Source organism: Tauraco erythrolophus, chromosome 30, assembly GCF_009769465.1.
Source record: "Tauraco erythrolophus isolate bTauEry1 chromosome 30, bTauEry1.pri, whole genome shotgun sequence".
NCBI lineage: Eukaryota > Metazoa > Chordata > Aves > Musophagiformes > Musophagidae > Tauraco > Tauraco erythrolophus.
This window is the reverse complement of record NC_141494.1, coordinates 1,633,423-1,770,577: the sequence shown is the minus strand read 5'-3', so window position 1 is coordinate 1,770,577 and position 137,155 is coordinate 1,633,423. Positions and strand designations below refer to the sequence as shown.

At 53.5% G+C, this 137,155-nt stretch overlaps 8 protein-coding genes and 1 non-coding gene across 21 annotated transcripts; 4 read left to right on the top strand and 5 right to left on the bottom strand.

Annotated features, from left to right (window-relative positions):
* Window positions 1–30,935: 30,935 nt before the first annotated feature.
* Window positions 30,936–35,393, bottom strand: MCL1 (MCL1 apoptosis regulator, BCL2 family member). The gene is made up of 3 exons (XM_086628371.1): window positions 34,784–35,393; window positions 32,809–33,056; window positions 30,936–32,325 (listed from the first exon to the last, which is right to left on the bottom strand). Exons 1-3 carry the CDS (start codon window positions 35,391–35,393, stop codon window positions 32,209–32,211), a joined length of 975 nt encoding a protein of 324 aa, XP_086484497.1. The 3' UTR covers window positions 30,936–32,208.
* A 3,832-nt stretch (window positions 35,394–39,225) lies between these two features.
* Window positions 39,226–48,458, bottom strand: ENSA (endosulfine alpha). Of its 2 annotated transcripts, XM_086628329.1 has the most exons (4): window positions 48,354–48,458; window positions 45,896–46,021; window positions 45,611–45,661; window positions 39,226–41,351 (listed from the first exon to the last, which is right to left on the bottom strand). In XM_086628329.1, exons 1-4 carry the CDS (start codon window positions 48,408–48,410, stop codon window positions 41,181–41,183), a joined length of 405 nt encoding a protein of 134 aa, XP_086484455.1. In that variant the 5' UTR covers window positions 48,411–48,458; the 3' UTR covers window positions 39,226–41,180. The 2 variants fall into 2 exon arrangements, with proteins under 2 accessions (XP_086484455.1, XP_086484456.1); XM_086628330.1 differs by lacking the exon at window positions 45,611–45,661.
* Window positions 48,459–49,659: 1,201 nt separating this feature from the next.
* GOLPH3L (golgi phosphoprotein 3 like) lies at window positions 49,660–56,475 on the bottom strand. The gene is made up of 5 exons (XM_086628312.1): window positions 56,430–56,475; window positions 55,641–55,833; window positions 51,145–51,276; window positions 50,932–51,046; window positions 49,660–50,474 (listed from the first exon to the last, which is right to left on the bottom strand). Exons 2-5 carry the CDS (start codon window positions 55,821–55,823, stop codon window positions 50,047–50,049), a joined length of 858 nt encoding a protein of 285 aa, XP_086484438.1. The 5' UTR covers window positions 55,824–55,833; window positions 56,430–56,475; the 3' UTR covers window positions 49,660–50,046.
* Window positions 56,476–57,410: 935 nt separating this feature from the next.
* HORMAD1 (HORMA domain containing 1) lies at window positions 57,411–77,199 on the bottom strand. Of its 9 annotated transcripts, none has more exons than XM_086628366.1 (14): window positions 77,001–77,199; window positions 76,577–76,628; window positions 76,045–76,189; window positions 74,321–74,384; window positions 72,723–72,759; window positions 72,306–72,326; window positions 72,182–72,208; window positions 71,460–71,527; window positions 69,434–69,585; window positions 64,901–65,166; window positions 63,591–63,654; window positions 60,168–60,244; window positions 59,397–59,480; window positions 57,411–57,945 (listed from the first exon to the last, which is right to left on the bottom strand). In XM_086628366.1, the coding sequence occupies exons 2-14, from the start codon at window positions 76,607–76,609 to the stop codon at window positions 57,865–57,867; spliced, it is 1,119 nt and encodes a 372-aa protein (XP_086484492.1). In that variant the 5' UTR covers window positions 76,610–76,628; window positions 77,001–77,199; the 3' UTR covers window positions 57,411–57,864. The 9 variants fall into 9 exon arrangements, with proteins under 9 accessions (XP_086484492.1, XP_086484496.1, XP_086484493.1 ...); XM_086628370.1 differs by having other exon boundaries at window positions 76,577–76,631; window positions 77,001–77,091; XM_086628367.1 differs by lacking the exon at window positions 77,001–77,199 and adding an exon at window positions 76,797–76,832 and having other exon boundaries at window positions 76,577–76,631.
* A 3,613-nt stretch (window positions 77,200–80,812) lies between these two features.
* Window positions 80,813–92,067, top strand: EFCAB12 (EF-hand calcium binding domain 12). The gene is made up of 15 exons (XM_086628458.1): window positions 80,813–80,915; window positions 81,320–81,381; window positions 81,772–81,931; window positions 82,576–82,832; window positions 83,630–83,703; window positions 84,335–84,429; window positions 85,324–85,441; window positions 86,117–86,225; window positions 87,405–87,662; window positions 87,801–87,995; window positions 88,713–88,866; window positions 89,359–89,582; window positions 90,380–90,593; window positions 91,030–91,174; window positions 91,908–92,067. Exons 1-15 carry the CDS (start codon window positions 80,813–80,815, stop codon window positions 92,065–92,067), a joined length of 2,328 nt encoding a protein of 775 aa, XP_086484584.1.
* A 3,167-nt stretch (window positions 92,068–95,234) lies between these two features.
* Window positions 95,235–108,517, top strand: KHDC4 (KH domain containing 4, pre-mRNA splicing factor). Of its 3 annotated transcripts, none has more exons than XM_086628401.1 (14): window positions 95,235–95,326; window positions 95,452–95,689; window positions 97,918–98,046; window positions 98,400–98,479; window positions 99,305–99,357; window positions 100,199–100,362; window positions 100,749–100,960; window positions 101,488–101,548; window positions 102,437–102,494; window positions 102,694–102,947; window positions 103,465–103,620; window positions 104,619–104,731; window positions 106,542–106,633; window positions 107,589–108,517. In XM_086628401.1, the coding sequence occupies exons 1-14, from the start codon at window positions 95,235–95,237 to the stop codon at window positions 107,786–107,788; spliced, it is 1,902 nt and encodes a 633-aa protein (XP_086484527.1). In that variant the 3' UTR covers window positions 107,789–108,517. The 3 variants fall into 3 exon arrangements, with proteins under 3 accessions (XP_086484527.1, XP_086484528.1, XP_086484529.1); XM_086628402.1 differs by having other exon boundaries at window positions 95,280–95,326; window positions 102,694–102,959; XM_086628403.1 differs by lacking the exon at window positions 95,235–95,326 and having other exon boundaries at window positions 95,615–95,689; window positions 97,924–98,046.
* Window positions 100,523–100,649, top strand: LOC147526646 (small Cajal body-specific RNA 4). Its single transcript, XR_015222922.1, has one exon.
* Window positions 108,518–109,239: 722 nt separating the features above from the next.
* RIT1 (Ras like without CAAX 1) lies at window positions 109,240–115,190 on the top strand. Its single transcript, XM_086628318.1, has 5 exons — window positions 109,240–109,336; window positions 109,720–109,776; window positions 110,714–110,787; window positions 111,265–111,456; window positions 112,574–115,190. Exons 1-5 carry the CDS (start codon window positions 109,240–109,242, stop codon window positions 112,802–112,804), a joined length of 651 nt encoding a protein of 216 aa, XP_086484444.1. The 3' UTR covers window positions 112,805–115,190.
* Window positions 115,191–126,479: 11,289 nt separating this feature from the next.
* Window positions 126,480–136,155, bottom strand: SYT11 (synaptotagmin 11). 2 transcript variants are annotated; one of them, XM_086628381.1, is made up of 4 exons: window positions 136,122–136,155; window positions 131,699–132,522; window positions 128,652–128,772; window positions 126,480–126,801 (listed from the first exon to the last, which is right to left on the bottom strand). In XM_086628381.1, exons 1-4 carry the CDS (start codon window positions 136,153–136,155, stop codon window positions 126,488–126,490), a joined length of 1,293 nt encoding a protein of 430 aa, XP_086484507.1. In that variant the 3' UTR covers window positions 126,480–126,487. The 2 variants fall into 2 exon arrangements, with proteins under 2 accessions (XP_086484507.1, XP_086484508.1); XM_086628382.1 differs by having other exon boundaries at window positions 126,480–126,798.
* Between the last annotated feature and the right edge of the window lie 1,000 nt (window positions 136,156–137,155).

The window sequence follows — 137,155 nt, the reverse complement described above, 5'->3', positions numbered from 1 at the left end:
TACATATTTATAAACATTAATGAGGTCCCCCCTCAGTCTCCTCTTCTCCAAGCTAAAGAGACCAGTACAGCCCAGTACGGCTCCCTCAGCCTTTCCTCATAAGCAAGATGCTCCACTCCATTCATCATCTTTGTGGCCCTGCACCGGACTCTCTCGAGCAGTTCCTTGTCCTTCTTGAACTGAGGGGCCCAGAACCAGACACAATATTCCAGATGCGGCCTCAGCAGGGCAGAGTAGAGGGGGAGGAGAACCTCTCTCGACCTACTCACCACACCCCTGCTAATACACGCCAGGATGCCATTGGCCTTCTTGGCCACAAGGGCACATTGCTGGCTCATGGTCATCCTGCTGTCCACCAGGACGCCCAGGTCCCTTTCCCCTGTGCTGCTCCCCAACAGTTCAGTCCCCAACTTGTACTGGTACATGGGGTTGTTCTTACCCAGATGCAAGACTCTACACTTGGCCTTGTTGTATTTCATTAAATTTCTCCCCGCCCAACTCTCCAGTCTGTCCAGGTCTCTCTGAATGGCAACACAGCCTTCAGGTGTGTCAGCCACTCCTCCCAAACTTGCTGACCGTGCACTCTATTCCCTCATCCAAATCATCGATGATTATGTTGAACAATACTAGTCCCAGTACTGACTCTTGAGGGACTCCACTGGATACAGGCCTCCAACTGGACTCTGTGCCATTGACCACTACTCTCTGGCTTCTATCTTTCAGCAAGTTCACAATCCACCTCACTACCTGATCATCCAGACCACACTTCCTCAGTTTAGCTGTGAGGATGCCATGGGAGACTGTGTCAAATGCTTTACTGAAGTCAAGCTAGACCACATCCACTGCTCTACCATCATCCACCCACTGGGTGATGTCCTCATCAAAGGCTATCAGGTTTGTCAAGCATGACCTCCCCTTAGCGAAGCCATGTTGACTGCCCCTAATGACCCTCTTATCCTTGATATGCCTAGAGATGGCACCAAGGATAAGTTGTTCCATTATCTTTCCAGGGGTGGAGGTGAGGCTGACTGGTCTATAGTTACCTGGGTCTTCCTTCTTGCCCTTTTTGAAGAGCAGAGTGACGTTTCCCTTCCTCCAGTCCTCAGGCACCTCTCCCGTTCCCCACGATTTAGCAAAGATGATGGTGAGTGGCCTGGCAATGACATCTGCCAGCTCCTTCAGCACCCGCGGGTGCATCCCATCAGGACCCACGGACTTATGGATGGCCAAGTTGCTTAACTGGTCCCTAATCAAGCCCCCATCAACCAGGGTAGACTCCTCCTCTATCCTGACTTCCTCAGGAGCCTCAGGGTTCCGGGGCACATCAGGATAGCCTCCAGCAGTATAGACTGAGGCAAAGAAGGCATTCAGTAACTCTGCCTTCTTCTTATCCTCTGTCACCAGGGCACCCTCCTCATTCCCCAGTGGGCCTACATTGCCTCTAGAGTTAGTTTTATCTGCGATGTATTTAAAGAAGCCCTTTCTGTTGTCCTTGACCTCTCTTTTTCCACTTGAGTTTGCCCAACTGTTCCCCATTTAACCATGCAGGTCTCTTGGTGCCCTTTCTTGACTTCCTACCTGTTGGGATGCACCGGTCTTGAGCTCGGAAAAAGAGGTCCTTGAATGCTAACCAACTACCTGGGGCCCCTTTATATTCCAGTACTCTGTCCCATGGGATTTCTCCTAGCAATTGTTTGAAAAGATCAAAGTTGGCCCTACTGAAGTCCAGGGTTCTAGTTCTGCTAGGTATTCTCTTCCTGCCACATGAGATCCTGAACTCCACCATTTCATGGTCACTACAACCAAGGCTACCCTCGACCTTCAGCGCTTCAACCAGACCCTCCTTATTAGTGAGAATGAGATCCAGCAGCACTCCTCTCCTAGTAGGCTCGTCCACCATTTGCATCAGGAAGCTATCATCAATGCACTGAAGGAACCTCCGGGACTGTGGATGGCTGGCTGAGTAGGCCTTCCAGCAGATATCAGGATAGTTGAAGTCCCCCATGACAACGAGGGCCTGCATTTGCAAGACCGCTGTCAGCTGCCTGTAGAAGGCCTCATCAACCTCCTCATCCTGATCCGGTGGTTTGTAATAGACACCAATAACTGTGGGCTCTATGAGGAGTCTGGGGGCTCTAGGAAAGGCCTGGAGGGGTGTAGAATGGATCTGGGGGGATCTAGGGGTCTCTTGGATGGATCTGAGGGCTGTAAGAAGGATCTGGGAGCTCTAGGAGGAGTCTGGGGGCACTCGAATAGATCTGAGAGAGTGTAGAATCCGTCTGGGGGGATCTGGGGGTCTCTAGGATCGGTCTGGGTGATAGGGGGACAGGTATAGGAGTAGGCATAAGACCATATAAAACTCTATTAGCTATTATTTCTATGGATAGGTATAAGAATAGGCACAAGACTACATAAGACTCTGGGAAATACATAGCTCTGTGAAACAGCTCTGTGAAATGTTAGAAGTTATCAAATACTAATCCCTGCTTTGGAACACTACCCGAAAAGAAGGCCGGTAAGAGAGACAAAATAAATGATGGCAAAGTTGTAACTCGTGACCCATAGGGAGAAAGCAAAGACAAAGAGGAGAGACAAGGACTAACAAGAACTAACATTTGTCTTCAAGCAATAACAAGTCGGAGACAACCAGGTGTCCACTCAAGGCCAGGCCAGGCTGGGAACCGGTTTGGCCCTGCAAGATCAGCCAAATCAGGAATTCTAGGGAAGAAGTGAAAACACACAGCGAGGAAGACCTACGGCCTTCATCCCAAAGACCCCTGCCCACGACCACCAGGAGGCGTGTTGAGGAGGAGCCTGAGGCGGATCCTGAGGCGGAGACTATGGAAATGATCTCCTGGGAGAGACTGACCTTTTGGGGAGGGGGTTATGAGTGTGTCTGTATAAATACAAGAAAAACTGCTACGGTGGGTGTGCACGTCTGTGGTGGAGCGATCCCCGTGCACCCAGCGCTGCAATAAACACACCTACTTTGCAACTTTCCAAGTTGTGGAGTCTGTTTCCACATGTCATGGAGGCTGTAGGAGGGGTCTGGGGGCTCTAAGATAGGCCTCGGGGGTTTTTGAATAGGTCTGAGGCAATCTGAGGGTATCTAGGATGGATCTGGGGGCCTCTAGGAGGAGTCTCGGGGCTCCAGGATTGACCTAGGGGAGTGTAAAATGGTTCTGAGGAGTTCTGTTACTCTCTAGGATGTGTCTGCGGGTTGTAGGAGGGATTTGAGGGCTCTACGATGGGCCTGAGAGGATGTAAAATGGATCTGGGGAGATTTGGGGGTCTCTAGGATGGATCAGGGGGCTGTAGGAGGTTTCTGGGGGCTCTAGGATAGGCCTGGGGAGGTGTACAAAGGGTCTGGGGGGATCTGGGGTCTCTAGGATGGGTCTGGGGTCTCTGAGAAGGATTTGGAGCTCTACAATAGGCCTGGGGGGATATAGAAAGGATCTAGGGGCATGTGATGTTCTCTAGGACGGGTCTGGGGGCTCTAGGATAGGCCTGGGGGTTTGTAAAATGGGTCTGGGGGGATATGGGGTATCTAGGATGGGTCTGGGGTCTGTAAGATTAGTCTGAGGACTCTAGGATCAGCCTTGGAGGGTGTAGAATGGATCTGGAGGTCTCTAGGATGGGTCAGGTATTGTAGGAGGGGTCTGGTGTCTCACGGATAGGCCGGGAGGGGTGTAGAATGGGACTGGTGGAATCTGGAGGTCTCTATTATGGGTCTGTGGGTTTATTATGGCTCTAGAGGGAGTCTGGGGACTCTCGGATAGACTTGGGAGGGTGTAGAATGGGTCTGGGGGATCTGGAGGTCTCTAAGATGGATCTGGAGGCTGTAGGAGGGGTCTGGGGGGTCTAGGATTGGCCTGGAGCTGTGTAGAATGGGTCTGAGGGGATCTGGGGTATCTAGGATGGGTCTGGGGGCTCTAGAAGGTGTCTGGGGGTTCTAGGATAGGCCTGGGGTGATGTGGAATGGGTTTGGGGTGATCTGGGGGGTATCTAGGAAGGGTCTGGGGGTTCTAGGATTGGCCTTGGGGGGTGTAGGATGGTTCTGGGGTGATCTGGGGTCTCTAGAATGGGTCTGGGAGCTCTTGAAGGTGTCTGGGGGCTCTTGGATGGGTCTGGGGGTCTATTGGTGTGGTCTGGGGGCTGTAGAAGGGGTCTTGGGGCTCTAGGATAGGCCTGGGGGGTGTAGAATGGGTCTGGGGGATCTGGTGGTCTCTAGGATGGGTCTGGGGGCTGTAGAAGGAGTCGGGGGGGGTGTCTAGGATTGGCCTAGAGTTGTGTAGAATGGGTCTGAGGGAATCTGGGGTATCTAGGATGGGTTGGGGGGCTCTAGGAAAGGTCTGGGGGATGTAAGTGGTCTAGGGGCTCTAGGATTGGTCTAGGAGGGTTTAGAATGGGTCAGATGGGATCTGAGGTCTCTAGGATAGGTCTGGGGGCTGTAGGAGGGGTCTGGGGGCTCTAGGATAGGCCTGGGGGGTGTAGAATGGGTCTGGGGGGATCTAGCGTCTCTAGGATGGGTCTGGGGGCTCTAAGAATGATCTGGAGCTATACGATAGGCCTGAATAGGTATAGAATAAGTCTGGAGGCCTCTAGGATGGCTTTGTGGGCTCTAGGAGGGGTCTGGGGACTTTAGGATAGGCCTGGAGGGGTGTAGGATGGGTCTGGGGGGATCTAGGGGTCTCTAGGATGGGTCTGGGGGCTGTAAGAGTTTTCTGGGGACTCTAGGATAGGCCTGGGGGGTTTAGAATGGATCTGGGCGTATCTGGGGGTATCTGGGATGGGTCTGGGGGCTCTAGGAGAAGTCTTGGGGCTCTTGTATAGACCTGGAAGGGTGTAGAATGCGTCTGGGGGAATGTGGGGGTCTCTAGGACAGGTCTGGAGGCTGCAGGAGGGGTCTGGGGGCTCTAGGATTGGCCTCAGAGGGTTTGGAATGGGTCTAAAGGAATCTGAGGGTATCTAGGATGGGTCTGGGGGCTCTAGGAGGAGTCTGGTGGCTCCAGGATTTACCTAGGAGAGTATAAAATGGTTCGGAGGAGATCTGCTAATCTCTAGGATGGGTCTGGGGGCTCTAGGAGGGGTCTGGGGATGTAAGAGGGGCATGGGGGCTCTAGGATAGGCTTGGGGGGGTTTAAACTGGGTCTGGGGGCATCTGAGGGTATCTACGATGGGTCTGGGGGCTGTAAGAGATGTCTGGGGGCTCTAGAATAGGCCTCAGGAGGGGTGTGTAGAATGGGTCCGAGGGGATCTGGGTATCTCCAGCATTGGTCTGGGGGCTGTAGGAGAGGTCTAGGGGCTCTAGGATAAGCCTGGGGTGGGGAGAAGGGGTCTGGGGGGATCTGGGGGCTGTAGGAAGAGTCTGGGGGCTCTAGGATAGGCCTGGGGGGATGTGGAATGGCTCTGGGAGGATCTGGGGTTATCTAGGATGGGACTAAGGGCTCTAGAAGGGGGGCTCTAGGATATTCCTGAGGGAGCGTAAGATGTTTCTGGAGAGATCTGTGAATTCCTAGGATGGGCCTGGGGGCTGTAGTATGGGTCGGGGGGCTCTAGGATAGGCCTGGGGTGTGTAGAATGAGTCTGGGGGACCTGGAGGTCAAATTATTGATGGAAAATCAGAAACTGGTCTGAGCCGTGAGCACATCCCTGCGGCAAAGGGAGCTGGGAGGGTTGTGCCGGAACAACGTGCTGCCATCCGCACAAGCCGCTGTCGGTAGTGCAGCGCGTCTGTGGCAGCCATGTGGCACGCACTGGCCACGCATGCAGCAGCGCCGAGGGAGCACCTTTCCATGGACTCTGCTGGGGGGTGAAAGGGGCGGCTCAGACGGAACGGGAGCAGCTGCAGATCACATCTGGGAACAGGCAGGGAACGCCCTGAAGGTGCTGTGCCCACCTCTCTTCTCCGCGATGGCCCTGCTCATTGACACCCTCCTGCTCGGCGGGATCCTGGGCGCAGTCGGAATGGAGAGACTCCCAGAAAGGGGCACAATGTGCCAGTGTTGCTTCTGCCAGGCTGCACCAGCCCAATGGGCCAGTGATGCTTCAGCCAGGCTGCACCAGCACAATGTGCCAGTGTTGCTTCTGCCAGGCTGCACCAGCCCAATGGGCCAGTGATGCTTCAGCCAGGCTACAGTGCAGCCCAAATGCTGCTGTTCATTTGCCGGGGACTGGTTCTTGCCAGGCTCTGACCGAACGACACGTGCTGTTGTGCTTTTCCGTTACAAAAAGGGATGCAGATTGACAAAGAGGTTATGCTGAACCACAGCAGCCGTCAAGGAGTGAGGAAACACATTCCCAGTGTGCCTCCTTGTGCCATCACTAAACTGGAAAGTACAGAGCAGTTTGGCTGGAGACCACGTCGTTCCACAAACCCCAGAAGACGGAATGGTACAACGGACCGGATTGTAGCTTGGGGGCCATCTGGAGTGTTCTGGGATGGTAACGAGACTGTTGTACCCTCCCAGCGTGGTGGTCATTCATCAGCGTGACATGGTGGGGGGTCTTCCAGGCCTCTTTGGCAATCATGGGTCATATTCCCCTGTTGCTGAGCAAGCTTGTTACCCAACAATAAAGGGGTTAAAGTTTTGTGTAGCAGTTTCATGAAGGGTTCAGTCGGCAGTAGGTGATGCACACACACCTAAAGAAACTAACAAGACGTCCATCCTTGAAGCTGTCAGCAGTGAGTAAAACAGAGACTCTTTATCCAGAACTGTCTGCCCTTGGAGGGAACATCCCAGAAACTGCAGAAACTGCATAAACTTTGTTCTCATGTTTTTCTAAACTGTGAACATGCAGTGACTTGGGGAAAAGGTAATTCCGGCAGGGGGAGATCGCGACCACCGACTCACGGACCACCTGCCCTAATTACACCCCAGACCCAAAAGAAAGGGGCGGAGGAGGAAAACTGAGCATGCGAAGTAATTTACATGAAAAGTGAGAGAAAATTAACCAATTGTTTAAGAATATGTAAATATGTTATGAATTATGCATGATCGTAGTGTATAACTAATTTTCTGTCCAAAAGTCGGTGTGCCCGCTAGGAGGAGAAATCCCCAGCGCTGCAATAAAGAATACCCGCTTTCTAAAACTCTAAAACGAGTCTTGGAAAGTTCAGTTTCCTTTTCAGGTATCACAGGAACCTTACGAACATTTCCGTGATCGGCTGCAAACGGCAGTTCAGAGACAAGTGGAAAATCCAGCTGCTGCAGATGTGTTGCTATTCCAGTTAGTAACTGAAAATGCTAACGCAGACTGCTGGCGAGCTCTTGATCCTATCAGAAATCGGGCAAAAACAATTGCAGATTTAATAAAGGCGTGTCAGAACGTGGGCTCGGAACACTATAAAGCAGAGATATTGGCAGCTGCTTTGGCACAACAGATGGTTACAGCCCAAGCAGCTGTTAAATGTTTCTCCTGCGGACAAGAAGGGCATATCAAAAAAGATTGTCCTAAAAACAGAAATCAGGGCAAAAGGGGAGCTCCGACTCAACTCTGCCCACGTTGTTATAAGGGATATCACTGGGGAAACCAATGCCAATCTAAGTTTGATAAACAGAGAATGGCTGGCAAAGGGAACCTCACGGCTGGCAAGAAAGACGGATCGCAGTTGTTGCGTCAACAGTGGTGGTGAACAGAGTTAGGACACCAAGACCCAGCCAAGCATTTACCTGGGCAACTTGGCCACGGTAGTGTTTAACAAGTTGCAAAATTCCTGGCCTTTAGGTGAACTTTGCTCATTATAATGTCGTTAGAATACCAAAACACACCTCCATCCCAAAACCTACCCGCCTCTGGGCTGCAACCACCCCTCACTGAGTATGTGCCCTGAATTTCTTCTAGTCTATACCTTTAAATCGAAGAAAATTTACACCACTCCTGACAAAGATACACGTGACTGGAGTCACTCAAGCTCCACCTGAAAGTATAAAAATGGCTTAAGAGAAGGGGGTGTTGGGCAAAGCCCTCCATCGGAACGTCTGGGATCAGTCGACGGGATGGACCTCCCTTCCCCCCCGCACAGGGACAGCTATCACGTAAGACCTCTGTGTTACACGCTTAGTTACCAACACCTTGCAGCTATTTAAAATTATCACCCATCAGTTGTGTTTTCCCAGTCAGTCCCTATCACCGGATATCTTCAAATCTGTGTTCTGTCACAAGCACGTGTAATAAAATTTGTCATACATAAATACAAGTTTCCAGAAACTGCAACAACAGATACAGGGGATAGAAGGGATTTGGCCAGGTGCACTGCTGGAGAGGTCAGACGAACACCCTCCGACTCAGCGGGCTGCCCAGAGGGATTTGTCCCAGTGACGCTGTCAGTGTGAGCCTGACGGACCGGTCACATTGTAAAGGGCTCGAGGTGACACCCCTTTTCCTAAATGGGGTGCGGCAGGCGGGTCAGGTACAAGGGTCTCGTCTGTCTTGGGAAACTGTAGACTGGTCAGATGGAAAAGGGCTCGAGGCAGTCCCTCTCTCTGTCCTCTATCGACCCAACATCGTGTCGTAACCTGACAGAGGTAGTTGTAGATTGTATTTCTCGTGTTGTTTCCGTTTCCTTGGACTGCCATATGATGAGCACAAAAGGTAGAAGCACGCGTCACGACGGCTTTAGTAATCAACAGAGTTGCGATAAACAAAAAAGGGGGAATTGTGGATAGAGAAGAGGACTCTGAGCTGTGGAAAAAGACAGGGTTCTCACGGCTGTCGTTTGTCTCCGAGCCCTGCAATAATATCAAGATGTTCCAGAGACCAAACAAAAGATATCGTCGTTGTTCAAGAAAGCAAAGCGTGCAGCAAGGTCGGCATCAAGGCCGTGCACATCCCGTGACAAGAACACCTGGCACAAACAGGGGGCTGTGTACATGCTTGGACTGCTGCGTAAAACTTAAAAATACAGAAATACACGATTCCACTGTTGATTGGAGCATGGGAAGGGGCTCTGTATGCTACAAATTTGGTAAAGGGAAAATAAACTTCGGTTCTGTCCTTGCACTCACAGAGTCCATGTGCTTCATATGCTACAGCAGGGGACTGGAGATGGAGACGGCCACGGCAGCACAGCTTGGAGAGCTCCGAAGTTCCCCACTCCCGGGGCACCTGCGGGGCAGAGTTGGTCCTGCTGGGACTGCCGAGGTTCGTGGGGCTGGTCGGCCCGGCACGGCTGCAGCAGAGAGCACTGAGAGCTGAGAGAAACAGCTACGCAGACACCAAGGTCAGTGCAGATGGAGCGGGAGGAGCTATGCTGGAGCTGGGATTCCCCTGCAGCCCATGGTGAGACGGCAGCGGCCCCTCTGCCACGGCGGAGATTAACGGTGGAGCAGAGACCCACCGCAGCCCATGGAGAACCCCACGCTGGAGCAGAGATGCCTGTGCCCAAAGGAGTTGGTAGAAGACTGTCTCCCGTGGGACCTTCCCCACGCTGCTGGAGACTGACAACAAAGCAGAGATGCAGTCCATGAGAAGGGAACCCGTCCCGGTGCGGGTGGCTGCACCCTAAGAAGCCGTGACTCCATGGGAAAAGTCCACGCTGGAGCAATCTGACGGCTAAGGATCACATTCTGCCAGGAGGACTCAACGTTGGAGAATTTTGTGGAATCAGGTCAGAAGGGCCTACCCCCCCTGTATCACGACCACCTCCACGAGGAAGAAAAGACGGGTAATAGTTATAGGCGACTCCTGTCTGAGGGGAGCAGAGGGTCCAATGTGCCAGGCAGACCCTCCTCTTAGGGAAGTCTGCTGCCTCCCTGGCACCCACGTTAAGGACATGGATAGGAAACCTCCAAGCCTGGTACGGCCCTCGGTCCGTTACCCGTTACTGCTCTTTCATGATGCAGAAAAATAAGGAGTTATGTTTCCCCTTTTCCAGTCAGTGGGAACTTCACTGGGCTGCCACAACTTCTCTAATATGATGGATAGTGGTTTAGCAACTCCATCTGCCAGTTCCCTCAGGACCCGTGAAGCAGCACGTGACAAACTGACCTGCAACCCCCATTCCCTGTCCCCCTGCACTGCTGGGAGGGGATGAGATAGAGCTGGGAAGAAGGGAGACGTAGAGGGAAGGTGTTTTTAAGATCAAGTGACTGTTAACAAACTAAATTGATTTGTCCCCAAGTCTTTTTTGCCTGGGGCAATGGTTGGTGGTTTTTATCTCAACCTTCAGGCCTTTTGTTACCTTTTTTTTTTTCCCTCCACCCTACTGGGGCCAGGGGGGAAGGAAGGAGCGAGCAGCCGTGTGGTAACTTAGCTGCCAGCTGGGCAAAACCACAACGAAAGGATATCCATGGGCCAGCTTGCTGCTGGGAGGACAGGGTTTGGGGCAATCTGTGGCTACGGGACAGGCTTCAGGGGAGGTGCTGGAGCTGAGGGCAGCTGCATACGGTGAGCAGGGCTGGAGGAGTTTTGTTGAGTTGGGGAGGCACCCAGCACCTTCTTGGAGGAGTGCGAAGGCCTTCAAGTACCCAGAGGGGTGGGCGCAGCCATCTGTCCCTCTTCCTGCTTCCTTTCCACCAGCTCTCAGAAAATCCCTGGGAGCTGCCCTGATGAGGCCTGACTCCAACTGACCATCAACCTGTTGCACCGGTGGGCTGGACACATCCCTGCAGCTCCCAGGCCCTCTCGGGCAGCCGTGCCCCTGCAGCGGCATCCCCTGTGGCTGCAGCCCAGGGACACAGAGGGGCCATTGCCATCAGCCTCACCGGCCCCAGCTGGGGCTCCTCCAGCCCCAGCCCCCAGCTGCAGCCGTGGCCCCTTACGCCCACTGTGTGACGCCCTCCCCTGGCCCCTGTGACAGCCACTCACCAAGGGCAAAGGACTAAAGACAGCCATGGGTGCAAAGGAGACAGCAAGCCTTTATTCCTTAATGTGTGTAGGTCCTGGGAGTGAGCCTACTTTGGGGCTCAGTGCCTGGACACTCACCCTTCCCCTGGGACAACACGGCAGTCGTCACTGGAGCAGCAGAGACAGAGAACGAAAATGCATCGATGGGGAGCAGGACAGAGAAGAATGAAATGAGGGAGAAGGACTGAGGAGCAGAGAAAGAAAGATACATGGAAAAGGACAGTGAGATGCAGAAATCCATAAAAAGGGATGAGGAGCCCTGCAGGGACATGGCAGAAAAAAAAACAGGGTCGGGGAGCAGGAAAGAAAGAAAATTATGAGCAGGGAGCAGAACAGACAGATCAAGAGAGAAATTGAACGAGAATAATTAAGGCAACAAGAGGGAGAGAGAAAGTCAGGGAACAAGCCAGAGGGACTGAGGAAAAATGAGAGAGATAGATCAGGACAAAGAGATGGAGAAAGAAAAAACAGTGATGGACTGCAGGGTGAGAAAAAAGGCCAGGGAGACAGAGGAGAATAATAGGACAGCGAGCTGGGCAGGAGGAGACAGCGAGAAATGATGGGACGGGCAGTGGAACAGAGATATACAGACAAAAAGCTAGGGGGAGGATGGAGGACAGAGAGAACAAGAGAAAAGGGACAGGGAGCAGGGCAGAGATGGAGACAGAAACGTTAGAGACAGAGAGAGGAAGAGAGTGGCGGGACCAAGGCAGAGAGATAAGGAAAGAAAAGACAGTGATGGGTAGCAGGCCAGGGGGGACAAGGAAAGACAGAGGGATATAGAAAACGGGTGAGGGACAGGGAGTCAGAAAGTGAGATACTGCAAAAGAGAGAGGGACAGGGAGCAGGACACTGGGACAGAGGCAAAGAGAGCAATAGAGAATGACAGAGAGATGGAGCAAGGGAGAAAAAACAGGGACAGAGAGCAGAACAGAGGTGAGGCAATAAAGTATAGAGCCAGGGAGCAGGACAGAAGGTCAGAGAGAGTAAGAGATGGACAGGAAGGAGGACAGGGACAGTAACACACAGAATGAGGAAAAAAAAAAAACAAACCAGCAACAGTAAGCAAGACAAAGGGAGAGAGATAGGAAGGCAGGGACACGGGGCAGCACGTACACGCACAGAGGGGAAAAGAATCCCAGGGAACACATCAGAGAAACTGTGAGGAAGAAGAGACAGATGCAGATCAGGACAGAGGTGGAAAAAGAAAAAACAGCAACGGGCTGCAGGATGGAGACAGAAGATGAAACAAGAGGGAGGGGAAGCAGCACAAAAGTGCAGAGAGAAAAAGAAAAGAGAGCAGAGGGAAGCAGATGATGTGCGGAAACAGACTCCACAACTCGGAAAGCTGCAAAGTAGGTGTGTTTATTGCAGCGCTGGGTGCACGGGGATCGCTCCACCACAGACGTGCACACCCACCGTAGCAGTTTTTCTTGTATTTATACAGACATACTCATAACCCCCTCCCCAAAAGGTCAGTCTCTCCCTGGAGATCATTTCCACAGCCCCCGCCTCAGGGTCCGCCTCAGGCTCCTCCTCGACACGCCTCCTGGTGGTCGTGGGCAGGGGTCTTTGGGATGAAGGCTGTAGGTCTTCCTCACCGTGTGTTTTCACTTCTTCCCTAAAACTCTAAAACTCTTGTTTTGGCTGGGCCCGTAGAGCCAAACCGTTTCCCTGGCCTTGAGTGGGCACCTGGCTGTCTCCGACTTGTTATTGCTTGAAGACAAATGTTAGTTCTTGTTAGTCCTTGTCTCTCCTCTTTGTCTGTTTTTCTCCCTATGGCTCACGAGTTACAACTTTGCCATCATTTATTTTGTCTCTCTTACCGGCCTTCTTTTCGGGTAGTTAGTGTTCCAAAGCAGGGATTAGTATTTGATAACTTCTAGCAATTCACAGAGCTGTGTATTTCCCAGAGTCTTATGTAGTCTTGTGCCTATTCTTATACCTATCCATAGAAATAATAGCTAATAGAGTTTTATATGGTCTTATGCCTACTCCTATACCTGTCCCCGCATCACAGAGGAAAAGGGAGCAGGACAGAACAGAGAGGAGAGGTACAGGGAAGCAAAGAAAATCACAACAGTGTGGGAAAGAGAGGGGGCTGGGAGGGACCGGGATGCAGAAGGGGGTGACGGCCCCAGAGGCCTGGGGCTCACTGCAGGTCGGCTCCGGGAGAATTTGCCAGTTCGGACACTTCTTCCCCCTCCTCTCCTCCCTCTTCTGCAACTCCGGGCGCTTGGCTGCCCTCCGCCCACGAGGGCACGAGTGTCTGACGGGTCTGACTCCCCAGACGCGGAGCCTCACGCGCTGCACGGCCCCGCCGCGCTGTCGGTGCCCCGCACCCCGCCGGATCCTACGGAGGGGGATCCCTCCCGGCCCGGAGAGGCTCTCTCCTGCCTGCAGCGTGAGACAGCTGCCCCAGACGGCCTTTGATTTCCCATTCCTCACCTTTCTCCGGCCGCTCCAGCTCCAGCCGCGGCAGCGCGTGCCCACCGGGCCCGTTCCACCGCCCCGCCGGCAGAGCGCGGCCGGGCAGAGCCCGCAGCCCCGAACGGTGCAGGCGGCGGAAGGAACGGACCGCCGCGGCCGCCGGGAGAGGGTCAGAAGCAGCAGCGGCCGTTATCGCCGCAGATCGCCCCGAACCGGAGCCCCTGGCGGTGCCCCGAGGGCAGCCCGCCGCCGCGACGGGGCCCGGGGGCGGCCAGGGGGTGGCCGGGAGGTGCGGGACGGGCTTCGGGAGCGGCGGCGGAGCTGCGAGCAGCTGCGTAGGGCGGGAGGGGCCGGCGGAGGCTCGCGGGGAGCTCGGGGGGGGCGCCCGGGGGCGCCGCTTCCCTCTGCCGCCTCTCGGGCAGCGCCCCGGGGCTGCCCCGGCCCAGCAGCAGCCGCAGCGGGCGGCCCGAGGCTCCGCGTCCCGCCACCCCCGCACCCGCCGCCGGGACCGGCTCCCGGCGCGCCGCCGCGCCGCCCCCACGCACCGCGCATGCGCCGCTCACCGACGGCGCGGTTCCGCGCTTTGCTCGGCGGGAGGCGGCAGCGCGCGGCGCCGTTACCGGCCTCGCGCGGCACGGCGCGCCACCGCGCATGCGCGGCCCCCGGCCTGCAGTACCGGCCGTCGATCCCCGGGCGGCGGCAGCGCCGCGACGATCCTTCTCCGGGGGTGGGTCGGGCGGCGGCGGAGCCCTCGGCCCGGTTCATGCTCCGCCCCGGCGGTCACCGCGGGAGCGGGGATCACCCGGCCCGGCCCCGGCCGCGCTCGCAGCGCGGCGCGAATGGCTCGAGCGTTGCCGTGCGTTCCGTCTGACCGCGGAAAAAGTCCGGTGGTTGTTTCTGCCCGCGCCCGCCGCCCCCGTGCCCCGAGAGGCAGCACCGGGCACCCGGCGGTGTTTCACCCCCGGAGTGCGGCCCAGCGATCGCTGCACCGGTCCGTGCGTGGCACGAGGGGCGCGGGAGCGGCAGCAGCGAGACGACAGGTGCCGGAGAGAGATTTGATGGCGGCGCAGGTGCCGTGCGAGGGCGGGAGAGCAGAGACCGACAGCTGCGGCGGGCGAAAGGGCAGCGCCGTTCCGCAGGAAACTGCACAGACGCAGCCCAGGTGCAAGCGGCTGATGTGCAGAGCAGCGATGCGCCGGGGAGCCCGGGGCTGTGCTGCCGTTTGCACCTTTCCTCACCTCTGTGCTACCCGAAATGCTCTGTGCTATCCGAAATCCTCTGTGCTACCTGAAATGCTCTGTGCTATCCGAAATGCTCTGTGCTATCCGAAATGCTCTGTGCTATCCGAAATGCTCTGTGCTATCCGAAATCCTCTGTGCTACCTGAAATGCTCTGTGCTATCCGAAATGCTCTGTGCTACCCGAAATGCTCTGTGCTATCCGAAATCTTCTGTGCTACCCGAAATGCTCTGTGCTACCCGAAATGCTCTGTGCTATCCGAAATCCTCTGTGCTATCCGAAATGCTCTGTGCTATCTGAAATCTTATGTGCTATCCGAAATCCTCTGTGCTACCCGAAATGCTCTGTGCTATCCGAAATCTTCTGTGCTACCCGAAATGCTCTGTGCTATCCGAAATGCTCTGTGCTATCTGAAATCTTCTGTGCTACCCGAAATCCTCTGTGCTACCCGAAATGCTCTGTGCTATCCGAAATCTTCTGTGTGTGAAATATGTTCCTTTGATTCGTGTCAATATGGTGGTAAGGAGCGGGGTGTGCCTATTTAAGAGAAGTGATTATCTTAGTTTAAGATCTTTGTGAAATGCAAAAACATAAACCTGCGAAATTCCTCATGATGCTGCTGACCGCCAGAGTGATACACAGGATGCTCTGGCACTGCAGAGCAGAGCTCTGGTGACAGTTCATCGTGATGCAAAACGAGATAAAAGGAAATGGTGAAAAGGTAGAAAAGGATGGAGAGCATAGATGCTGGGAAACTCTCTTCAGGTGGTCACCTTCAGCTCCAGGATTTTTCAGTCATTTAAAATATCCTGTGACAATACTGTTAATAGCTACAGCTGCTTTAATATTGCTACTGACACTGCTGTACATATGGGTTTGGTGTGTATATTTTCAGTGCACAAAGTGTTATATCAATCGGGAAACTTATGCAAGTAAAAGGATTTACTTGATCTAATAAAAAGGGGGGGGGGCTGACAGAGGGAATATAGAAATACTAACAAAATCACATAAGAAGGTATATATTAGTTATTGTTTAAATATTAAATACTAACAAGTTTATTGTTTAAACACTCAATACTAACTGCTACACTAACTGCTGTATGAATTATTGCTTGCCTTAATTAAAGTGTGAAGTCTCAGTCCCTGCTGGCTGCCCAGGGAGGAGGTTGGTGAGAGAGATAAGACAGATGCCAGCAAAGTCGTAACTCAGGACCCACACATCTGTAGGGAGGAAGGGAGACAAAAACTAGCCTATGTGGGCAAGATAAGGACTAACAAGAACTACAACCAGATGTCCACTCAAGGACGGACCAGGCTGGAACTGGTTTGGTTCTGCAAACGCAGCCAAATCGGGAATTTTAGAGAAGAGGTGAAAAGTGCACAGTGAGGAAGACTTACGGCCTTCATCCTGAAGACCCCTGCCCACGTGAGGAAGACCTCCGGCCTTCATCCTGAAGACCCAGGCCCACGACCATCAGGAGGCGTGTCGAGGAGGAGCCTGAGGCGGATCCTGAGGCGGGGACTATAGAAATGATCTCATGGGAAAAAACTGACCTTTTTGGGGGGGCTATGAATATGTTTGTATAAATACAAGAAAAACTGCCACGGCGGGTGTGCGTCTTGGTGGAGCGGAGACTCCCGGCGCACCCAGCGCTGTTTGCTTGCTTTTATTCGCTTAATAAATTGTAAACTTTGATTGGAGTTCTGTTTGGGACTCACTCATTTATCACATGTGCTATCCGAAATCCTCTGTGCTACCCGAAATCCTCTGTGCTATCCGAAATCCTCTGTGCTACCCGAAATGCTCTGTGCTATCCGAAATGCTCTGTGCTGTCTGAAATCTTCTGTGCTACCCGAAATCCTCTGTGCTATCCGAAATCCTCTGTGCTATCCGAAATCCTCTGTGCTATCCGAAATGCTCTGTGCTATCTGAAATCTTCTGTGCTACCCGAAATGCTCTGTGCTACCCGAAATGCTCTGTGCTATCCGAAATGCTCTGTGCCATCAGAAATGCTCTGTGCCATCAGAAATCCTCTGTGCTATCCGAAATGCTCTGTGCTACCCGAAATGCTCTGTGCTATCCGAAATGCTCTGTGCCATCAGAAACGCTCTGTGCCATCAGAAATCCTCTGTGCTATCCGAAATCTTCTGTGCTACCCGAAATGCTCTGTGCTATCCGAAATCCTCTGTGCCATCAGAAATGCTCTGTGCCATCAGAAATCTGCCCTCCTAAGCGTGCGCACGCACGAGGCTTCCTGTGCACGGCTTGTCACTCGGGTAGGAGACGCTGCCTGGTGTTACCACCCTGCCCTCCAGCGTGCAAAGTCCTTCGACACAAAGCAGGGAAAGCAAAGAGGCACGTTGGTACACGAGCTGTCCTTAGGAGGTGACCGTAGAGCCCTGGAGGTTCCATCTTTGCTCCATACGGGAGCGCTGCACTCGCTGCTCCTGCCTGCAACGCTTGGGCTGGACGGGCTGTTCTGCCAACGTGTTGGGTGGGCAGCTCAGAACCTTTGGTTGCATAATTCATCTCCTTGAAACAAACACTTCAACACTCAGGGGTGTTTAATTCAGACTGCTCTAAATACCTCCTGGCCTGCAAGCTGTTTTCAGCCAGCAACACAGCTGAAACACAGTGTGGGTAGAGATCTGGCTGTCGTCTTGCTGTGATGTCAAAGGCATTTGTAACTCGAATCCAAGTGTTTCGGCATCAAGACTGCAAGGCAAGAAATGTTCCTCTACTTGAACCAGCAAGATGCCCGCCAAGCAGCCGTGCACAGCGGTATGTGGCTGCCTGTCACCAGCACCTTTTTCTGCTGAGACCAGAGCACGGTTCCTTTGTGAAGAGCCGTGGGCACTGCAAGATCTGTGGCAGCTTTGCCTGCACCGAGTGCCCAGAGAACAGCCCCTTGGCTGCCTGTAGCAGCAGCAGAACCGCTGCCGCCCAAAGGGCAGCGGAACGGCCTGGTGCAAAGCTCTCCAGGCTGCCTGCGGCCCGTGCAGAGCCGACGACCGCGGCAGCCCATACGCAGAGCAAAGGTAACAACCTCAGGAGTCACAAGGTGCAGCAGTATCTGTCACAACGGGGCTTTCCAGCCGAGCTAGACGGAGGGAGAGACGAGAGAGAGGGGCCTGCCGGGTCCCCCGCGAAGCAGAATTGCTGGATTGTGCCGTGGCTGTTCCGCACTCTGTCTTTGGCAGTTACTCCCCAGAGGCTGGGAGACAGGTCCCTTGCATGGCATGAGTGCTGCTGCTTATGGAGCACTACAGAGCGGCAACGAAGAACAAGGATGGCCTGTCAGGATGGTAGGAATAACACGGAGCATTAAAGAACGTGGAGCATAAAGCATTAGCCAGGCGGGGCTTGAAAGTAACCTTATGTCGTGGTTTAATCCCAGCCAGCAACGAAGCACCACACAACCGCTCGCTTGCTCCCCACTCCCTGCCCCAGTGGGATGGGGGAGAGAATCAGAAGGGCAAAAGTGAGAAAATTTGTGGGTTGAGATAAAAACAGTTTAATAATTAAAACAACAACAACAACGACAACTTGTAAGGAAATGAGGGAGAAAAGTAACAGAGAAGAATAAAACCCAAGAACAACAGGCAATACAAATGGAAACAATTGCTCACCACCAACTGACCGATGCCCAGATAGTCACCAAGCAGTGCCCACCCCCCTCCTCCCGTTTTATTAATGATCATGACATCGTATGGTCTAGAATAATATCCCTTTGGTCAGTTGGGGGCAGCTGTCCCAGCTGTGTCCCCTCCCAAGTTTCTGTGCACCCTGGAGTGGAATAGTGGGAGGAGGGGGCACAAGATGGGACAGCAGGGGATGGCGGGGGGGTTGTCATGCCAGAAAAAAACTCGCATGGGGAAAAACTTGCATGGAGTGTGTTTCAGTAGAAAACATTTGACGGACGGGGAGACAGAGAGACACGCAGAGGGGAATGGGATTGGGAGAAGGACACGGACAGAGGGAAGAGACGGACACGGGGGTGGGGAGAGATGGACATGGGGTGGGAGAGGGGAGAGGGGGCACATCTTGTCAGATGGACCTTCTGGGGCTACATCACCTCTAAAGACGCAGGTGGGAAGGGACAGTCATCCCACCCTACCGGGGCTGCACAGGGCCCAGACCCCGAGACGGGTGCAGGGAGTGACCTAGAGCCAGGCTGGGGGCTGTGACAGGCAAGTCTCTTTCTGATGGTGGGCAGGTGCTGAGTTTCCTGCACTGGCATTGGTAGCACAGACCCAGCTCAGACACCATACAGACCCCCTCACCCTCTCTGTCCTGCAGCTCCCACCAGATGAGACCCTGGGAAGACAGAGGGCCCGAAGACACAATTTCTTACCTTCCTCAGAAATGTATAAAACCCAAGAGCACCTTTAGTTAGTGATGAAAAGGAGCAGAGATACCTGCTGCTGTGGTGGGTCTCGGGTCGGAGATGGAACGCCGCTCTGCCGAGGCATAGCGTGCAGCGATACCAGCTCCATCTCTGTAACCCTGCACCCCTGCACTGAAGATGTGTCCCCCATCCCATCGCCAGCACTGCACGGGCAGCAGTTCCCCCTCAAACACCGAGAATGACGAGACCCCAAGAGCAGCAGCTGAAAAGGGCCCTGGAGAGATGCATTTTGCCAAGGAGAGGAGGCCAAAAGGCCCCATTGCACCCCAAAACCAAGAGCATTGCCTTCTCTAACTCCCCAGGAGCTGCATTTGTCCCAGGACAGGACGAGTAGGTCCATGGTAAAGCCCAGGGGTCCTGGGACAGGGGGATAGCAGCGCTCATCCCTGGGTCGTGTCGCTTACCATCGGAGATGGTCAGGGTGACGTGACTGCTGTGTGTGGAGCCAACGCTCTGGCACCCATTCTGCCTCTTTGTTTTTGCCTGGTATTTCTGGTCCCGTGGACATCCATGCTTGTGAGTGCCAAGAGCTCACCGTTGTACCAAGACGTGGGGCGCTGCCACAGCGAGTGGGAGCCCCAACGCCCAAGGGTCATGCTCTCTCCTGGAAATACCATGCTGCAGGGTGGGTCCAGGGTTGGCAGCGCTGCCTCTGCAGCCGCGAAGGGCCAGGCAGGAGGGAGGAGCAGGACGGAGTGGAGATCAGTGCAACAGCATGCGTGGTGGGGAGCCCCCAGCCCTGAGCATGTAGGCTGGCATGGAAGAAGAGGGATGGGGGAAACGTTCACTGGGGTTTCTAGGGCACTGGTGGGATTCTGGGGGACTGTCTAATCTTTCAGAGGGGTGGCAGGGCTAGTGCCTGGTGCCCAGTGCTGTCTGGCATCTTTTGAGCCAGGTGGCACGTGGAGGGACAGCAGAGTCAGACGGTGCCCTGCTGCCACGCGAGGGGACACCAGGGTCTGTCACCTTCAGCAAGAACTGCCCCAGGCCCTAGGGGCTGTCACCAGGCATCTGCGGGCAAAGAGGTCCACCAGCAAGGACACGGGTTTGAGCAGAGAGACGGAAAGGAAGAAGGAATGAGCACCCCTGGGATGTCCCCGCCAGGTCTCCTGCAGTCTTCCTGGCACAGAGAGGAGTGACACTGCCTTGGACAGGAGCCGTGCTGCAGGGGGGGGAAGGTCTGGTGTCGTGGTTCAGCCCAGCCGGCAACAAAACACCCTGCAGCTGCTCGCTCACCCTGCCCCAGCCCAGGGGATGGGGAAGAGAATCAAAGGGAAAGGGAAGGAGGCTCGTGAGTTGAGACAAGAACAATTTAATAATTGAAATAAAGTGAAATTAAAATTAATAATGATAAAAATAATAATATACAAATGTGTGATGCACAGTGCAGCTGCTCACCACCCACTGACCAATGCCTGGCCCAGCCCCAGCAGTCCCAAAACAGAGAAGTCCCGAAACTGCAACCCTGGAAAAGTGCGAGCCTCGAAGAGAGAGCGATTCCCAGCCGACCACCATCTATATAGGGAGCACGACGCTGCATCATGTGGAATATTCCATTGGCCAATTTGGGCCTCAATCCTAAACTTAAACTCAAATCCTAAGCTCGGAGTTGCAGGTCCTTTGCTCTGGCCATGCTCCCTCCCGGCTGGTTGTGCACCTGCATGGTGGCAAAACATGGGAAGCTGGGAAGGCCTTGATTTCCTTAGCAACAACTGCAAACATCAGTATGTTACCAACATTCTTCTCATACCGAATCTCATACTAAATCCAAAACACAGCGCTCTTCTAGCTACTACGAGGAAAACTAACTCTATCCCAACCAGAACCAGGACACTTGGCAAGGCCTGCCAGGTCCCCCAGAGACCCACCAGCAACTCCGCACCATCCCAGAGCATGGTATCCCTGTCCTCACCCCACTCACACCCACCAGCCTTGCTGGTCCCCAGTTTCCTTCCTCCACAACAAATGGGACCACCCCAAGGAGGAAGCCCTGGGTGTACACTGTGACAGGGACAACCACTGCTCCAGCCACATCTTCTCAGCCTGGCAGGAAAAATGACAATCTCCCCTTCCCTGGGCAGAACGAAACCCCGTCCAGACATGGCCCAAGGAGGTGTCGGGGCAGGTGCCCAGCAGAGCTTGTGCTGGAGATGGAGCCTCTCCTCCAGGTCCCAAAGCTCACTGGGGCTCTCTGGAGACACGGTACCTCCTGGCATTGTCATGGGCTGCCCATCCCCTGGGAACACAGCAGGCACCAACCCCGCCATGCTCCCCACCAGCCCCCTTTGCCACACTCACCCAGGAGGAGCAGAGCCCTGTTCTCTGCCACCCCAGGCCAGGGGTGCAGCACTTGGTGACTTTCCTGCAGAGAGCAACAGTAACATCCGCTGCGCAGAGGCAAAAAGAGGAAGGAAATGGCTTTTGCTATTGTTGTTGTTATGATGACGATGATGCAAAGAAACAAGCCCAGCTAAACAGAAGCTGCTTCATGCAACCCCTCCGAGATCCCTCCCCCAGTCCCTTGGGAGACTCTGCTCCTCCTGGGCAGCCATCAGCATTTGCTGTGTTTTTTCCACCGAGGGAACAGGGGTTTTGACAGATCCTCCTCTCGTAAGACTTTTTGCTACATGTTGTTTCCCTCCTTCCTCAGCATCTTGGAGCCCATCCATGAGCCAGCACCTGCCTCATGGACACCTCCTCAAGCAGCAGGAATCTCAGGCTCTTCTGGGGGTCATATTTGTGATTTCTTGGAAGCTTTCTCCCTGCCTTCCCAGAAAAACTCCCTATGCTGGAGATCAGGCACCAACAGGAAAAGAACCAGGCTTGTTTCTGCTGCTTGCCCCTGACATGGATCAGGTTGGACGGGCTGTGACAGGCACAGGACTGGTCATGGGACTCTGTGCACCACGCAACTTCTTGTAGAAACCACATTTCAGCAGAGCTGTCCTGGAACACGTAAGAGTGAAGCACAGACCAAGCCTGCCTCATGGTCCTTTGAGCATGTCCTGTTGGCTTTGGGACAGATGGACTCAAAACACGAAAAAAAAGCACCAATGTAACCCCTGAAAATGAAGCTCATCTCCACTAAAGAAGCCAAGTCCTTGAATTTATCAGCTTTCCAAGAACCAAGGTGTGCTGCAGGGAGCTCCTCCACACCTCCAGGAGCCTCGTGGGAGGACGACACACAGTGCTATCACAGGCCAAAAAAAAAAAAAAAAGAAAAGCTTATTCTAATTTTTGACACAGGCTGACTTCCTATGAGGAATCTGAAAGCTTGGAAGGAAAAGGTCCTGTATGTGTTCAGGCACTGTACTGAGAGGAAGCTTTACTACTGTTTTCTCCATCCTTTTCTGAATTTCTGATTCTTAGGACATTGATTTTCCTTCTGCCTTTTGGATTCTTATTCTGCTTTCAGCCCGAGGTTCAATTCTTCCCTTCTGTTGCAAGAGCTCTGAACGTGGCAACCAGGACCACCCGCCGGAGGAAGCCCCGAGGACGAGACGCCTCCCATGAAAGCGGCTCGAGACTCCCAAGCCCAATTACCTGTGAATCCCCTTACGCGATTTGGGGTCGTCAGCTGATGGGAAGAACCACAATGGCATGATGTAGAAACTCAAAGATCCAAACCGGACACCGTACGGCTACAGAAACTGGTGCTAAAAACACAACGGATGAACAAGGGCAAGAGAGCATAACTGCCGTGGCTGATACTAAAGCAAACCTCACTGGACAGTTATGGAAAAAAAGCAACACTGGGATAACAGAGAAGGCGTGCATGCCTAGGGACTGCGATAATGAAATATCCCTGGACAGAGACCGTTACGAGCAGGGATAACGTACATACACCTTTCCGAGAAATTCCAGTGCCAGAAATCTATGACAGAGATAAGCGCCTCGTCGATGTCTCTGAGCGGCAGTGACCACAACATCTGGATGGAAGCGAAGGGATGGACGTGAAAATTAAGTCAGGGAATGTGGTGACAAAAAGGCACCAGGAAGCAGAGACGAGTTCTGGACAGTATATTTTCACGTCCATCTCACGTACCAAACGAGCGACGGGTGCTATTGTGCAGCCGATCTTCCCACCGCTCCGGCCCGTGGTGTCTGAGGCACAGTTGTGACAAAGTTTCCAAAGTTCCTCAGTTTCACACCAAAGCCATGATATGTCCCTGTTAAAGTAGCCTTAAACCACTCCACCCCCTCCAATACCACTTCACTCCAAACGCCCGTCACCCGCTTCGGCTCCGTCACTGCCAGTGCTCGCCCTCGGCGCCTGCCGCGGGGGTGAGACCCATCTGACAGTCGGCGCCGCACGGGGACGTTGGGGCCCGGACGGTCAACGCTGCGTTTCTTGCAGCTTCGTCGCTCCTCGTGTCGGCTGCAGAGTGACTCAAACAGAACAGATCTCATCGACGGCCAAATGCGATCGCAAAACCGACCCGAGGACAACGGATGGACCCACCTCCCCTTCCCAACCATCCCTCAGTCCCAAAACTTCAGAACCCCCTCCTCTTCTTCTGAACCATCAGGGAAGAAACTCGTCTCCTCCCCGACAGCTCCTTGCCCTGTGTCGCACCCCGGAGCCCCCTGTCCCGGCTGCTCCTCCGGAGCTGCTCTTCCGAGCCCTGCCCTGCCTCCCGCAGGCACCTCCGATCCTCCGACGTTCCACAGGCTCCGGGTTCCACTCCGGGCCCACAGAGTAAGTGAATTTCAGACACTTAGAGCCTGGCAGGGGCCTGCTGCAGGCTGCAAAGGCTCCAGGGACAACATGGTACCTTACGGGCGACAGCGAAAGGCGACGAGCTGTCCTGTGCCCTGAAAAACACAACGGCCAATACACCTGCTGCCTTTGTGGGAGGTGCTGAAACTCCAGCTGCAGAGGCATTTGAGATGCTCACCTTGACCCCTACTAGATGATCTTACCATCAGTCCTAGGGAGAAATATGATCTCAACAACTTCAACAATATCCAACAGAAACAGTGAGAAAAACAGGGTTTCTTCTACAGTGAATTCAGAAACACCAAAAAGCCACAATGCACCTAAAATAAAAAGAAGAGCGCAGACTATTAAACCACCTTGCAACTCCTGAACACCCCCATGCAATCACAGATCCAAGAAAAGCTGCGCACACCAAAGGCGCTTTCTACTACGGACACTGCTGAAGCTCGACTCGCTCCGCAGCTCCTACCGCGGCCGACACCGCGGCCGACACCGCGGCGCCTCCGCACGTCACAGCGCAGCCGCCCAACGGCTCGGCCCGCGCGGAGCCACGGTCGCCCAGAGGAGCTGAGCACCCTCCGCACGGCACTCCGGGACAGCTCCAGCTCCCCACGGGGCGGCCAGCACCGTGCAGAGCTCTGACCGGAGACACGGACCGTTACCGGACGTGTGGGACCTGCTCTTCTGCTACAGCTTTGTCCATCACAGCAGCCATCTGACCAGGTCAGTAATTAAACTTAGTTTTACTGGGACAAACACAAACTTGTATTTAAATAGATAAAAATAGCTTAAAATTGTACTACCCTGTGCAGGAAAGCAGCTCATTAAATGCAATAGCAACATTATCAGGAGAATAACGATGCGCTTTCGTTTCCTATAGAAGAAACCAAACACTATGTGGTTACGATTCATTTTTAGCAAGACCGGACGTATTTCCCAACTTCTACCAAAGTTATGTTCTGGATAGGACTGAACGACCAAGCAGAACTAGATCCCACATGAATCCCTTCTCAAACATATCTCCAGTTGCAAAGGGAATTATTTCCCATAAATCACCAAAGACTCTGAGTCACCAAGTCTCTACGATGGTCTCTCTAACTCCCTTAACAGAAACAGATGAGGCCCAAAGGATAGAGCACACCCCAAAAAGCATGGGAATACAAGAAATGTGTCGTGTAGGAGGCAAGAGAATGCTCCTGCATTCTCTGAAAATCCCAAGAGGAGATCTGAACTGATCTGACGAGATCCTGATGAACCCGATATACCTGATGAGAGCTGCTGTGTTTGGGGTACCAGGGACTGAACAGAATTCTACTACAAGCCATAGGAACAATAAGATTGCTCTGGAGCACAAAGATGGTTTCGGAAAAGGTTCTGACAGAACAGGAGACATCATCATGGGAATTAGAGAGGTCCTGAGGAGGCCAGAGAGACCAAGGAAGTCCTTGGGGACACAACGAGGAGCTCAGAACAAAGTATAGATGTCCTCAGGGGGCCGGGGATGGAATGGAGGCACGTGGAACAGATGAACTCAGGAAGGGTTCTGAGGAAAAAAGGGGTGGAAGAGCCCTCCCGAGCTACAACAGGGCTCTGGAGCACTGAGGATGTGTCGGGAGCTCAGCAAAGGGAGTAGAGTGATCTGAAGGAGGGCAGAGACCAAAGAAGCCGCAGAGACAACAATGAGGAACTCTGAAGGGGATTTCAACAAAGTACAGATGCCATCGGGGGAGCGGGGGCCAAACAGAGGTACCCAAAATGGCAGAGGGGATGATCAGAGCAATCCCAGATTGTGCAGAGGACAAAACACGTGTTCTGGTCCTCAAAGAAGGCATTGGGAATGGTTCTGATGGAGCAAGAGGGCTCCGAAGTACACTACTGGGATGCAAGAGGGCTGTGGTGCCCAAGGAAAGTCTCAGGGGGCATCAGGAAAGATGTTCCCTATGGCTTTTGCCGCAGCCCACGAGGGGCCCTTCTGCCTTCCAGAGTCTCCGACAGCCCCTGCCGGGCTCTGCCGACGCTCATGTTGGGCCCTTCTGCCTTCCAGAGAGGCCGACAGCCCCTGCCAGGTTCGCCGGAGCCCGCGAGGGGCCCTGCCTCTCTCCAGGGAGCCCCGGGGCTTTTACCGCGCTTTGCCGGTGTCCCGACCGGACTCTGCTTCGCCCCAGAGCGTGTGACCGCTTTGGCCGGGCTCTACTGAAGCCCACGAGAGGCCCCGCTGCCTCCCAGACTCTCCGACGGCTTTTGCCGGGCTTTTCCCAGCCCTGTGTGGGGCTTTTCTGCCTTCCAGAGTGTCTCGATGGCTTCTCCTGGGCTTTCCCAGCAGCCCTGTTCCCCTCCAGAGTTCCCCAAGGTTTCCACTGGTCTTTGCTGGGGTCTGCCAGGGTCCTTGCTGCCCTTGAGAGCTCCACAGGGCTTTTGCCAGGCTCTGCTGCCAGCCGGGCTGGCTGGGGGGTGCTCGGGGGGGTGTGGGTGGGTGCAAGGGTGGGAGGCAGGGGGCTGGGCTGGGGGCAGGGGGCTGGATTTAGGGCTGGGTGCGAGCTGGTGCTGAGCGGAGTATGGTGCTGGGTGTAGGTGGGTCCAGGGGGGTGCAGGGTGGGCACAGGGGGGTGCAGGGGGAGTGCAGTGACAGGCGGGCATAGGGTGACTGGGGGGGCTGCAGGGGCTCTGCCGTCACCGTGCCCTGCAGCGCTCGGCTGAGCGCAGGCCAGACATGCAGCACAGGGAAGTGGTGGGGACACCAGCGTGAAACGAATGCAGCTCCCTGGCACAGCCCTCGGCCCTGCAGCCCTGTGCCACCCCACTCCCCCCTCTGCCACTGGTTCATTGCCACCTGGAGCCCCTGTGTCCCACCTCACCATGGATCCCTGCTCACAGGGTCCCCCCTGTGTCCCCCATACCTATACATCCCCCCCACGTCCCCAGCCCCACTGTTCCCTGGCCATGGGGTGCCCCATGCCCTCTCACCCTGCCTCATCCTCAGTGCAGTCCCCATGTCCCCACAGTGGTACCAAGTGTGCCACAGGGCACCCAGGCATGGGACATCCAGTGCCTGACCCCCAAGAAGACTCTCAGCACCCTCTGCAGCCCCCACCTCAAACCAGCACCAAGCACTCCTGAGACACCCACCTCTGCGCCCTGGAGCCCGGTAAGGGTCTGGGGTGGGGCAGGAGGGGGGCCAGGGTGCCAGGACACCGGGGTCCCCAGGGCTGCATCCATCAGTTTCCCCCGACCAGCAGACAAGAGCTGCAGGGACAAGAGCTGTGATGGTCCAGGCCTGTCTCTGCATCTGCTGCGCTGCCTGTACCCACAACCCACCCCTGCCGCCCCGGCCCACAGCACCCCGGGGGCTGCCAGATGCCTCCAACTGGACAGCGGCCCCGTGGGGCAAATTAATTTGGTGTCCCACCTGCTCCCCACGAGGACGTGGGGGGACGGGTCCCCATCAGGGGCTATGCTGCTCTGCAGCCTGTGCCCAGTGTCCCTGCAGGCACTGTCCTGCTTGGGGACACCCCAGCGTCCTGCCTGTTCCCTGCACCGCTCCCGGGCACCCCACGGGACACGCGCGTCAGTGCTGGGGGACACAGGAAGCCCCCAGTCCCAGGGGGTGTGGGGCTGGGCTATTCAGGGGCACTGGCCACGGGGCTGCTAGCAGCATGCCAGCTGCGGGGCTGGGGACTGGGTGCTGGCCTTGGGCATGGGTGCTGCCGGAACACCGTGTCCTGCCAGCGCATTCCTGTCTGAGTCACCGCCAGCTCCTGCCTGGGCAGGTCGGCGGCCACGCCGGTGCCACGCGAGGCCCACGCCAGCCCTGCGCCACCCCACGCACCGCAGCGGGGCCAACCTCCCCGCCCCAACCAGTGCATACACACGTGTGTGCACCCCCCATAAACCCTGTAACTGCAGAGCCCCACAACCTGCATCCTCCCTCTGCCCTATACAACCCCTCTGCCCTATACATCGCTCCTCTGCCCTATACACACCCCCTATGCCCAATATGTGCCCCTCTGCCCTATGCATCCCCTCTGCCCTGTATACACCCCCCCGCTCTGTATACACCCTGCCCGCCCTACATACCCCCCCTCTGCCCTATACACCCCCCCTTCCCTATATCCCCCCTTCCCTATACACCCCCCCTGCCCTATATCCCCCCTTCCCTATACACCCCCCTTGCCCTATACACATCCCCTGCCCTATACACGCCCCCCTCTGCCCTATACACAGCCCTCTCTGCCCTATACACCTCCCCCTTCCCTATACACCCCCCTCTGCCCTATACACACCCCTCTCTGCCCTAAACACCCCCCCTGCCCTATACACACCCTCTGCCCTATACACCCCCCCTGCCCTAAACACCTCCCTCTGCCCTATACACCCCCCCTTCCCCATACACCCCCCCTTCCATATACACCCCACCCGCCCTATACACCCCGCTGCCCTATACAACCCATCTGCCCTATACACCCCCCTCGCCCTATACACACCCCCTGCCCTATACACACCCCCCTCTGCCCTATACACCGCCCCCCTGCCCTACACCCCCCTGCCCTATACACCCCCCTGCCCTATACACCCCCCCTCTGCCCGATACACCCCCCCTGCCCTATACATCCCCTCTGCCCTATATGCCCCCTCTGCCCTATACACCCCCCCTCTGCCCGATACACCCCCCTGCCCTATACACACTCCCTCTGCCCGACATCCCCCCTCTGCCCGATACACCCCCCTGCCCTATACACCCCCTACACGCCTCACAACCCCCATGTCCCGCACTCCCTAGAGCCCCCCACCCCCCACATCCCGCGCTCACACCGTTTACACCCGCACACACCCCGCACACTCCCCACGCCGGGGGTGGGGGGCTCTGAGGCGCCCAGGCGAGGAGGAGGAGGAGGAGGAGGAGGAGGAGGAGGGAGGCCTTCCTCGGCGCAGCCGCCTGCCCAGGCCCAGGCCGGTGAGGAGGCGGGGGGCACGCCGCCACCCCCCGCTGTCACCGCGGGCCTGGGGGGGGGATGGGCCGCACCGGCCGCCCGGGTTCCGGGAAGAGGCCACGTGCCTTCCCGGTACGCGGTCAGCGGCCGCTGTTGCCGGGCAGAGCCGCGCCGGGCGGGGCACAGCCCGGGGCGCCCCAGGGGTGCGCCGCGACCGCCGGCAGGGGCCGGGGGGGCCCAGCACCCACTCGTGGGCACCCCGCTGACCCCGGGGTGTTTCTCGGGGGCCGTGCTGCTGCAGGAAGCCCCTCTCCCCCCGAGCCCCGGTGGGGGGGCCCCCGCCACCCAGTGCCCCCGACTCAACTCCCAGGGCCCCCCCAGCTCTGGGAGGGGGCAGATGGGGGGAGGGTGGTGTGGGGTGTCCCCCCCACGCAGGCTGGGGGGAAACGCTGCACCAGCAAGATGGGGGGGCAGCCACTGAATAGCCCCCCAACCTGCTGGAACCCCCCCGAAAGGCACCCATGTGGGGCAAACGCAGCCCAGGCTCCTGTCGCGACAAACAACACGACATGTTATCCGAGCCCTCAACGCGGGGCTGGGCTACCGAGCCCAAAACAGGCAGAATTGGTTTTTTTTGCCCAGTCAGGGGATTTTCTGCATTTGCATGCCCCCCCCCCCCCCCGCCCACGCACTTCCGAGCACCCCCCCCGCAGGGGCGGCGGGGCCCGTCGGGTGCAGGGGGCAGCAGGGGAGGAGGGAGACGCTTTGCCAACCGCCCCTTCGCCCCACGGAGCACCCAAACACCCGGCCGAGCCCACCCACCCTCCTTCCCACGGCTCCCACGCGGGGGGGGCCCCAAACGAGCCGAGCCAGGCGCTGAAGACACCCCGAACCTGCGACACCCCCCACCCCCGCGCTGTCAGACACAGCAGCCACTTTACCCCCCCTCGGCCCCCCCATTTACGCCAAGCTGGCAGAACTCGGGGCAGTTTCTGCGAACAGCCCTCGCCCAGCCGCAGAGGAAGTCCCCAGTTTTCCGGCAGCACCGAACCCACTGGCACCTTTGCGCAGAGCCCCCGCCGTGCACCACCCCGGGGGCCAAATGCACCCGAAACAGCTGCAAAGGCACAGCATTAAAAAAAAAAAAAAAACAACCCAAAAAGCCACAAAAAAACCCACCAAAAACCCACTCTGCCATATCTGTATGGCACGGCCAAGCCACTGGCTCGTTGGCAGCCACACCAGCACGGCACGAAGCTCCGTCGGCCTCAAGCCTGAATGGCTGGAGCCGTTTTCGGGAGAAGGAAGCGCTTTGCTCCCCAGGAGAGGGATTTTCCAGCCAAGGCTCCCGTGGCACAACCGGGCCTGGCAGGAGGAAGCTGTTGCTTGAACACCACCCATCACCGCACAGTGCCCTCCAGCCCTGGGCAGGCCCCACGCTTCCTCCACCCGCAGGAATCGAAACTGGGGGGCTGCAGGGGGTGCAGGGTCCCCCTAAAGAGGCTTCCTCAGCAACAGCAATGCCAGCTTGCTCTGCCCAGGCAGGGGGACAAGAGCAATGCCAGGCAGCTGACGCCACACAGAGTGTGCTTGCCCCTTTGGAAGGGGCAAGGAGCGCAGTTCATCCCCTGGCTCCGGGAAGAGACCACCCCCCCCCCCCCAAGGGGCTGCGGGCTCACCGTGTGCTGAGGCAGAGGGTGCTGAGCCCCAGGCATGGGCACCCAGAGCCACAGTGCACCTCGGGGCACGGCAGGAAAAGCTGCTGGAGAGCGCGCGGGCACCCAGCACAGGGTGCCTCACGGACTCTCTCCCCACCCACGCACGCGGTGAAGGAGAGGGGCACCTTGGCACGGAACAGCCCTGGGGAGCCCTGGAGGGGCACACCAGGCACCCCAAGCAGGTTTCCACAGCGGCTTTCTAACAAGGAAGAGGCTGCGGGGTGCCCCACGAGCAGCACCCGTGCCAACAGGCCCACAGCAGCAGAGCAGGAGCTTTAGCATGTCAGCATCTGGGCACAGGAAACGGCAAGTTTTGTACCAGAGGGCTGAGAACAAAGGACATTTATTGACAAAACTCAGTGCTTGCTCCCCAAACAAGCAGGCCTGACAATAGCACCATCTTGCAGCTCTCCACCTGGGGTTCCAGCGGGCATCCCTTGAGCTGCAGGTTGAGCGCCGTGGATGCGGGCGTCCCTCGCTGGCAGGACCTGGTCCCACCAAGCAGAGCTCCCCAGGAACCAACCGATCCACGGCTGGGCGGCACGGGGCGGACAAGCGCTGCAAGCCCACCCAGAAGCAATGCTGCCAGCTGGGGAGGGGACCAAGGCCAGGGCTGGCACTGACGGATGTGAACAAGCAGCAGATCCGAGCCAAGGAGTTTTATTCTGCTCCGGAACGTTTACATTCAAACATCAGCTTGGTTCCACTCATGGCTTCCAGGATCGAAACAAAGGGAGCAAGGAAGTGACTGGCACCAACTTCCACAGCTCCCGACCTGCTAGCAGGGCTAGAACAACCAAAAATATTAAAATAAACAGAAACAGCAACTGTTGCTGGCATGCCGTGGGCACAACGAGAGTCCAGCAGGCCCCTGATCCTTGTCCCCCAGCCATGTTGCTCAAGTACGTCAGAGAAAGGCTCGCGTGGAGCCAAGGCAGGAGAAGGCTTGGCCACCCAAACGCTACTTCACATGGAATGAAGTACAGTGCGCCCACGTTCCAAATTCCTCCTTTTTGTATCGTTAGCTCTGTAAAAACATACATCAGCTACGGATTTATGGCTATTTACAGGTTCTCCATGGCCCCCCCACCCCACGGGGGTCTTGCACTCACAAACACGCTCCCTATTTTTGAACGGCCTGTGTGTGGCGAGTCACACCGGTGCAGCCGAGACCAGCTGGACCAGCTGCAGCTGCCACCCTGAGTCGCGCCGAGCTCCCGCGCTGCCCTGCCTGCTCAGGGACCCGGCTGACACCCTGCAGGGAAGGAAGGGGCCACGCAGGGCTCAGCCACTCCGCGTTCCGGCAGCGGGCTGCGCGTCTTGGCTGCTGGTGTGGCTCTGCCACTTCCGGAGGGCGGAGGAGCGCGGAGCCGGCAGAGCTGGCACACCTGGGAGCAGGCACAAGCTCACACACCCCCCAGCACTCAATGCTTCTGCTCCAACAGAAAAGCCACAAGTTTAGGCAGGACACCAGCAGCAGCAGACGTCACCATTTCCAGAAACTCACAACCACAACCCTGAAGCACCTGCTCCACGTATGGCGCTGCGCCGAGCCCACGAGGCTTCAGACCGGACAGGAGCTGCTGGTGCTCACTGGTTTGCTGCTAAAGATCAGTTCACTCCGGGATAAAACCAAAGCAGTCCACTTGAGCTCTCTGTCATCGTCCTCTTGAAGGAAGCAGAATAAAAAGTTCTTCCGCTTTCTCTTCCCAAAGCAATGAAATCCTCATCAGCACCCACAACCTCACTGGATCACACCTTCCTTCTTAGGAAAGGGTTGCTCAGGGGATGCCGAGATATTCTCCTGGGGTCACTCGAGTCCAGCTTCGCAAGCTCTCGCAGGAGGCAGCGAGCAGCTTGCCGGCCCCAGACCGAGCCAGTCCGCCCAGAGTTCTTTCCCGCTGCAGCCACCCTGGCTCACCGGATCATGTAGGCCAAGCTCGCTCCCAGTCCAGCCACGCCAGCAAATGCCATCAGCACGTTCCTGATGCTGCCTTCTAGGTCTTCAACTCGAAAGAAGTCAACAAAGCCCTCCTAGGAGAAAGAAGGGACAGTCATTTCCCTGCCAGCCACCCTTCTCTGGCAGGAAGGCATGGAAAGCCTGGGCCGCGGAACAGCCTGCCCAGCACAGCCACTGGGAGCGCTCCCCCAGACCCATTACAGCCACAGCCTGCGCCATGGGGGCAGCAATCGGGAGATGGCACCAGAGCAGCTGTGGACCAAGCTCAGCACAGCTGGGATGGACTCAGCTTTGGGAACACTGCCCCCCCCCCACCCCCTCCTCCATGCTGGGCAGCAGCACATTTTTAGGACATGACTGGTTCAGGCAGCCCATGGTAAGGAGCTCCTGAAAACACCAGAGCTCCAGCCAGACATTTCAGGCTGTGGTTTTAACCAGAGCAGTGAGTCATCTGTGCTTCGCTGACACACGTGGTTGTCAGGGAGCAGGTCACAGAAACAGGAAAACACTGGACCATTCTGAACAGCTCGCAGCGTTCGGGACAGGCAGTGACTCACCCAGCCTCCCTGGCTCATCAGCCACTCGCGCTTGGACGAGACGAGCGCGTCCGTGATGATCCCCGCCAGCGAGCTGATGCACCTCTCCTGCTTTATGCTCTTCAGGTGTTTCGCAACAAAGGCGCCGAAGGAGATGAGCGTCACCACTCGACCCCAGTTTGTCACTCCATCACTGAACACGTGGGCAGCCACTTCGTGCACTGACTGCAGGTCTTCCTCTTTCTGGATTTCCAGCTTCCGAAGCATTCCTGTGAGAGACGCTGGTTTAGAGGCAGGCACACATGACACCAAACACCCCACAGGGCCACCAGTGAGAAGATACAGCCCAGAGCTCCAAGAGTCACTGCCAAGTGCCAGTGATGGAGAGCAAGTTCCTGTCTGCTGCTCATGCTTGCCTGGGCCAGACACAAACCAGCCAATAACCCATTTCTAGTTCCTCCCTCCCTATCCTGGGCACAGCTGCCATCTCTGTGCACGCCACGCTCCCCCACCTCACACCGCACCACAACCACAGCACAGAAGCCAGTCTGCGGCCTGGCACGAGCCCTGCCCCTCGAGCTGAAACGCAGGGCAGTCACCTACAGCCAGGCAGATGCGTCCTCGTTTCATTAATGTGGTTTTAGTGACTGGAAGAACAGAGTTCCCCAGTTTGACCTGCAGTGCCCCCTCATGAATAAGCGAGCAAGACAAGCCTTTACGAAACCGAAAGGCAAAGGCGTTGCTTGTTGTTGCTCAAACTCGCAGGAAGCCTTCCTGCAGCCAGTTCCTTTTCTGCACACACGGAGGTAACCATCCCTGCAGAAGTCTCAAATACCAGCACCAGCTCATGCTGGTCTGAACCTTTGTCCCAGGCGTGGCTCGTTCAACCAGCACGTCCAGGAGTCTGGCCAAGGTAACTGAACCTATGGTTTTTCACATCAGCACAGCTAACAAGGAGAAACTGAAGCCCTTTGCATTAAAAAAAAAAACAACATTAAAAAAGCCAAAACCAAACACATAAATTAGAACATCCTCCTGCAAGAAGGAAGGCCTTTCACCACAGGTCTCAGGAGGAAACGCAGACACTACCCTTCCGTGCTGGGCACCATCCTGACCAGGACCGGACACAGTGTGGCGTGCCAAAAGCAGTCCCGGCACGAGCTCCGAGGCCGGGAGTGCGGCCTCACGACCCTGCCAGCTCAGGCTGGCCCCAAAACAGCTCGCTCCTGAGTTACACGGATCAGGTCATGGTTGGCTCTCACTTCCGGCCCATTCCCAGGACACTCTGCAGGGAGTGCACCTGCTCACCCAAGCCCAGGCCCTGGGGTTCAAGTTTCTGTGGCTATTTTAGGACGCATCAGAAACAGGCAAAAGCCATTAAAATAGCCATAACTTGAGCGCAGCACCCGGGAGAGTTTCTGTCCCGGAAACCCTGTTGCACTCGAGACAGGAGCGCGAGGAGTTCAAACTCCTGGGCTAACTAATCTTTGGACACTTGGGATTACTTGTGTACAGCCCTCCTGAGCAAGGCCGGAGGAGGAGGAACCGGGGCTAATCTGTAACCAGATTATCTCCTCCGCGCGCGTTACCAGCGGTTCTTCCGCCTCCCGCCCGAACAAAGTCCAGTTTCATTTCTGATCACTTCTCAACCAGTTTTAACTCCCTTCAAACCAGGGCGACCTCCCATCCGGTAAATGACGCGGCCGGAGCTCGGACGCCCCTCCCCGTGCTGGGGGGCGGCGCGGAAGCCCGGCTCCAGCCCCAGGGCCGGCTGCGGCCCGGGCCTCTCCCAGTCCCCCGCCTCGCTGGCCCACGCACCCGGCGAGCGGGAGCGGAATCTCCCGGGGACCCACATCCCTGGGCCCCCCTCCTCAAGGGGGAAGCCCCCCGCTCCGCCCTCGAGCCCCACCCCGGGAAGGGGCAACACCGGGGACTGCACAGGAGTGAGCCCCGGGCCCCCCCCCGCCCGGCCGGGGAGCAGACGGCCGCCACCCACCCTGGAAGGCGAGCTCGTGCTTCTGCATGACGCCGTCGCCGACCCTCCGCAGCGTCTCCAGCGCCTTCTCCATCACGGCATCGCCCGCTGCGCCGGGCCGGCCGGGCCCGCCCAGCAGCCCCGGGAAGAGCTTCTTGGCGGCGGGTTCGGCCTCGCCCGCCGCCTCCCGCAGGTAGCGGCTGATGAGCTCCAGCGAGTCCTGCCGCAGCCCGTCGGGCGGCTCCGGCGGCCCCTCCGGCGTGCCGGGCAGCGAGTCCGCCACCGGGCCGCGCTCGGCCTCCGGCTCGTAGCCGTCCAGCTCCTCCTCGGGGCTCCACCGGCGGGGCGCCGCGCTGCAGCCAATCAGCGAGCGGGGCGCCGCGGCCGAGCCAATCAGCGAGCGGGGGGCTACGGCCGGGCCAATGAGGCCGCGCGGTACCTCAGGGCGAGCGGCGGCCCAGGCCCCCGCGGAGCCCACCGGGGCCCGCGGCGCCTCAGCGGCGGCTGCGCCGGGGACGACGGCGGGCGGCGGCGGGGCCGGGCGCTCCCCCGGCGAGGCGGGCGCCAGGGCGGCGCCGCCGCCGCAGTAGACGTTGAAGCCGATGAGGGCGTTCCGCTTCACGGCGAACATAGCATCCGCTCCGCAGCGGCGGCGAGGGGCGCGGGTGTGAGCGCAGCTGCCGCTTATATGGCGGCGCTGACGCGCGCGGGGCGGGGCCGTGCAGGCCGCTTCCGCTTCCGCTTCCGTCCGGGCCGAGCCGACCCGGGGGCGCGGCGCGGGGGGAGCGGCCCGGCCGGGGCGTTCGGGCGCGGAAGAGCCGCCGCCCCCGCCCGCCGGGCCCCGTCTGCGGCCCTCGCCCCGCCGCAGGCCCCGCACCGCGTACCCCGTTCCCGCCGGTGCTGCCGCGCCCGGCCGTGGGTCCCGGCCCGTCTCGGTCCCGCGGAACAGCCGCTCTCAGCGCAGGGCTCCTGCAGCCGGCACCGGCACCTTCCCCCGCCCTCTGGGCGCTGCGGCGCCCCGAACCCACCCGGTGCCCGCACCGTTCCGTGAGGGCTGCGTGTCCCCCTGGGCTTCGGCCCCTGCCGGCCGTGCTGTGCAGCACGGCACTCCCGGCAAGGCCCCGAGCGCCAGCGGGGCTGAGGCCTCCGCACCGGGGTGCCCTCCGCACCGGGGTGCCCCGAAAGGGCTGCTTGGAAGGGGGTAGCACGATGTGAGCCCCCCCCCCCCCCGCAGTGCTGCGTCCCGCTCCGGAGTCTTCCGTGCTGGAAAGACATGGAGCTGCTGGAGCGGGGCCAGAGGAGGCCACGGAGATGATGGGAGGGCTGGAGCACCTCTGTATGGAGACAGGCTGGGAGAGCTGGGGCTGTTCAGCCTGGAGAAGAGAAGGCTCCGGGGAGACCTTCCAGCACCTCCCAGTGCCTAAAGGGGCTCATAAGAAAAATGAAGACAGCCTCTTCAGTAGAGCGTGTGGTGAAAGGACAAGGGGTCACGGTTTTAAATAAAAGAGCGAAGACTTAGACTGGATAGAAGGAAGAAATTTTTTATGTTGAGGGTGGCAAGACACTGGAACAGAGGTGGTGGCTGCCCCATCCCTGGAAACGCTCAGGTCAGGCTGGATGGGGCTCTGAGCAACCTGATCTGGTGGAAGATACCCTGCTGGTGGCAGGGGGCAAAGGTCCCTTCCAGTCCACACCATTCTGTCACTTCCCACTCGGCATTTCACCTGGATCTGCCTGGTCAAAGCCCTCTCTGACCCCAGCCCGCTCGGCTGGATGTTCGTGGGGAATGGCCTCATTTCTTCCAGTCAGCACTGGGTCGCCTCACATGTCTCGTTACTCAACACCTCCTTTCACCCACCCACACTGAGGGCTGCGGTGTCACGAACCAGGGCAGCACCCCGGGCCCTTGGGGAGGCACCCCGGGCCCTCAGGGCAGCAGGCAGGATCTGGCCAGGAGTGGGCTGTGAAAGGGCTGGTGGGTGCCCTGGGAGGCCAGACCTGCTCCTGTCACCCATCAGCCGGGACACCCTGGGGGCACGATGCCCAGCCTTGGCATTGTTGGGGCACCAGCTCTCAATCCTGGTCTTCCCTGGCCAGAGGGCCCTCCTTCACCCGCTGGGACTGAGCCCAGTACCCTCAAAACCTGCCCCAGTTTGGGCAAAACTTGGCTGGGGCAGCAGCCATGGAGATGTGGCTTACATGGATGGATCCGACACCCCCCGGAGAGGCAAACGCCAGGGCTCTGCACTGGGCGGGCAAGGAAGGGAGGCAGGGAGGTCTCCCAAGTGCCCCTTTGCCAGGTCTCTTGCCAGGCAGTGTCTGGGGCACTCTGCTCTGCTCCATCCGCACCTCTTGGAACAGCTGGGATGGAGCGAGAATTCCACTGGGAATTGGGGGTTGGGCCCCCGAAATCACAGCCCTGGTTACCCCCTCTGAAGGCAGGAGCTTCCCTGCAGGCCCCCGCGGCACACAGGTGGCCATGCCAGCAACACCACGGATGCGTGCTCCATCCCAATGCCACCGCTCCATCCCAATGCCACTGGAACGCCCTTTGGCTGCAGCGTCCCAGCCCCACCCGGGAAGGTGACGTCAGCCCCACGTCACCAGGTCATGGCACTGCAGTGTCACCCAGCTGAGACGTGACGTGACGCCAGCGGGACACCAGGCCAGAGGCCGTGGCAGGGGTGGGGTGTCCTGGTTTTCGCTCCTGGTGCGGGCAGGCGGGCTCACTGCTGACCCCCAAACGGCTGCAAAAGGGAGCCAGGAAACTCCTGCCCGCTCCGACCACAGAGCCTCGAGGGCAGGCTCGAGCCAAGGAGGAAGCTGCAGTGAGCACTGGGCACAGCCCATCCCGAGTGCCCCAGATCTCGCACAGAACAGGGCCGGGCAGCCGCTCCCGGTGCCCTCTCACCCCCTTGCCAGCTCCTTTCCCAGCCACCACATCCACACGCCAGGGCCAGAGCACAACTGGGCTGCACCGGGGCCCAGCAGGACAAAACCGAGCCCCCCTCAGAACCCTTCCCGTGGCCCCCAGGAATGTGTCCTTGTCAGGCAGCAAATTCCTGGCGCTGGGAGCAATAGCAGAGGAGAGCTCAGCTCGCTCCGGCAGCTTGGGGCAGCGCCCGGCACATATTTCCCCACCAGTGCCAAGCTCTAAAGCACAAACAAACACCGTTGCGCACTTGGCAGCGGGCTGGAACAGCGCGTCCCTGCACAAACACCCGGCCCCGCAGTGGGCTCGCGGGGCTGGGAAACGGCCAGCTGGCGGGGGCAGACCTGGCGCAGGGGCTTCAGGCAGCTCAGGGAGGGCCAGTGGGTCCGTGGGAACAGCGGCCCACCTCGGTGACGCCATCGGCCGCACTGTTCAACTCTGTGGAAAGGAAAGGTGTGATGTCACGGCTGGAAACCCTGGAGCCAGAGCCTGCAGGACGGCTGCCAGCACAGACACAGGGAGCCACGGCGGGGCGGCGCGGGAGCGTGTCGCTGTGGGGCAGCCCTGACCCCCGGGGAGGGCAGCAGGAGCCCTGGCCCCACAGCATGAGGTGGGGACAGGGTTTGTTTTGACGGCCGGAGGATAAAAACTCTCCCTATGCCACGCAGCTGGGGATGAACCCCAGGTGCACCCCACGGCTCTCGGAGAAGGGTCCCACTGCGCACGGATCCGGGGTGGAGGAGGTGTGGCACAGCAGCGGCTGAGACGAACCTAAAGGAGGAGGAGGAAGGAAGGGCAGGGACTTGGAGAACTTCCCCGAGGGCTGTCAGGGTCTCTCCATGTGCCCTCTCCCAGCCGGTGCCCATCCCTGGGGCACAGCACACGGGCACACCTGCCTTCCCCACCTCACCGAGGCCCTGCGTGGGCTCCGTGAGCCCACGTCCTCCCTCTGTGCCCCATCTCTGCACTTCGGTGGCCTCACTCGAGCCACGCGAGTCCCTCACGCACCCCGAGGGTTGGTGCCAAACGTTTCCGCACGCTGGCTCGTCCCAACAGCCCAGGGGGCATCGAGCCTCCCACCGCCACCAGCCTCATCCTTGTAACGGTTTACGAGGCGCAGAGGATGGGAACGGAAATGCCTCCGAGAGTCAGGGCAGCTCCCATGGCACTGCTTCCTGTGAGAGATGGGCAGCGGGACAGATGGCGTCATCACCCGTCCGCTTCCTGCGCGGCTCCGGGGGCAGAATGGAAACAGCCCCACTGCACGGCCGTTACCCTTGTAAGGAATTGCTCCTGCCCTTTGCTCATCCGGTGGCGTCACAACCGTTTCCCCTTCCTGCGCAAGCACGCCTGGCATTTCCGGAAAGCCGGGGAAAGACGTGCTTGGAGAGCTGTCCCCTCCCTCTGCCGTCCCGCAGCACAGGGGCAGCCCCCCGGCTGGAATGCCCCTCTGCATTCTTCACTGGATTTCCTCTTTCTTTTTTCAGACAAAAAAAGCAAAACGAGCAAGCATAGCACTCTAAGAGAGAGATAACCATGTAAAAAATTAGATATATTTTATATATATGATTCGGATCTATTTACAACATGGCTGGGACAGACAGCAGGACACCCAAGGGGGTGGCACAGCCACTGCCAGTGCCGCCCCGGCCAGGTCACGCGGGGTCCGGAACGGCAGCGGAGCGCGAACTCGTGGTTACGATGGGCAGCCCCCATGCCGCTGTGCTCCCTCCCACTTCACAAAAACTGTCCTCTCGGCCACGGGGCTCACAGCACCCTGACGTGGGCTGCGGCTGGCTTGCTCCAAAGCGTCGGAGGGCGGACGCAAGCGTTCAGCACACCCTTGGCAAACGCCCTTCCGGGAAGTAACACCACGTTCCTCGCGCCAGCCAACAGCGGAAAACACGAGGAGTGACACAGGTTCTCGGGAAAGCCCGAGTGAGCCAGCCAAGAGCACACGTAAGGAAAGCTGTGCCCACGCAGAGCATCACCTGTCGCCTTCCTGCCTTGGTTTCTCCTGAACTGATGGGAATCCCGAAGGAAAAAAAAAATCCAAAAAAACCCACCCAAAAAAACCCTCTCCCCACCAAACAAAACCAAACCAAAACCCAACCAAAAAAAACCAAAAACCAAACCAGACATCCACTTGACTTCCTTTTGCCCACATGCCTGCACAGCCAGGCAGGTTGAGCGCTGCCCTGGCACAGGATGGGCAGCCGCTCCGTCTCCACAGCACAAGGAATGGACAGCACATGCACCAAGCAGGCACGTCGTTCTGCAGGCTGCAGCCACCACACCAACCTTCGGTTTGGTTTTGGGCTTTTTTCGGTTTGTTTTTTTCCAGCCTGGAACAAAGAAAAGGCAAGAAGAAAAAAAAAGGGAGAAAAAAAGAAAGAAATCCAAGCTTGGGGTGCCTGACACTGTCCACACGGGTTCATCTCTACACTCCTCCCTTCCTAATCTCCATGCTCGCTGTCTCCAGTGCTTTCTTTCCCCTTCCAGGGTGGTTATTCCCAGTTCTCCCTCTCTCCAGAGATCAGCTCCAACAGCTCTCATCTGCCTCAGCAGCCGCTGCCCAAGCACCAAAGTCCAGGCATCAGGCAGGGGCTGTACATGATGGACAGGGCTCTGCCCGCTGGGCTGCACCCCCTGTGCCCCGAGTGCCCTGCTGGTGGGATTCAGCTCACCACCTTCTGCTGCCTGCCGGGAGAGGAGCCACCTCCCACCCTTGCCAGGGCCAGAACTGGCTGGGGAGAGAGAACCCACCCCGACACCCTCCAGGGCAGCCGAGCGCCTCGCGCCGTGCCCCTCGGTCGCAGCCCTGCTCGGATGCAGCTGTGGTGGGGCTCTACCGCCGACGGCGAGCACCTCGCTGCAGCTCCACGCCATGAGGACCATTTCTAACACCGCCCAGCCCCTCCTGCGAGCAGGGCACAGACCCCAGGCAGCTCAGCCCAGCAACCCCGCCACGTAATTTTTTGTGTATCAGCTAATTTCTTCACTGACAAGCTCGACACACACCTATCTACACTTCCAGATCATGTGCTACACCTTTTGCCCCGCAGGTTCCTCCTCTGCGGACACCCAACGCCTGGAAGCGTCCACACGCCACGGCTCTGAGCTCTGCCCTCCTACCCAGCACCAAGCAGACAGCACGTGACTCCTCCGAGCACTTCCTTGCTTCTCCCGGGGCCGCTCGGCTCTCCCAGCGAGGAGGCAGCGCTGCAGTGGCTCTGCCAGCAAGGATGGTTTCAAACAGCAGGAAAATTACGGCAGCAAACCGACTCGCTAGGAGGCACGGCCCGGTCCAACCCGCCTGTGCGTCCCGGGCTCTGACACCTTCTCGGCTTTGGTGTGTGTTCTCTGGAAAAACTCAAACAACTATGTGGATTCTGGTGCTCCCGTCCCTATGGTACAGTGAAGTTCAATCCATTTAGCCAAAAGAAAAAAGAAAACAAGGAAAAGAAGCCAGCCCGTGAGCACAGGCTACCCTGCCAGTTTGCTGGTTACAAGCGAGGACTTTCTCTGCGGGAGGTCCTGCGGTGTGGGGATGTGGTCTCCTGTCACCAGGTTCTTGTCTGGCCCTGCACTTGGCAACTGCTTGTTCTTCATCTTCGCCTTGGCCATGTTGTAGTCACCAGAATCGAAGTACTTTTGCTGGAAGAGGGAGAGGAGTTTGGGTTACTGTGATTTGCAGGAGCAAAGGGGACACAGCAGGCACGGACACCTGGCTGCAAACGTGATCCTGCAAGGAGCTGCTGGGCTTGCTCAGAACCAGGCCCCAAAAACCACCATGCAAGAGGCCAACCCAAGCAAGGGAGCCCAGCCGGATCTAACAGGCCTTCGGCACCCCCCGCAGACCCCGGCGCCACTCGGACCCGCCCCAGCTCCAAGAGTTCCCCGGCGGCAGCGCCTGACGCAGGGCACCAGGGCACATCTTGTCCCTTTGCCCCCTCTGGGTGTTTGCACCCTGGCGTGACGCTTGCTGGGTAACGAGCAGCTTTGTCCTGCTCCGCCCTCGCGCCACGCTCGGCACCCGGGATTCAACCCTGGCCCAGACACTCTCAGACAGCCGAACGCAGCGCAGCCACGTCAGCGGGCACCTCCAGGCAGAGGCTCAGCCGCAGCGGCAAAGCCAGGGGGGTTTGCTGGCACAGCTCCTTCTGGCGTGGTGAGAGACATGGAGCACAGCCCGGCCTGTGCCAAGGCTGGCACCAGACTACCCAGGCTACCAACAGCCAAAACGACACAGGGAAATGCCCACGAAGGCGCAGCCGGAGGAGCCCTCCCTGCTGCAGGGCACCACTGACCCGGGTTCCAAGGGCGTTTTGCTCCCGTATCACACGCTCCACCGCGGGACTCCGTGCTCCTTCACGGTGCTGCCTCACCCCCGCAGCGCAGGAACGGCTGAGCACTAAAGCAGAGCTTGCACTGGTGCCCACAGCCAGGGTCTGCTGGACACCAGGAGCCCTGAGGAGCCCAGCTCTGCCCTGATGCACAACCAGGCCCCTGAAAGCCCAGTCCAGACAAAACACCCTTCCCCACTTCAGCACCAGTTAACCAACCCTCCTTCCTGGGCTTTAGGAGCTGTCACCGAAACCAGCAGTCCCAGTGCTCACAACAACAGCGAGAGCGAACACTGGGGCCCAACTTAAATGCCTCTATGCTAAGGCACGCAGCACGGGGAACAAGCAAGAGGAGTCAGAGGTGTGTGTGTGCCTGCAGGAATATTATTGGCATCACGGAGATGTGCTGGGATGAATCCTTTGACTGGAGTGTCAGAATGGAAGGGTACAGGCTCTTTAGGAAGGACAGGCAGGGTAGAAGAGGAGGAGGGGTTGCCCTCCATGTCAAAGACCAGCTGGAGTGCATGGAGCTGCACCTGTGGACGGATGAGGTGCCAACTGAGATCTTATGGGTCAGGATTAAAGGGAGGACAGGGACAGGGGACGAAGTAGTGGGGGTCTGCTACAGACCACCTGACCAGGAGGACGGAGTGGATGAGGCCCTCTACAGACAGATAGGAGCTGCCTCACGTTCACAAGCCCTGGTCCTCATGGGGGACTTCAACCACCCCAATATCTGTTGGAGGGACAACACGGCAGGGCATAGGCAATCCAGGAGGTTCCTGGAATGCATGGATGGTAACTTCCTTCTCCAAGAGATAGAGGAACCAATGAGGAGAGGTGCTTTGCTGGACCTTGTTCTCACCAACAAAGAAGGGCTGGTGGGGAACGTGACGCTCAAGGACAGCCTTGGCTGCAGTGACCATGAAATGGTGGAGTTCAAGATTCTAAGGGTAGCGAGGAGAGAGCACAGCAAGCTCACTGCCCTGGTCTTCAGGAGAGCACACTTTGGCCTCTTCAAGAATCTCTTGGTAGAGTACAATGGGATGAAGCCCTGGAGGGAAGAGGAGCACAAGAAATCTTGTTAATATTTAAGGATCATCTTCTCCAAGCTCAGGAGCGGTGCATCCCAATGAAGAGAAAGTCAGGTAGGAACACCAGGAGGCCTGCATGGATGAACAAGGAGCTCCTGGACCAACTCAGGCACAAAAAGGAGGCCTATAGAGGGTGGAAACAAGGACAGGCAGCCTGGGAAGAATACGGAGCGATTGTCCGAGCAACCAGAGATCAGGTTAGGAAAGCTAAAGCCCTGAAAGAGTTAAATCTGGACAGGGACATCAAGGGCAACAAGAAAAACTTCTATAGATATGTCAGTGATAAAAAGGGATCTAGGGAAAATGTAGGCCCTCTCCAGAAGGAACCAGGGGACCTGGCTACCAGGCATATGGAGAAGGCTGAGGTTCTCAAGGACTTCTTTGCCTCAGTCTTCACTGGCAAGAGCTGCAGCTGCACAGCCCGGTCCCAGAAGGCAAAGGCAGGGACAAGGAGAATGAAGAACTGCCCACTGTAGGAGAAGATCAGGTTTGAGACCATCTAAAGAACCTGAAGGTGGACAAGTCCATGGGACCTGATGAGGTGCATCCGCGGGTCCTGAGAGAAATGGCAAATGAAGTTGCTAAGCCACTATCCATCATATTTCACGAGTCATGGCAATCTGGTGAAGTTCCCAATGACTGGAAAAGGAGAAACATAGCCCCCATCTTTAAAAAGGGAAAAAAAGAAGACCCAGGGAACTACAGGCCAGTCAGTCTCACCTCTGTGCCTGGCAAGATCATGGAGCAGATCCTCCTGGTGACTGTGCTAAGGCACATGGAAAATAAGGAGGTGATTGGTGACAGCCAACATGGCTTCACTAAGGGCAAATCCTGCCTGACTAATTTCGTGGCCTTCTATGATGAGGTTACAGCATTGATGGATAGGGGAAGAGCAACTGACATCATCTACCTGGATTTATCCAAAGCATTTGACACTGTCCCACACGACATCCTTGTCTCTAAACTGGAGAGACATGGATCTGACGGATGGACCACTTGGTGGATAAGGAATTGGCTGGATGGTCGCACTGAAAGAGTTGCAGTCAATGGCTCAGTGTCCAGGTGGAGGCCAGTGACGAGTGGTGTTCCTCAGGGGTCAGTACTGGGGCCAGTGCTATTTAACATCTTTGTTGGTGACATGGACAGTGGGATCAAGGGCACCCTCAGCACGTTTGCCGATGACACCAAGATGTGTGGTGTTGTGGACCGCTGGAGGGAAGGGATGCCATCCAGAGGGACCTGGACAGGCTGGAGAGGTGGCCTGTGAGAACCTCATGAAGTTCAACAAGGTCAAGTGCAAGGTCCTGCACGTGGGTCGGGGCAATTTCAAGCACAAGGACAGGCTGGGTGGAGAATGGATTGAGAGCAGTCCTGAGGAGAAGGACTTGGGGCTGTTGGGTGATGAGAAGCTCAACATGAGCCAGCACCGTGCGCTGGCAGCCCAGAGAGCCAACCGTGTCCTGGGCTGCTCCCAAAGCAGCGTGGGCAGCAGGTTGAGGGAGGGGATTCTGCCCCTCTGCTCTGCTCTCCTGAGACCCCCCTGCAGTGCTGCCTTCAGCTCTGGGGGCCCCAACATCAGAAGGACATGGAGCTGCTGGAGCGGGGCCAGAGGAGGCCACGGAGATGATCCAAGGGCTGGAGCACCTCTGCTCTGGAAACGGGCTGGGAGAGTTGGGGCTGTTCAGCCTGGAGAAGAGAAGGCTCCGGGGAGACCTTCCAGCACCTCCCAGTGCCTAAAGGGGCTACAGGAAAGCTGGAGAGGGGCTTTGGACACGGCCAATGGCTTTAAACTGAAAGAGGGGAGATTTAGATTAGATACAAGGAAGAAATTCTTCCCTCTGAGGGTGGTGAGGCACTGGACCAGGTTGCCCAGAGCTGTGGCTGCCCCATCCCTGGAAGTGTTCAAGCTTGGAGCAACCTGGTGTAGTGGAGGGTGTCCCTGCCCATGGCAGGGGGGTTGGAACTGGATGGTCTTGAAGGTCCCTTCCAACCCAAACCATGCTGTGATTCTATGAAAGGGAAGCCGAGGGCAGAGCCAAATCCTGTGCAGCGTGACACGGAGACACTGCGTGTCCGGAGCTGGGCAGGGCACGCAGCCGTTGTCTGCCAGCAGCTCCGGAGGGATTTGCGTTCTTGCAGCAGCCTCCGCACAGAGAGCCAGCAGGGACAACCCAGGCGAGCTGCAGATGGCTTGGCTGAATTATCTTTCCAGTGAGCACAGTCAGAGGTTTGGCTTCTGGCACCGGTACCAGCAGTGGAGATGCCGCCACCTGACTCACCGGTGTGCGCAGTGCCCTTTGTGCCAGCCCAGAACCCAGCAAGGTGCAGGCCAGAGGGAAAAACTCGGGCCCATGGCATCTCAGGGGCCCACTGAACCCCAGGGAGCACAGCAGCCAGGAGGGGATTTCTGCACTTTTTTTGCCTTTGGACCCCAGGTTTCAGACCAGGGGGTGGAGGACAGGGTGGGATCCACCACCAGGGCAGATGCACAGAGCAAAACCACCCAAGAGGTGGCACCTTTTGGGTTCTGAGCAGGCACAAGCCCTTCCTGCTTGACCACAGCAGCCCTCACTGCTTCAGCTGTGTGCCCGCTGGGTGGCATATCCAGCACAGGCACTGAAAGGAACTTGGCCCACGGGTTCAACGGACTCTTTGGCCCCTGGGGAATCTTGTTGTGACTCCTCTGGCTGGCTGGAGCTTGGCTGCCTCTGCCATTGAGGGAGGAGAGGCCATGGACGAGCCACAGCAGAGAAACACATACCCCTTTCTGCAGTCTCTTCATGAGGAAGTCGGAGCCTCCGGGCTTCTGGCCCAGGCTGGGGTATTTGGCCTTCAGTTTCACTTCTTCTGCTCTCTCAGGGGTGACACTTTCCTTCTCCTGTGTGTCCTGAAACACAGTGTGGGGGGCGGAAAGCCCTTCAGAAAAACACACCCCTGCAAGGCTGTAACACAATCCTCAGCAGCGCGCCCGAACCCCGGTGTGCCCAGCAAGGTGTGGTCCCTGGGAAAACCTGCCGTGCTCAGAGAATATACAAACACCCTCCCAGACAGAAAGGCTTTCACCTCCAGTACCTGTGGAAACAGGTGAAGACCCTCTCCCTGCCTCCTTCCAGATGGGAGCCCCTGCAGGTGACGTCTGGCTTCGCAAACTGGGCTTGAACATCACCACAAGTCGCTGCTGGACAAGAACCTTCCCCTGCCCAGCGGCAGGTCAGACCAGCAGCAACAAACGTCAGCCCAGAGCTGCCCAGTATGACGGGCTGCGGCAGCGCACTGGGAGGGTTCAACCGTGCCGCAGTACAGCTGAGATGGGAGAAACTCTTCTGCTCCAAAAACCAACGTATTGGGAATGACACCCAGCAGCACAGCACTGCTTTAGCACCTGTTGCACAGCCCCAGGAGTTTCAGGATGTTCCAGGAAGCCGCTCAGCCTGCTGGAACCCCGGGACTCCTGGGGCCACGGTAGCAGGAGGTGCCAGGCCCTGGCTGTCACTCTTGCCAGCAGGGACAACGCTGGCAGACGTGTCAGTGGCAGCTTTGCCAACAGGTGTCTGTGCATCTCCTCCGGTGCGGAGCCCCTGACCGGCTCCAGCCCCGCAGAGGCTGCCCGCCCCACGCAGTAAGCATAGCGGAACACTGCCACCATGAGCCTCCACCCCTTCCGTGGAGCAGGAAAGCCCTCGGCATCGTACAGGGTGGCAAGCTGGCAGGGTACAGCCGGCAGTCACGCGGGGTGGAGGTGGGCAGGATGGCAGTCCCGGGCTCCCCAGGGGCGAGGTACTGGTGATACTGAGGGGACACGCTCCTGGCGTTCGGTGGCCAGGACTTCCCTTCCCAGGCAGCCAAACGCAGAACTGGAGCCTGCGACCCCCCAGCTGGAAAGCACTGCTGGCACTGCAAGAGATTTCCAGCGTGATCTTCCACTGGTGCTGAGCCAGGGGAGCAGCTGTTTGTGGCACCCCCAGCCCAGGGGCCGGCTCCCCACCGTGGCAGCGCCCGCACCTGCCGGGGCTGGCACGAAATGCTCTGCAGCTGTGTCTTGGAGAGACGGAGCGAGCCTGCATTAATGACAGCTCCCCACAGTCCCAACTGGGACAACTGGAGCCATGAGCAGCAGGGGATGCGCAGGCTCGGCGCATCCCGCTCGCAGCCCCAGCCGCGCAGGCTGCCCCTCACGCCCCCACCCACGGGGGTGCCCAGAGATGGACGGCGGGGGAAGGTGCCGAGAGTCTCGTCACGATCTTCAGCTTCTGCGCCCCGCCAGGCTTCGCCCACGCTCCACCCGGAGGAGCCCGGCTCTCCTGCGCCGTCTCCATGACCAGGAGCCGTGCCAGTGCGTGCCACTTGGCCGTGCCGCAGCGCCGGGCGCCCCGCAAGCCCCGACACCGCGCAGCCTGAGGCAGGTTTTGGCAGCAGGAGCCACAGCTTTGCCCGCCGTGGCCCTCCCACCATCTCAGCCCGCTCTCCTCAGCTCTTCGGCTCCAAACTCCCTCCCCCTGCCCGCCGCAAGCACCGGCGGCTCCCGTCACCCCGCCTCTCCCGCACCGCCCGGGTGCCACCGCACCCCGCTCCTCGCCCACCTCGTGGGCACCGCTCCTGCGGCGCCCGTGTTCTCAACGCCTGACCCCCGTGTGCCCCCGCCCCGGGGAGCGCCCGCCGCCTCCTCCGGGTGCAGCTGCGCCTCCTTCCCGCGCCCAGCCCCGGAGCTCAACCAACGCCGGGAAAGGGGAAGGAGCTGCGACACCCCGCGGGGGCCACGCCGGCAGCGGGGACGGCGGCGGCTCTGCCCGCACACCGCGAGCGGCGGGACCGCCCCGCGGGGGCTCGGCCGTGCGCCCGGGGACCCACCGGCCACCCCGCTGCCCGCCACTCGCTCTGCCCCAGCGGGGCGGCCGCCAGCCGCAGCGGGGCTCGGCCCCCGCGGGGAGAACCGGGGGGGGCCGCAGCGCCCCGGCCCCGGGAGGGTCGAAACCCGAACCGCAGCCGGGCCCGGCGCCGCGGCAGCGGGCAGCACCCCCGGGGTCCCCCGCCGCCCCCGCACAGCCTAACGCCGCCATCGACACTGAGCCATCCCTCCAGCCCTGCCGGAAGTCCAGCCCCCCACCAGAACCACAGCCAATGAGAGACGAGCACTCATCGGAAGGACAAGACAAAGAGCCAATCCGCGCACGGGGCCGAGCCAATGGGAGCCGGCCGCAGCCCGCCCCGGCCGTCCCCACCTGTTTCTCCTGCCCGGTCTCCTCCGTGCGGACGCCGGTACCGAGCGGGGCTGCCATGGCGGGAGCGGGGATGACGGGGGGAGGGCACCTCCGCGCCCCGCGAGCCCTCTGCTCCCTCCGGCCCCGCGCTCTGCTCCAAAATGGCCGCCGCCGCCCCCTAACGCCTGAGCTGCCTGACGGACAGGCGCGCTGCCCAATGGGCATATGGAGGCGGCTGCGGTGACATCATATCTGACCAACCAGCGCCCGCGGGGGGCGGGGAGAGGGGCGGGGCCGTCCCGGCGGGAGCGGCCACTGGCCAATGGGAAGTGAGACAGCCCCAGGGGGGCGGGGCGGGGCCGCGGGGGGCCGGGCAGCCGCACGGCGGGGGGTTGGCGCGGCGCCGGGCCCGCTCCCCGGCTGCCCCCCGCAGGCAGCGGGGACCCCGGGGCGGGACGCGCCGGGACGCGCCGCCCCGCCGGCAGCGCACCGCACGGCAGCACCGGCCCCCGGCGAGGGGGAGGCGCCGGTGCGAGGCGGGGCCACCCCCACCGCCACCGCCGGAGTTCGGGGACCCGCCGGCAGCGCCCACCCCCCTGCGAAGGGGCCGGGGCAGCGCTCGGGCGGCGGGGACCGGCCCGTGGGGCGGCGAACGGATGTCGGGGCGATGCCGCCCGGCTGGTGCCACCTGCGGCCCGAGGTGCCCCGGGCCCGGGCCGGGCAGGGCGGGGGACACGGCCCGGCGCGCGGCCCCGCTGCCCGCACGCAGCGCTGGGGGCGGGCATGGAGCAGCGCTGAGCCCACCCTGCAAGTTCCCGAGACAAGTGCCACTGGCACCTCCGGGCACCCCGGGGACCCCCCTGTGCCACGCCAGCGTGCTGCCCGCGCCCCTCTGAACCCAAACCGCAAAGGGCAGCCCGACCCGCCGCAGCTCCGGACACGGATCTCAATGCCCAGGACTCCCTCAGCTGCAGGGAAATAGGTTTAAAAGAACCACAGGAGATCAGAGGAGGGGGAATAAAAATAGAAAATAAATCACAGTTTAACTTTTCCTCTTACTGGGAAGAGTGGGGGTGTGATGAGGGCACGGCCCGGGGGGGCCCAGCCCCGGACAGGGCTCCACAGCCTTTGCGGAGCTGCTCCTCGCTGGCGAGGCGTGCCAAGGGCGCTGGGATGCCCGGGCTGCCCCAGCTGCCGGACCCCTCAGAACCAGCTCCTGCCCACTCCCCTGCCCGGACCCTGCGCCGGGAGGACGTGGGCGTAGGGGAACCCGCACTGCCCGGGCAGCTCCAAGGCAAGACCTGTGTGTGGAACAGGGAGTCATGGAGGCAACTGGACAAGGTGGCACGCCAGGAGCACACGGGGCGTGCAGGCTGCTCCGCAGCCCCGTTTCGGCCAGGGTTTGGCCCATCTGAGCAGCTCGGAGGCACAGCAGGGCTCCGCCACCTCCCAGCTTGGTGCTGGTCCGAGAAGGAAACCCACGGGCAAGGGGCACTGGGAGGGGAGCGAAGAGCCACTGCCACCTCTCCCCAGAGGCAGTGGCCTCCGGAGAAGCGTGTGACCTGCCCACACCGGTGGGCTCTCACCCCCCACCCTTGCCTGGTGCCCCCGAGCTGAGCCTACCCGCTGCTGCAGGAATGCTATGCCCAAGTACCCCAGCCCCGTGCCAAGGGGGTGAGGCTCCCCCACCTGCTCTGGGGGGCTCGGGGGCTTTTTAGGACTTATTGAAGGCTGCCAGGACAGCCCAAATCATCTCTGTGCCCTTGGCTTTGGCAGCTTCCACCTCCGGGTCCATATCGAGGAGGTCCTTGGTCCTGTTCATGGCCACATCGTACTTGTCATCCGCGAGGCTGGCAAAAACGTTCTCCAACACGTCTGAGGAGTGGGCCAGCACCAGGAGAGCCAGAGTCCTGCGGTCCATGCGGTGGGGGTCGTTCACCCAGCGCTCCAGCACGCTCTCCTGGAGCTTCTTCACCAAGCGCTGCTTCTCAGTGGCGTTGCTGACGGGGTGGGTGGTCATGTCGAAGAGCAGGAAGTTCTGCTTCTCTGTGGTGAGGATGCCCTTCTCCACCAGCGCCTTGGCGATGCGCTCGCGCACGTTCCTCAGCTGGTACTGCAGCTTGAAGGGGTTCCAGGTCTCCCCTGCAGAAGAGTGGGCTCCGCTCAACACCGGGGCAGCGGTGGCTTTGCCACCCAACCCCAGTGCCCAGGTCGCCTCCAGTCCAGGACTGTCTGTGCTCACACGGACACCCATCGCTGCTGCTCTGCCTCCCCTTCGGCTGCACTGACCCGCTTCGCCCACCAGTCCGAGCTGGCAAAGCTCCGCACAGCCGCAGGGCACAGCAGCCCTTCCGAAAGCCCCTTCTGCCCCGGGCCGCGGAGCCCGGACTCGGTGCAGACTCAGCATGAAAAAACGCGGCAACGGGGAGCGAGGTCCAAGTATTCCACTGAGTTCTCAACAAAAAAAAGACATGGAAAACCATTCCCTGCCCCCACGTTCAGCCTGCCCCTGTCCCGCTGTCAGTATCCTGCCCGGCCCCGGCGGAGCGAGGGGATGGCTGCGCCGCGATGACGGGACGGGCAGCGGGAAGGGCCCTACCCGTGAGCAGCTCTATCCACGTCTGCACCGTCTCTGCAGAGTCCGTGGCCTTGATGTGCCGGAGGGTCTCATCCAGCAAGACGTCACCAGTCGGCGCGTCCGACTTCAAGAGCACCTGGAAAGACAAAGCGTAAACGCGGCATAAGGCCGGGCACAGACGTCGGAGCCCCGCCGCCCGCCGGGCCCCCAGCCCAGCTCCTGTGGCACCTTCACCTTCCTCTCCAGCAGCCTCCTCTTCCTGAGCGAGAGCGGCTCCAGGCGGATCCGGCCGCGCAGAGCCAGCTCGATGAGGATGCCGCCGCGCAGCCCCGCGGAGATGCAGTCATTCCAGAAGGAGGTGTAGCCCTGGGGGAGAGAGGATGGACGAACGGGGAAGGGGAGCCCTGCCGAGCCCCTCACCTCTCCCAGCCCTCTCCGGCACCTTTCCCAGTTCCCGCTGACAGCTCTGCCTCCCAGCCCGCAGTTTCCCACTCCCAAGTGACCGGCACCCCCAACCAACCCCCTCCATGCCCAAACTCTCCCCGTAACCACTGAGCAATTCAGGCTGTGTCCTTCCCGCTGCACCCACGGCCCGCCGACGTGCCCCAGGCTGGCCGGGCACCAAAAAAATCCGATACCGGTAAACATTCCAAGCAAGACCGAGAGAAGCGGAGACCCTTTCCGCTGCCGAGCCGCGGCCGTGGGACATCGCTGCTGCTGCGGCGCTGCAACCAGCGACGCAAGCGCTGCTCTGCCCGGCCTCAGCACCCACTGCAGACGTGCGTGGGGGGAATCGGAGGAGAAATCCGCTCTTCTCCTGGAAGAAAGCTGCCACCAGCTCCAGGCATACCCTGAGAGTAATCAGCTGTACGAGGAAATCGCTTGTCAGGCCCGTGAAGAAGAGTTTCCCTGCTCCCCATGGCATGAGCCATGGGGCACCGGCTGAGGCACACGCCAGCTCCCACCACCAGGCGCAAGAGCTTGTGCTCACACACCCCCCAGCTCAAATCCGCCCACAGACTCCTGCAAGGGAAGAGAAAATTTCTAGTTGGGGATGAAGGAGAGGAAAATCCATCCCATCTGTGCCCCTGGAGCTGGCGCCTTGGGGCAGGGTGCAGCACTTGGGGTCCCGCCAGCGCAGGGGCTGCTGCTGCCCAGCTCTGCTCGGACTCAGCACGTTCCACACCCGGCCCCAAGCTCTATTCTCCGAGCCCGCCACGGGACAGGGTCCTCATCCCGAGAAGCGGAAGCTCCAAAAATCATTAAGGTGTTTGGCAAAGCAACACCAAGGCGCAGAGGTCTGGAAAATACCACCCACAAGGAACCAGCAACGGAATCGGGGTTTTCAGTCCAGGGAAGAGAAGACAGAGGGAGAAGAGGATGAGGGGGGGTCGAACGCATAAAAGGCAGCAGCAAAAAGGAAGGGAATGGCCACTGTGCATGGGACAGTCCTGGGCTAAAACTGTAGCCAGAGAGATTGGCACTGACACCAGGAAGAAATAACAGTCCAGACAAGAAAGCCCGGGAATGGTTCACCAAGGCGGCGGTGAAGGGAAGTCTTGGTCCCATGAGGTTGAAGGACATTCAACTGCTGCTTCTCTGATAATCAACTGATGTTCAGCTTGGAGAAGAGAAGGCTCTGGGGTGATCTTATTGCAGCCTTCCAGTACCTAAAGGGGGCCTACAGGAAAGCTGGAGAGGGGCTTTTGACAAGGGCGTGTAGTGACAGGACACGGGGCAATGGATTTAAACTGAAAGAGGGGAGATTTCGATTGGATAGAAGGAAGAAATTTTTCCCTCTGAGGGTGGTGAGGCACTGGCACAGGTTGCCCAGAGAAGCTGTGGCTGCCCCATCCCTGGCAGTGTTCAAGGCCAGGTTGGATGAGGCTTTGGGCAACCTGGTGTAGTGGAGGGTGTCCCTGCCCATGGCAGGGGGGTTGGAACTGGATGATCTTTGAGGTCCCTTCCAACCCAAAGCATTCCATGATTTGATTCTATGATTCTCAGGAGAAAGCTGCCCCTGGTTTGAAGCACCGGGACAGCCCAGGCAACCTCTGGGTTCCCTTCTTCCGCTCGTCTTTTATCCCTCCATGAGAACAAAGCCCAGTTGTTCCGACCCGATGACTTGGCTCCCAGTGCTGCAGGGAGCGGCTCAGCTGGGCTGGGAACGAATGGGGCTCTGGTGCTGGAGATGAGCCCAAGGAGGGGTGAGTCCAGCGGGCGCAACGTCAGAAGGCGCTTATCTGCACAGGGATGCCAACACACCAGGAACGCTCTGGCCCATCCGTAACTGCCTTTTCGTTGCTTTTTTTCCCTGGAGGGAGCGGTGGGGAGGAGAGAAAGGGCAGGTCTAAAGCTACCAAGAGGCTGCAGGCAAAGCAGCTCCTTTTTTAAGGGAAAAAGCAGAGAACACGCAGCCCTCCTCCAGCCCGTACGGGTCACCTCCTGTCCCCAGCGTGTCTGTTTACACGGCGCATCTGGAAACTGGGTTACTCAGCTGGCGTAGCACAGAGAACCATAAAAGAAATGAAAATCTTTATTTGCTTTCTTCACTTCCTCGTGAGGAAAGACAAAGCAACCTTTCATCCCTGCCCTGCTGACTCCCATTCGCAGGGGACGCAGGTTTTTGCACGCGCCCTTTAGGAACAAGTTCTGCAGAACAGCGTGTGGAGGTGACTGAAAGTTTCAGTTCACGGGGCTGAACGCACGTTACCCCCAGGAAACGTGACGGGGTCTGAAACCAAACCAGTCAAAAGCTCCTGGGTTAATTTCAGCTTCTGGAATCAGACTGGTCACAAATGCCAGGCTGGTGGGCAGCTGGCTTCTCCCAGATGGACAGACTGGTGCTTAAAATAACAAATTACACTGCAGGCTCATTGGATTTGGCTAAAATTGTCTTTTTTTTCCCCCAATCATCAAACCATGAGTGAACAGAGCTGGGAAAACCCAATGTCTGGGGCTACTGCTGCCTCTGGTCTTCCTTCTGAGATGGAGGAATGCGGAAAGACAGAATGGAAAAAAGAAAAAAAAAAGTGTGACAAGCTTTTTTTCCTTATCTATTGTGCTCTCCTAACTTCCTGGTGGCTGAAGGACCATTCCCAGAAACATACTAACCAAGCCAAGAACACTAAACATAGCCCAGGAAGAAAGCAGACCATGCCATACTCCTAGGCTGCCCTTAAATATTTGCTCCAAAATTATTTGCATGATGTTCTCTTTATAGCCCCGCTCTCCCCTTACTTCCTGTTCAGCTCGGCAAGTTCTAGATCTTATCTGGGTTCCTTAAACAGGACGGCTACAAGCCTCTGTCGCTCACGCCACCCGCAGCTCTCCGCTCCCGGATCTGCGAGCGTGGTCCACGGAGAAGCCGTGTCCCGAGCAGGTCTATGTGACAGCGAGGCTCCACCAACCAACTCAGCAGCAGCAGAGCCCTACGGAAAAAAAAGTTCAGGCACCTCACGGGGAGCTGATTCCAAGCCAGAGAAAGAGATGAAGAGGTGTCTCATCTACCACAGCTTTGACTGGGTCTCCTTTCCTCAGGGTGGGAGGCAGGCTGATAGGAAAGGTGCTCCTGGAGCCGAAAAACCTGTGTTTAAGGCTTTCTTCTGCCATTATCATCCCCAGAAGCACCTCGGGCAACTGGTTACCTTCCCCTGGTCTTGATTTCCCCATCTGCTTGACAGGAATAGCAGCATCAGCTTCGCCCAAAGAGATCAAGCCGATGTGTGCACCGAAGGGGACAAGGCGTGCCGACGTGGCAGATAAGAGCCGAGCAGCTCGGTGAACTCGGCACGGGGCGTCTTCTCCCTTCCCCACCGCTCGTTCTAGGCAGAGTTGGGAAACAAGTTCCCACCGACTGATAAGCACAAACCAACTCAGTTTGACTGGGGTCCCCTTCCAGCAGGGAATAACCCCCAGAAACAACCAGCTCCGAAGTTTGTCCACGGCTGCCAAGGAAAGTGGAGGGTGTCCCTGCCCGTGGCAGGGGGGCTGGAACTGGATGATCTTTGAGGTCCCTTCCAGCCCCAACCACTCTGTGATTCCGTGAACACCACCAAAGCGGAACACACGGAGCGCCCAGCAAAGGGATTCCCACCCAGCCCCGCTCCCCTCAAGCCTGGAGCTGCACGCCACCATTCCAGCCCGGCTAAGGAAACTGCCACCCAGAAAACAGACGTGGCTCCTGCCACCTCTGCCGTTGCTGCGCTCACACCCGTCCTGCACCCACTTGCAACTCTCAGTCCAGCCGCCTTCTCTCAAAACCTGCCCCTGCCGTTTTTCACATCAATTTTTAACCAAGCGGGAACAGCGCTCAGAGCGCCCCTGTGTGCCAGCCGATGGTTCCGGATAGGCGAGCGCACTCGGGGCAGGGAAGAGGACATTCACCATCTGGTGCACCAGCTGAGGCTCCTTTTACCCCACAGCTTTGACCTCGGCAAAGTACAAACCCACCTTTGCTCTGCAAACGGCAGTCGCACAATACCGTACGGCACCGTCCCCTCCGGCCGCTTCTTACGGTCCCTGCGGCAGAGCCGGCGGGACAGCACTCGGAAGCGACCTGCGCCGCTGGGTTTAAGCTACAGACAAAGGCGGTTTGTGCCCAGCAGGTTGGCTTTGCGGAAGGGGATTCAGAGGGACTCGGACAATCCCATCTGCCGCTCGCTGAGAACCTCACCGCCAGGCTCGCCACGGCAGCGCTGCCGCGCGGCGGCCAAAAGCACCTGCCTTACCTCCTTGTCCTTCAGCCCCAGGAGCAGCACCTCCTCCATGAGCGTGAGGCGGATATCCTTGGAGTCGTCAGCATCATCGTCATTCAGGTCTCTGTCTGCAGCCGCATCTTCCTCGCTGTCGGGCTTCTTGTCCAGGTTCCTTCCCGCCTCGGCACGCCGGCCTCGGTGCGTTAGCGTCGTCATGTCCCCTCGGCTGGGCACGCAGAGAACTGGCGTCTGCCCCGTTTCTCAACACGATGGACAAGTGCAAAGCCCCAAGACCCAAACCCCAGACTCCAGGGAGCAACAGAACGGGGACAAGGGACGCCCTCCCTTCCGCCCAGGGATTTGCAGCTTGCTCTCCCCGGGACGGCCGTCCCAGGGGCACTGCCAGGCATCGGCCATCGCCCATCCAGGAGCGGCTGGCACGTTCAGGGAGAGGAGGGGAGGCGTGAGCCCCAGCCGAGTCCTTTCACGCGGGGACCCCCCGGCGGGGTCCCGCACCCGGACAGGCCGGGGGACACCGGGCAGCGGCCCCGGGCGATGCACCTGCCTGGGCACGGCTCCTTCCCACCTCCCCCCCGCGCAACCCGCTTCCAGCCGACACCCCCCACGGGCGCAGGAGCTGCACGGTCGGGGTCGCACCCCCACGCTGCCACCCCCAAACCTCCCACGAGCACCCCGCGCCCCCCGCAGCACTAACGACACCCCTCAACCTCTCCCCGGCGGAACGAGCGGCCGTGCCGCCCCCCTTCCCGCCCGGAGTTTCGGGCCGAGGAACAAAACCCGGGACGCTCTTCCCGACCGTACCGCTGCCCGGCGGCTCCTTCCCACGCTCCGCTCCCGACGATCCAACTTCGGGGCCGGGGAGCGGAAAAGCTTCCTGCCGGGGCCAGGGAGGGCGGGAGCTCCGGGAGCGCAGCCCGGTGCGCGGCGCCGGCAAATGGGAGCGCGCCCGGCCGGGAGCCTCCAATGAGCGCGGCCAGCGCCGCGGGTTTCCCAGCCTCCTCCTCCTCCTCCTCCCCTCCCCGGGAGGAAGGCCGGCTGCACTCCCCGCCCCGTCCCCGCGGAGCCAGGAGGAAGCGCTCGCAGCCGCGTCGAACGAGCCCCGGGCAGCAGCAGCGCCCGCCCGGTGCCGGCCAGAGCCCCGGTTCGGCGCCACGAACCGGGGAGGAACGCGCATCCCCCCGGCAGGCGCCGGCCCCGGCCCCGCGCGGCTGCTCCCGCCGCCAAACCTCATCTCGCCCCTTTTTTTGCCAAATTTGCTCCCGCCGCGCTCCCCCGCGCAGGGTCCGCCCCGGCCGGGAGCTCCCGGTACCGCGCGCTGTGCCGGAGCCCCCAGCGCGCGGCGGTGCCCGCGGCGAAGAAACACGCAGCGACGAAACGTCAACAGTTTTAATTGCGGAATGATCAAAAGAGACTGTTAATTTAGCGTGGAAAACGCCACGAAACCGTCAGCTGTCCCCAGCAAGCACGCGGGAACGGCTTCACTCCGATCCCTCGCCAGCACGGGGAAAAGGAACGTCTTTTTGTTGGGAACAGGAACGGCACCGGGTCCGCCCCCTGCGATCAATCGCTCCAAGTACCCACAGGCTTATCCCAGTAACTCACACCATGGTAACAGGTGCCTGCCATAGATCACCACTGGTTTTAATTAAACATCTGTCTCCTCACAGCTGTACGGAAAAGTCAGTGTTTTGGCAGGAAACATGGAATTGAAGGTATGAAGAATATTTTTCACTGGGGTCCGGTGCCTTCGGTCTGGAAGAATGAACCAAGAATGAACCCCCCTCCCCCCAACTGTCCCAGGAGTGAAAGAACAACATGAAACACGGCTGTGACCACCCAGCCCTCCGGAACCTGCTCCATGGAACTCTGGAGATGCACCCAGGACTGGGGGTTCTGTGCCCCCCAAGGCAGGTTGGACAGGGAGCTCCTCCACTCTGCAACAGCCCCAAGTTTCCAGTGAAACTGGGTCTTGTGGGTAATGGAACAGAAATGGTCCCAGTCCCATCTGCAGTCAGGTACCTTCTGTCTTTCCTGGTGGAGTCCGACCTACAAAAAACAAGTTCTGATTTCTTCAGCTGGGCTTCTGGACAGATTTTCTTTCCTTAAAACACTCTCCCTTTCCACTACAAATAGAAAAGATCCCCAGGAGATATTTAAATATGAACATTCCCATTAAACGACGAAACGGAAGCGGTGTGAGAGGAACTCCGCAGACAACCAGCCGGGAGATGGGTGCCTAGAACTGCTCCTTCGGCTCACTGATCTTCCTCCTTTTGGGCAGCACATCTTGGCTCGACGAGGGATCCAGCTGATGAACCTGCCGAGGGAAAACAAACTCGGCATCACGGGCTGCCGTGCGGCACAGACCGCGGCCTGCTCCACAGCTCAGCCAGCTTCCCACGGGAACAGCCCACCCCGGACCAGAGCGCTGTGCCACGCACCAGGATCCGCGTATCGAGCACCTGGCTCCTGTGCTATCACCCGGTCCCTGCCCAGAGGTGCTGCGCCCGCAGTAACATCTGGATGCCATTTTCTGGCAGGACTGACCCTCCCTCCAAACGACACGGGAGGGCTGGGATGTGTTTGTGCTGGAACAGCAGGAGCTGCTGCACGTCACGGCTCCAGGAGAACTAAGGAAGGTGGTTCCCCTCGGCAGAGCCGACGCGCTGCAGCACAGCTCCTGGCGCAGCACGGAGCTGACGCGGCAGCCCCAGCGCCAGGGCACTGGGGAGCTGGCACGAGAGCAGAGCGCCCTGCACCATGGGCAGAGGAGGCTCAGCACCACATGGCCTCGCCCTTCCCAGTTTAATCCCATTGCTTCCAACTTGCACACGTGCGAAAAGTTGACAAACTGCCCTTGAGCTCTGCTGTGCTTTTGACTGTTTAAAGCAACTGTGCTCTTGTTAAATCCTGGTGTATCAAGCACATTAACAGAGGCTTTTTTAAAAGAAAGATACAGTGATAGATACAGAATGTTTTGGGGTTTTTCCCACATCAGTGAGTAACAAATACTGCACATGACCCTGGGGTTGACAGCAAAACCAATTTTTCTGTGGTAAGCAGTACTTCCCCACAAAAAGACTGGATCTGCTAGTTCTACGTTCTGAATTTAACATCTCCGCTTCATGGATTTGTTGGAAACTCTGTGAGCCCTTTCACACACGGGTATTTTTAAGACACAGACAAATTTCTCTCCTGGGTTTCTTTAAAACATTGTGCTGAGCAATGAATTTTCCACACTCCTAAGCCCAACTTCCATCGGCCTCCACAGAAATAAGGCAACTGTTAATCTAGGAGAAAACCACTGGCGATGACTAAGCTGCACTTCATGAATCCTTGCACAACTACTGCACCAAAAACTAACGAAGAGCTCTCCTGAGTAGGGACAGGAAGGGTACAGTTTTCCTTGGCCCTGGCATGCGGTTTCCCCTCCGGACTCTGCTGGCACACGCTCCCATCAACAACGCACTGAAGCAGTGGGGAATTTGGCTAAATGCAGCCTCACAAAGACACAAATCAATCCTAATGGATCTTTCTTGACTTGTGTTAGCTATATCAGCACTCAGCTTTGAGCTCTTTGGAAGAGAATTTTTTGACATCAAGAATCCAAATGTGTTGAATTTAATAGGAATTTTGGAAGTGATAAGAATTTAATTCTGTCAACATTAAAACTCTTAAGCTTTAATACGTTTATCTGCTGTTTGGAACAGAAAAAGGCTTAAAGAAAAGGGATGGAAAGAACAGAACTAGAGAAAAAACGGTACTAACGGTGCTGCTTTGAAATATCTTTCCACTTCTTGTCCTGCTCTCCGACATGTGAAGTTCAGACGTCTTACTTGCCAAATGATCAACCTAAAATCAGAAAATGGATGTTGCCTTGTGACAGCAGTAAAAAAAAAAAACAAACCAAAACAAAAATGTGTTAGAGGCTACAGCAGCGTTCAGTGCCGAAGCGTGCGAAGAGCTCTGGAACTGTAAATCCAGGGATACAACACTGAAGCCAACAGCATGACCTGTAGCTGAACGTGCCAGAGATCTCTGGCACAACCTTCGTGCACAGCAAGTCACTCGCAGTTAGTACTCTGCTCCAAGAAAACTTAAGGAGCTGTCTTTGAAGCAGTGCTCCATGTTGAAATTACACAGTTTTGCTACGTGCAGGGAATACAGCCTGAGTAACAAGCCTGCGTTTGAAGTCTGCATCAACCTGTGGGCTGTCAGCATTAGCAGAGAAATTTCTATTAGGCAGTGTTCAGTTATGGCCGTTTCTAAACATGGAAATTACGTTCCCATTTCCCTTAAGTCAGACATCTGTGTGGTTTGAAAACTGTATGACAGAGGAACGGCATTTTGTGATGGCTTTAGAACATGAACTGTTCTTACAAAGCACCAGAAAGTGAAACCTACAGGCACTGTACTGCTGGAAATACTGACTGTGGTCACTGAACCCTTAGCAGATTAGCCATGATTCTCTCGGAGCAGGAAAGGAGCTTCACTAAAGCTCTAGCAGAAGTTTAAGTTGACAGAGGGCAGTTTCCATACCTGAGGATTAGACACAGACAGATTCTGGTTCCCTCCAGGCTTCACAACCTCATCATCCTCACAAGTTGAATTCGGTTCTATAAAAGAGTTGTTGAATAATCAAGCAAACTGTTGACAGCACACTGGCAGCCTCTTGGCACTCCTGTTTTGTCACGAGGAACACGCGCTTCATGAATGCTGCCCAGGTGCCTCGCAAGGGCTGATTCTCCCTGTGCAAGTCGTTAACTCCGAGCGTTACACTCTCTCACATCTAATTCCATCATTCCTACCACAGGCATGCCAGAGACGCTGCTGCTAAGCAGCACGCACTTACACACGGGATCTTGGGAAGAGCGCGTCCGATCCCCGAACTCACACACTCTGTGCTGCTCAAGGTTTGTCTCCGCTGGGATTTGTTCCCAAGCAGCAAGCCTCACGAGCCTGTTCTGCACCACCGGACGGACAAACAGCGCTGCCAGGCCACTCTGGCACAGCTGCTGCGTGCTCCGAGCCCACTGCCAGCACACAGCTCCCAGTTTGTGACCAGCCACACACACCGAGCAACTCTGGCTGCAGCTCCTGTAGCTACAGCTCCCCTTGGCACTGCCTGCAGCTGCGTAACGGGCCACAGAGGATGAGCAGTCAGCTCTGGAGGGGTTTTTCGTTGTTGTTGTTTGTAATCCATGCTGGTTTTTCCACCAGATGTAGATGTAAGCATGACCTGGTTAAAAATGACTGTGCTTCAGCTGTGGAAATGACTGCAGAATTTCAGGGTGACAAACACATTTTCCTGTGTCTTGCAGTTCCTGTAAATAAGTCATTATACCAACTCCACAAGACAAGCAATTCGCTGCATTTTTGCATGGTTTGGGAACTTCTATGAACTTCTAAAAGCACAAGATACAACTTTGTGTGTTTGGTTGTTCCAGTTCTGCAGCTCTCTAGCATTGTCAAGATAAAAATGCTCATCCACACGCGCCATTTCCTATACATTTCCATCATTGTTTTTGATCAGCATGGAAATGTTAGCTGTTTTTGCAAAGTTGCACATTTTATTTCTGAAAAACACATCAACACCACTATTTAAACACACAGTGCAGCCTGTTCAATGCTGGGCCTGAATGCCAGGACACTCCAACTCGTTTTAGAAAAAGAAAATCCAGACTCGACTTGCTTTGTCCCATTGCCTCCACACGCACTCGGAGACCACGGCAGCCCTAACAAGCTGCTTGTCCTGTTTGGGCTGGGAGGACCAAAGCCACTGACACAGCTGCTGCTTTCATAGTTACATGGAAGCAACATGTCTGGAAGTTTTTACAGAAAATTGGTGTTTCTGAAGTCTGCAGAATCAGAGTAAAGCAGATGCAGCTTTAGGGAAATGCATTAAGAAGAGTGAACAGGGCAGGCAGCAGCACTAATGAGCACTTCTGGTCATTATCTCCACAGAAGCCTCTACCTCTGCTACAGAAAAAAGCATTTTACACAGGCTTCTTGGCCAAATAAAGGTTCCACCCTAGATTTTGGTCATAAAGTTTGGGTTTTTTTACTTCGGAGTCTTGAGAACTGTTCCTTTAGCTGGTATTTCACACCAGCATATCAGAGCATTTCTAAGCGCTCATCTACATCATCTCTACATAATCTTTTCCCAAAAAGGGACTTATTTCCCCTTTTGACCTTTCTTTGCTATGTTTGAAATGCTTTCTCTCCAGCAAATGGGTACCACTATTGTCTGAATGCTTCCTGTAGAGCCTCTCCAAGACGCGCAGGGCAACAAGCATCACCTCATTCCTCAGTTTGCTTGGTAGCAAAGTTCAGTCTTCGAGCCCCAGTGCTATCTTGCAGAATCTGAAGATAAATACTCTTCTACTTTTTCTCCTAGTTTCTCTAAAACCTTAAAGGGAAGCTCCTGCTCACAGAGATCCCTGAGGACAGAGTCTGCTGTCTTGTGTTCTGAACTGGAGCCAGTCTGGGTGCACATCTTGGAGCACTGATTAAAAAAGGACAGTGGAGTGCTTCCAGGCTGTTTCTGGTGGCAGCTGCGGCCAGGCTGGCATAGCCAGGCCAGTTTTTATTGGCATTTCTGCATCCAGAGCTTACAGTGGAGGAGATTCACACAACTGTGAGCAAACAGCAAAGAAACTATGTATAAAGGCTAAGAAATATCCAACGAGACAGGCGCTGCTGGATTTCATCAGGAAGGATGAGCAGGTACTTCCTAACGTCCTGCACTGCAGGAACAGCACAACTGTTTATTTGATAACAAGGGAGAAGCAGCTTTGCCTTGCAGGGTCAGGAGTCCTCAGAGTGCTTCCAAAACATGACATTTCCTTTACGCTCTCTGCAGAGCTCTCAGTTCGATTGTCTATTGAAGTTGCTATATGAAACTTTTTTCAAAAAACTAAAACAGAATTAAATGGTTTTGGTACCTTCTTGAGACGGGCTGCCTTATAGGCTTCCACCTGGAATTAGCTTTCTGCTGCTACTCACCTTGTTTGCCCAGTTCTACACTGGCAGATTTTACAGTGTTAGGATTTCACTTGAGGAAACTCCGTTTACCGAGATTCATACTGACAAAAATGCTTTGCTAGAACTTGTACCTATTACAACCAAAGTTTAAAAACTTCAATGGCAATTACCAAAATGCCCTGTGTATGCCGTAAGAGAAAGGGGCACACAAATCCAGATGAAGCTGTGAAAGTAAGCAGCCAGAAAAGGCACTAAACAGCACAGACATAGTCACACGACTGTTCATGAAACAAAACACATTTTGAGATGCAGTTGCTGTATCAGGAATAGCAAACCACAGCAAGGAACAACTTCCTCTGCAGAGCAGGACACGCACCACAGCGACAGGAATTGTTACACGGGCATCACTCAGGCTACAACCTAAAATCCCTTCTGTGTCCACAAGCCCTGACAGTCTTGATCCTGCCACAACCACAGACTGAAGTACGTACAGATTGCAGAACCAGACTGTGGCCCTGCTGTAGTTTAAGGGAAAAAGGTGGCTAAAAGTGGTACTTCTGCTCAACTTCAGTGGCTGAAGCTGTGAGGATGCGGTCCAAACAGCTGCAATTTAAACAAAAATAGACCCAGACCATGTTTTGCACAGAGAATTCTGCTTCCCAAGCCTGCAATGATTCACTCAAGAGCACAATACCCCTGCAAGCTTTATGTGGAAATCGAATATATTAGTAAAAACATAATGAGAGAAAAAGAAGGTAAGAATTTTAGAACAGAAACATGAAAACGTGCATTTGCTAACCAACTGCTTCACAGACGAAAGCCCCAATAGACAATAAAGGCGTAGCGATGTACGTGAAGAAAACAGAATGTAAATTTGAATAAGGTGGTCTACATCAGAAAAATTGAGTTTTCAGTTTAGTAACACCAGGAAAAACAGGCACAAACTGAAGAGGCTTGAAAAATATACATAAATGTTACCTGGAGCTTCTGAAATACTGCCATTATTCCTGTCTTCCGCTTTATTATCCAAGGCAGGATCTTCCTAGGTTAAGAGAAAGGTCTATCACTCACTGCAGGCAAACAAGGCAGAGGGTTTGTACTCAAGACACTTGGAGCCAGAGCTTATGAGATGGATTTCCAGCAGAACAAAAGGCATTGCAAGAATTGACTCTGACATGGGACACACAGGCTAGCTCAGCATCACTTAATCATCGAATGGTTAGGGCTGGAAGGGACCTTCAAAGGTCATCTAGTCCAACCCCCCTGCAAGGAACAGGGATATCTCCAACTAGATCAGGTTGCTCAGGGCCTTTATTAATTATCAATGCAAGCACACCACTAATTCAGCTACCGAGAAAAACATTTGTAAAACTAAACCAGTAACAACAGACATTGAAAGAACACTGTCATTGCATCAGCTACCGCCGTGCGCTGCCGAGGACATGGCGATTCGGAGGCACGCAGATTTTGAGGGCCAGGCAGTTAATTGGCATCCCATCACCCCCAGGCCTCCCCAGCAACGCTAACGGGGGCAAGGGCCAAAAAGCTCCACCTCCTTCTCACCACAGACCGTACGGATCAGCATGCGTATCTGCACGTCCTAACCAGACTAAGGTATTCCTGCCTGTGCCACTGGCCCCGCAAACACGCGGCCTCAGGGCCACAGCCCCAAGAGCCACCTCGGTGCTCCAGCACCGGCAGCAGGGCGTGCAAGCTGTCACGCGCTCGTGCCTTCAGCAAGTTCAGCTTTGTGCTTTTTCCTTGGCACGTTTCCCCAGGAAAAAGTCCCTAGAAGGAACCGAATTTGGTTTAACGTCAGCTGTGGCACCGCTGGCTGCGTGCATACTGCTGTACAAGAGGATGCCAGAGCAAATCCACTGCCAGTCAATGCTGCTGCATGCTTGGGACTGGTACGAGACAGTGCCAGGGAGGTTCCACCTGTGCCCTGCACGTGGAGCTGAGCCAACAGCCCCTGCACCCCAGCACGGAGCTGCCCCTCTGCTTCTCTCCAGCCTGCAGAGCCAGGACTACAACACTGCTGCTGCTGACAGGCCTTGTGCTGATGCACTTGGCAACCTGTCACTGTGGAAGCGGTACTGAACAACTGGCGCAGTAAAATCAAAACAAAAGCGTAGTGAAGACGTCTTGTCTTGCTTAAATGTGTCTGGAAACACAGAGTTTTTAATTAATATTATCGTAAGGCATGCAGTAAAACGAATAATGGCCCTTTTCTAGACTATAACTCACAAAGGATTTCAAAAAGCTACACAGAACGTTTGCGCTCTTACATTCACGTCCTGGTTCTCTTCTTCTGGACCTTCTGAATCTTCTCTGTCCACTCTGAGCACCTGGAGAGGCACATTGCTTCCGCCACGCTTTAGGATGCTTCTATCAACGTTTTCCATGCGTTGTTTTTCAGTTGTAACTTTCACTTTCAGCATATGAAAAGGCGTTGGCACTTCGCCCACGTTCAGGTACATGGGCTCCCCTTCAAACACCATCCCCTCGCACTCGCCCTCCTTAAAGCCAGGAGGCTGGTAATCAGGGGGTGTAACTGCAGAAAAGAAGTCGGTAAATGTGTCAGAATGAAACACGTTCTTGCAAAAACAATTCGAACTTGTGTGGCAAAAAGACTCTTTTTGCCTTTTACATACAAAGAGCAACTCCAAAAAGCTTGTGTGTGGGGAAGATCGTCCACAGATCAGTGTGGGCAAGGTGATCCACAGACAATTTCCATGGATAATCAATGTTCCACTTGTACTGAAGGAAGTTTTTTCCTCTACACCTTGGCAAACCCCAAGGAAAGCTGTTTGAAACGTTTACTCATGCAAAGAGACAAGCCAGAAGCCCTGACTTCTTGTTCCAAAGCCATTTAAAGAGGCAGACATTCAAACAGTCACCCCCACCGGAACTACTCCGGCAAGCGTGTTACGTCCCAAGACCCCCACCGCTTTTAAAACGGGTTCCACAGCACGCGGCCGAGCAGCCCACTCTCCCCCGGCACACAGAAGGCGGGGGCGGCAGTGCCAAGAACAGAAGCTGGCAGCAGCAAGGACCAGCAGGAGGATGAGACTTCCCCGAGCCTGAGGAGCCCCTGCAGAACCACCGCACCGCTCTGCAGACTGGAGAGGAAGGATCCACCGCATCAGGACTGCTGCTGGAGCTGAGCAAGTGGCACGACCTCTCCCCGTGTTAACACCAGCTCAACCTGGAAAAGGCACTGAGTGACAGCAGTGGGCGGCTCTTCGGAGCGGCACAGAGGTGCCCGTTTGCTGCCTGGACACACCTGAGAGCTGCACTGCTCACCCGGGGCGTCAGACAACCAGACCTCATACAGACCCCCACCATCCAGGGCTGTCTGACACGGGCACCAGTGGCACAGCAGGAGCAGTCGGAGGGGTGTCCCTGGGATCAGAGAGCCCTGGGAGCAGCGTAAGACACTCTGGAGTGCAGGTGGCTTTTTCTTCTCCTCCCAGTCAAAGGGAAGGGTTTGAAAAGGCCAGTTGAATGTGGCGAATCGACAAATGGTCACAGGACTGGTGCCACAGCCAGGGGTTCAGCTACTTCGACCTTAGACTTGCTTTGAGAAACCCGTTCTGCTCAGGCTGATGGTCCATCTGCCAGAGAAGGGAGGAGCATCTTTGGTCATCAGCTTGCCAAGCTGGCGAAGAGGCACCTCAGACTAACCCACTCCTACCACTTCCTGGAGAAGGATCACAGATCAGCAGGAGAGCACCTGAAGAGCAGTACAATAGAATTACTCCAGCCACTAAGCCACCTTCACCAGGGGCACAACTGAAATTCCCCTGTGCAAACACACATGGCATGGAGAATAAACAAGAGGAGACAGACGTGCACACATCTGCAGGGCTGTGACCTTACTAGGATGGAGCCCATGACGGGAGCGTTGGAACAGAAGGATACAGGCTCTTTAGGAAGGACAGGCAGGGAAGACAAGGAGGAGGGGTTGCCCGTGTCAGTGACCATGGAGCTCTGACTGGGGATGGATGAGAAGCTGCCTGAAAGCTTATGGGTCAGGATTAAAGGGAGGACAGGGACAGGGGACGTAGTAGTGGGGGTCTGCTACAGATCACCTGACCAGGAAGACCGGGTGGATGAGGCCCTCTACAGACAGATAGGAGCTGCCTCACGTTCACAAGCCCTGGTCCTCATGGGGGACTTCAACCACCCCGATATCTGTTGGAGGGACAACACAGCAGGGCATAGGCAATCCAGGAGGTTCCTGGAATGCATGGATGGTAACTTCCTTCTCCAAGAGACAGAGGAACCAACGAGGAGAGGTGCTTTGCTGGACCTTGTTCTCACCAACAAAGAAGGGCTGGTGGGGAACGTGACGCTCAAGGACAGCCTTGGCTGCAGTAACCATGAAATGGCGGAGTTCAATATCCTTAGGGTAGCGAGGAGAGAGCACAGCAAGCTCACTGCCCTGGACTTCAGGAGAGCACACTTTGGCCTCTTCAGGGGTCTGCTTGGTAAAGCACTATGGGATGAAGCCCTGGAGGGAAGAGGAGCACAAGAAAGCTGGCTAATATTTAAGGGTCACCTCCCGCAAGCTCAGGAGCGGTGCATCCCAACAAAGAGAAAGTCAGGTAGGAACACCAGGAGGCCTGCATGGATGAACAAGGAGCTCCTGGACCAACTCAGGCACAAAAAGGAGGCCTATAGGGGGTGGAAGCAAGGACAGGTAGCCTGGGAAGAATACAGAGAGATTGTCCGAGCAACCAGAGATCAGGTTAGGAAAGCTAAAGCCCTGATAGTTAAATCTGGCCAGGGACATCAAGGGCAACAAGAAAAACTTCTATAGATATGTCAGTGATAAAAAGGGATCTAGGGAAAATGTAGGCCCTCTCCGGAAGGAAACGGGAGACCTGGCTACCCGGGCTATGGAGAAGGCTGAGATTCTCAATGACTTCTTTGCCTCAGTCTTCACTGGCAAGAGCTGCAGCTGCACAGCCCGGTCCCAGAAGGCAAAGGCAGGGACAAGGAGAATGAAGAACTGCCCACTGTAGGAGAAGATCAGGTTTGAGACCACCTAAAGAACCTGAAGGTGGACCAGTCCATGGGACCAGACGAGGTGCACCTGCAGGTCCTGAGGGAACTGGTGGATGAAGCTGCTAAGCCACTACTCATCACTTCAGAAGTCGTGGCAGTCCAGTGAAGTTCCCTCCAACTGGAAAAGAGGAAACATAGCCCCCATCCTTAAAAAGGGAAAAAAGGAAGACTTAAGGAACTACAGGCCAGTCAGTCTCACCTCTGTGCCTGGTAAGATTATGGAGCAGATCCTCCTGGCAACTATTCTAAGGCACATGGACAAAAAAAAAAACCCAGAGGCAACTGGTGACAGACAGCATGGCTCCACTTAGAGCAAATCATGCCTGACAAGACTGGCAGCCTTCTCTGACAGGGCTATAACACTGATGGATAAGGGAAATCTACAAGGACTTGTGCAAAGCATTGACACTGTCCCAAACAACATTCTTCTCTCTAAATTGGAACACGTATGGATCTGACAGATGGACCACTTGGTGGATAAGGAACTGGCTGGAAGATCGCACTGAAAGAGGTGCGGTCAATGGCTCAGTGTCCAAGTGGAGGCCAGTAACGAGTGGTGTTCCTCAGGGGTCAGTACTGGGACCAGTGCTATTTAACATCTTTGTTGGAGACATGGACAGTGGGATCAAGGGCACCCTCAGCACGTTTGCTGATGACACCAAGCTGTGTGGTGTGGTGGACATGCTGGAGGGAAGGGATGCCATCCAGAGGGACCTGGACAGGCTGGAGAGATGGGCCTGTGAGAACCTCATGGAGTTCAACAAGGCCAAGTGCAAGGTCCTGCACGTGGGTCAGGGCAATCCCAAGCACAAGGACAGGCTGGGCAGAGAATGGATTGAGAGCAGCCCTGAGGAGGACTTGGGAGTGCTGGTGGATGAGAAGCTCAACATGAGCCAGCACCATGTGCTGGCAGCCCAGAAAGCCAACCATGTCCTGGGCTGCATCCAAAGCAGCATCCCTGCTGGTCGAAGGGGGGGATTCTGCCCCTCTGCTCTGCTCTCCCGAGATCCCCCTGCAGTGCTGCCTTCAGCTCTGGGGTCCCCAACACAAGAGGGACATGGAGCTGCTGGAGCGGGGCCAGAGGAGGCCACGGAGATGATCCAAGGGCTGGAGCACCTCTGCTATGGAGACAGGCTGAGAGAGTTGGGGCTGGTCAGCCTGGAGAAGAGAAGGCTCCAGGGAGACCTTCCAGCACCTAAAGGGGCTACAAGAAAGCTGGAGCGGGGCTTTTTACAAGGGCATTTAGTGACAGGATATGAGGCAATGGCTTTAAACTGAAAGAGGGGACATTTAGATTAGATATAAGGAAGAAATTTTTCACTCAGAGGGTGCTGAGGCACTGGAACAGGTTGCCCAGAGAAGCTGTGGCTGCCCCATCCCTGGAAGTGTTCAAGGCCAAGCTGGATGAGGCTTGGAGCAACCTGGTGTAGTGGAGGGTGTCCCTGCCCATGGCAGGGGGGTTGGAACTGGATGGTCTTGAAGGTCCCTTCCAACCCAAATCGTTCTATAATTCTATGAAATCCTTGCTCCAATTAAGTCAGTGACAAGACTGTGTTCCTATCTTTGGTTCTAAGAGAACCAAATCTGTTCCTCACAGATTTTAGATATTGTCTTGAGAAACAGAGACATGCAAAATAACATCATTTAACAAGTCCCAACAACTATAAGGATTATACATTAAAATATTTCTGAGTTGTTTTCTGATGTCTGAACTGAGTTGATAAATCAAGGTAACACAGAACTACTACCTTCATCATAGTAAAACAGCTTCATAGTCAGGCAAACATCATTCGGTAACGGACTCAGGTTTTGCATCAGAACATAAATCTTGCGAATGAGGAGGATGCTTGCTTTCTTGGTGTCTGCACAGGTGACTGTGGAATCATTCCTTTTGTTCGTACTAAGGATGGACAAAGATTCCAATTATTTTTTGATACAGAGTAAGTTGTTGCGAGCATTAAGATATGTGACAGTTAACAGACTCCACAAACATCAGAAGCAGACATCGCATTTATTGCTAAGGTCTGAGATGGCAAGCACTGCAATTCCTAACACTTCCTAAGTGACCCGCGTGTTCTCTGCCCCTTGGAAGATCAAATCCTGAGCCAAGGACATAATGACAGCGTGTGGTTCAGCAGCTGTGACCAACTACTGTCCTTCACACTACACAATGCTTAAAAAATACCCAATCTGAAATAAAGAGAAAAGTAGGCACTTTTGAAAGCCTCAATTCTGCTAAGTCTTACATACTTGCTTTGCTTTAAACAAGTAACACTATTGCCTTTGACAAGAATGGTTATGATAAGAAAACATGTGCCTGGGTGACTCTTGGCATCCAGCTCCAGCATTTGCATGCTCCTGTTCCACCAGCATCTGACCCAAACCCTACCTTCCTGACACCAGAAGTGCTCTCCTCCTGCTCCTCACAGCCGCACAGCTTAGAGAGGCATAAGGCAAGCAACTGGCAGTTATTTCACTGGAAAGCCCTCTCTTTTGGAAGCGCACCCTTCCGTCACTGCGACGGTTTCAAACGCCTCACCCCTTTGCAGGTCACCTCCTTCCCTGCACGGTGGCAAAGAGGCAGGCTCATGCCTTACATTTTCACAGTGGTCCAGCATGAACTCATGCCAATACACCAAGGCAGCCCGGTGTGGCTGAGAGTCACATCCCTTCCACCAGTTTTATGTCACTTACAACATCTTTCAGAGGTAACTAAACGCAGCCCAAAGGACCAAGGACCTGGTCCTGCAGCACTGCAGCCTTTTTAAGGGCTTTTCTTTTGAAATTTCAAAAGCATTTTATGCAGGAAGAAAGCTGGGAGAAGTTCGTTAGATACTTGCTACATTTCAATTACTTGTCTTAAAATAAGCCATCTCCTTATAGCTGCGACTGGTCAATGAACCCCTACAATGGAAGGAGGCTCAGTGGAGAGGGGTGAGGGTGATGTGAAGCTCAGGCAATAACACAGGACATCACTGACTACAGCTGTTGCAGAGAAAGCTGACTGTCTCAACACACAGGGGTCCTGAGCATGGCCTTCACTTTAGATCAATAGCTGTGTCAGCTGAGGGGATCAACTGCTGGTGAAAGTGTTTCTCCTCATTAAAAGTTCATTAAAAGCATGTGCATGTCTCCTGGAGTTAGCCAGACCAGTACAGGGGGAGTGAATATGTGGCTCAGCCCAAAGAGTATAAAAACTAAACAACTAAAGAATTCTGAAGACCTCCAACTATGGGCTGGAGCTGGCTTCAACCCACACATTCCTTCCCTGTGACAGGGGATGCCCAGCATCACAACGGTGAGCATATCACAGACCAGCACTGGGAGTCACACTGGTATTATGACTGATCCATGTCGTGCAACAGCTATGCTTTGCTAAGTGCAGCTTACATTTGTGCTGCATTTTCAGTGTTTTGTATCATCTCTGCTAATGAGAAATCTCATTTACATTCAAGTATTTTCCGGTAATTAAATCTGGCATTAAACATTTCACCTGCCACACAGAGAATATCTTATAGAACCTGGTCAGAGAGTACTGGACTCAAGACTAAGAATCATCTTTTAAGTGGATATTGAAAAATACGAGCATAATCTGAAAAAATGACTTATTGTATTTTATGAATAAATCTAAGCTCATAGTATATGTTGTTAAATTAGTCTTAAGATCCAGAATTTAAAAAGGAAGCACCAAACATACAATCCAAAGTTTCTACATTCAGCTGTCTGCAAACGGACTGAAAACCACCGGGCAGAATCGAGTCCCAGTGACAGTACCTGCTGAAATCCAGGAGTGGCCCATCATGGGTGTACTTGAATTTGAAGTGGTAACATTCTGTAACAGTCTGCGAAGAAATCCAGGAGTTATTCAGCTATCAAGCAAACTGCTGCTGCTTCTGCCTAGTAATCTATTAACGCTACATTTAATGAAAACAGCAACAGCCCAGATCCTGCCTGATCCACTCACTCACACTGAATACAGCTTGCTAATGCTGTAACAATTAACAGCATTCCTGTCTACAATTGTCATCAAATAAAAATGAAGATCTACATTACTTTCCAGGAATCACCAAGATAAAACATTTTGAAACATCAGCTTAAGTTTTTAGAATGAAATATTAATCCAAATTTTCATCACCATGAAAACATTTCACACATAACAGAGACATGGTGACGCCCAGTGGTTAGTTAAAACACACTTTTTCACAAAAGTTCCCTAAATTTGTTACGCAGAGTTAGGATGATGCATCTTCAGGGGTGTTTAACTCCACAACCCCTTGGGTTTCTGTACTGGCCTGGGAATAACCTGACACTAGATACTGGAAGGCAGCTGACTGCGTGGCAGTTCCGATTAGCTCTAGTGATTCTCACATTTGATACTTTAAGATGTCCGGTTTTTACTGTGCATTAATGTGAACATTAAGTACTATTGCTTGTACACACATTTCACTACATCCATGCTACGTTAGTTATCCCGTAAATTATTCCAGCAGATTTACCTGAGGATCTTCTGGATGGGTGTAGACCTGTGTTTTTAAAGTAAAGAGAGGAAACAGTAAGAGCTGTGCATATCTCTAAGCATCTACCTTAAAAACGTGCACCTTACTTTTCAGAGATACTTACTGCTAGGACAATCATTCTTAGCTGTCAAACAGAACCAGAGAAAGAAAAAGAACATGAAATGGATTCCATAGCCCATTTCTGCTTCCCAAGCTGCTTTGTTTCTCTAGCTCTGGAAACCTGTACAGACAACTAAGGCCTGTTTGACCAGAAACTTCATGTGCTTAACTCCTTATCAGTTTAAGAAAGGACTTACTCGACCAGGAGAAGAAAATTCCTATGTATTCCTGACTTTTTTCTGTTTACAAAGAATATTACCCTGACATGTCTGTGTCCCACGTTGTAGCTAACTGTTTTAACGCATTAAAGCACAGTTGTTCCCGCACCAGCAAGTCCTACAACTCCACTGGCAGCTAATGGACTTGCATAAATGAATGTTTCAACACGTTTAAAATAGCTGAACAATACTGGAAAACTTACGTATTTCTTCTGCAAGGCATCGTAGCATCCTAACATCCTGCAAAAATCAAATAATGTTGTCCATCTACTACTGATTTACATTTGCTTTGACTAAAGTAGTTCCCAAAAATGAAATTCTTGTGCTTAGCCTTAGCATTATACTAGAGCAATAAATAACACCTATTCCATTATTCTCTTATTAGCAGTGATACAAACAATGACTACCTTTGTAACACCAAATCATCCTAATCTCTCTGCAGAATAAGTCAAAACATAAACTATAAGTAAATAATCAGTAAAGGCATAATGCAATCATGCACCTATTGTTTTCAAACACCTAACACCTGTATTCATTCACCAGTTTACAGATAAATCAGCTGAACACCAACATCCATGAAGCTATTGCCTTTATTCAGCTGTTGCAATTTGCTTTTTATATCGCATGCAAACAGCAGTCAGTGAACCAAAAGTTACCCTGATTTTTTTTTCTTACTTTTCTTTTGAATACAGTCAACAGGCAAAAACTGGTTTGGTGTGTACACGATGCTGAGTTAAGAAAGGCCAGTCGCCTGTAAACTCCAAACAGGCAGCACCCACCCTTCACACAAAAGCCAGGGAGCTTTTCCGTGCAAGCATCCCCAGGCTGCCGACCCGCTGCCCTCACCAACGTTCGATGCATGAGGAGCAGGCGAAATGCTCTTGGTGCCACTTCAGTTCCTCTGCCACAGGAGGATCAATTCAGAAATTCCAGGTTACAGCAAAGGAAGCCTTCTTCCCTCCATTAGTGACAGCACATGACTAATTCCACCTTTAGCAGCAGAACTCAGACTTAACTCTGAACACCTCAACACCAACAGCAGCTGCAAACCCTCTCTGCTGAACGCAGCATCATTTCTGATGCCTTACCTTGTAGTGCAACTGGTAAAACTGGGAAAAGAGCAAAGATGGCCTTTACAGAGGTAACAAAAACTAGGAATGTGTAAGGCAAAGGCCTTATGCACTGTTTTCTAAACAGTAAGGAGAGCAGCCATGAACAGATCTCATACTTACTGTGAGCAGAAAGAAAATAAAAATAAATACCTCTAGTCCCAAGTGACCCACACGCAACCTGGTGAATGCACAAGCCGACAGACTATTGTTTGCAGACACAATTCTGCCTTTGAACACAAACACAAACAGTATCCCTTTTTTAAACAAGTCTGAGAGCAAAATCTTTACATTCAAGATGCAAAACGGTAACGCTGCATCTCCTGTTCAACTAGAGAGGAACTACTGGTTAGATTTTTGCATTGATGTGCAGTCTTGAGCACTCATACACTCACAGAAACTAAATGTAAAGTATAATCGCTCTACTGTAAACAAAGATTTGTGCTCTACTAAGCACCAAGTCGTAATCCTTTCTAGAAACACAACTGTCCAAGTCAACTACATCTCTACTGAAACACATACACTTTTACTTTCCATTAAAAAAATAAACTGTCAACATCATAAACACTGTGCAGTAAAACCACTGCCAGAGCAGTTGTTCACTCACAGCAAGTCAGCTTTCTCCTTTTTATCTGTGAAAAATCAGAATTGACATGCTATGAAGTGTTACATATGCACAGTAATTAACATACCATTTCACCAGCTGAGTAGAGCCAGGACAGTTCTTGTCTTCCCTCAGGATTTTGACACAGACATCTCGAAAAAAGGATATATACATGCATATGTACTTAGGACAAAACACAACTACATTGCAAAGAAAGTAAAGTTCAGTCCCTAAAAGTATATATCGAAAGCAGACCAAAATTAACATTATTGACAGGTGTAGACTAGTTTTAATTACATCACCACTAACAAAATTTAACAATGAATGTATTAGTGACATTTCCATTACAGTCATCAAAACCAGCTGTGACCTTTAATAGACCCAGTGTCTTAAAATCATAGAATCATAGAATCATAGAATGGTTAGGGCTGGAAGGGACCTTCAAAGGTCATCTAGTCCAACCCCCCTGCAAGGAACAGGGATATCTCCAACTAGATCAGGTTGCTCAGGGCCTTGTCCAACCTGGCCTTGAACGTCTCCAGGGATGGAGCATCCACCACCTCTCTGGGCAACCTGTTCCAGTGTTCTACCACTCTCATAGTAAAAAATTTTTTCCTAATATCCAACCTGAACCTACCTCCCTCTATTTTAAAACCATTACCCCTTGTCCTATCATAACTGGCCCTCCTGAACAGCCTCTCCCCATCTTTCCTGTAGGCCCCCTTGAGGTACTGGAAGACCGCTATAAGGTCACCCCGGAGCCTCCTCTTCTCCAGGCTGAACAGCCCCAACTCTTTCAGCCTGTCCTCATAGGAAAGGTGCTCCAGCCCTCTTATCATCTTCGTGGCCCTCCTCTGGACCCTCTCCAACTGGTCCATGTCCTTCTTATGTTGGGGACTCCAGAACTGGACGCAGTACTCCAAGTGAGGTCTCACGAGGGCAGAGTAGAGGGGGAGAATCACCTCCCTCGACCTGCTGGCCACGCTCCTCTTGATGCAGCCCAGGACGCGGTTGGCCTTCTGGGCCGCAAGAGCACATTGCCGGCTCATATTGAGCTTCTCGTCCACCAGTACTCCCAAGTCCTTCTCCTCAGGGCTGCTCTCGATCCAATCACCACCCAGTCTGTATTTATGCCTGGGATTGCCACGACCCAGATGTAGGACCTTGCATTTGGCCTGGTTAAACTTCATGAGGTTGGTACGGGCCCACCTCTCCAGCCTGTCAAGGTCCCTCTGGATGGCATCCCTCCCTTCCAGCGTGTCAACGGCACCACACAGCTTGGTGTCATCGGCGAACTTGCTGAGGGTGCACTCCATGCCACTGTCCACGTCACCGACAAAGATGTTGAAGAGGGCCGGGCCCAACACGGACCCCTGAGGGACGCCACTTGTGACCGGTCTCCACTTGGACATTGAGCCGTTGACCACTACTCTCTGAGTGCGGCCATTGAGCCAATTCCTTATCCACCGAGTGGTCCATCCATCAAACCCATGACTCTCTAATTTAGAGAGAAGAATGTCGTGCGGGACAGTGTCAAAAGCTTTGCACAAGTCCAGGTAGATGACATCCATTGGTCGACCCTTGTCCACCGATGCTGTCACCCCATCGTAAAAGGCCACCAAGTTGGTCAGGCACGATCTGCCTTTGGTGAAGCCATGTTGGCTGTCACCCACCACCTCCTTGCTCTCCATGTGCCTTAGCATGGTTCCCAGGAGAATCTGCTCCATGACCTTGCCAGGCACAGAACACTCATTAACTCGTGACAACCCTATGACAACAGATTTTGCAAAGAATCATGAAACAGCCTGTTACCATCCATGTATCTCGTTCCATAGGCACTTTCAGGAAAGATTCCTCTCAGGTATGTAATGCAGGATACTGCTACTGCCAGGAGCCTCTTCACTAGCATCAGGGATTGCTGTTCAGTAGATATTTTGTTAGGAAATGCAACTGCGCTCTGAAAGTCAGGGACAGAAAAGAATTAATCTCTGCCCACAACAACAAACCTCTACAGTGTACAGTCTGGTTCAATGCCTGCTTAACATTTTTACCTTAATTTGAAGTTATGACTTTCATAATTTATGAAGGTGAGCATATTCCTAACACTCAATGTTACTATGTTTTTAGGACACTGCTGATTTCTACTAAGTGCATGATCACAAAGTTCAGTCTCAAACTACTTTGCTATTAAGCATCTTTATTCATAGTTAAAGATTGAATTAGCCTGTAATTTTCAAGTGAAGAAATATTATAGAGCACCTAGGTGCACTATTTCAGCTAAAATTCACTAGTTTTTCTGATTCAAACAATGTACTGTCCAGAAATACATAAGAAAAAATCATACCACACAATTCCTTTGCTTCTGAGCAGTTGCCATTTCGCAGATACTCTTCTGTCTGCTAAAAACACCTGCATTAACACATACACGACCACCATCCATAAGCACACACGAGCTCAAGACTGCAGCTACTCAGCTTTAACAAGTCAGAACCTACTCAATCTCTAACTGTTCGAACCCCGTATTTTCTATGGAAACAGAGCAGCACAGCTCATCTAATAATCACCAGCATTAGATTCTTGATTTTCACACCAGATCTTCCCCAAGGTTGCAGCACGCAGTGATCAGGCTGTGGTGTCGCTATACGGAACATGAGCTTGGAAGCGCTGCTCTGAAGCGACAGCTGGCACCAAGCCTGACAGATTCTCAAAGCGCCACAAGAAGCTGCTCTCCACACTTCTGTCACCCGCAGCCAAAGTTGAGCCATCACCTTTGGAAAACACCGCCAGGGTTGGGCTGTTTTCCTCTATAAAAGAGCACTGGATAAAGACAACCCTCTCCAGTTACTCTTTTCGCTGAGCCGTGTTGTCATGAAGCGTTCAACCCTCCCCACCGCGGCGGGACTCCACAGACAGGCTTTCCCGCCATCTCCAGAAGCGAGATGCACCCACGCCGAGGCTGTGGAAATGCCCGACGCCAGCAGGCGGGCCCAGACGGCGCGGGGAGCGGAGCGCGCACGGCCGGCGGCTCCCTGCGGGTGAGGCCGCGCCTGTCAGACGAGCCCCTTCCCGGCACCGTCACCCCGCAACAGTCCACCTGCCTCCTCACGGCACCAACTCCGCCCGCTGCAGCGCGGGGCGGGCCCAGCACGCCCGCGCCACGCTCCGCACGGCACTAGCGGGCCCTCCGCCCCTCCGCTTTTATACCGCGAGAGGCCGTGTGCAAACGGTGGCGGGGGCGCGCCCTCTCAGCGCGGGGTGCCGTGCGCAGCGCCGCCTCGGCCGCGGGCCGGGGCCGGGGGCGGGGCGGGGCGGGGCGGGGGGCGGGGCCGGGGCGGGGGCGGGGGCGGGGCCGGGGCCGGGCCGGGGCGGGGCCGGGGCGGGGCCGGGGGCGGGGCCGGGGGCGGGGCCGGGGGCGGGGCCGGGGGCGGGGGCGGGGCCGGGGCCGGGGCCGGGGCCGGGGCGGGGCCGGGGCCGGGGGCGGGGCCGGGTTAACGCGCGCCGCGCTCCGAGCTCGTCAGCCCCGCGACGTACGGGCGGGGTCGGTCCGCGCGTGGGCTGGCGTCAGTGTCAGATTCAGCGCGTTCGCAGCCTCGACCGACGGTTTATCCATGAAGACTTTCTCCTTCGGAATTAGTTTCACGTCCCCGTTCCGTGCCAGTGCTGTGCCCGCTGCCCCGTTGTGTTCTGTGGGTGCCATGGCAGCAGCCGCATTCCGGTGTCATCGTCAAAGCCTGCATCACCGTGACGCCACCAGCGGCGGCTGCCTCCGTCCGGGCGCTGTTGGCAGCAGTGGGATGGTCCGCATCCTCCATTCCCACATCACAAATCAGAAACGCAGAGGGCGAGGGCCTCGGTGGGACGGTGGGAACCGGCCATGGCCTCCAGAGACACCACCTCCAAGGAGACCCGTCCACCTGCAGCTGTTCTCCGCGCAGCAGCTGTGTGCGCAGCGTTGCGATCCCTCATTCAGCGCCGGATGCAATAAGCATTGGATATTCAATGCGCGTATCCCCGCCGCTGGGTACAATAAACATGTTAAATGAAGAGCGTATACTCAAGCTGAAGATGTGGGAGGGGAACGTGGTGTGTGAGAGGCTTCTTGGAACACCATCCCTTTCCCAAGAGAATGATGATGTCCCGTTTTTTTAGCAAGAGTCACCACGCCATGGGCAAGCGAACTGGCGTAGCTGCCAGGCACGGCAAGCGCGCCATGTGAGCATCCAGCAGCCAGCATGTAGAACGGAGCCGGAGTGTTTTGTGAGAGGTGCCAGACGACAAAGTACCAGCTAGAGCTACACCAGCTGGAATTCCATCTGCCACTCTGTCCTGGTTTCTACTGGGACAGAGGAGTTTTTCTTTTTAGCAGGGCAGCTAGAAGAGCTCTGTGGTTTGGATTTAGTCTGGGATTTGTTACGTTGCTGGCATGCTGATGTTTACAGTTGGTACTGAGACACTCAGGACATTCCAGCTTGCCGTGTTCTTGCCAGCGTGCAGGAGCATAAGAGGCTGGGGGGGGATAGCTGGGACAAAGGGTTCAGAACTCCCCTTATGATTTGAAATTGGATTGAGGGCCAGATTGGCCACCGGAGTATTCCTTGTCGTGCAACGTCATGCCCAGTATACAGATGAGGGTTGACTGGGAACATAAAATAGTTTAATTCTCTTCTGTGGGACTCTCTCAATTCCTTGGAGTTCTGTCTCTTTCTCGCTCTCTTTTCAGGCCTCCTGCTTGTCCGGGATGGCGGTGTCGGGACTTACCTGTTTCGCGTTCACTTGCTGGGACAGGACAGGTGTTGGTCACCAAGCGGCGAGCAATTACACTGTGTGTCACTTGTTTATCTATATCATTACAGATATTGTTTTCATATATTGTTATTTTATCATTATTTTAATATTTTATTATTATTAAATTGTTCTTATCTCAATCCACAAGTCTCCTTCCCTTTTCCCCTTTAATTCTCTTCCCCATTCCCCGGGGGTGGGAGAGGGTGAGCGAGTGGCTGCGTGGCACGTACCGGCGGGGTTAAACCACGACACCCGTTGCTGCCTCCAGATACCACATACAGGACTTTCAGAGTGTAACTGATCTTTAATCCTTCAAAAGAAAGTCTACAATCCTGTCCACGTTCCACAGAGGAAGCGGTGTGTGTCATGGTCCAAATACTCAGAACTGCACTGGAGGGAGGAAAAGGGATGTCCTTTATGACTGTAGGCGCCGCAGTTTTACTTGGAAAAAAAAAAGGTGTCCCTCCTTGAGCAGGGGGGTTGGACCAGAGGACCTCCAGAGCTCACTTCCAACCTCAGTCTGTGATCGTGTGATTCTGTGTCCCCATTGCTGTCGTCTGGGGACATCTCAGAGGCTCTCCCTGCCCCACGCCCTCCTCGGAGAGTGCGGACTGGGTGCGTGTGTTTTCCCAAAAGCAGGGATCCTACACCTGGTGTGCAATAAGCCAACCCACACACTGAGCTGAGATGTTGTTTATTACAAAGCTGCACAAGTTCGGGTGCCTGTCCCAAGAGAGCACACCCTTCCGAAACTCAGTGAACGTTTATAAAGTATGTTTTAGCATATTTACATTTCCGGTGTTATTCCTGTAGACAATTGGTTAATTTTCTCTCGCCTGGCATGTAAATTGGTTTGCATGCTCAGCCTTCTGCCTTCACCTATTTTTTCTGAGTCTGGGGTACGTTTAGGGCAGGTGGTCCCTGAGTCGGTGGTCACCATCTCCCCCCGCCGGAATTACCTTTCCTCCAGTTACCGCCGTTTCTTGCTTACTTAATATCGTGGTATTCTTCCGATCTCGTTAAGCTTTTCTCATAACGAGGTGTTTTCCTTACCAGTCTTTGAAGTCCTTGCTTTGGCTCCTGCTTTAGTGATTAGCAGCTGGCAGAGTCATTAACACTTGCCCGATAGTTTGGATTTACAAGGATGCGTGTCCTCCTCTTGACGTATGTTTTAAGGCTCCTCCGCTACTCGTTATCTTAAAGGAAGCAGAGTCTAGTGCATGATTGCATCAATACGTATTTTTCCAGGATGTTTCTCTGTTAAGGACAGCCTGACAATTCGAGATGATCATCCTGGTTTCCAACATATGTACATATTTGCTTTATCCAAGTACGCACAAACAGGCTACTACGTACATGCAAGCAGACCAGGAACTTAAGTCTTTGCAGATTCAAGCAAATCCTTCACTTCAACCTTGAGCTTTTCCATGGCCAGACAAGATGTGTTTTAGGGAGCAGCCCCCTTCTCACTGCAGGACCATGCCTAGCCAGGTCGGCGGGCGTGGGGATGATGCGGCGGCTGTGTCACAATCCATGTCACAGAGCCCCTGCTCCTCGGAACCCTGTGCCCCGGACCCTCTCCGCTTCCCTGCGAGGCCTTGGCGAGCTCGGATCCAGGGGACGTGAGAAGTCTCTCCTGTATCTTGGGGATGCAGAGGACAAAGAGAGGCAGGGCGACAGTGTAGGAGCTCTTTGGTGAAGCACAGGCGAGGACATCGGAGAGGGGGCGTTTCCCAGCAGGAGACATCGAGATCCTTCCCCTGGCAGCCTGGCATGCGGACCTCAAGCAAGAAAGATGACAAACCTGGAAGCGCTGATCACCAACATCGAGCTCTGCAGCGAGGTTGACGGCTGCAGCACGATCACGTTTCCCACCCTCAAGAAGCTTTCCGTCAACGGTAAGGCCTTTGGGAGCTCTCTGGTGAGCATCGCTGCAGACAAGATGAACGGCCTGGGTCCGTTGAGGGAAGCGGGGTTTGTCTGTGTGTGGGAGGCCCCCAGGGACACCCTGAGCCCCGCAGAGTCCAGTGCGCGCAGCACCCTTCCCTTGCCGTGGTGGGAGTCCCATGGACGGGTTTCCCTCAGCCGTGGGTCACACTGAAGGATCTGGCTCTGAAGGGAAAGATGTCCTGTTGGAAGAAGGCTGAGACTAGCCAAAGATTCGGCGCGTGTCACAGATGGATTTATCCTGTGAGGCTCGTTGAAGCACACTTGCAGCTGCCATCTCCTCGTCTACGGATGTGCTGATGGGACGTGAGGTGGCTGAGATTAGAGCTCGACGTGTCTTTCCCTTGCTTTCCAGATGTCGTTACAATTTGGAGCAGTGTGTCTCAGCATGTTCAGCAACAGCTTCTGCAGAGAAAGGTGGGATCCTGCCCTACCCCTCGTTTCTACACTCTCTCCTGTATCAGAGGTGGTCTCTGTGGGGAGAGAGGGTCTTCAGGGGTCCCGGCAGCCCTGTGCCAGCAAGTGCTGTTGTTCTTCCTTGAACTGCATTGTGATTTACAGATTTGCCACAAAACGTGACAAAGACCAGCTTCTCTGTAAATTAAGAGACATTAAAAAATGAAAAAGAAATTAGTAACATAAAATATATATATTATATCTATGCAATATACAAGTAGAGAAATAAAAGTCTGGTTGAGGTGTGCAACCACCAGGAGTTGGCAGGGCACAAGGCACCCCCCTTGCAAGCCTGCTTGAGTCCTCACTGGTTGTCAACCTACAAACGCTTGCCCTTCTCTTCTTTTCCAGCCTTGGGCTGTCTGCGTAAAAGGACTGGGGACATTTCATATTAAAAGGTGGCTCTCTTTTGAAAACGGCGAGGTGCTCACGTTTCAGAGACCCGTGTTTTCGCTGTCCAGGACTGTTGCACAGATCCGTGAGCTGCAACATGCTTCTGTCCCTGTTCCTGGTAAGAAGAGCAGTGAAATTCTTTGTTTTCCCCTACGTCCATGTATTTGGGATTGATGCTGGTTGCTGTTTAGAAGCGGTGACGGACACATCAGAGGCCTCCGGAAAGCCCCGAGAACAGCCTCCGTGGGATGAAACAAACAGCCCGCTGAGGAGCCATGCCTAGAAAGGGGCCGTTTCTCTTGGACTAGTTTTTATTCAGGCGGTACAAAGTTAAACTGTCTCTCCATGATCTGCTTTAGCAACTGGCTTTGTGCCAGCCACGTTTAGTGATTTGTAGGATGCCCGCTGGCTGGTGGTCGTTTGTTGGGACTGTTCACCATAAAGCCATTGAGATGATGCTGATGCTTTGTTCTTGCACCGCAGCAGACCTTGTTGAGGCAAATGCCCACAGGGCACTTTTGTGTGTGCTCAGCGCCACGGCCGGCACCCTCCGCTCTTCCCACAGGAACCAGCCCTTTTCTTTCCACCTTGTCCTGCCCTCCTGCGCAGCGTGGACACTGATAGCCGAAGTCCTTGGTTCCTGTTTGTGCTTAGGGAATCATGGCAGTGGCTTGGCACACCTGTTAAGGGGGTGATTTGACCTTGATTTTGAGTCTGCTCAACTCCTATCATCTGAGTTACAGTCTTCCTCCTCTTTTCCAGACGAGATTAAGAAAGTGTCAGTGAGCTACAAGAAGATCTGCTCAGATGTCCCCTATCCTGAGGAAGTTGTGCAGAACTGTATGCAGGAGACTCTGAACTTCTTCTACTTCATCCTAACAAACAGAGAAGACACGGACTTCATTTTAAAGGATTTGGGCACTCTTGCTATCCGGGGAACAGAAGTGACAATGGCATTTTGTGAAGACTTTTTACTAAGCCTCAACAAGTCTACATACGTGGTAGACAAGTTGCTCACTGTAAGTTTGTTTTTCCAGTGCTACTTAGAGTGAGTTTGACAACCCATCAAAGGACTGGGGAACTGGGCCCTGCTCACCACCTCTGACCTGCTGGGTCACTTGGCTAGACGTGATCTGTAGCAGTGAAAGCTTTCTGTAGTTTCTTTTATTTGCTGTGGTTCAAGAGTGCTGGGAAGGTTCGCAGTACTACTTCTGCTGGGCAAGGGAAAGCCCTGGCAGGGCCTTGCCATGGATAGGAAAAAGGCCAAAGCGATGGCAGAGGTGATGGTGTTCACCCCACACTCTAGACGTGATTCTGAGGCGCAGAGAACCAGCCCCTCATAGCTGCTGGCACGCTGCTGGTGTAGCTCTCCTGGTCCGATGGAAGAGAAGGAGCTGGTGGCTGGGTTCTTCTGCGCTGCAGAGGCGTGCAGGCTCTTTGAAGGACTCTGGGGATAAAACCTTGGAACCATTTGCTCTTAGTTCAGCAATAGTTAAAGCAAGCCACCTCACTGCAACCAGCAGCCAGGGACCCAGGCTCGTAATGGGCCTTGCCTTGTGCTTACCTCCGTTAACTTCTTCCCTGGTAAACAAGGACTCTCGTGCTTGACGCCGTCAACTCTTGTCCTTGCAAAAAGGCTGGCGACATTCCTCGCCCTCGCAGGTGACGTGCTGTGCAGCTTGTTTTAGCGAGGGACCGAGGCACTTGGCCAGAAGTTTGCTGAGAGGCCGCTGATTCTTGGAGCTATGGAGAGGCCATTGTGAGCTTTGGGTTCATTTCCCTGGCCTCATGTCAGATGTTTCTGTCCCTGTTGCAGAAGAAACAGGTCACATCAGACAAAGAAGTCACCTTCTCTCCGAGCCGTCTTGGCCACGTCTACCAGTTTCCACAGTGAGTATATTTGTTTCTGCAGCCCTGTCTGACCAAGCGCAGATGTGCTCAGCTGAGGTTTGGTAGTGCTCTGTCAAATTACTGGTTTGCAGGTAATTTCATTCTTGCTTTTGCTGACTCTGGAGTTATGCATCCTCCGTTCCTGATTGTGGTTTGCATTTGACCATTACTCCCCTCAGAGGGAACTGGTTTGCTAGGTAGAGGAATTTAGGCAACCCTCATAACGTTGCATCTGCTCATTCTCTTTCCATTGGTAGAGACTGCCCAAACAGAGATAAGATCCTAATATTTCCATTGTTTTGAATATAACATGGAAAGCTTCTCTTAGAGGGTGGATCAAAGACCAGATGCATACAAGTCCTCTGTCTGTGACATTTCCGTGCCTTCTGTGAAACTCACATGAATCAAAGGATCTCTGAAACACCTCCCTGGGTCAAGATGGCACAGGAGGACTGAGACAAGAAAACAGAACCTCTGTCTAGCGAGAGGCTGCTGAGCTGTTCCTGAGGCCAGCACTGCTCAGTGGTTCCTTTAATGGCCTAGGACGTGAGGTTGACTCTGAAAAGATACCTTGACCCTCATCTGGCAAAGCAGCCCTTTTCTCAGAACGGTGCCTTCTTCCTATTTCCAGGTTTGAGTTTAGGGCAGTGCCTCGAAGAGCCTCTCTCACAGCTGAACAGAGGTGTACAGAATTCCAGACTGCTTCGAGCAGCACAGGAATAAGAGGTAATGTTAGTGACTGGTTCTTGGCAGAGGTCCGTGCATTCGCCTGTCCTCATTACTAATGGGTGTTTAGGGCTCGGGCTACAACACATGCCTGGGACAGTAGAGACACTCTCCGTGCCTCTATTTACCCCTTGTGCTTAATCTCAAGGGACTCATTTTGGAGCAAGATCCTGGGAGGACTCAGCACCACCGTCTGCAGTTGATGGTGCTAAAGGATGTTTTGCCCCTGCACTCCATGCCCTGGAGTGTACCTCTTCCATGTTAGGAGTTTGTTTGTGCAGGAGGGAGTAACTGTTTGGGGAAGCCCATCGGCACTGCGAATCACAAACTCTGCCTCGAGTCGTGGGAGAGTGGGGGGTTGGCGTATCTCTCGAATCACTGCGGCGTGATTTGATGAACAACCACGCAAAGGTTGCTAAGTTGTGCCGAGACTTCACTTCTCTCTTAAAGCTGGGAAGTCCAGCTCCTCGACCTAAATTCCTCAGGAACAGCAGAGCTATAACGTGTTTGAGTTGAATGTGCCATGATATTGTACACAAGTTTTTGTATACCAAACACGTACGCAATGCCAAGAAATTGTTACCCCAAAAGAGATTATTAAGCATCAAGTTCTGTCTCCCACCAAAAGCCACTGTGCAGAGGAAGGACTAGCCACAGCAGGAGCAAACTCAGACCAAAGAGAGTGATGGTCAGACCAAAGAGAATAATGTGGCTTGAACAGGATCAGGATCGAGGGTTGAACAGGATCAAGAGCTGGTGTCAGGAAGATCTTCCTCCAAGAAAACAGATCTAGGAAGGAATCCCAGTGAGGCCTCAGACAGCTTCTGACATTGCAGAGCAGATCTGTGCCTCCTCCTGCCCGTTCTAAGAGGTTTTCTCCTTTCATGCCTGCAGCGGCTGTTCGTCACATGTTACGCCTTCTGCGAAACGGTGTGTCTCCAGACTACTTAGCCAGAGCTGAGATGGAGAAAGAAGCACAGGAGAAAACAGAAAGAGACGGGCCTCCTGGCAGGTGAGACACTGAAATGATTCGATTGGAGTGGCCTTGTGCTCCAGTACTTGTGCGGGATGTTTTATAGGCTCGTACGATAACGGAGGTTGAAAGGGCTCTCGGGAAGTCCTAGTCCAACCAGCTGCTCCAAGCAGAGCCAGCTATGAGCTGAGGTCAGACCAGGTTGCTCGGGACTCTATCCAGTCTTGTCTTCAAAGCCTTCACAGACCGAGACTGCGCACGCTCTCTGAGAAACCTCTTCCCCTGTCTCCTTTGGACCCAGTGTTGTATTAACTCAGAGGGGCTGTTAACACGTGTCACCACACAGCGCGTTTCCTGGCTGGGTGGGAAGTCCCACAGTATTTGGGACTGCTTTGCAGTGGTGGGTGTAATGTCCAGAAGGGGAATACCAGTATCTCCAGGTGCCTGTCTTTGCACAGGATGCAAATCCTCTCATTGTTCTATCAAGATGGCAACATCAGGCTGCGTGTCCCAGGGCCATCCTTACAGAAAACGCTCATCTCCTTGAGTTCCTTGGTGGCACACCTGAGTGTTACAGCTCGGGGTCATCCCTGTCTCTGTGGAGGGGAAGACAATTAGGTGAAGACAGCTCGCTCTGCTGCCGAAGCAGGTGAGCACTGTGAGCACAGGATAGAGACGAAACTCGTCCTGACTCACCCCGGTGTGCATTTTCAGACCGTTGCCAAAACCTGCAGGCGCAGAAGGACGGCAGCACAAAGACACTCCGCTTGAGAGCCCCGAATCGGCATTGCCGCCTTCGGAAAAGTACAGGCAGAAAAGAGAGGTATGTCCTGTGGATCGAGGCAATTGTTGTGTCACTGGATTGTAGGAAATCAAGTGGGTATATATCAGGAGAAATAGGTACATAAAAAAAGACGCAGATAACGATTCTGAGTGCAGCTTTTCCTGTGGCTCATTTTCCCATTCAGTTACCTGTGTTGGGTGCTGGTCATCTCTAATAGCCCTTTTCCAAAAGTAGCTCTTTGATGCCTTAGTTCATTGGTCATTAACAGAAGGGCTTTCTGCATCTGTAAGAACTGTCTGTCTGGAAGAACTAGAAGAAAGGGAAGATGAGAAAGAGAAGAGCATTATTTAAAAAAAAAAAAAGAGAAGAGCATTATTTAAAAAAAAAATACTGATGAGACTAACTGCTGCTATTGTATTTCTGGGTTCCTGTAGTCTGTATTTGGGCTGAACAGTAGAAGAAAACTGGAGGCATCCATGGCGAAAATGGGGGAGAAAGAGTGGAACAGAAAAGCAGGATGGATCATCTTTCCCAAATCGCCTCCAGAGCAAGCTGGGAGAGAACACAGCAGGATGCAGAGGGCCCAGGTATGGGAGTTCCAACAGAGCAGCCGCCTTCTGGTTGGGATCGCACTGGGTTGGGAAGGTCTCCAAGCCCCAGCAGCATCACTCTCTGCAACGAGCAGGGCAGGTGGCTGTGGTTTTTGTTCTTGCCTGCTCCCTGCTGTGAGGGAGGAATTGCTGGTAGAGGCCAAGGGGCAAAACAAGAAGGGTGAGGGCATCGGTGGGCCTGCCCCGTCCCTGGAAAGGCAGCCACCTCTGTTCAGCCACCGGCTCTGGAGCTCAAGCAGGATCTCTCCCAGACACATGGCTTAGGCCAGCTCCAGCCGGAGGTGAGGAGGGGGAGAGCTGTCTCTCCAAGCAGCATGAAGAGCACTCCGACTATTTTTCTTAAGCAAAACGGCCAATGTTGTATCAGCTGCTCCTTGATGGAGAAGAAGTGGGCTTAGAGAAGCCAGAAATGGGCTTGGAGCATAGTTTCCAATGACGCCATTGGAGAAACATGTATCCAACTTTTGCCTTTAAACTGAAAGCAAGTAGGTGTGGGCCATCCAAATCCAGATGTCACATTATTTTTGCTCCACTTGTGGCAAGACCAACTTCTCTCTTTTTGAAACCACCTCAGGCCACAGATTTCTGTCATTTGTTTGTCTTTCAGCTGCCCCAGGAGACGGAAGAGACCCTCATGCCCCCAGAGACCACCTCCGATACAGGAGAGGGTCTAGAAACGATAGAGGTTTGGATCCAGGCGAGGAGGCAGTTTCGAACCGAGCTGGAAAGCTTAGGAGACATTGAAACTTGGCTGAAAAAAAAATTTACCCTCAGCAGTCAAGAAGAAAGATGCTGGGAAAGAATTAAGTCACGCAGAGCAGACAGGAGGGCTGCTGCCAAATCAGCCGTGACCGACAGCCTGGAAGTAAGCACGGGGTGGATGGGAAATAGCCTCTGCTGTCAAATCAGTAGAATGATGCTGCTTTACCCCAGCTGATGCCACGTGAGGGACATGGTGATCCTGGATAATGGTGATCTCAGGGTATTTTCTGATCCTTTTCAGCACTCACCACCAAAGAGCAGCCAGCCCCAGAAGAAGCGTGCCATTCCCCTTGTTTGTGCACCATACCCCCAGGCTCTTGTCACGCTGCATAACCTCCTGCACAAAAAGCAGCTGAGGATGGTGAACATATTCAAGAAGGCTGGTATGGACGGGAAGAAGATCAAGAGAAAAGACTTCATTAAAGTCATCAAGGAGGTACATAGGGAACAGAAAAGTAATGAGCTGCTGCAACTCTGCCCTATTTTCCTGCATGGAAAGAGCAAATGGAAGAGTTTCAGCAAGGAGCGTTTTCGCTCGCTTTACTCTCAGAGAATGGCTCCCACAGCCTGTGAAAAGCCGAAGGGCAAAGGGAAGGGAAAGCTGCACAGATGCACCTAGAGCGAGTCCCAGGAGGGAGTGAAGAAACCTATTGCCTCGCAGACCTGGAAGACAGCCACTGCTCAGTAATGTGGCTGTCGGGATCTTGCTGTAGACCCTGAACTGGCATTGAGCTTCCCAGTGTTGATTGTTGGTTTGTCCCCAGCCAAGCTCCTACATCTCCCCACTGCACTGCCTTTCAGTACATGCTCGCACTGGGCCTCACTTTCCACAGCCCGTAGCGTTACAGAGGTGTGAAGAGCACGTTCAGGTTTATTAGCATTCAGCAGTTCAGGTGTTAACTGATATTCTAGACCGAGCCAAAATATCTTCCTCAAACACGGAGGGCTGGGAAGGTTGGCACAGTAGAAGCCAAGAGGTCTGCAGGGGGCAGCAGAAGAGCAGTCAAGTTGTGGATGGAAACCTCAGCAGGTTGCCTTTGTGCCATGCTTCCCTACAAAGCATCTGGAAAAAGAGCAAAGCTCATCCCTCCCACTCTGGGGCAAGCCTTGATCTTTTGATGATCCTACTGTCATTTTCTGTTTTGGTTGCCAGACTAAAGTTCCCATCAGCGACAAGGATCTGGAGGACATGGTCATCTTCTTGACTTCCTCAAAACCAGGGAATTTTACAACCCTCAAAGATCTGGCTGAGTGTCAAAAGCAGTGGCTGGAAATGAGGAAAGGACAATCCCAAGACACCAAAACAGGTGAGAGGAGAGCACTGGGTTGGGAAGGCACCTCTATACAGACAGGAAATGCCAAATTGGGTCCAGAATATGGCTTCTTGAGACCAGTGTCCTAGAGCAGAGTGGCCAAGAGACTTCTTGGGAAAAGCTGAAGGATCTAGGGGTTGTGCAATACCGTTGTCAGCCCAATTGCAGGAGACAGGTTTTCCAGTCTTTCAGGTTGGGATCAAAGTCTGAACCCTGCCATTTAACATCCTGTGCTGGATTTTGTTTGTTACCATTCATCATCCAGCTCATCCTAGGCAGATCATTTCTCCAGCTGTTGGTGGCACCTGGAAAACACCATTTTAGAAGAGCTTATCCTTTAGTAACCTCTGCAGAGAGTTCCAGTCAGCACAACACACCAAATGTTGTCTTAAACGTGGATCAGATGTTCCTTTCTGCCACGCTCTAACATGGCTTCTCTGTTTGTTTTTTTTTTGTTGTTGTTGTTTGATTTTTAATCTATTTTAGGTGTAGCAGCTCAGTTCCAGAAAGCCACTTGCAAAACTGCCACTTGTTCCCCTTCTGCTGGGGACACAGACGAGACAAAGCCCGATGCTTCTACCAAACCCAAAAGAAAGTTAACACACTTGGAAGTTCCGCCAGTCAACACTGAGCCAGAACGAAGACATCTGAGCTATGATGAAATGGAAGAGGCCGGAAAACTCTTTAGAGAGAGGAGACGGTGGGAGAAGGTACTCTGTGCGTGGCGGGAGAACAAGCGCACCGGCGTGCCTTGGTGAACGTGGGGTGGTTCAGAGGATGGTGCAGCAGCAAAGAAAAGGGCAAGGGGTTATTGTGAGCCTCTCAGTAGTCCCTTGGCCACATGGTGCCTTGCCGCTGAGGTGCTACAAGCCATCTCAAACAAATTGTTTGCCTTCTGAACACTCTGGCGAGATAAACACTTTTTCTGGGTAACTGGCAAGAAGGAGGAGAAGTTGAAGCAGTTTTTGTGTCTGAGGACAGAGTTGTCTTCTGATCATCTAGTCAACCTGTCCACCAGACTCTGATTTGTCCCCTAAGGTGCTGATAAGCACTTTGTCCTGTTCAGTTGTGAGGCTCAGTGCAAGATGGTCCAATGGAAATGTGACAGTGACTCACTCATTCACTCACTCCCAGATGTCTTCTTTGGATCATCTGGGGTTGGATTAACTCTGGCAGAATCCAGGGCTACCTCCTCTTGCCAACGTGCTGCCCCACAATCATCAGCACTGGGGAGAGCCTCTGGCTCCCTGACATAATCAGAAATGAGAAGGTGACTGCAAGACTTCTTCATCTGCTAAGCCTTCCAGGGAGTATGTGTCTGAGGACCCAGCTCTGGATGGGAACTGAACTGCCAGAGGAGTGCCTGTCCCTGTGGTCCCACTGCAGGGTGCCGACTCCCTTTTGCACACACTTTTGAGATGAATCTCTGCCCGTAGCTTCTCCAAAGGGAATGCAGCAACTCCAGGGCCCCACTGAATGCTAACTGGGACCTGCCCTTTACTTGCAGAACAAAGACAGCCCGATAGAACAGAAAGAAAAGTGCCGGATGGTGAGATCTGGGGATGGCCCCATTGATGAGCACTGCCTGCCATCAACTCTAGAAGCTGACTTGGGAGAACTGGTGAACCAATATCGGAGGAAAACCGTCACAAGCTACCTGAATTGCACCAAGCTGTGCAAAGACCGCGACATTCACATCACCGAGCGAACGCTGCAGAGAGGTAAAGCAAAGACCAGGGGCCTGATGTGAATGTCCTAAATCTGACAAGTTCATGCTTCTTCCCAAGCCCAGAAGCATGAGTGATGCCAGGGGGTGCTGCCGATGGAGCACATTTGCAGCCCTTGGAGGGCCATGGCAGGTGCTGCCAGTTAGGATCAGCAGTTACCAGCAGGGCCAGAGCAGGGCTGAGATGCCAAAGGGTGCTGCAGACCAGCCAGGGCCCTCTCCCACTGCCCCTGGGATGGCAGCCAGGTTCAACTGAAAGTGCAGCTCACGAGGCAAGTTTGTGGTGATGGGACAGGTCCGAGGCCAAGCTGGGAAGTCAGATCATGGTCAGGATCAGTGGATCCATAGCCAGGAAGAGAGGTCTGGGCTGAACCGGTGCTCCTGGTCCCAGAGCAAGGCACGACTGTACTCTCTGTGCACTTTGCCAACAGCCCTACTGCATCCAGGAGACAGGATCATCAAGGAGGGAGAAGACGTAAGGAAGATCAGGCAGCCCGGAGGATACTATGGAGCAGGACTTGCTGATGATGCTTCATCACCTGCATCTGGAAGCCAGGCCAAGGAGGTGAAAGACAGGTTTGTTCAAAGAGAGCTTAAGATCAGTCCCCTCCTGCTGCCCTGCTGTGTATCACCCCTCTGCGCTCTGTCCCCACGGTGTTGGAGGCAGTACCGAGGTGTTGGAGTGAACCGTTAGGATGCTGCAAGGAAGCAACCAGCAGCAGCAGAGGCAGATCCTCTTCTCAGCCACACGGCCACTCCGGTGTTTTAGCCAAGTCCTTGGGTTGCAGTAGTGCCACGAACAGTTCGTGGTGCCTGGAGGAGCCTTGCGGACTAGTTGGGACTAGCTCCATGCTCTGAACTACAGAGGTGACAAAACTTCTCCTCCGACTGACCCAGCACTTGTCTGAAATCCCCTCGAGAATGTTTATTCTTGTGGAAGAAAGAGAATCCTGAAGAGCTGAGCTTTGGATGGCTGAAGGTTTTGGAGAGAAAGAAACATTGCAAAGCGGAGCACAATCTTCTTTGTTTATCTCAGTTAAGGTGTTTAGATACTACAGTGATGGGCAACGTACCAACTCTTAAGAGGGCTTCACAAGTTGCACTTCCCATGTCAGTCATGTCTAATAGGGCCTGCACAGGTCTGGCAGAGCTTCCCGGGCCTGGAAGCACAGAGAGCTGGTTCTTGTCAGGCTCACTTTTGCCCTAAGAGAAGCAGTGCAATGGCCCAGAATTTTTTTTCTGTAAAGCGTGCTATTCTCTCTTCTGTAATTTTTCTCTTCCTTTTTTTCCCCTCTCTTTTTTTCCACAGGCATCTTCAGAAGAATAAGATGCAAAAAAGTGACAATCAGTTCTGGCCAGGTCATCTCCTGGACAAACTATACCTTTACTTTCCTGAAAAGCGGCATGACAGGGCACATGCCTTGTTCAGCTGTGTTCATCCAACCAAGCCCACCTACCATGGCATCTGAAGCCCTGACTGCAGCTCGCTCCTCAGCGAGCCAGGACACTTGGCCTCCAGGGACACACCTTCAAGGAGACCCATTCCACCTGCAGCTCTTCTCCAAGCAGCAGCTGTGTGCACAGCGTTGGGATCCCTCAGCCAGCTCAGGGGGTCGGGGCCCCACTGCTGGATAAAAGAAACATATTCACTAGCGTATGCTCAAGCTGAAGGTGTGGGAGCTGGGCCGACCACCAAAGACACTTCTCAACTGGGAGCTTTTCTGCTCACCTGGTAACAAAAGGCCTTGGTACAAACACCATGCTTCCTGAGCCTGAAAGCTGTAGTTGAAGTGTGTGTGTGGGCAGTGGGTGCTGGAGTGTGGGTAGAGAAGAGGACTCTGAGCTGCGGGAAAAGACAGGGTTCTCATGGCTGTTGTTTGTCTCCGAGCCCTGCAATAATATCAAGATGTTCCAGAGACCAAACAAAAGATATCGTCGTTGTTCAAGAAAGCAAAGCGTGCAGCAAGGTCGGCATCAAGGCCGTGCACATCCCGTGACAAGAACACCTGGCACAAACAGGGGGCTGTGTACATGCTTGGACTGCTGCGTAAAACTTAAAAATACAGAAATACACGATTCCACTGTTGATTGCAGCATGGGAAGGGGCTCTGTATGCTACAAATTTGGTAAAGGGAAAATAAACTTAGATTCGATCCCTGGCACTTGCAGAGTCCATGTGCTTCATACGCCACAGTGGAGGGACACTCTGCTCTACATCCAGCTGCCAAGATCCAACCCTTCCCCGGTGGCACCTGGCACTGTCAGCTCCTGAGGTCTGACCCAGGGCGATGCTGAGGGCTCTGTGGAGCAGCCGTCCATAAAACCTGTGTGGCAGGGCTCAGAGGGTCACCAAGTCACTGAGCCTCTAGTTCCATCCCAGGAGAGAATATCAGACCAGTGGGTCCTGAAGAAGGAATGCAGGAATCCCAGATATGAGTTCGAAGAACAAAGCAATCATTAATTAGTTAATGCAGCTAAATGACCCCTCTGGAAGCCTGTCTTAGCACTTGGTGCCACAGCGGTCCCATTCCCTTGTGACACCTGAAGAGTCGTTACTGGGCCAGCATTCATCAGTCTCCTCGTGGGGCAGGGCCAGCTCCTGCTGCTGCCCTTCACGTAGCATGTCCCCAGCTGACATCTTGAGGGAAACCGAATGTGTGAGAGGTTTCCCTCCTGGGGCAGCTCTTGAAACACCATCCCTTTCCCAAGGAAATGTTTCTGTCCTGTTTTTTAGCAAGAAGAATTCACCATGCTAGAGGCAAGCAAACTATGGTGTAGCTGCCAGGGACAGCAAGCAGGCAAACTTGAGCATCAGACACCACAGACTCATAGAATCACAGAATGGTTTGGTCTGGAAGGGACCTTCAAGATCATCCAGTTCCAACCCCCCTGCCATGGGCGGGGACACCTTCCACTACACCAGGTTGCTCCAAGCCCCATCCAACCTGGCCTGGAACACTGCCAGGGATGGGGCAGCCACAGCTTCCCTGGGCGACCTGGTCCAGTGCCTCACCACCCTCAGAGGGAAGAATTTCCTCCTTGTATCCAATCTAATTCTCCCCTTTCAGTTTAAAGCCATTGCCCCATGTCCTGTCACTACACGCCCGTGTCCAAAACCCCTCTCCAGCTTTCCTGTAGCCCCTTTAGGCACTGGGAGGTGCTGGAAGGTCTCCCTGGAGCCTTCTCTTCTCCAGGCTGAACAGCCCCAACTCTCTCAGCCTGTCTCCATAGCAGAGGTGCTCCAGCCCTTGGATCATCTCCGTGGCCTCCCCTGGCCCCGCTCCAACAGCTCCATGTCCTCTTGTGTTGGGGCCCCCAGAGCTGAATGCAGCACTGCAGGGGGGTCTCAGGAGAGCAGAGCAGAGGGGCAGAATCCCCTCCCTCGACCTGCTGCCCACGCTGCTTTGGGAGCAGCCCAGGGCACGGTTGGCTTTCTGGGCTGCCAGCACATGGTGCCAGCTCATGTTGAGCTTCTCATCACCCAACACCCCCAAGTCCTTCTCCTCAGGACTGCTCTCCATCCATTCTCTGCCCAGCCTGTCCTTGTGCTTGGGATTGCCCCGACTCATGTGTGAGACCTTGCACTTGGCCTTGTTGAACTGCATGAGGTTGGCACAGTCCCACCTCTTCAGCCTCTGGATGGCAGCCCTTCCCTCCAGCGTGTCCACAACACCACACAGCTTGAAGTTGTCAGCAAACATGCTGAGGGTGTTACCAGCTGGGAAGAAAATTCGCCTACACAAGGTAGATAAACGGGCACGGCTTTATTTCAGAGCTGGGCACACAAGGGATTGCTTCATCCAAGCGAGTCCACCCCAGCATCCAAATCCAGTGGGTTTTATACACTGATTTTGTCAAATCATCGTTACAGAAGTCCTTTTACATAAAATTGCATATTATTCTTGCTCTTAAATATGACCTTTAAAGTGATTGATTTTGTTGCTATATTACTTTACCAGTATCCTTATCCTATAACAATCATTGGTTAATTCTACTTTACTGATTAGAATCCTTGATATTCCAATCCAGATGGGAAGGGGCCAGGGGTTTCCAAGCAGCACAGCGGGTGTCCGTGAGGGTTCCCTTCGTCTCTTAAAGCAGAACGCAGACGGATGCGGTAGCTGGGCGACGCGGTATCCGCGGTTCCCCGGGCTGTAACGACGCGCGGAAAGATCCCGCCGGTTCCTGGCGAGGGCCCTGCCGTCACTCGCCAAACCGAACAGCCCCCGCTCGCGCATCGCGCTCCCCAGCCTTCTGCTTGGCTCCTTTTCACTTGACTAAATCTCGCTTGTGCTGCCCCAGTTCTGTGACAGGGCGCACTCGGTGCCGCTGGCGGCGCTGCCAGCGCAGACGTTAAACAGATGTGCGAGCAGCTGGCGGCGGGCACTGCGCATGCGCGCGCCGCGGCTGCAGGACCGGGCTGCCCGCCGGGGCGACACTGCGCATGCGTGCGGCCCCTGCCTGCGGGGCGCCGTGGCGCTCTCCGGCCCGTCCCCCCCCGCCTGCGCCGTGCCGGTGCTGCCCGCCGGCCGCTCTCGGTTCCCGGCTCCCCCCGCCGGGCGGACGCCGCCGCAGCCCGCGCCGACCCTGTGGCGGCGCCCGGAAGGGGCGTTCCGAGGCGGCGCGGAGGCCGGAAATGACGCTGCGGCTGGCGCGGAGGCGGCGGAGCCGGGCGGGAGCCATGTCAGCGGGTGGCGGAGCGCAGCGCGACGCTGGGGCGGCCGGCGGGTGAGGCGGGGCGGCGGGGCCGCGGAGAGGGGCCCCGGGGCGGCGGGGCCGAGGCGCGGCGGGTCCCGGAGCCGCGGCGGGGCGGCGCGCGGAGGCGGCGGGACTGAGGCCTCTGTCTCTTCCAGGCGCCGCAGTAAGTGGGACCAGCCCGGCCCGGCGCCCGCCTTCCTGCTCCCCGGCACGGCGCCGCTGCCCGGGCGCCCCTTTCCCGGCGGCGGCGATGGCGGCTCCGCCGTGGCGGGCTCCGAGAGCTCCGCAGCCCCGTCGGGAGCGCTGGACGCGGCCGCGGCCGTGGCCGCCAAGATCAACGCGATGCTGATGGCCAAAGGGAAGCTGAAGCCGGCGGCCAGCGCGGCGGACAAGGTGGGTCCCCGGTGGGACCGCCGGGCCCGGGGCGGTGGGCGGGAGCGGCCGTAGCGTCCGTTCGCTGGAGATCCGCCACCTTTAGTTGTGGGAATGGCTCTCAGGGAGACGGGAAACGAGGGAAGCTTGCTTGGTGAAGTGGGATGTAACAAAAAACAGCCGGAAAACGTTTGTTTTTTTTTTTTTTAATTTTTATTTTTTTTTCAGAGTACAGAGAACAGTGGCATAGTTGTGTGAGGTCAGTCCCAGCGCTCTCCCGTGAGGCTTAACCAAAGCCATCTGTAGGAAGATGATAAACTTCTTTCTGAAGTATTTTCTAAATAGTACAGCTGATGTAAAATCTGCTGTATAAAGCAGCTAGATTAAAACATGAGACCAAATTATCTTCGTGCCTAAACGAGTTATCAGCAGGATTCGTATGTCCCGAGTTCCCAGCAACTTGGTCAGCCCTGCAGTGCCCAGGCACTCGAGCTCGGTGACCGCTGTAGGTCCCTTCCAGCTGAACTTTTCTCTTCTAAAACAAGCGCAACTTCAAGCCTGTTTCCAAATTTCAGTCCCAGGAGCAGTTCTTGCTTTTCTGCATGTTGTTAGTGTTAGAGCCAAGCTCAGAAGGCTGTTTCAGGTTTCCTTCCAAACTTGTTAAAATCTGAACTTAACAAGAAGAATATGCTTTCACGGTGCGTTGTATCTTCTTTTTCACATGCACAGTGTTGGTGGCACTGACAGTTACATCCTAAGAGTGAGGCAGCATCAAAATGAGTATTCATTTTGTCACTGAATTTATTCACAGATAATAGAAGAGTGGCAAATGCGCCCTGCCACGTGTTCACCGCAGTCGCTTCTCTGTGGCGTCTGTGTCCAAAATGATGGTCGCAGCCTTTTTGTACATGGAATTTAGTAGTGAGTGTTTGGTCCTTGCTATCAGCACTCCTAGGTGGCTTTATGCGTGGTTTGCTGCACGGTGTCTACTTCTCGGTACTCAAATCCACCTGAGCGTGGGCAGTTTTCAGGTTGGAGAGCACGTGGCAGCCTCCGTGCTCGTACCAGATGGAAGCGAAGTCTGTTCGCTGACTGGCAGTTTGAGACACTAAAGATTGGAAAAGATGCTGTGATGTCTCATTCTTCCATCTGAGTTTTTTTCCGTAAGCTCTGGTGGCATTCTGACATCCTGTGACAAACGGTATTGCTCTGGGAACCACTTCACCAATTAATTAGTTTGCAAATGGGGTTGGGTTTGATTGCGTATGTTGCTTTTGTTAGGAAATGTTCAGCGATTACATGTCCAGAGTAGTGAACTCTGATAGCACTTCAGATTGTGAGGGAATGGAAATTGAGGAGCCTGCAGGTTAATGAATGTACGTTTTTAAAAAAAATTTGCGGAAGGAACGGAGAAATAGAATGTGTGTACAACGCGTGGGACCTGTGTCCCTCTACAGCCGCCTCGTGCAGCTTTGTGTTTCATGCAAGCTCCGTGCTTCATGGGATATTTGTGAGAGAGGACGGATGCCTTTTGGATGTCACTGGGAGGTTCTCTTTCTATAGAGTCTTGTTTTACATTTATGTCCCCAAAAGCATTTCAGAATTTTTAGCAGGATCTACTATATCTAACAAAGGATATACATGGAAAAGGGTAGAAGGTCTTTGTTGTAATTCCAACTCTTCTGCCATGTCTTCTGAATCAGTTTGACTCCACGGCGTTTTCTTTCTTAGCACTTAAATACTGACACAAAACATTTTGTCCTTGTTTTACAAAACGGAGGAGGGGAGGTGCAGCTGTAGTGTGGGTGAGTTTCAGTCTTGAAAAGAAATTCTGAATTCTCTGCCAGTGTCAGGGGAGCTGAGAGAAGTAGGAATTACGTGTTTTATTAGTCTCTGAGGTTTCTGTCAGATGCCAGTCGAGTGTAAGATGCCTTGGTTCCCGTTTGAGCAGCTTTGCTGCTGAGTTCTACGTCTGTTTCTCCATTTATAGAACAGAAAAAGTAATTACTGCTTACATTAAAATGTGCTGAAGGTAAAACTAGTGTTTTATTTGTGCTCAAGCAAAGAGGTCGGTAATTAAGTAGTAGCTATAATGTGCTTTCTGCTAATATTTGTAAAGCTTTTGGGTTCAACAGCTGAAAGGGGAGGATGAAAAAGTTACTCACCTCTGGAATACTGGGGTCAATTTGTTTGCAATGTCCTTTTCTCTGCTTCCCAAACACTGGCTTTTGCAACGGTTGTCTTTCAAGCTGCAGGCGCTGGGAAAAGGTCCCGCTACAAGTAAAAGCAAAGATGACCTCGTGGTGGCAGAGGTGGAAATCAACGATGTCCCGCTCACGTGCAGAAACCTGCTGACGAGAGGACAGACGCAGGATGAGGTACGTTCAGGATCCACACCTGATTTACTGGGCTCGGCAGCACGGGCATGCCCCTTTGTGAGGCTGAAAGAGCTTGTGATAAACTGTGTTCAGTGATTTCTCCTTTTACAAACCTCCTCGTGTTTTCTGAGACGCTTTGTTTAGTAGTTTGTTGGTTCGCTCAATAAAACGCCATCTGATGAGGTCAGGTAGCATCGCCGCGTCCTTTAGCGGGCGCCGTTCACTCTCTGAGCACTTTGTTAATGACTTCTGGTCTGTTTGTACAGCAGCGTGGCTTAAATGACTTTGGGTTCCTGTGTGTGCTTTGGTTATTACTGGTAAACTTGTCACTGTTTTTTTTAAATTGTTTGTAGATAAGTCGACTGAGTGGTGCAGCTGTCTCTACTCGAGGGAGATTCATGACTGCAGAAGAGAAAGCAAAAGTGGGACCCGGGTTTGTATTTCTTTTTGGGGCTTTCTGCTTTTTTCCTCATTGGGTGGCTAAGTGGTGGGGTTTTTGTTTTTTTTTCATGAGTGTGCCACCTTTGGGTGCCAGAGCAAATTGTATTGAGTGTTTCATAGAAACATAGACTAGAATCACAGAACGGTTTGGGTTGGAAGGGGCCTCAAAGATCATCCAGTTCCAACCCCTCTGCCATGGGCAGGGACACCCTCCACTACACCAGGTTGCCCAAAGCCCCATCCAGCCTGGCCTGGAACACTGCCAGGGATGGGGCAGCCACAGCTTCTCTGGGCAACCTGGTTCAGTGCCTCACCAATGTTTTGAACGTGTTTACCACTGTGGTAGCACTGACTGCATAGCTGCTTTCTGCCTGCTAAATATCAAGAGTGAAATAAAGACAAAACCAAACCAAGCACAAACGTGGCAGATCAGACTGTCCTCAGCTTCTGAGTACAGTCAGGAGTTGTGTTTTGTGTGAATGAGCAACTTTCCAATTACAGACAGAGCCAATATTTTGTAGACTTGGTGCTTTCAGCTACTTGACCTTCCATGTGGACGAGCAAAGTAAAGTTTTCAGTGGTGTAACTTTAATAAGTCGTCCTGTGAGTAAGTTCTGAATCTTTTTAGTTTTCAGCACGCAGCTCTGCTTACTGAGCGCTGTGATATTCAATGAGTATGCATTTACTCCCTTGTTTGAAGAGTATTTCAAATCTTCCTGGCAGACTTTGTGTGTCTGGATGACTAATGGAATCAGATAGAATCCGTTATTGCGTGTTCCCTGTGGGTTTAATGGAATATTTGCCCTTTCCTTTCCAGAGATCGTCCTTTGTATCTTCACGTCCAGGGTCAGACACGGGAGTTGGTTGACAGTAAGTGTAAAGCATTCTGCTTTTCCTCTTGTTATTCCTGGGCAAGGGGTTTCACTGAGGGGCTTTGTTGTGAGCGGTGTGGATTTGTGGTGCCATTGCCTTTGTGTTGGAACAGACCGCGTTTAAACATGGATACTGAGATGTCTGCTCAGAGCTACCTGAGGTGCTGTGCACTGTGTTAGTCATGAAACTGCAACTTCTGATGGACTGCAGGGAAGGTGGGGCAGTGAACAGGCTTCCTAGACAGGCACAGCTCTTACGTATGAGTTTACTCACTGGTAACACACTGAGATCCCATTACAACAGGTGTGTGGCAGGTAGAGCTTCTCTTTAATATACAAGTACGAATGTTTTTGGTGAAATATCTTAATTTCCATTAGAAGCCTATGCCTGCTGGAAAAAAAGGGGAAACTATAAACTGTTCAGGTGTTCATTTGTTCTGTGTATCAGTTCACGGGCTTGCCCTCAGTTGTCTCTGCCCACTTGTATCTGCCTTGATTTCCACAGCCAGAAAACAATTTTTCACATGTTAGTTTGCTCGTTTGTGCACATGTAAATTCTATGTGGCATCATGTAAATGTTTCTGGGCTAAAACTTCCTACCTGCATATATTGGCCTAAGCTTTATCAGGTGGGAATGGAGGAGGAATCCTGCTGCTTGTTGCCATCCTTTGTGATCCGATCCCAGAACTCCAGTGCTGGGCCCTGCTGTCAGGTGCAATCTTTTTGCCAGTAGATGTGCTGTCACAGAACGTGGGAAGGCAGCCGAGGCGTTTCACGATGTGGTTAGTTTGGGCAGTTGACAAGGGCCAAAATGGAAATGAATTCCCTGTTCCCACCAGGGGCTGTCAACCGAATTAAAGAGATAATTACTAATGGAGTAGTGAAAGCAGCCACAGGTTCTAGTCCAACGTTCAATGGAGCTACGGTCACTGTCTATCACCAGCCAGCCCCTATTACACAGTTGTCTCCAGCAGTTGGCCAGAAACCTCCGTTCCAGTCAGGGGTGAGTAGATCATTTATGTGAATTTCATTGACTATCACTGATTACGAGATTTAGCTGTTACAGAGTATATGTGCAATATGCTATTTATTTAAAAAAACTAAACAAACAAACAAAAGCAGAAAAAACCCCACAAAACAAAAAACCCCTTGAGTGTTGTGAAACTGGAGGACTAATCAGACTGGGTCTGAAGAGTGAGACTCGGATGATAGTAGCCTCCTAAAGGAAAGGGCTGGAGAGAGCAGTCCTGCTTGCAGAAAGCAAAGGGCTGACTGTGCCATCCGACACCCAACTGGTGTGACTGTTGTAGAAATAACATTTCTGGCCTCCCTGAAATGAGCATCCTCGTCCTCAGAGTGAAATAATGAGCTTTTACTGTTATGTTACAGATGCATTATGTTCAGGACAAGTTATTTGTTGGTCTGGAACATGCTGTGCCTACGTTTAACGTGAAGGAGAAGGTGGAGGGGCCGGGTTGCTCCTACCTGCAACACATTCAGATCGAAACGGGTGCCAAAGTCTTTCTTCGTGGGAAAGGCTCGGGTTGCATAGAACCGGCGTCGGGCAGAGAAGCCTTTGAACCCATGTACATCTACATCAGGTACGAGGGGCTTTTAAGGAAAAACAAATAAAAATCCTAGTGAGCAATCATGGGTGTAGCTTAATGTTTAATCAGAGTGGGGAATTGTTAACTGCGACCGACTTAATGCAAATGAAGTAGTTTTTGAACCTGACTTTTATTTTAATGGAGATCTCTCTACAGTGATAAAGATATCAAACGTGATGAGATGGTATAAAGTGGTATTAAACCAGAAGGAATTGTTTTTCTTTGGAACACAATACAGCCGTGCTCTTTTTTGGGCTTGGATTGCGATGTTGAGTTTTAGGAGAAGAACACAAAACACATTGACCAGTGAAGCCCGTGTTCTGTGCTCGTTCCTTGCAGTATTTAGAGTAACCTGAAATTTTGAGTAGAAAACAAATAGCTCATCGCTCTTGTTCACGATTGTGCTGACTGACCGCTCGTTCAAGGGATAAGATCTGACAGCAGGTTGCTGATGAAAGAAGTAGCTCCCAAATTTGGCAGAAACATTCGTGCTCATGAGGTACTTTTTTGTGTGTTTTCAGTCACCCAAAGCCAGAAGGTTTGGCAGCTGCTAAAAAGCTGTGTGAGAATCTATTGCAAACCGTGAGTAGCTCTTACAAATAGGAAATTTCAGAGCCTGTTGTAGCTTTAGCATGTGCCTGGCTAATGATTTTCTTTTTTTATGCTCTCAGCAAAACTGTCCATGTGTTCTGGCTTGCTAATAGCTTTTTCCTTCTAAGTATTTCTGTCTATTTTTTTTTTTTAGCAGTGAATAAACATTTCTCAGGATGGAGCTGTAGTAGTGGAATTTTGGGGGGAAATAAAATGCAAATGCTTCCTGAGCAGAACTGGGGGTTTGGGGCAGGGGCTTGTCCGACTGAAGGCAAGCATAAAGGAATCCTGCTCTTTTCTGACTACTGTGGCTTCCCTCGCGTTAGCTTTAAATGTTGCCCTGAGCCACGCTGTCTGCTTATCTTTCTAAAGCGATCGTTGTGCCTAAAAAATTTTAGAAATTCTCTCACAGGTACGCATAGAAAATTAGTTTCTCAGCTTTTCTTTTATGAATGCAACCAGTGAGATCCTGTGAGACAGTCTTTCTGTTAGTGTGGCTAATGGAGTAGGGGCTGCAAAGTCTCTTTTGAAAAAGCTGTGGAAGCTTTTAGACGCTTTGACTTGGAGCATTTTGTCTCCGGTGAAGTAACTGGTTTGCCACTCTGTTTCCTGTGAAGGATTACCCTGTATTTTACACAAATCTGTCAGAGACCAGCAGGATTGGTGGGACGTTTAGCGGGATTTTGGTGGTGGTTTTGGTCAGTGGGTTTTTGTTTCCAGTTCTTATGTTTGGATTCTTGCTGCCATTGTGCATAGTGTGCTCTGTAGTCCAAGTCCCCGTACGGTTTCCTGGGGATGCACGGTAAGATGCCTTCTGCCTGCAAAAGATCAACAGAGTAAATACATGTTTATTGTCTAATCTTTGAAAATTCTTGGCAGGTTCATGCAGAGTACTCCCGATTTGTCAATCAGATAACCACCGCAGTACCCTTAGCAGGTAAATGTGGGCAATGGGAAAATCTTCGGAGTGGCATTCAGCGGAGCTGGACTCACAGTCAGCTCTGTGGGGTTTTTACCTGGGGAAGTCTTTAAGTCAGCTGAAAAGGAGCCCAGCTCCTTTTACATTTGGTAATGAAATTTGATGTTTTTGTGACTCTGAATTGAAGATGATCCTTTTCTCCTCTTTCTCTCACCAGGCTTCACGCAGCCTGCCGCTATGAACAGCGTCCCTTCCCAGCCATCGTATTACCCTTCCAACGGCTATCAGTCTGGTTATCCTGTTGTTCCCCCTCCTCAGCAGCCAGTCCAGCCACCGTATGGTGTACCAGGCATGGTACCGCCTGCGGTGCCGTTGGCACCTGGAGTCTTAACAACACTGCCCACAGGAGTTCCGCCTGTGCCAACGCAGTATCCGATATCTCAAGTGCAGCCTCCAGCCAGCACTGGCCAGGTACTGCCACAGGTTATCTGCCCCGTAGTTGTCACCTTGCTAAGCTGTTTCTTTGCTAATAATAGAACACTTAAAGTAGTTCCAGAAGGAGAATTCTTCTTCAGGGCATTTTGTGTTTGTTTTTTTTTTTTTTCACTGCTTTGCTGCTGCTTCTGTCTAAGCAACTGAATTGTTGGTATGGCTGCTTGGTACTGCATGTCTCATGTCGTCGCCACCTGTGAGCATAAAGGATGTTTGCAGGGGGCAGTGGCTCGTTTATAAAAAGCGTTATCGCAGGCTGGGACGCAGCTATGTAGGTGCAGTGGGTTTGAGTTACAGATAGTGACGGGTTTGAGGTGGGAGCGTTCTGTACATGAAGTACCTGGTTTATCTTTAAGTTGTGAATTTCCTTTTAGGTGCTGTGAAGAGAAACTAGTTCTGTGTTCTGCTCCTGCGTATGAAACTCTACATTGAATTAATGCTTTAGATGGGTATTACCAAATTTTCTTGTGTTTTGTTTCCAACTTCTGCATGCCAGAGTCCACTCAGCGGTCCTTTTCTTCCTGCTGCCCCCGTAAAAACAACCATGCCGACTGCCACGCAGCCCCAAGTCCAGCCCCATCCCCAAGGTCAAAAGAGACGCTTCACTGAGGAGCTACCGGATGAGAGAGAGTCAGGACTGCTGGGATATCAGGTGGAATAAAATCGGCAATTTTACTTCATTCACTGAAAGGGAGCTCGACTGGGGAGAGGTTGTTAGCACGGTTCATTTGGCAGCAGCCAGGCGAGCCCGCTGGCAGCAGGTGGTGCCCGACGCGGAGAGCACGCTTTGCTGGCTTTGAGTGAGGCACTGCTCTCGCGCTGGCGCGTGCCCGCGCCGGGGGCACTTGCTTTCTGCACCCTCACTCTCTCATGAGGAAGAGCCGTGCGTCCAGGTCAAAGAGATGACAACAGCGTGTTGCTGGTTAGTTTAAAGGGAGGTTCTTTGGCGTTTTTGGCGCTTTTTTGTGGGTCTTTCGGGTGGATTTGTTTGTGGGCGGGAGGGAAGCGTAGTAATAACTTCCAGATTTTCCCATTTACCTTTCTTGCAGGTTGCACTTGAGAGGATTTCAAGAAGCCTAGTTTTAAGAGATTGATTTTATTTTTTTTTAGATAGCGAATGTTAAACAATTGATTTTAATCAATAGAATTTTGAGTTCCTCAGACTTGTATGTGAGAAAAGGGAGTTTCTGCAAATGCTTCTCTGATGATCCAGCCCTGCTCACAGGCAGAAACCCTTAGTAAAAGCTTTGCCTAGAGACAATGAGGAACTGCCTGTACGTTAGACCTAATATTAGTATCTCGAGTCGGGTTTTCTGTGGCATGAGGCCCAGACAGTATTCACACTGAGCTGACTGAGGAGGCAGTAAGTCCATCTGTGAACTAAGCAGCTATCTTTACTGTCCTGAACTACTGAAAAGGTGGAGTAACTGACGAGATGTCTTCCATATTGGTGCTCAGGCATGTTTCTTAACTATGTTACCCTCAGTCTTTGTAGGAGAAGGCATTTGGTTTAGCAATGGCAATTAGTGGTTTCTTCTGCTAGTTGGCAATATGCTCTGAAAAGTTGGGTTTCCTGTCGTTATCATTAAGGAGCTGTAGCTTATGTTGTAGTTGTAGATTTGCTAATGCCGTGTGTTTTTCTGCTCATAGCATGGACCCATTCATATGACTAATTTAGGTACAGGCTTCTCCAGTCAGAGTGAAATCGATGGAGCCGGATCGAAGCCAGCAAGTTCCTCAGGAAAGGAGAGAGAGAGGGACAGGTGAGTGATGGAGGAATTACGTTCAGGTCTCTTCTGATTCGGATAGAAAGCTTATTTCAGAGTTGATCTGTGTTTCATGTTCTCTTCTGTGACTTGTGGGTTGTTTGTTGCGGGTGTTTTTTTTATGGGCTTTTTTTTTTTAAGGAGAAGGGATGCAAGCGTTACCTTTTCATGCTATGTAATTAAAATAGTTTTAATTTCTACCCCTCTAAGTCTGTATGCTCTTATGTTGTCTGAGTCTGGTATTTTGTCAGCTTCTTGAGATAACAGGATATCCTTGCAAAATAGGTTGGCACTTACATTTTAAACTATTCCAATTTAAAAAAAAAAAATCTGAAAAAGTTATAAACTTGAAATTTTGCATCCTGAAGTTTCAGGGAAAGATTAACTTGATAGTCCCTTTTGTTTTCTGGCCACTATGAAATTCATCAAGGGTGTTGGTAAAGCTTTCCTATGTTCTCCGTCTTGTACGTAGTCCTAAATTCAGCATAGCTATTTGGGATCACATTCAGCATCAGGGATCACTGCTCTTCCTTATGGACTCCAGTGCATTGAGCCACAAAACTGTGGAGCTTGCACTTCATTTCATAGCATGGTTTGGGTTGGAAGGGAGCTTTAAAGATCATCCAGTCCACCCCCTCTGCCACAGGGAGGGACGTCTACTAGGTCAGGTTGCTCAAATCCCTCTCCAACCTGACCTTCAGCACTTCCAGGGATGGGGCATCCGTAACTTCTCTGGAAGCCCAGTGTCTCATCACCATTCAGAAAATAATTTCTTCCTTAAATCTAATCTAAATCTGCCCTCTTTTAGTTTAAAACCATTTCCCCTTGTCCTGTCACTACGGGCCTTGGTAAAAAGTCTCTCTTTTTCAGTACCTGAAAGGGGCTTATAAAAAGGCTGTAGTAAGGTCTCCCTGGAGCCTTCTCTTCTCCATGCTGAGCAACCCCAACCCTCTCAGCCTGTCTTTGTAGGAGAGATGTTCCAGCCGTCAGATAATTTTTGTGGCCTCCTCTGGACCTGTTCCAACAGGCCCATGTCTTGTGCTGGGGCCCCCAGAGCTGAAGGCAGCACTGCAGGGGGGTCTCAGGAGAGCAGAGCAGAGGGGCAGAATCCCCTCCCTCGCCCTGCTGCCCACGCTGCTCTGGGTGCAGCCCAGGGCACGGTTGGCTCTCTGGGCTGCCAGCGCCTGTTGCTGGCTCGTGTTCAGCTTTTTATCCACTAGTACCCTCAAGTTCTCCGCAGGGCTGCTCTCAGTCCCATGAGGTTCCCATGGGCCCACCTCTCAAGCCCGTCAAGATCCCTCTGGATGGCATCCCTTCCCTGCGGTGTACAGGCTGCACCGCTCAGCTTGGTGTCACCTGCAGCCGTGCTGAGGGTGCACTTGATCCCACTGTCTGTGCCACTGGCGAAGTTAAACAGTACTGGTCTCAGTACAGACCCTAGAGAGACACCACTTGGTACTGGTTTCCACTTTGACATTGAGCTGTTGACTGCAACTGTTTGGATGCAGCTATCCAGCCGATTCCTTACTCATCTGATAGTCTATCCATCAAATCCGTTTCTATCTGATTTAGAGGTGAGAATGCTGGGGGGGATCATACTGGGGGCCGTACAGAAATCCAGGTCGGTGAGATCAGTTGCTCTTCCCTTGTCTGCTGCTGGAGTCACTCCATTGTGGAAGGCCACTAGATTACTCAGGCAGTTAAACTCCTCAGGTCAAGGACTCAGTTATGAATTTGTTTTCTATTACTTTTGACTCTTTGCTTGTTTTAAAAAAGAAAAAATAAGGGCTTGCATTGGTTTAAATAGGCAGTTGATGCCTCCGCCAGCTTTTCCTGTCACTGGGATGAAATCGGAATCCGAAGAAAGAAATGGTGCGGGGTCTTTACCAGGCAACCATGGTGAGTGCAGCGCATCAAATACACTGGAAGTCAGGTTTCCTTTCCCAGATGAGTTTGTGCTGTTCTTACCGTGTTTAAATGGATGGTTTGTGGCTGTTCTCGACGCCCCATTGTTGTTGCACTGCTCTAAAATCACTTGTGTTCGCTGTGATTACACACGTGGTGCTTCTCTTAGAACTTTATTAAAGACCTGTGCATGAGGAGAGTGTAACGAAGGGAAGGACTAAAGACAGGTGGGTTTGACCCATCACTCAGCTGAGGCGCAGAATCTCAGGACTGTTTGGTAACACAGATACCGTGTGGCTTTACACTGCGGACAGCTGTCTCTAGGGGCTCCGAGGAGTACTGGTGGGAGTTACTGGTGGGAGTTACGGTTCAGGTGTGCCTTTACAGAGAGGAGTTGTGTCTGCAGACAACAGCAGTGCTGCCAGATTGCATCCTGCCGTAGGGCTGGCACACCTCAAGTGTTTGCAACTTGGTCAAACGTGTCATTTTACCTCTGCGGGTAGTTCAGTGCCCTTCAGGCCTGTGGGTGCATCATGTTAGCCTGGTTAACCTTAGTTTTTCTGCAGTACTGGTCCCAGAGATTGCTCTTCTCTTAGCTTTCTTTTGAGCAAAATTTCTACTTTTCTTGACGTATTTATCTCTTTTAACGGTGAAATTGCCATCACTTAGACCCGTTTGCTAACTTTAACTTTTTTGTGTGTTTCTTTCTTCTTTTTCTGTTCTCTTACATGGTTCTGATGGATCACATGTGCTGTTGCTGGTGCTGTTTCGGGTGGCCTTCGACCTTGGATGACCATTGGCCTTGTGACCTCAAAATGGTGTCCAACTAACGATTTACAATTAACGTGTTTTTTTATTATTATTAACTCATTTGATGCATTTTATCTCTTTTTATTTTGATTTTTTCCTTCTTGGGGGCTGGGGGGATTGTTCTTTTTTCCCCTCCCAGATCATCGCGCTAAGAAGATGAAAACTGCAGAAAAGGGCTTTGGATTAGTGGCGTATGCTGGAGATTCATCAGATGAAGAGGAGGAACATGGTGGCCATAAAAACGCAAGTACTTTTTCACAGGGATGGAGTTTGGGATACCAGTACCCTTCCTCACAACAGCGAGCTAAACAGCAGATGCCATTCTGGATGGCACCATAAAAGCTGCAGAAGAGTTTTTTCATTCATCTTTTTTTTTCCCTCTAGCAATAATGCATGTATATTACAGAAGGCAGTTTGCAAATACGCATCGTTTTTACATTTGCAGAAGCTAAAGTTTCAGTACTTCCCATTGAAAGGGCTCCATTATTTTTAAAATCCTTCTTTCTGCAGTGAATTTGTCAAACAAAAACCTATTTGAAATACTATTCTGGCAGGGCTAGTCCCTTATACAGTGGGGGAAGTACTGTACAGAGGAACTGGGGAAGCCTGTTGGTCTGCGTTTCCCATTTTTCCAGGAGAACTTAAAAATGAGACTCATGACTGAAAGAGTCAGTCATGCTGACGTCACTCTGCACCTGGTGTTCGTATGTTACGAGCGTTCCTGCTCTCAGCCCGTGCAGCCCCGTTGAGCTCATGGTGACCCTGGCTGTGCAATGTCTGGGCTTCCAACAGAGGAAAGGAATATGCAGTAGTTGTGAAAAACTTGAGGATCACGTTTCCTTAAAACGCTGGATTTGTTTTTACTTTAAGCATCTCCTGCCACTCTGCACCGTTTTTTCTTTGAAATGTGGTTTTACTAACCCCGCAACTTCTCCTTCTAGCCAGCTGTCGGGGCGGGGGCTGCTGGGTTTTTTGGATGGGTTCGTCCTGCCGCTGCTCCCCAGGTGGACTTGGTCAGTCGCCCCTGGATGCGTTCCCATGCCGCAGTTGGGGCGGCAGCCCTTCTCATGAGCTCTCATGAGATGGGATGAACCCATCTCTTTCCTCGCTCCCGCGGTTCTATCCCTTCCGTTTCACCATGGTCTAACAAAGACGAGGCCGCTGGCCGCCGGGCTGCCGCAGCGCCCGGGCCCGGCTCTTGCCCTGGGGCGTGGCAGCGGCACCTGGGCACGGGCTGCGGGGCTGTTCGTGGGCACGGGCTGCGGGGCGGGCTGTTGCGGACGGAGCTCTGCCCGGCGCAGCGCTGCCCGGCACTGCCGCTCGCTTTGCGGGAGAAGTTCGCTGGGAGGGGGGGCGCGTCGGCGCCGCGCGCGAACGGCCTCGCGGCTCAGGTGTGCGCGCACTGACTTTCCTACGCGTTGTAAAGAGCTAGAGCCGTACTTCCACCGTGAATAAATGTACAAACGTTCCGCTCGGTGCCGCTTTCTTGGGGGAGGCCGCGATGGCGGGAAGGCGGTTTTTCCCGCGGTAGCTGCGCGCGGCGGCGGGCGGGGCTGGCACTGCGCATGCGCAGGCCGCGGCCCGAGCCCCGCCCCTCGCGGCGCGGCGGGGGCGTGGCCGGGCGGGCGCGGGCGGCGGCGGAGCTGCCGCCATTTTGGTGTCGCTGCCTCCTCAGCGCGGCCGCCGGCGCGATGCGGCGCGGGGGAGCCTGACGGGGCGGGGCGGGCGGCGGCCCGCGCTCACGCGCTTTTCTCCTTCTCGGCGGCGGCGGCTCCCTCGACGCTGCGGAGATGGACTCCGGAGCCCGCCCGAGCGGCGGCGGCGGCGCGGGGCAGCCCCGCGAGTACAAGCTGGTGATGCTGGGCGCCGGCGGTGTCGGCAAGAGCGGTGCGTACCGCCGCGGGCCCGTCCGCCGCCCGGGGCGCGGCCACGCGTTCCCCGGTGCGGCGCGGGGCAGCGCGGAGGGCCCGGCGGGCCGCTGCGGGTGGGGCGTTCCGCGAGCGAACCCGCCCGGTTCCGGGCGCCGCTCCGCCCCCCGCCGCCTGTCGTCGTTCTCCGCCGTTCGCGGCTGCGGCTGTGCCCCGGAGCGGGGCTGAGGGCGCGGTTCCGTCGGTGCCTTCGCGACCCGTGTCGGTGCCGCGTGTCTCCCGAGCCGGGCGCCGGGCGCGGTTGGGGGGCGGGGGGTGTTTCAGCCGGTAGCGAAACAGCGGGCGCGCTGCGCACGGAGCGCTGAAGACTTGTGCGATTGTGTCCCTGGTTTTTGCTTCCAGCCATGACCATGCAGTTCATCAGTCACCGCTTCCCGGAGGATCACGACCCCACGATCGGTAAGGAAAATCTCTTTGCCGTTCGCTCCTTCTCTGAGCAGGTTGAGCCGTTGCAGAGTCCGTTGCTTTAAAGTGCTCCGTTTAGAGAGCTGTGAATGTGGCTGTAAGTTGCGGACTCAAATCCCTTAAATTATCAATTTGAAGGTATTAAGAATTCTGAGGCTGCTGTGAGGACTGGGATATGTATCCTGAGTTTTAGATGTTTAACGGTTTTCCTATCACGTATATTTAGGCCATCCGCTGTCTGTGTGTGTTTGTACGTGGGCAGACATGTGAAGAACTGCTGATGAATTATTATTAGTTGTCTATTCAAAAAATCTAGTCTCTGTGCTGCAGATCAGCTCTCTGCTGTTAATTTGTCAGGCCCAATTCTGCTCCGTGTTTTAGAAATTGGGAGGGATGAAAGTGTGTAACAACTTACTACGTTGTTGCATAACTTTGCAGCAGCTCTGAGAGAAACCTTAACCAACGGTTAGACTGCCAAAGGAAAAGTGGGAAAAACCACCAGCTCCTTGTTGAAGGTGGAGTGTTGGAGTGCTGACTTTGAGGGACAGAGTATTTGTTATCTTGCTTTTAAAATGGCTGTTGGGGTGGCCAGTTCTTCTCTTGATCACAAGTATTTTCTGGCTTTGGGAAACATGTAACGCTCTCACTCTGTGCTTTCCACCAGGGTGTCCAAATTGAATTTACAGGATGTAGTCATATGTCCCTCAGAAATAGCATGTACAACAGCATGATTTTAGCAAACAGTTGGGAGGTTACAGAATCACACAATTAAAAATTGAGCTGGTTGTTAAACGAAGAACGGGCTGATATCGTATAGCAATATCAGCAGGTTAGGTTCTTCTAGGGCAACGTTCTCTTTGTGAATCGATGGCTAACGAGTGTTGCAATTGTGTTCCAACCTTGTTCCTTCCGCCGTGCTGTGGACTCCCAGAGGACGCTTATAAAATACGAATACGCATCGACGACGAACCAGCCAACCTGGATATCTTGGACACAGCAGGACAGGTAAGAAGTGAATTCGGAGGATGTTAAGAAGTCTGTAATGGTCAGGTGTAGAGACAGAAAACCTGTAAAAGTATGCCTGTATTTTCTTCCAAATTATTTTCTGAGCCCTCTGGCTTCTCCTAAGCATCATGTTGCTTATAGCATCTGCATGGTACTCTCTGTGTTTAGGCAGCTCAGACGATACTCTGCTTTCATGCAAGGCTTTCTCCCCTGCACCGGTGTTCATGGCCAGCAAGCAACACATACTGGCTGATAAATGACATGTTGGTATGATCTCTGTTGCGAGGGAAACTCCTTGTTACTCCAAAACTTATGTAATATCTCGTCCTACGTGTGATGGGACTAGAAGATAGATGACCAGCGTGTTCACAGAGTTCCTATGCGGCTGGTTTCGGAATGCATATTGTGTTTCCCTTTCTGAGCAAACTTAGAAAGTCGTTGTATTTGTGCAATTGAAATGTAATTGTCTGTTTCTAGGCAGAGTTTACGGCCATGAGAGACCAGTACATGAGGGCTGGCGAGGGATTTATCATCTGTTATTCCATCACAGACCGGCGCAGTTTCCATGAAGTCCGTGAGTTCAAGCAGCTCATCTATCGCGTTCGACGCACCGACGACACTCCAGTGGTGCTGGTGGGAAATAAATCCGATCTGACACAGCTGCGGCAGGTAACCCTCGGTTGCACGTTGTTAAATGCAGTAATACAGGAGGTTAGATTCCTTTTCTTATGTTTTTGCGCGTTTATATATAAGAAATTGAACAGTAGAGAAGTATTTGTTTAAGCTGGAGCGTGTTGAAAACCACACGTGTACAGCAGTCACAAAAGTAAAGTTTTCAAGCTGATGCTTTGGGTTTCAGCTGCTCTTGAGTTGTTTTTTTTTCATTTCTGAAAGGAGATACTGTTGATAGAGATGTAGTGTTCCGTAAACCACCTGCAGGTAGTGGCACAAATGGCAGGTACAAATGCACTAATGGATGTGTAATAATGGAGAATTCGGATAAGAATGGGCAGGAAGGAAAATCACTTTCAGCTCAAGAAAGCAGTAACTGCCGTCTGTAGGAAAACAGCTGGAAGCAGAGCTTCACTCAAAGCAAACGTTTTGAAAAACAAGTTCAGGAGGTGCTGTTATTTATCTGGAATCAGATGAATTTTCAGTGTGCGTTGCAGCAAGATTATGGTAGCTGTGGTAGAACACCCGTGCTAAGAGTATAGGGTGAGGAGTGGATGTTGTTTTTCCATGGCCTTGGCAAGACGGGTGGGTTTTTTTTGTTGTTTTGGTTGTGTTTTTTGAAAGATTTTGCTTGGTTCTGGGAAGTAGTGTGCCAAACATCACAGATTTTGCCCAGGAGAAGGAAGTACCCTTAGCTTATCAAACTGACAAATGCTCGTGTTAGGGCTGAGGACTGCTCATGTTAGGCAACCTCTGGATTAAGCTCCAAGAAAGGAATATTCTTTCAAAGGACTTTGTTGTTTCATGAACGTCCAGAGAGTCTCTTACAGACGATTGCATTGCTGGAGAAGTGATGGGTGAAAAAGAAAGAAAAACAGGTTTGTAGAGAAAGATTTAGAGGTTGGGGGACCTGAGCTGCGGTGGAACCGGGAGGGTGCGTGCCCAGTTGCAGAGCAAGCAGAACAAGAAATGGTAAAAAAATAGAATCACAGAATCATAGAGTGGTTTGGGTTGGAAGGGACCTCAAAGATCATCCAGTTCCAAACCCCTGCCATGGGCAGGGAAATAAACTTTCTGGTTCTGGCTTTCTTGACAAGCATGAACTTTTTTCCAGGTCTCCAAAGAAGAAGGCTCTGCTCTTGCACGAGAGTTCAACTGCCCTTTTTTTGAAACGTCGGCTGCGTACCGCTACTACATCGATGACGTGTTCCACGCTCTGGTGCGGGAAATCCGCAGGAAAGAAAAAGAAGCTGTGATGGCAATGGAAAAAAAATCCAAGCCTAAAAGCAGCGTGTGGAAGAGACTGAAGTCACCGTTCAGAAGGAAGAAGGATTCAGTCACCTGAGCAGAGAGAATTGCTCTGCAAAATAAAATAAAACCTGGGAACAGCCATTTGTGACCAAAGCCGTTTGGTGACAACGTTTCCACAGTGTGTTTTCAAGCGGATGGGGCTTCTCTGAGGGAACACATACTTTTTGCCAATCGTTTTTGTTTAGAACGATATTCTCTTCGTTTTGGATATTTAACTTGAGACGCAGTAACCGCTGTACTTCTGTTTGTTGTCATTTTTTTACTGGATCCAGCAAACGTTGCTTGTATGTCGTTGGTTACGAATGCTGGCAGGTTTATGTCCCTGCACTTTTGGATGTTTGTGAAAGCTGAATTGTGTAAAATATTGTTGAGTTTCTACCCAGCCTAACTTAATTAATTTTTTCCTAGTTGTTTGCACAAGAGAATTTTACTGCTCTCCGGAGCGAGAGGCGGTTTGTCGAGGTTGTGCTGAACAGTTTACAAAGCGTGCGTCACGACCGGCAGCCGTGGCTGTGTATAGGTGTCACTGAACAGAGCTGTGCCAGAGTTCTTGTGTCCTCATGGAATGGGGTTTTTCCAGCAAAAGTAACGTGGAATACATGTACAAGTTTATCCAAATTACCAGTTGAACAGCAGTGTTGTAGGTGGGATTCTAAACAAGTCAGAAAAAGCAAGTTGTGGTTCCTGTGGCAGTTAGAACGTGGCAACAGTGCATGAACACGGAGTGTTTTCCCTCTGCGTGCAGCAGTTGCTGTGTTGCCACAGCATGTGCAACGCAATGATGCTGTAGAAACTACAGCTTTGAGGTTTCTGACTGGTTTGTTGAAAATCGTGGCTGTAGTGGTGCGCTGGCTTATTTATTTACACTCAGTTTTCTGTTCTTGTCTTAAAGGAGCCAGTATCTTCGTTAGGTAGACGTCTCCAGCGTAGTCATTTCAAATTGTTCTGTGGTCGCCACTTTTGTAGAGAGTGACTGAGGCTGAGGTATCTGGGCCCAGAATTCAAGTCCCACATACTGCTAAGAGTCTCCCAGTGCAGTCGTAGAAGCAGAATTGCCGGTGCGGTGGAAGGAAGTTGTTTGCTGGGCACAGTGGCATCCTGACAGATACCACTTCCTTGACCCGACGCGTGCCGGCAGCGCAGGTACAGTGAGGAATGATTTGGTTAATGAAGTGCTTCTGCAGCACACGCTCCGCACGCAGAGATCCTCTGCTGTGGAGCTGATTGACTTGTGCATCAGCTGTAGAATTTGAATCCAGCAGAGAGAGGAACGTCTGGTGTTCCTCTCGATTTAGTTTCGTAGGTGACAGAACAGATCATGGGTAGGTAACGCAGACATGGTTAAAACGAGTTGCTCAGAGAGCCAAGTGCCTGGAGTCGTTCAGCGTAGTGCAGCTTCCGTTCACCCGTCATCTGTGTCAGCAGCTGTTCATCGTACTGGTCAGATACCAGATCTGTGGTGTCAGCCCCAGTGTGCCGCATGCCACAGTGCAGTCAAAACTGAAAATTCCTGTGTAAAAGGCTTAGTACAAGAAGTCAGGATAGTGAATTTAGAAAGTTAAGCTGTTTTTCCTGCTAAACTCCTTATTGCTTAAGATATGACTGGAAATTCTGTGCCTGTTGGTTTTAAGCGTATTTTCTTTGTGTAAGATTTAAAAAAACTTGTAACGAGAAATTTGGAGGGGCTTTATGTTTTTGTTTGTGGCTGAGCTAAATGTTTAAATTGGTTTCTGTTTCTCACTTCCTCCCAGTGCCCCCAGTGTTACGCTGCACTGGTAATAGCCACACGTGCGTTGTTTGAGAAAGGCTGAGAATAATCCAAATTGTTTAGAATTTCAGACATCTTTGGCGTGAACTGTGTGAGCAGTCGTGTGCCTCTTTCCAGCAGGGACTGGTTTAGCCCTCCTGTTCATTCGTTGTTGGATTAAATGCTGTCTATAACTCAGACAAAAATCCTAGGAAAACCATCTAGCGAGAAGTTTGAGGAGGAGGAGGGGACAACGGCTGAGAAGTTGCTCTAAAAGCAGTTGCCGATTGTGTCATCGTAAAAATTATTTCAGACCAGCCTTCTGGAAATGCTGAACAGGGGCCTGAGGGTGCTTTTTTCCACGTGCTTTTCTTGATACAGTGAGTTAACATGAAGCACTAGTCAGCTTCCAGTGCCCCCCGTTTTGGATAATGTGCAGAGGTCACCTGTGAGCAGCACGGAGGCTGTGTGGGGCTGTTTGCGCCGTTCGGTGACGGGCCTGTGCCTCCCGTGATCCCTTGGATGCAATTCCAGCGTTTGCTCACGCCTTTGCCTGCCTCTTGCTTAGTGGATTATTACAGCAGAACAGCAGCAAGCACTTTTTTACACAGTGTTATTCAAAAAGAGTTTTATTTTTGTCATGTATGAATTTGTACACAGATTATCGTTTTATTTGACACAATATATAATTTTTAATACAAACACGTGTGTTTGGTGTTTTAATTGCTGGGTAGAAGAGCGTTCAGCCTGCGAGTGCTGGAGGAGGAAAGCTGACGGCGTGTTCGTACGTTATTTTGGAGAATGCTTGTCTTGCTCAGGAGAAGAGGAGTCGGTACGTTACGCTGACGTGGTGCAGAGCCTGGAAGTGCCGAGATGTGAAGCTGGTGCCGACTGTTTAAATACGATGGATGTTGTGGAACTGCACGACTTTGCCTTCGCACGCTCTGCACGTCAGCTTTCCGAGGTGGAGCTCTGAGCGGGGCGGCAGCAGCTGTGCGAGGTGAGTGTGTAAATCCGTGCCCGGATACTCCGGGATTGGCACCATGGCCAAAGTAACCCCTCTGCGTTTGCCACTGCCTCAGTTTCTCTGCGTGTTCGTTGTTGGCAGTTCGTTATTTCGTGCTGGTGGAACGCAGCTGAGGTCAGAGTCCGTTGGGGCTTCGGTGTAGCTGTTGGTTTTGCTTCCCTTCAGGCATTTCAGGTGTTTGTCCTGCAGCCCAGTTGCCGTGTCACTCTGGCTTTGACCGCCACAAGGCACGGCCGTCACCCGCCTTGGGTGCGGGATCACGCGGGCGACGATCTGGCGACGGAGACGCAGAAGGTTTTGCTGCACACAGCAGAAACGCCTCCCGGTGCCGTCACCGGGCCTTGGGCGGCAGCGTCCCCCCGGCCGTGCCTGGGGAGAGCCGTCCGGCTGCTGGCGGCAGCGGCTCGGGTGCGTTTTTCCAGCCTGGAGACACCCCGCCGTTGTGGCAGGACGTCCCTCATCAGGTTTACAGCTGCGTGTTCTGCTGTCCAAACAGGTGAGGGGGCAGAGGAACCCCCTGGTGGGCAGGAGTCCTCTGCAGGAGTGTGACCACTTCGGCTTTTCTGGGACTACAGTTCTGGACTAAACGCAAGGTTCCAGAAGGCTGGCTGCTACGGATCCGTGTCCAGTTGACAGCCGTGAGTCATGTAAGTGGCATGCAGGTGGTGGTGGGGTTCTTCCTTTATTATCCGAGCAACCAGGGATCAGGTTAGGAAAGCCAAAGCCCTGATAGAGCTAAATCTGGCCAGGGACATCAAGGGCAACAAGAAAAACTTCTATGTCAGTGATAAAAAGGGATCTAGGGAAAACATGGGCCCTCTCCAGAAGGAAACGGGGGACCTCATTACCTAGGATATGGAGATGGCTGAGGGACTCAACAATCTTTTTTCCTCAGTCTTCACTGGCAAGAGCTCCAAGAAGGACACGGAGCTGTTGGAGCGGGGCCAGAGGAGGCCACAGAGATGATCCAAGGGCTGGAGCACCTCTGCTATGGAGACAGGCTGAGAGAGTTGGGGCTGTTCAGCCTGGAGAAGAGAAGGCTCCGGGGAGACCTTCCAGCACCTCCCAGTGCCTAAAGGGGCTACAGGAAAGCTGGAGAGGGGCTTTGGACATGGGGGTGTAGTGATGGGACACGGGGCAATGGCTTTAAACTGAGAGAGGGCAGATTTAGATTAGACGTAAGGAAGAAGTTTTTTACACTGAGGATGGTGAGGCACTGGCACAGGTTGCCCAGGGAAGCTGTGGCTGCCCCATCCCTGGCAGTGTTCCAGGCCAGGCTGGATGAGGCTTGGAGCAACCTGGTGTAGTGGAGGGTGTCCCTGCCCATGGCAGGGGGGTTGGAACTGGATGGTCTTGAAGGTCCCTTCCAAGCCAAACCGTTCTGTGATTCTATGATCCATCACTTAACAGAAAGAATTTCTTTGTCCATCACCAGTTAGCTGATGAGGAGGAGCGAGTTTAAAGCATGCTTGGAAAGCTGCTCTTTATCCGAGAAGCTTGGAAAAACTAGAAATTAATGAAAACTTGGTAGACCTGCAAGATGTTTTTAGCGACATCAAATGACTTTGGGATATTTTCTAAGCAGTACGCAACGCAATAGTGATAGCTTTGGTAGTGTTACCTTCTTCCTGTCTGCAGCTTTCATCCCATTATTTCATAGTACAGCACCTTTCTGAGCCTAGTAGGAAATATTCCGTGTCTGTGTAGCTTTTAATACCTGGAAAGCCGTGACACATCACGGCTCGCTCCATTTCCCAGACTAGTTCAGCATATATTGAACGTCACTGACTGACCACGTGTTCTCTCGGGGCTTCCCAGTAACTGATCTGTGAACGAACAGCGTCACCTTCCCCGTGCTCCTTCTGCTTTCATCTTTCTTCAGAGTTGATGACATTCCTTCTTATTCCAGGACAGCTTTGCTTAAGAATCATAGAATCACAGAACGGTTTGTGTTGGAAGGGACCTCAAAGATCATCCAGTTCCAACCCCCCTGCCATGGGCAGGGACACCCTCCACTACACCAGGTTGCTCCAAGCCCCATCCAACCTGGCCTTGAACACTTTCAGGGATGGGGCAGCCACAGCTTCTCTGGGCAACCTGGTCCAGTGCCTCACCACCCTCAGAGGGAAGAATTTCTTCCTTCTATCCAATCTAAATCTCCCCTCTTTCAGTTTAAATCCATTGCCCCGTGTCCTGTCACTACACGCCCTTGTAAAAAGTCCCTCCCCATCTCTCTTGTAGGCCCCCTTCAGGTACTGGAAAGCTGCTATAAGATCACCCCGGAGCCTTCTCTTCTCCAGGCTAAACAGCCCCAACTCTCCCAGCCTGTCTCCAGAGCAGAGGTGCTCCAGCCCTCGGATCATCTCCGTGGCCTCCTCTGGCCCCGTTCCAGCAGCTCCATGTCCTTCTGATGTTGGGGCCCCCAGAGCTGAAGGCAGCACTGCAGGGGGGTCTCAGGAGAGCAGAGCAGAGGGGCAGAATCCCCTCCCTCACCCTGCTGCCCACCCTGCTCTGGGTGCAGCCCAGGACATGGTTGGCTTTCTGGGCTGCCAGCGCACGGTGCCGGCTCATGTTGAGCTTCTCATCACCCAACACCCCCAAGTCCTTCTCCTCAGGACTGCTCTCAATCCATTCTCCACCCAGCCTGTCCTTGTGCTTGGGATTGCCCTGACCCACGTGCAGGACCTTGCACTTGGCCTTGTTGAACTCCATGAGGTTCTCACAGGCCCATCTCTCCAGCCTGTCAAAGTCCCCCTGGATGCCATCCCTTCCCTCCAGCAGGTCCACCACACCACACAGTTGGTGTCATCAGCAAACGTGCTGAGGGTGCCCTCGATCCCACTGTCCGTGTTGCCGACAGAGCTGTTAAACAGCACTGGCTGAGAGTCCCAGGTGAGAGAGCAAACACCCAAGCAAAGGTCACCAGCGATGGCCACCTCTGCCCGCTCAGTCCTTCAGCAGGTGCTGCGTAAAGATCTGGAACGCGACTGCCTGTTGTGACACCGCGCTGTCCCGGTCGTGCTGGCTGCTGCTCGTGTTTTACGAGGGATCGGGCGGTTTATCCAAAGTCAGCACCTTTAAGCCGTTCTTCAGTAATTCTGCTACATCTCTCGTGCTCTCCGGAAACATAATTTAGACCAAAAGCAGAGGCTCTTGCATCTTTTTTGGCTACGTGGCTTTCAAATGTGGAGCAAGACAAATGACTGCAGACATTCATACTAAAAATTCCTATATATGTCGGTACTGTGGCAAGAACTAGAGATTAATTAGGGAAAACCCTCTAATTGTCTTGTTAGAAGCAGGTGACTAAGAGCTTAGTTTTTAGGCTTCTCCCTAGAAATGTAGAAGCTGTTTCCCCTGTTGTAGTGGTGAGCCCTTTCTTGAAGGGCACGGACAAATCTGTGGAATGAAAAAATTCCTCCTGCTGCATTCTTACCATTCTTTCTCCAGCATCATTGTTCAGTGCCATGTATCTGTCATCAAAATAGTTACAGGAGTGGATTTTTTTATATAAAAGCTAACTGTAACGGGGACTTTAAATAAAAACTGCCTTATGAATCAAAGAAGTGGGTACCAGTGCATACTGGTTTACTGGGTCTCAGAGTTCACATACATGTCAAACATATGGGAAGAGCGAGGTTTTCAGTGTTTCATCTCCACGACGCCAGGCTCAAAGACGTTGAAGGTTGTCATTACCAAAATCTGCCCACAAAGAGCATCTCCATCACTGGGATCGAAGGAATCTGGGCTGAGAAGAGTCTGTCGCCGTCACAGTTGGCGTGTGGGTGTAATTGAGCAAGTTTTGCTGGTTTCTATCCGCTTCGAGCGTACCAAGAAAATCTTTCGGATATTCTGTGGTGCCAATGCAGATTTACTTTGTGTCATTTTATTACAGGAATGCAAAATTACATCTGTGTGTGTGTGTATTTATACACACATATAATGGCTCCTTGCTGTCAATAAAGGTCAGTCTTGCTGAGATAACAAGAAGCTGTTTATGAAAGTGCAAAACTGGTAAAATTTAAGACACGTGGAGGTTAATTACATGTCACTGAGAACTGAAAAAAAAACCCACCAACCTGCCACAATTCCTGGTTGTGGATAAACTTGCCCATGACTGAAGAGGAATGCTCCAGCGCAGGCCAGTTGGCTGCTGGTTTGGCTGTGGCACGAAACGCACCGCTGGGTGCAGGCTGAGGTCGTTTGTTCCAGGGAGTCTGTGCGTTACGTCGACAGAAGATGCAGGAAAAGCATCCGACGGGTTTGTGCTCGGCCAGCCGAGCCGCTGGATGGCCGGCGGCGTGAGAGCTGGTCACCGCAAGCCAGGAGGGAAAGGGTTAATTCCGACAAATGCTTTCGTTACTGATAACCAGCGTTAAATCCTGCGTGTCATTCGAACGCCACACGCAGAAATGAACCCTCGACATACAGGAGGAAAACTCCGAAAGCGTCGCCCAAAGTCGTCCCTGAGAAACGCGACCTTACGGCGGCCGAGAAAGGATGAAAATGGGAAACACGGAGCTTGTTCCGGGGGCTGCAGATAATCTGTGGATAAACATGGTCTCACCCGTGTGAACCAGTAAAACCACTATTGCCCTGGGATCTCAGAGAACACTTGGCAGAATTTGCTTTAATCTTTTCAGCCTGTTTGCTTTGTGGTTTCGGTTATTGGGGTTTGTTTTCCGTGTTACAATGGAGTGCAGTGCTTCGAAGACAGGGTGAGAAAAGGTGGAATAGCCCTCTGGAGTCAGCGTGGGACCGTGATGGTGGAGTTATCTGGAAATACAGAAGTTCTCTGCAGAGAATATTGCTAATAGTGATTTTAAAAATCAAATTCTATAGATTGGTGATGGCCAAGACACCGCTTCAACCTGACAGCATCCAACGCAGTTCGGTGATGCCCTGCACAGGATTTCTGCTGGATTTTTCCTGCCTGGGCCGTGCAGCTCTTGCATCTCGCCTTTCCTATTCAATCATTTATACTTTTTTCCCCACCATTCCCAAACTTTACCTTTTTTTCACCCAACCCATTACTGCTATATTATTGTGAGAAAAAAATTGACTTTGTGCAGTGTGGTAACATGTTGATTTTTCGTCTATCTGCACTCCTGGTGTTCCTTTCGGGGACCTGAGCCTGTATCCTAAGGTATGACATCCGTATTTCTTTTAATTGCAAGATTTTAGTGCATGCATCTCGGGGTTGAAATCCATTCTTTTAACAGCGTAGTTCCGTGAGACACTTGGCATTTGCTGAATTTGCTTTGCTGGACTCCGTTCGTCTTGTTACGTTCGTTAGCAGGAAGGAATCAGACGAGCTTTTACATTCTGGCTTTCTGGATGTGACCTGAAATCTGAATTTTTCTGCCTGTATATTAACATTCTGTTCAGGACCAACACCAAGGTGGTGGGCTCCCTCTGATAAGTTGTGTTGCTTGTTTAATTTGTAAAAAGTCAAGGTTATATAAACTGAATGTTCCCCAGACAATTTTGCCGGTGTTTTTTATTCCTTTCTGGATGCAGATGGGTCCAGCCCATCCCCTGTCCCAGCTGCAATGAAATGTGTCCTGAGCACGTTGTGCCTCAGAACACACCTCACCCTGCTCAGCGGTCCTGTGCCTCCTACGCTTTCCCTTTGGGAATGTGGGGAGGGGTAACTCTTCCCGTGCTCTCGTTTATTTTGGGTACACTTCCAATATTTTTTTTTTTTTCCCAACAGCTGGCTGCTTTTCTTCAGGGATAATGGGATGTCCTGAAGTGCCTGTTGGGTCCTTTGAGACGACTAACTTCAGGACCAGATGAATTGATATACTGGTATTTGTGATGCAACAAGTTCTGTGTTGTAGAGTCTAAAAATTCCCTCGACAGGCCCCTCCACATCGGGAAGAAGGGCAGAACTGTTGAGCACTGTGGTAGAGGTAAAGAGGGTCAGTTTTGTTTCTCTGGGTTTGTTTTTTTTGTTGTTGTTTTAGGCACTGCCTTTTCTGCCACTTCATTATGTTCTACTTATTTCTTGGTATGTTTCTCCTTTCCTGTCCTGTTTCCCATTTGGCCCCACACGGAAGGTATTTCCCCAAGAATCGTGCACTTTCTGCAGTGCAGAAGTGGAACCAGGAGCTCAGGCACAGAAGTTCCAGACATCCAGGTGGATGCTCCGTTGCAGCCCCGCGGCGCACAGCCCCGGTGGCTTTCTGGTGCTGTAGGCACCAGAGAGACCAGCTTGGCTCGAGTTATCGCAGACGACTTCCCACAGTACCGGTGCTAACGCTGGGGCCCTGGGACCTGTCTGACGTGGTGGAACAGCTCGTGGAATGCTCGAGCTCCAGCCGCTGGTTTCAATGAGGGTGAAATCAGGGCGCTCGAAGCCCCTCGGAGGGACCCATCTGACGGCAGCTGCTTCCCTCTTAGCGCAATCCCGTGTGTCTGGGGCTCGGGAAGGAGCCAGAGCTGTTCCTGCCTGCCTGCTCAAAGGAAATCCCATAAAAACCCTGACCAGCGTCTGCTATCAAAAGGGAATCGCATTGCCGTGGCAACCCAGCTCGCTCCTACGGGGAATTAGGTGAGGCAGAAGCCGTCGGAGGAGGAAAGACACAATTGTGCTGAAAGCAACGCAAAATCCCACTGGTTTAAATGGCATCAGCACCCGGACCTGGGGAAGGTGGGAAGAGAGTCGGAGCTGAGCTTCCATGCTCTCCACAAACCCATTTCTCTTCTCATGGTCTGTCAAACCCATTCTGTTTGCTTTTTTTTCTTTTTCTTATGCAAATCCTTTTGTTTCTGTTTCAGCCCATGGTGCAAGAACCTGAGAACGGGAGGGTTGCTGCAGGCGTGCAGCGTTCGATGCAGAAGCCAAGCAGAGAAGGATGACGAGAGATTTTCTTTCATGTCTTGCACAATAAGTGGAAAATAATCAGCGACTGTGTGCTTTGGCTGAGCAGTTTGAGCCAACTGCTCAAACAATTATTTATCATCGTTATGACCATGATAAATAATTGAAAGCTGTGAAAGGCGTGATCGATCGCAGCGCAGAGAACGAGGTAATTAGCGTAAGAGTAGGTGTTAAATAAACCACCGTGTCTTGAGTCATTGGGCAGCGCAAGCGAACGCTGCCGGGGCCATGAGGGTCGCACCCTGCACGATCCCAGCAGCTTCTGAGATTTTTGTGTGCTCAGCGCCTTGTCGGCTGCGACACGGAATCGAATCACTGGAGCAGGAGTCGGGTCAAGCTAGTGAAACTTCTCCAGTGCTTCGGTCCCTTCGTCCGCAGCGTTACTAAACCAACCGGGAACGCCCCGGTGAACCTGGCGGTGGGAACAAATCTGCTGCAGTTTGATCATTTTCAGCTTTGTCCTGGACTTAAGTCGGAGAAAGTTGTGTTTTGGTGTTAACTGTGATGGACTTGGGTCAGAGAAGGCACGCGAGGTACTCCAGCGAGCACGCGTTACGCTCGGTGCAGAAGGCAGGGAGCTCGCGATATCCTTACTGGTGCGGAATTGTGTGTGGGGGCTGCAGCACTGGCCACGCTCCTTTTCCTGGGATACGAGGCAATCTTTTTGTAAAGCTTGGGCTGAAACCGCCTGGTTCCCTGCAGACGAGACCTGAAGCTCGTTTTAAGTACTGAGACGCCTAAAACACCTCTGGAGGTTGGTCGTTGGCTGCCTGGGAAGCTCTGGAAAAGAGTGAGGAACGGCTTACGGAGCTCGCCGCAGCCTGTTGCTGGGGAAACACGGCCCCTGCTCTGCGCCATCCGGCATTTCCTGAAGCCGCGGCTTTGTGCCGCGATCCCGCGCCGCGCCGCGCCGAGGGGGCTGCGGGGAGACGAGGCACGGAGGGCAACTGCTGCGCGTGGGAGCGAGGTGGGCAGCAGCGTTCCTGGAGAGGGCAGTTTGGTCTGGGAAGCCAGGGACACCTCTAAATGACCAACGTTGAGTCAAACTGCTGCTTTTTCTGCACGTCTGGTGTCCTCTTTTTTTCACTTGGGTTCCACTCGGCTACTGAATACCTGTTCCTGCCAAATTACACGGAATTATAATGCTGTGTAGCTTACTGATGGTTTTGCTATGTGCTAACAAGGAAGAGTGTTACTTTGCCAGGATTCTGTTGTGTTCCTCTATTTCTTTGAGATTTATTAAGTGTGTGCTTTCCCTGCGGATTGTCAGAGCAGAAGTGCACGTTTTTGGAAACCAATCCTTGAAGTATTCAGTACGGTCACGTACGTGTTGCCACAGTCAAACACGGCACAGTCAGCAGCTAAAGTGATTTAATTTTTATTTGCACGCTCGATGTGCGTTAACAAATTCAACATACAAGATAGCATTACATAATGTAGATTAGCTTATAGCATTATGCAGTTCCACACGTGTTGAGTTAGGTTTTTGCCTTTTTTTTTCTTTTTTTTTCACACAAAGTTGTAACTGTCCAAGTTAATTTTACAATAGAAGACACAAGGTAAAGAATAACCACACCTGGGAGATTTTACAGTGAGTCCACTGTCACTTACTGTCTATTTTACGTTTTAAAAAATATATATCTGCACATCTTCAGTTTCCTAGAATTCCAGAAGAGTGTTGGAGCTACTCCTACCTGCCCGATAGCCTAAGTCTATTTACCCTGAGCATGTTTCCTTGACAAGAAGTTCATCTTTCCTTTTCAACCAAAGGAATCTTAAGGAGATCATCTGGGCTTCAGCATGCTTTTCACACCGAAGGGAAAAGAGGGACCTTTGTTGTTGGGAGTACGTCCTGTGTTCGGAGCGGTGTTGGAAAGCATGTTCCGAGGGAAAGTCGTGACAGTTGCTAAACTTCAGCAACGTAATTGCTTAGTGCAAAAACTGGAATTGAAATAGATCTACACCAATTTGCCAGGGAGAACTCGTCCTCTGGTCTGTGGCTGTGAGCCACTACAAGAGTAAGAGCTAAAAGCGTTTAAGACCAAGATAAAATCCACTGTAACCTCAGGCAGAAATCCCCGTAATCGGGATCGATAAAGCACAAAGTCCGTGCTTCTGTCTGCCATGCAAGGCTGAGAAATACAGAGCTTCAGCTTCAATGCCACTCCTGTTGCTAACACCACACTCTGCCTGGAAGGGAGTTTCAGTGAGTAACTAGCTCTGAGGGAGAAAATTCAGCTTTCCAAAATAATTTCTTAGGAGGAGATGCCTGAGTATTGGCAACTAACAAAGTGCTGACTGTTCGTGCAAAGAGCTCCCCAGCAGCTGCTGCTTTACACGGTGGCTGGAGAGGAAACGAGCAACACTTTGCTCAATTATTCGCCTTTCATTAGTACGAAGGTGGAAAGGATCATTTTTCCAACAGGGCTGTAAAATTCAGTAGTCAAGTCCTGCACGTAGTTAAATGGTCTTAGAATGTTTAAATTCTAACACGTTATTTACAGTGCACGGGGCGCAGCACACCGGCTGCCGAGAAGCGAGTGCACGTTCACGGAAAACGTGCAGAGCTCCGTGCGCCTCTTGGCAAGCTCGCTCCTGCGGCAGGGCTCACGGATGATTCTGGTTTCCACGGCCTGCTCTCACCATTTCCGCTCAGCTCACCAGCAATGCTTACCATCGATTATCTGCGGCCAGTTAGCACCCTTACACCCTCCCTGGCTCGAAGGCAGTGAGCAGCCAGATGGAGTTACTTGCCCGGATGTGCCGTCTCCTGCAAAAGCAGTTCCCGGGGCGGCGTTTCCCGGGAGATCTAATGCAGCTACCGCCAAATTCACGCGTGCGGAACTTTTCTCTATGAACTTCGGCCCAAAACTACAGACTAGTCAGGGTTAATAGCCTGAAGTGCTGCAGGTCACCTGTAACCAGTACTGGTTTTACACTTCAGAGGGGCTGGTGAGCATCTCCTGCCTCAGAAGTCCTTCACTAACTCAAGCTGCCCGGAAACTCCGAAAATTAAACTTCTTGAAGAGTCTGGCACATTTTGCAGTGACAGGCTTTGCTCTGTTACTCCTTTTTGAGAGCTGGCTCTTGGGTAACTAGAAGATCATATATAATGCAAATTGCCTCAAGTATGAAGGGAAGCTTTGTCATTTTTTCACTTAAAACCTCTTCCCCGAGATATTTTCCTACCTCGGATACGTTATGCCATTATAACAGAACTTGTCAATCATGTAGAATTCCACATTAAATGTTTAAAAGAATCAGCGAGTGTTTCCTTACCAATCAATGACACGTCAGTTTTTGTGGTTTTTTTTTCTTGGGCCCTTCATGCAGACAGCGTTAAACCGAATGAAACAGCGCGGAGTTTCCCCGTTCTGATGCCTGTGAGATCATGCCTGTGCTAACTCCCACGCACCGAAAGCACCGCCATCACTTTGGTGTCTGCATTTTCGATGCAAATACCTGATGTTGTGACCTCACCGCGCCAGAGTACGCCACAACAGCGCGTGTTTCAGCACCTGACAACAGAATTGTTTCTTCTCTGAAGGAAAGTGCCGTTTCCCCCGTGTTTTCCTTTGCGCTAGTGCAGAATTCTGAACCACCCCGACATGGCAACGTGTGCTCCCAAACCAGCCAGGGACAGAACTGCAGGAACCAATGGGCAGGCAAGCTAACAAGAAACTAGAGGTCAAACAGCAGAATTCAGAAACTTTGGGAGAAGCCTAATAAAGACAGGCCAATCTTGGTGAATACCAGCAAAGACAGTTCGGCACAAACACAACTTCCATAGTGACAGATAATTGTATTAAAATCTGCAACTTGCTATTGGCAGTTACACTAATTTCAGTTTGTATTAGGCATGCAATAGCGTGATTACACTGTTATATATATTTGTGGTATTTTTTTTTTCGTTTAATGCTCTTTAGAATTTTAGTGCCCTGCAAAATCACATCACTAGAGAACCAATCAGCTGCTGCTTCTTACGAAAGTTTAGTTCTACAGCTAAAACAAGGTTTAAGTCTGTTCTAGGAGTCGGCTGGCGCTGCCGCAGCCTCTGCTAGTATTCGCTCAGGCTGTGCCACTTGGCAACGGGCTTTCTCGGATTCTCACACACCTCCCGCCAGTGTTCCACACCGCCGGCAGTGACGCTGTGCGCTCCCAAAATCAGCCGTCCCACCACCTCGTTTTTCGTGGTACGGTCGAAATCGATAACGAGGAATTCGATGCTGATGTCAGGAAGGAGATCAACGGGGATATCGTAAATGAAGGACTCGTTGAAGACAGGATTCAAAGTGCACTTCTTCACGTGAGTCTTCTTTTTTGCTATGCGCTTTCTTCCGTAGTAGACATTCACCTTAACGTACGGATCTGCTGGAGAAGAGAGAGAAATAAACTAATAACACAGCCCAGGGATGCACCTGAAGCACCAGACAGGGTTTAGCTTCCTGAACTTGAGGCAGCTCAAGTAAATGGTGTGAATCTGGGCTACTCACTCCAGCTCCCCCAGCAGAGGGGCATCCTTGGTGTATTTTCTCATTGCAAATCATCCAGATGACGTTGGCAGTGCAAGTTCTTTGTAAGTCTCAACACTGCATGGGGTGTGTAGTGACAGGACACAGGGCAATGGCTTTAAACTGGAAGAGGGGAGATTTCGATGGGATCTGAGGAAGAAATTCTTCCCTCTGAGGGTGCTGAGGCACTGGCACAGGTTGCCCAGAGAAGCTGTGGCTGCCCCATCCCTGGCAGTGTTCAAGGCCAGGTTGGATGGGGCTTTGGGCAACCTGGTGTAGTGGAGGGTGTCCCTGCCCATGGCAGGGGGGTTGGAACTGGATGGTCTTTCAGGTCCCTTCCAGCCCAAACCATTCAGTGATTGGGGGGAAGCAAGTCACACTAAATTGCAGTAATTAATCCTAGAAATACCAAACAGGTAGCTTTTTGGTGAGGTCAGTGCCCAACTGGGCAAAACTTTCACTTTTCACTGTCACCTGTAACAAGAAATATTTTTACCCTATTCCAGGAAATAGCCCAACAAAGTGTCAAAACGATTTTAATAATTTGCAGATGGAAAACGTTCACAGTGGAAGGTTCTGAAAAAGAAGACAGTTTAAAACAAAGCCTTCATTTTCCCATCAGCCTCACTTTGCCATTTTATCAGCCAGCTTGCTCGTTGTGCAGACGCTTGTTTACGATTCCAGTTACGACAGCAGGCACACACTGCTTTTTTTCCACGTAGTGCAAGTTTTGGAGCTGGAAGTCACTTGCCCAGCTGACACTGGCTGATTTTCACTTTTTTTGAGCCGAGTGAAACGCCGAGCGTATGCATAACATGAAGCTCATATAGAGAATGCTGTCAGCACTGCAAGATTCAGCAGGAAGAACAGTTACTGAAAAATTTATCCTGTAGCTGGAGACCAGACATGGAAAGCTTTTATTTATTTATTTATTAAAGAAAGAGTAAAATTTAAGGGCGAGAATAGAGAATTAAGCCTGGTCTGCATTCTTTCTGAGGCGTACAGGAGCAAGCTGCAAGAGCAGACTACGTGTGCTACCAGCCAGGCTGTTACTGAATCTCGGGTTGGTTCCAGCCGTAGGCATGAAGGAACCTTTGCTGAGGGGCCTGAGGAGCCCCAGAGCGACTGCGAAACAGGAAAGCCAGAACAGCTGCTCTTCTCCTCAAGCAGTGGAACAACAAAACCAGCAAAACCCATGAAAAATAAAAAAACCAGAATTGTTTCTAATGTTACATGAATTTACTCCTCTCTATTCTTTGTCTACCCCTCTTTTTTCAGGCTTGCTCTTTTACCCTCCTCTTCCAGGGCCAGGGTTTGAGGTGGACACCGCAAGCAGCGGTCGTGCCGTGGAAAAAATCTTGCTAAGGGCAACGGTGAGTGCCAGCGGCGCGGGGGCACAGAGCCTGCGCGGTCTGGCCAAAAGCAACGAGGAGATCTGCTCAATTTGGAAAATACTGTCTTCACAGACAGCCCAGGTGATGCCAGAAAGATGCAACCGTTGGTCTCGCAGTAGGAAGGATTCGGTCTTGTTTGCACAACCATCTGTCGGCGAGCGACGATCACCCGTAGCCACCCGCCGCCCTTAGGAAGAGTTTGAGGAAAAGCGTGAGGACACATAAACTCTTCGGGTGAGACAGGTGAAAAGGTCTGCAAGGGAACTGGAGATTTATTTCTACCGACGCGTTTAGAGCTGGAGAAAATAGCTTCTACCTGAGAGGCCGGTGATATCCATCTTTGGCAAATGCCTGGCTTTCAGCACCACGACAGTCATTCTCTGCGCCACGGGCTGGTACGACAAGGAGACCTGCAGCTCCCCTCTGCTAATGCACTTCTGTGACAAAGAAAGAGAAAGAACTCGGTAGGATAAGGTGGTCTTATGAACAGGGGCAAATGTTGGAGGTCACCAGAACTCCCTTTCCCTGTGCTAAATGCCTAAAAAGCTGGAAAATTAGATGCAGGCCATTTTAGTGCCCCAGGCAGATGGAGCCTCCGGGAGAAGGAGCGAGCGGCGTAAGGTAAATCCTGCTGCGCTGTTCGCCCGACGCCGGCGGAGCGCACTAAGCATCGCTACGGCCTCCCTCCTCGAGTGCTGCGTTTCCACGAGGACAGACCTGGTGGGGACCTTCTGAGAGAGCAGCAGCTCCAGCTGACTTCTGGGTCTGCCACCAGAGGTGCCCGTGGGCTTCAGGGGCTTAAGTTTCGTTGACTTGTGGTGGTGCTCTGATGGCTGAGCGCCTCAAGCTCCTTAGAGTCGTAGAATCATGATGGTTGGAGAGGAGCTCTAGGATCATCAAGTCCAACCATCGACCCAGCACCACCATGGCCACTGAACCATGTCCTGAACTGCTACATCTACACATTTCTTGAACGCTTCCAGGTGTGGTGACTCCACCATTTCCCTGGGCAACCTGTTCCAATGTCTGACCACTCCTTCAGTAAAGAATTTTTTTCCTACTATCTAATCTAACCCTCCCCTGGCGCAGCTTGAAGTTTAGGTTTGGTTAATTTAGGTATAATAAATATTTCAGGTGTGCTTTGACAGTTTCACCACCGGTTTAGTCTGCAAAGGTACAGGATGAAGAAGACAAAACTACATCAACTCAGTTAAACTTGCTGCATGTCCTTCGGAGAGTAACAGAATATTAAGATAATTAGTTTGGGTTTCCAGATGGCGCCCATTAACTTTCATTGAGATGGCACTAATTGAGATGAAGTTTATTTGCTATCGAGGCAAACAGCATCAGCGAGGGGCAGGAATCGTGCGGTGTCGGTCACGCACCCACACTGCTGCTGCAGCGACTCCGGCAGCTGCCTGCGGGAGATCTGGACTGCTTGGACCTTGTCCTGCTCCTGCCCCCATCGGTCCAGTACCGGTAACTGGGCAGGGCAAAGTGGGGGGGTCCCAATGAAGGAACTTTTCTCACTTCAAACTGGTGAAGCACTACATGCTCTGGTGAGGATCCAAGGGGTGAAGCTGTTCTTTCAACTGCTGTTATTCAGCTTAGCGGGAAAAAATTGTGTGTGCAAACTTAAAAAGGGAAAATGTTCATTATCATTTTGGTGGTTTCTTTTTATTTCAGCAGGTCCTGTGTGTTTGAGACAAGTTTTCCAAACACAGGGAACAAAGGCTATTGCTGCGCGTGCAAAATTTTGGGAGGAGAATAAATACATGAGCAAGTTTCCAGCCCTGGAAGGGAAATGTTCAGAACTTTGGCTCCTTGGATCCACCAGATCAGCAGCCAGGGGGGAGTATTGGGAGGGGCAGCGTATGCTGCGAGAATTTTGGGTTCTTTTGGTCCAAAGTCATCTAATGCAGCTAATGCAATTAATTCAAAGCAATCTGCATTCTTGGATTGTCTGTTAGAAATTCCTGGGAATGCTCATTAGGATGGGCTGTAACCCTTGCTGGCTTGGATCAGTGCAATAATTTACTGGGTTTTAAATGCAATTCCAGATTTTGAAACTCCCTGACATCAAAAACTTTGCTCAGTAAGGGCTGTTTTGACATTGTGGAACTACGTAGATTTTCAAGAATGCACACCTGACACCAAGGTAAATCTATTTCTGATTACTAATAAATGTCAAATAATTTGCATCCTTGATTAAATCTGGTTTTATTTAGTGTGACCTTTTTCCTCTATTTTCAATCTATTACTTCTAAGAGAGCCCATGCACTGGAAACAATACTGTTAAAAGAACCTAAACCAGCCACTTGCTTTATCCCAATGTAAAGCATCTCAAAAACCCCAGAAAAGCAAAGTAATTACCAGAACTCTGGTTTTGGTGAGATTCTTTTAGTTCATTTTGGGTCACTGACATAGAGTCTCCTTTAAATAACTTGAAGGGAAAAAAAAAAGTTAAATTCCCCATATAGTAGAAAAAACTTTTCCAGTAAAATACGGCCACTATGGGACGTAATGAAGTATTTTATGGAGCCCAGCAACAATTTCCCATGCGTTAAGGCAAGGAGTGACCCAAATGCCTATTTCTATTGAACCTGGAGCGCGGGTGGCAAATATAAACTAAGCAAGAAAATAAAAATCTGAAGCACCACCTCATCCTCCTACCCGAGCATAGTATGTTTTCTGAGGGCAGGAGACACCTTCCCCAACGTGAGCCTTAATGCGTTCCATGGCTTGCTCCTCTTCCCAGTTTGCGGCAGAGACACAAAGAGTGGGATTCATTTCACCGGAATTTTAGACGTCTGCATTTGACAAAACCATCTGAGACACACTTTGTTCTCAAGTGAGAAAAAAAGCAGAGTCATCTAAGGTGGGACACATCTGAGCGGGTTGAGACGTCTGCTCCCGGACAAGCGGAATCACGTCCGACTCCGCAGGCTGTTCTGATGCATTCCCACTGATTGGTGGCTTACGGTAACAACTCCGATGTAGATACTTACAACACAGGTGTCTGAAATGGTCAGACCAGACCCCTCTGCGGATGAACGCCCCGTTATCACATCCGCTCTCTTACTGGGAGATGAGACTTTGCCTTTTTTCTTGGCATCATCGGTGATAACATTAACCACGTCTGTGCCTCAGTAGTGACCAAAATGGCCATAACCACAGAGCAGAGAACTGCCCAACTGAAAGTGCACAGCCAGATGACACCAGTAACATGGATCTGTGGGAAAACGGGGTTTGTGGCCAAGGATTTGCAGTAGATTTGAGCCTTGTTAGACCACAGAGGCTCCCGGAGCAAAAGAACTGGAATCAAATACAACACAAGGAGTCTTGAAACGTGAAACGACTTACTTGTATGTTCCTTTTGAGGATCTCCCTGGTCAGCTGAACCTTCCCGGTGCTTGGGTCCACCCCTGCAAGGGGCACCATGACCTCTCCAATAACATCATCTCGAGAGAAACGATCGAAGCTCAACACGAGGAAGTGAAGCACCAAATCCTGGAGCTGGCTGTAGGGGATCCCATAGAAGGTGAAGGTTTCGTCAAAGACTGGGTCCAGCGTCTTGCGAAGAACGCGAGTCTTCACTCGATGCCTTTTATCTGGAAGAATTGTCATCTTGATGTAAGGGTCGGAGCTCTGAGTGTGCTCATCCATCACTGGCAGCCCATGAGCCTCCTGAATGGTAACCACCAGTGCCTTTTTAGGGAAGTTGTAGTCCACTGAGAAAGTCAGTTCCCCCAACATGACGTCATCCCCTGGAGAAGACGGGGAGGAGGTTTTACTTCCTCCTGGAGTGAGGCTTTGATCTGGACTTAGTTCATCTCCATAATCTACTTTTATTGGGAGCTGGTCGACGTGGGGGGCTGCATTTGGCCCATCCAGAGCCTTATCGGAGCCGATTAAACCAGATTCAGCAGCATCCACCAAGAGGTTTCCCCTTCCAGCCTCCTTAGGAGTGCCGTTCTTGTCTCTCCGGATGCGGTTAATTTTCTTCTTGTTACTCAAGGTCTCGGGGTAGATACTGATGCCTTTCAACATGTGAATGAATTTATACGGTGGGGTTTTGTGCTTCTTTTCTGCTTGCTGGTGACAGCATGTCCACACAAAAACCGTTACCGAGACAGAAACCACGAGGACGGTAGCACCGATGAGGCCTGCCACAACTGGAGAGACATCTGCGGAGAAGACAAGGCAGTGAGGAAGGAGCTGGTGCCTTCGCGGAGGCCATGCCCCCACGGGGCCAAGCACACGCGGATGAGATCGACACGGCACTACTGTGTCGTTCTTAATTCAATGCTCTTGGTATCAAAGCTTCCCCAGAATAAAAAATTCCTTCCTTAATTTATGTTTTCCCATGTGGGAAACGTTTCACACTCCTAAGGCATGCCTCACCTATGTTCCACGTGTTAAGAATCTGAAATGGTTGATTGCCTTATCTTGCCAAATCAAGCTCCCGTGCTACCAGCATCTCCACGGGAATACAGTTCCTTGACTTACAGCAAGCACTCTTTTTTTTTTTTTTAAATGCCCTATTCAGAAACATTACATAATTCTATTTGAACAACAGGGAGTAACAAATATGGCCATAACACTGGATCTGGAGTTACCCTTTACTAACAATTCTCAAAAAAATTACTTTGGCCTGAAATGGTTGACTGTTTTGTTCCCGCTCCTTACGGCAGATGCGGGGCCACCGAAATACACAAAATTTCACGTGGAAATCCAATGTCCAAAAACAATGGACAGAAAATCCTATAGATGGATTTAGGGATTATTTTATATTTTCTAGAGTTTATGTCAACTATGTTCTTCAGTAATTACAAGCCAGAATAAAAAAGCACCATGTTCATTTTTAGCCACCATGCCAGTTATTTTCTCTCCATAACGGTTGACTTTGGAGCAGTATTACCAACACACAGAATGAAACCAGTACTGCTGAGCTCCCCAGTACATTATATTGACACTTTCAAGTAAATCCAGTCAAGGGCCACCAAGATGATTAAAAAGTTGCAGTGGATGGAAGACAGAAAACGGAGAGCAGATGGAAGACGAGCAGAGACCGAAAGAGCAGGTTTGCTCAGTCTTAAAAGGGAAGGAAAAGGGAGAAATCTTTTTGCTGTACTCGGTTTCTTGGTGGGAGGTTAGAGAGAAGGTAAAGCCAAACTCTTCTTATAACTTATTATCCTATCACTGGTTTCATCATCGTTAAAGCAATTTTTTTTTTCTTTTTGGAAGCAAGCAAGCAAAAAAGCCCTCTAGCCCTGCGTCCCTTGCTTTACAAATTGTACCAACTGCTTCCACAGTAAAAGGGAAAACCTAAAGTTCTTGTCACGACAATCATGCCAATAGCTAAATGGAACAGCCAGGAAACAAGGTAAACTTGCCTGATTTTCCTATCTTCATTCCATGCCAGAAACAGGAGGAAGTCATCTTCCAACCCCATATTTGAAACTACAGAGAGCACCTTGATTTTGCATTTTCTCTGTTCTTCCCACATTACTATTTATTGAGGCTAACAGGCAAGAAGACAAGACTGCCAGACCATAATCTGAATATCTGATAGGCTCAGGGAAAACTGTGATTTTTAACGTCTCCTTTTGCAAAAACAGCAAAATCACTTTTGGTTAGAGTTTCCCAGCAGCTTTCCCAGAGAGAAACTGGAAGTCTTTTGCAATGGTGACTGACTTCACAGATAAATCTGTCTCGGGCCCCACTGCGCATGCAGCCTTGGACTGAATTAACTAAAGCAAGAAGAATTCCTAATATTAACAAAACACCCCCAAAAAAACACCTTTATTTTGATACTTAATGTTCCCTCTTTGAAACAGGCGAGTGGTCTTTAACAGCTGACTTGAGTACAGCTCAGCCGGACGCAGATGTGAAAAGCTTCAGCGGATACGCAAAAAAAAGGACAAATGCGGAAACTCCTTATTCTGATCTCTTGGGGGGGGGGGGGGGGGGTGTTTTGTTTCTATCGTGTCTTCACAGAATCAGCTCTTGTACCTTCAATTCCTGCAGATCTGACGGGACAACTTCAGAAGAAGCAACCAGCAGCCACGCTAGAGAGTGCCAAACAAGTCCCTGTGACCTTTCGAATTCCCTTAACTCTTCAGTTTGGCTCCCGCAGCGTTCTGTGGCAAAGAATTCCTCAGCTTCATTCCGTGGCACAGGAAAGCGAGGGCTTTTATTTCGAGCCCACCCCACCACTTGAGGCCTTTTCTTGCACGAGCAGCGCAGAGCGACCGTTCTGCCCTGCGATCCGCTCTGTGCTGCTCGTGACACCCCTCTTTTCCCGGCTCAAGACTCCCCCTTACGTAATCATTCCAGACGTTCATCAGTCCTGTCTCCATAATTCCTTACAGTTGGAAACCACACTGCTGTAAAGCTGCCTAAAACCTATTTTACTTGAGCTTTTTCTGCTTCCAAAGCCCTTCGCTACGCACAATGCCCACTTCAAACGGCACCACAGCCCGTCTCCTCTCCCAGAAAGAGCAGAGCTGTGCTTTTTCATTCCAGCTTCCTAGAAGAGATCTTTGCTCTGACGTTGTACTAAGATTCAACCGAAACAAAACCAACATTTGAGATACGGAATTAGTTTTCGATTCATGACAAATCATGGAAAACTTCCTTTTAAAACTGACGTTTGGTAATGGCACCCTAATGGTGGCCAACGGTGAAATTACGGCAGCACGCGGCTCTTGGATCTCAGGCCACACAGGACGTAAAAGGCAAGCAGAAACCTACTAGAATTAGTATTTAGGATTATTAGCATTTAGGATTATTAGTAGTCCGTCAGAATTTGAAGGAAACGCGGTGACGGTGCTTTACGGGCCCCGCGGCCCGGGGGAAGGTCAGCCCACGGCCGGAGGAATTCCACCGCAGGTGCATCCTCAGGAGCGGAGGCACCCACCGGACGCAGGGACCGACGCCGCGGGGCCGGCCCTTGTCACCCTCTGCGCTATGGGAAACACAAACATCCCAAAAATCTGCGAGCACCAACTCGGGAGAATCGTTTCACCGGCGGCCCGGGAGCCGCGCCGTGCCCGCGCACGGGCTGGACCGCGGCCGCACCGGCCCGGCCCGGGGCCGCCGCCCGCGATGATGTAGCACGGTTTGCGGTTCTCCATCGCCACCGAGCCGCTCCCGGCGCCGGCTCCCGACTCCACTGGGGCCCGGCCCGGAGGGCGCCGTAACGTCCCCGCCGCGCCCCCCGCCCCCCCCCCCCCCGCCGCCGCCCGCCCCCCCGGACGGTCGACCCCCGCCGCCTCCCGCTGCCGCCTCCCCCCTGCCCGGGGCCTGCGCTCCCGCCCGCAGCTCCGCCTCGTCGGGCCGCCGGTGCCGGTGCCGCAGCCGCCCCGGCCCCCGGGGAGGCGCGAACAAAGGCCGGGGCGCGGCGCGGCCCGGCACAGACATCACGTCATGCGGCGGGGGCCGCCCGGCCCGGCCGCGCACCGGCTCCCGCGGGCCCGGGCTCTGCCGCCGGCGGCCGGGCCGGGCCGGGCCGCGGCCGCTCTCCCGCGGCGGCTGCGGGGGCGAGCGCTGGCACCGCCCCAGCTACCGGCGGCGCCCGGCGGGTGTTGGCTGCTGCCCGGGGCGGGAGGGGGGGGGGGGGGGGGGGGGGGGGGGGGATGACCGGCGGGCACGGAGCGGGGACGGCGCCGGCGCGGCGAGCGGGGCCGACGGCGGGGCCCGGCGCCGGGGGCGGCGTGCGGGGCCTCGCCCGGGCGCTCCGGGGCGGAGGAGCGGGCCCCCGGCGCGACGCGGCCCCACTCACCGAAGCCGGGGTGGACACTGGTGATCTCCGCCATGGCCCAGCGTAGGCCGGGGCAGCCGGGGTGCGGAGGCGCCGCGGTACCGGCGCCCGCCCGGAGGATGCTCGCGGCGCGGGATGCAGGAGCTGCCGACTGGTCCCGACGCGGCGCAGGCCCCGCCCGGCCCCGCCCGGCGGCGCGGCCCGCCCCTCCCGCGGCAGCCGGCGGCGGCCCCGCCCCGCGGCGCCCGGTGGTGACTCGGCAAGTGTCGGGGCTCCGGCCGCGCCGCCCGGGCGGCGGCGGAGCGTGTGCGTGGGCTCGCGGGGCCGGTGACCCCGCTCCCGCCGCGAGGGGACGGCGCCGGGGGCCGATGGGCTCCGCCGGGGAGTGGCGGGGAGCGCGGGCGGCAGTACCGGGCGGGCCCTCCCTTCCCCTCCCCCCACGGGAAGACCCTCCGCGGCGGCGGCGGGGGCCGCAGTCAGGCGGCGGGCGCGGCGTCCGCCGGCGTCGCCCAGCAAAGATGGCGGCGGCCGCGCTCGCCGCCCCCGCCGGCCCGCGGCGTCACGGCGGGGCTGCCGGCCCGCACGCGGCCAACATGGCGGCGGCTCCCCCCGCGCCCGGCCGACATGGCGGCTGCGCGGCGGGCGGCGCTTCCGCTTCCTGCGGAGCGGGCGGGCCGGGGCGGCGGGGCCTGCGCGCGGGCGGCGGGGCGCCGCGCCAGCCGCTTTCCTGTCTTGCAGGTGGGCGCCGGGATGTCGCTGTCGCTGAAGATGCTGCCCTGCAAAAAGAGGAGAGCGGCGGCGGCGGCGGGGCCGCAGAGCCCGCGGCAGGACGGCGAGCTGCGCGGCGCCGGCGGCTCCTCCTCGGCGGGCGCTGCCGATGGCGGCTCCGCCGCCAAAGCCGCGCCGGCGGCCCGAGCCGGCGGGTCTCCCGCCTGCGGCCCGGGCGCGGGGAGGGCGCCCGGGGAGGCCGCGCTGCGGGGCGGGAAGCGGCCCCCCGCCGGCGCGGCCCCGGGCTGCGCTCGGGAAGCGCCGGGGGCGAAGGACGGCCGCGCCGC

Bases quoted from the DNA above. Each gene is read 5' to 3' on its own strand.
- MCL1 (XM_086628371.1), bottom strand. From the start codon at position 35,393: ATGTTCGCCGTGAAGCGGAACGCCCTCATCGGCTTCAACGTCTACTGC. The intron at 33,057-34,783 runs GTGGGTGGCGGC...CGTCTCTCACAG, and splicing joins GCACGAGCTCGCCTTCCAGG to GAATGCTTCGGAAGCTGGAA. The intron at 32,326-32,808 runs GTGAGTCACTGC...TCTTTCTCCTAG, and splicing joins TGATGAGCCAGGGAGGCTGG to GAGGGCTTTGTTGACTTCTT.
- ENSA (XM_086628329.1), bottom strand. From the start codon at position 48,410: ATGGCAGCCCCGCTCGGTACCGGCGTCCGCACGGAGGAGACCGGGCAG. The intron at 45,662-45,895 runs GTATGTGTTTCT...GTGCCTGCTCAG, and splicing joins TGAAGAGACTGCAGAAAGGG to AACCCAAAAGGTGCCACCTC. The intron at 41,352-45,610 runs GTGGTGGATCCC...TCCCTCTTCCAG, and splicing joins TGCTCTGTGCATCTGCCCTG to CAAAAGTACTTCGATTCTGG.
- GOLPH3L (XM_086628312.1), bottom strand. From the start codon at position 55,823: ATGACGACGCTAACGCACCGAGGCCGGCGTGCCGAGGCGGGAAGGAAC. The intron at 51,277-55,640 runs GTAAGGCAGGTG...TCTCTCCCCCAG, and splicing joins TGGGGCTGAAGGACAAGGAG to GGCTACACCTCCTTCTGGAA. The intron at 51,047-51,144 runs GTGAAGGTGCCA...TTGTCTTTCCAG, and splicing joins GGAGGCTGCTGGAGAGGAAG to GTGCTCTTGAAGTCGGACGC.
- HORMAD1 (XM_086628362.1), bottom strand. From the start codon at position 76,997: ATGGCTCAACTTTGGCTGCGGGTGACAGAAGTGTGGAGAGCAGCTTCT. The intron at 69,586-71,459 runs GTACTGTCACTG...GTCCATCCTTAG, and splicing joins CCACTCCTGGATTTCAGCAG to TACGAACAAAAGGAATGATT. The intron at 60,245-63,590 runs GTAACATTTATG...ACTCTTTTATAG, and splicing joins CAGTATTTCAGAAGCTCCAG to AACCGAATTCAACTTGTGAG.
- EFCAB12 (XM_086628458.1), top strand. From the start codon at position 80,813: ATGACAAACCTGGAAGCGCTGATCACCAACATCGAGCTCTGCAGCGAG. The intron at 87,996-88,712 runs GTACATAGGGAA...TTTGGTTGCCAG, and splicing joins TCATTAAAGTCATCAAGGAG to ACTAAAGTTCCCATCAGCGA. The intron at 88,867-89,358 runs GTGAGAGGAGAG...AATCTATTTTAG, and splicing joins ATCCCAAGACACCAAAACAG to GTGTAGCAGCTCAGTTCCAG.
- KHDC4 (XM_086628401.1), top strand. From the start codon at position 95,235: ATGACGCTGCGGCTGGCGCGGAGGCGGCGGAGCCGGGCGGGAGCCATG. The intron at 99,358-100,198 runs GTAAGTGTAAAG...TGTTCCCACCAG, and splicing joins GACACGGGAGTTGGTTGACA to GGGCTGTCAACCGAATTAAA. The intron at 106,634-107,588 runs GTGAGTGCAGCG...TTCCCCTCCCAG, and splicing joins GTCTTTACCAGGCAACCATG to ATCATCGCGCTAAGAAGATG.
- RIT1 (XM_086628318.1), top strand. From the start codon at position 109,240: ATGGACTCCGGAGCCCGCCCGAGCGGCGGCGGCGGCGCGGGGCAGCCC. The intron at 109,337-109,719 runs GTGCGTACCGCC...TTTTGCTTCCAG, and splicing joins CGGCGGTGTCGGCAAGAGCG to CCATGACCATGCAGTTCATC. The intron at 109,777-110,713 runs GTAAGGAAAATC...GTGGACTCCCAG, and splicing joins GGATCACGACCCCACGATCG to AGGACGCTTATAAAATACGA.
- SYT11 (XM_086628381.1), bottom strand. From the start codon at position 136,155: ATGGCGGAGATCACCAGTGTCCACCCCGGCTTCG. The intron at 132,523-136,121 runs GTGAGTGGGGCC...TCTTCTCCGCAG, and splicing joins CAGTGTCCACCCCGGCTTCG to ATGTCTCTCCAGTTGTGGCA. The intron at 126,802-128,651 runs GTAGAAGCTATT...TCTCTTCTCCAG, and splicing joins GGATATCACCGGCCTCTCAG to CAGATCCGTACGTTAAGGTG.